Genomic DNA, 135,687 nt, shown 5'->3' with positions numbered 1-135,687 from the left:
CCGGCAGTGTTTGCAGGCAGATCATTAGGGCACCTCTTTAACTCAACCCCCAGTGACAATCTATTGCTCTCCTCCCCTGTCAGCGAATCATTATGGTCTGATCATTAGTGACATCGCCACATGCCCATCACTCAGGCTGGTGCCATATTGGCAGATGAACAGCCTCTGCCCCGGGCCCACTAATCTAGAGACTTCAGACAGGGAGGATGAAGGAATGTTCGCCGAGCATCAAAATGACTGGACTCACTCAGATCAAATGTGGACCTCTAAGCATCGGTGTACACAGAGGGGAGCAATGATACGTGTAATAGTTACACTTAAAATGAAGAGCACCTCATTATTGTCTTCATTTATTTGTTGTTTTTCCTTCAATTGTGTTTTTTCTTCCAGTGATGTGGAAGGTATTTGTAGAAATGACATCCAGGTGTATGTTGAATTACACGTGACTGCTTCCATGTCGGTGATACTTTTATTAGGTCACGATCTCTTCTCACTATATCTTCTTCTTCTTTCTTCTTCTGTCTTCTTCATCTCTCAGGTCAGCTCGTTCTGTTCCTACAGCAGATGAGGAATGCAACTCACAAACATTATTTGAGAAAAAGAGAGACTGTGAATTTGTTGAAACCTCTTGAACTTCATAAACAACCAGAATGTGTATGTTACATTCTAGTGGAGATCCAATGGTGTCCAAAGACACCAGATACATACATTTGTTTACATCAAGCAACATTCCCATTTGATGAGTCGGTGCAGCCATAAAACACATGAAGTGTTTTATTATATTTGACTCAGTGTGAACATCGTATCGTTTCAGTTGGTACAGAACATATAAGTCGTCACACAGTGTGGAATAAGATGCTTATTGGTGGGTTTAATCATTCATTCCAACTTTTCTTCTCCAGCTGTTTTGACTGATATCTTCTCATGGAATCACTTCATTTCAACATCCACATGGCTGTAACTACTAATAGAAGGACAATAAGCGGTTTGATTAGTTTGATTACGGTTGATCATGACATGAACTGTCTTCATACGCGTGGCTTGTGGAATTAAAGAGATCAAGGTGGTTTGAAGTCAGATTTCAAGTCAAGTCATCGGTCTGGTTTAAGACTCAGACCCTCTCACCAGTGTAAACTCATTCGTGTTCATCATGATACTCTTCCTCTATAATTAATGTCATTGAATCAAAAAATAATTTCAGCTCAGATCAGTTGATTTATACTTTTATCACCTTTGTTTTAAAACGTATTATGTATACATCTGGTCCTCCTTGCATACTGTTCACTCTGTATTCTGCACTGTATTTATGTTTGGTTGCTTCTTTCTCTCATCATTTCACATTCATAACAGCTACATGAGCAAAAAGGAAACCTGCATCGCACTTCCACATGTATACTAATACCAGGACAACAAAGTCATTAGTTTTGAACATAATATTCATGTTTTGATTGATTTCATGGAGAGGAACTCCAGCGATGCTGTATGCTTTGAGGTGACGATGCAATGAGAACAGAAATGCTTGGCCTCTGCTCTGTGACCTGTAAATAATTGATAAATCAATTTTCTTGACTAAAACACCAAATAATGAAGCAACGCAATTCTTATCAATTACATTTTCGTCTTAATTGTTGACTTCACTTAGCACAAAGCAGCACAGCGAAGCACCATGCCATTTTTCAATTAAAAGGTCCAGATGTTTTCGGAGGCTTCAGTAGACACAGGCAGTTGTGAGAAATGCTTTATCTGCATTGTAATAATCACTAGAACATCAGCTCCAGGCTGCATTTACATACTCATGTTTTATTCCAGCCCTCTTTTTAATGCACCGCTTAATTATACTGAGCGCAGACAATGTCAGACCCCCATAGCCCCAAATTTATTATTGCACTGTGTGAAGCCCCCACATCACAACATACCACACTCATCACCGCGTTCACTGTATGAAATACATACATAGCTCTCAGCGTTGAACACATGTCTGTACGTCTGATTTTCTGATCACATTTCAGACTAATTTTCCTTCCCTGAGATGAGAGCGGAACGTCGACAATTCTTATGTAATATTGGAACAAACAGTAACATTTAGGAAGAAATCTAACAATGTCAGAAATGTTTTTGTAAAGTCTCTCTGGACAATGCATGTATTCATCTTTATCAGTCAGTATGACGATAACATATGAAACTAACTGTAACATGTACAGAAGGAGAGGTGTTTCATGATGCATGGTGCACCAGCAAGATCTCTGTCTAATGGCCAACTGCATGCTCATTAATGTCCATAGGGTGTCTGAATAATTGCTATTGAGAGTTTGTATTGTTAACAGCACACGTTTTTCATGAGAAAGATTACATTGTTACGAGAATCGTAATATAAATTGGATTCAAGATGAATAATCATGAGATCTAATTACTTTCTAAGTCCTAACAGCAGTCTATCATGTGGAGTGTCTGCCTCAAAACTATTGTCTTTTTTGTTTCAATCATTTCAGCTGTAGCCTTCATTCATAACGCTGCTAAGTGCAGTGGAAGGAGTAAGTATTCAGATCCTTTATTGTTGTAAAAATACTCCATTACAGGATACAAATCCTGCATTCATATTGTTCAGTAAAATATAGTATTATTAGAAAGGTTTATTAAAAAGTAGTCGTAATGCTGATTAATGGCCTTTTTGATTGTTAAATTATTTTATGGGTTATTTTTAGTGATGCATTAATGTGACTAGCATTTTTAAGTTCTAGTTGTTTAAGGTGGAGCAAATGTTTACTACTTAATATACTGTTGGGTAGTTTAATCTATAACAATGGATCGCAATTTATGCATGTTTCATATCTTAATCTGCAAAGTAACGAGTGACTGAAGCTCTTAAACAAATGCAGTGGTGTAAAATAGTGCAGTATTTCCACGGATGTGTAGTAGAAGTACAAGGTAGCAATGGAAGTAATCAAGTACCTCGACATTTTACTTTATATTACTTAAATAAATGTAGTTAGTTGCATTCTAGCCGTGATCATTTATACCATACACACATTTGACATTTTTTTACTTGGTAAATATTTACTTCTGGGGTTATGATTTTAACAGAATTTACCTTCAGAGACATAAATCAAATAGAAAACTTAAAATAAAGCTCTCATCCAAGTATAAGTTCAGTGAAGAGTTGATTCGTGGTTTGGTTCTCTTATGCGGGGTGTCGTCTCATATCTTGGGATAAAACAGACATCCTAAGTGCACAGTACATAAAAAAACACTTCCTCTAGCAATACAAGCCGACATCTCCAGTTTGGTGAGGTCACATGTTCCGTTACAGTGAGCAGAGAGTGGATCTCCCCCCACCAACAACGCAGCCCTGCTCCACACCGATCCCTCCGAGAACAGCCAAGCATGGAAGAAATATTGTTATTGAGATGAGGGCTCTGCGAGGGACATAGTATGGCATAACAGAAGAAGAACACAAGGTACTGTAGCATGCATTGAGAGTGACTCCAATACAGCCCCCTTTACAGAATGCAATCAAATCTGGCAGTCATGTGTAAAGATACTTATCTGCCTGGAGAGGATTTCAACACCATATTTCTTGGAGAAATGGAAATCGATGCTGACAGCAGCTTGTCAGTGTTATATATTCAGAACATCTGATCTCAATAGAGGAACTTCCTTGAGAAACAGGGAAAAATGAAGAGATATTTCGTGAAAGGTCAATCCTACATTGTGAATAAAGTTAAAACACACAGGGCAGGAAAGGTTTGTTCATGCTGTAAGTATTCGGTATCCTGTTGAGGTTTGATATTTCAAGAAAACACGCTGATTTTGCAGCATGCTTTTTACAAACTTCACATTCCATATTGATTCTTGCTTTTGTTGGGATTTTTCGTGCATTACCCTGCTTCACAAATCCAGCATATTTCTCAATCCACAAACAAATATCTCTCCTCTGGTATGTTTTTTCAGATCCGTTGCCGCACAGAAGTCCCTTGACATAATCTGTAAATTAAGTGTCAAAACTAACCACAGTGGAGACTCGTGAAATATGACAATACTCCAGTAAAGAGAGGCTTTGGCATGGACAACGGCACTTTATGAGCTGGTATTGCTGCAAATGTGGAATTATCGCCCAACCAGCGAAAACGACTTCACAATTTCAGCAAGCGGCGTTAATCAGATTTTCCCACCAGAGCTGTAGTTCATTGTCATTGCTAATGGAGCCTCCTCTGCAGGTTGTTGCTCTTCACTAAATTAGTGTGAAGTCTTATCCCAAAAACATTGACTAATACTGCACTTAATCTTAGAAACTCTCAACTCCCGTGAAAAATCTCATCTGGAATGACACTGATGCATCGGAGCGTCGCCCCGCATTGCATTCATCATGTTCCTGACAAAATTAATCTTGATAGACTGAAACCAAATTACACCTGAGTTCACACCCATTGCTCACCACAACCGCTGAATAAATATTTATTGATGATACGCATAATTTCTTCTGCATGTGGTAAAGTAGTTTTAGAAAATAAAGATGACATAAGAAACTTTCAAAAAGAAAATGCAGAATATTTTCCGCTGGTTGAAGTCTGATAAAGAAGATGCTGCAGGCAAAATGTAGAAAAGAGCCGAGGGCATTTCCTCAAGGTGGAAAACTTGAAAGACGAAGAAGGCCAGTTGGAACTGAAGTCATTTAAAACGTAAACACTGCAGTGTGCCTTGACCAGACTGAATGTTGGAGTTTTTAATCATTTCAATATAAACTGACCTCTTAAGACAGACTTTCAAGTCATTGATCTCTAACTTCTACCTTGATGCTGCTTTGTGGTATGAGAAAACTTAAATACTTAGAAAATGTGTGCTACTTTCAAAATGTGCTTGTACTGACATCTGATAGATTAACTCAATGACAGAAACAAGTTAGCAAAAGGATTGCTGTTTGTCACTGCACAGAGCCATTAACTGACATTTACTTACATTAATCAAGTGGCATTGAGTGTGATTGCAGTGCACATATGGAAATGTTTTGAAAATGCAAATCTCTCTTAAAAACACTACTATTTTATTTGCAGGCTACTCGATAATTTTACATTATTCTAAACCAGCATGAAACCATCAGCTTTCCTCTTTAAGCTATGCAAATTGTGTCTCTCCTCTCTGGGGTGAAAAACACCCATCTTTAGCCCTGCCAACCAAAAACAGACATGCACAGCTCACGTTATTTATCTTGCAAATGAACTCATTTTTCACCACTAATTAAAACATGTTGAGATGAGGAGGAACATGGAAGAAGGGAAGCATTTGTTTTGAGAACTGCACAGTCACTCATTGAGGCATGTGTGTTTGGCTTCTGTTTAAAGAAAGCAACGCGGATGTAGGAACACGGAGCAAGTTGTTGTCACTAATAGCGAGAAGGAGTTGTTTGTATTGTTGCGGTGACGCTGGCACACCAGACGGATTGACAGACCTTAAAAATATTGGGATGTTTGCCAACCTTTTCGGGCACCATGCGTGTTCTAAAATAGATCATACCCGTCACTTCTTTAATGTATCTTAATCTATTAGGTACACAGTAAACCAGCAAGAATATTTTTAGATGATGGGTTTCATGGCTTTGTGTTGGTGATTAATTGAATAAAAAGGAGGCCTTTCACAAATCATCCCTTTAATTAGTCTGCAAGCGTCAGAGTGATGACGCTGCCTCTGTCTGTAAACACGGAGACGGGGCTGGGGGTACACGCCAGAGCTCCAGCAGGGGCCGGGGGCTGTTAGGGGGCTTTGGAGGGGGGGGCATTGGGAAGTGCTGGGGGGCCGGCCTGCCCCCGGCAGCCTGCGCTGCACACCCAGGTGCTATTGTCAGCTGGAGTCCTGCTCCAGCTGCTCGCCAAAGATTGATTTCATTATTTCTATTCCCTCTGTCCCTGTATTTCTTTAACTCTTTGTCTTATACCTTGTTGCCTTTTGGCTTCTCTCTCAGCCTTGACTCCACGATGATATGAAAACCTAAAGGTCTACTGTTACCGAAACAAAGCATGATATATATTCAAATATATAATCAGATACACAATCAAATGCCGCTCCCTCGCTTTGTTCCTCGCATTTCCCGGCAGCACATTTTAAATTCAAACACACTTGATAACTCACATCTTCTAAGTCAAATTTTGACTCTCGTTATCGCTTAATCTACTTCCTTTCATTCAGGTCATTTTCACACATAATGAGACAGATTCATTTTATAATTATGGATGTACTGTATTGTTACAGTCCATAAGTGCTGAAGGAGATTTCGGCTCCGCTAGCTGAGTTTGAGGTCGTAGGACTTGTGTTATCCATTCTCAATGATTTAAATTACTAAAGTTCTTTTTCTCTTATCTGATCTTTTAAAGGGCAATGAAAAGGCCCATCTTTTCACTGGAACCCGTCCTCAATCACTGTTAATGTTAGCTCCATGTACACATAAGAGGGCTGATAAAGAATCATTAGTCTCGTTAATGGAATCACAGGTCCTATCCCTCTATCCTTTTCTATTGAAAAGCGCTCTTCATTTCAAAGTTGTTCTGCTTTATTAAAGCTCATTACCATTTCTCTTTTAATAAGCACTCTTTAAAGTCATTACCTGCAGTGGAGTTAAAGGCTCAGCTATTAAAAGGTTACTTTAATGTGAATAATGGCCTCCCGATATACTCAAGTTAATTACTATTGGATACTGGATCTAGTTTAATCTAATGCTTCAACCTTAATGAAAGATATGTCACGGTACAATGAAATGGTAAAGAAAATTGTTCCTGATCAACAGAACTATTTGTGCTATCTCGCCTCACACAGGCAACATCCCTCCATCTTCACCTCCAATGCAGCCTCCCAATACATTGAATGGTAATGGTTACTAGTTCTCAGAATATCAATGGACACATGTTTAGCAAGGTTAAGTGCAATTTAAGTCAATCTTATCTCATCACTTTATTCTAACATTATGTATGTTACAGCTCCTTCCTTTTGCTCCTCAGGCAAAGATGTTTTCATTTTTCATTTTAAAAGAAAGAAAATGTGCCAAATGTTGTGTTCAAACGCACAATGTGAGTTACTTTCTGTTTTTAACATTTTCCAAAAGCCTTTTTTGGTCTGAACTGACAATCCAGTCTCCTATAATAATAATATGACATTTAGTACATTCTAAATTTTCAGCAGCAACTGCGTGCTTTTCTGGCCAAATAACATTCCATTTTACGATGAGGATCAATTTGAATGCATCTGCCGAGTCGCAAAACGTTATTACGTGTTTCGTTTGTTTTCTTGCAGTATTCACTCGTATCCGCTCGACAGCATGATAGAACATTTTTGAGGGTGTATTACCACAAGCAGCACTTTGTTTATATAATATTGTTATAGTAACAATGAATCACATGACATACTTGAATGTGAAAGTCCTCCAACCCACAAAACCACATGGGACGTTTATTCCGACTCTCTAAAAACTACGAACCGCAGCAGTGTTTCCTAAATTAGCGCCCCAACCGGTGGCAGGAGAGCTACACGTCCTCGTACCTAAACGTAATGGTTGCAGTTTTGGACACGGGGTCAACGGTGTGAAACGGTCGTAGTTTAGTTCGGTTTAGGCAACAGAACTACAATAGGTTTTGCAAAAGATCAAGTAACAGGGTGTAGCATTAAGTGGCTCTTCTGGCAGAGATGGCTTATAATATTAACAAGTACTAGAATACATCTTTTACATCTACATACGGAGCGGGACCTCTTCACAGAGCCGGCCATCCTGATTCTACTGTAGCCCAGAAAGGACAAACCAAACATTGTCTCTAGAGAGGGTCATTCCCGTTTTCACGTCAGCCACCGTAGTTCTCCGACACGATCGGCACACAAGAGACATTTCAGTTGGTTATAATCTGACACCTCCCTGAGGCCGCAAAATCCTACATCCTAGACCTTTAAATTGGGTACGTAAGTTAACCTTTGCTAAGCACGAGATGTAAGTTCACCGTATTAAGTATGTGACGTAAGTTAACTTGTAGACGTAAGCTAAAATGAGTCAACGTTGACATTTGGTTTCACACGGTACACAAACAGTGGCTTCTCTTTCATCCACCCTGATTTTCCTCTCTGTGGGGACTTTTGTCTGTTAGAGAGTCAGCAGTGAGTTGAAGCTCAAGGCACAACAGGTTAGTTTTCAACAACCTTCTTTTCCTAATGTTAACCAAAGTGCTTTTGTTGCCACATGCAGGACTCAGATTGCGAACCCCTGGTCATTTTGTTCACTGGGAAAAAAAAGCATCCCCACGGAAAATAATCCTGACCTAAAGCTTCACTCAAAACTCTACTAGGAACAAAGTATACATGTGTTCTATTTGCACATATTTGCAAGAAAAACAGTCAAAACCCAGAGGGTGCACATGAAATCATTCACCGCCCAGAATTCACTGTAATCCCAGCCCTGTAATATGAAACCTTTGAACTCTGTGTTATCTTCCTCTGTGAGTGCACACGGTCAGACGATGAAAGCTGACCTCTTCATTTCAAACAGATTTAATTCACAAGTGAAAAGCCTAATTGCGGTGATCTGCACAGAAGGCCAGAGGTAAAGGCTCCTGAGAAGCATTAACCTTGAGATCCTAGCGAGGTACATTTTCTAAAGCAATTAGTGCTGCGACTCGGACAGAAAATTGAGATAAAATGTGTAACAAATTCTAGCAAACACATTGGGTCAGGTGCTGCTGATGTAAAACCAAACACATCTGACAGTGCTGTTAAAAGAAATCCTGAAAAATGTTTTTTCTGACCAATTCAAACTTCCCACCAGGAGACTGACATACATAATTAATGAATTTCAAGATGCTCTCGCTGACGCACTGAAAACCTCTCAAATCAGGAGTTTTCTCTAATTCTCACAAGAAAAATAATCAAAGCCACGATGATATCACCATTTAACAAATTACATGTAGTCCTAATGGCTAAAGAGCAGATTCCATTAACGTTTAAGATAGAGAAAGGAACGCATCACTCTTAAGCTCCATTTTTATTTTTCTGAAGTGAAATATGAGTCGTGTTCATGCACAGAATTAATGTGCACCAAATGCACCACATTAGCATTTTCTAGTGATACGTTTTCCTCTCTCTTAAGGTCATGTGGCTTTAACTGGAGGCTTAAGCAAGACTCGTGTGCACGTGTATGACCCATTTCATAAATCCCTTCGCCTCTTCAGCAAGATAGTGGTTACTAAATGTCACAAACCAGTGGGTCATCAAATCCCTTTTCCTCAACAAACTGCATTAAAACAATGATAAGGAATAAGCAGCGGTTGTGTTGGAGGGCTTCGCCGTGCTAAAACACTCTGATGACAACAAGCATTTTACATCATGTCAACAACAAACGGCGCATTCATGAATAGGTTTGCCGAGATGTGGTGGACAGATGTTGTTATAGTCATTGGTCTGCATGCTTGACAGATTATTTGTAGAACTTCAATGTATCTTTGAAGCCCAGGGGTCGCCCACTGCCAGCCAAACAGAAATGGCACTGTCAGAGAAAGGATGGACAAGCGACTTCCAGCAAAGAACGGCATGATGAAAAGACGCGACATTGTTTCTTGATCAAGAGCATGAGGCTTCTGTTGAGCATTGGCTTTTAAGATCAAATATTTCAACTGAAAATTGCCTGTAGCACAGGCTGTATGATGGTGTGCTTCATAAATATTGTACCGTATGTTTCACATGAATGCCTTGCTAACAAGACGAACGGGACACAGATATTCACCTGGAGATGTTTGAAGAAATCTGACAATAAAAAGTGTAATCGTGAGACTTCATAGATGCTAAAAATAAGATATATTTCTTTTAGCATTTATTAAAATGCTCCTGATTACACAAACCCGGCTGACTGCTGAGATGTACCTGATCTTCATCTTGCTTTCTTTTTATTTAAATTTTTCATGTCTTTGAGCTCTCCATCCAGGACACATAAGAGAAAAAAAAGACAACTGTTGGTGAGTATGGTCACATTCGCTCCACTGCTTGTCACTGCTTGTCACTGCTCCAACATTAATGAACTCACCGTTGAGTTGTTTGGTACAAGAGGATTATTTTCTATCTGCCGTGTCTTCCTGAGAAATAAAGGATGACAAATGTTTGGAAAGAGGAAAAACAACTTTCTTGACTCAAGCCTGCCATGTGTGTCAGCATGTCAAAATGAAACATTAAGATGTATTAATACTGTAAAAATAAATTTCATGCTTATTAAAGAAGGTTCCACTTAAAAATCTGGAAGGAGTTATAAAAAGGCATTGTTGTTTACGGATGGCTCAAAATCATTGGATACTATTTTTATGCTGTGTGAAAAATCTGTTAAATTCAAAGAAATAGTTCACGACTTTGGAAATGCACTTATTCACCTTCTTGCTGAGAGTTGAATGGGACAAATAAACCACTCAATCCACATAGTCAAAATGAAGCAGTTAACACAAAGGCTAACACGTAGCTTAGCTTAGTTAACACAAAGGCTGTAAACGCTGAGAAAAGCTGACCTCTTCTCCAGAGGTAACAAAATGTCACTGCTACCACCTTTAAAGTTTATATCATATCTTGTTTGTTTAATCCTTACAAAAACCAACGGGTAAAAACAACCCTGTTTTCATTCTTTGTGGTGAGCTACTGTAAGCTAACCGGCTGCTGGCGGTAGCTTCTTGTTTACTGTACGAAACATGAGGTGGTATCAATCTTCTCCTCTAAGGCAAGAAGGCGTCCTTCTTCACTGACGGAATTAAAAAAATGAAACAAGCTCTTAGTACCTCCGTATAAGGTACCGGCACGTAAAACCAATTCGATACGCATGGCACAATGTGATCCTATTCAGCAGCATGTAAAATCCTAGCTTGATGTTCAATACTGCCATTTGTTTTTATCTGCATGACGTTGGATCTACAAATAGTCAACAAACATTATGTGGCGTTCTTCTGTTACATGGTCCCACTAGCCCAGATATGGAAAATAAAAAAAATACCTTCACATAACTCATTTGTCCATAACTATGGATTACATTTTGATATCATCACAATGACAATTACAAAATCAGCCCGTAACAATATATCAAGAATTAAAAAAAAACTATAGCTTGAGTCCTCAGGAGACCAGGAGAGTGGATTGCATCCATCTCAAAACGTCCCGTGTTTCATATAATCGATTTTTAATTGTGCTTTTACAGTGCATTTTTACATTGTCACATGAAAGAAATATGAATAATAATGTTTCTTTTCGTAATCCCTTTTATGTCTTATTTAAATCATGTTCAATTGCCTTGTTGTTGAAAGGTGTGAAATAAACTTGCCTAATCTCTGCAAGGAAGCAAATAATTCAAAGTCTTAAACTTTAACTTTGGTGAAAGCATTTATGCAAAATATGCCTTTTATGCATCCTTTTGCCATGGCTTCATTACATTTTTATCCAGAATGTGATGTTTGTTTGCACCCCACTATTTTTATTCACAGAGGACCTTCAATGCAATGGCAGTTTTAGATAAGACAAGGTATTTCTGAACAATGCACAATATACCGCTCGCACTACACTCTTTCCCTGAATGGAGAGAGAAAGATAGTAATACTGCACCTCCATAAGAGCCTCTTAAAAATAATGAAACTCTGATGCTAGCCGCTCTCCCTGCTTCCAGCAGCACTACATTTGAACTGTATGTCAACAAAGCAACAAAGTCATCACTATCTACAGCGAGCGCTTGCATTTTGCTGATGAATGGAGAGCCCTGCCAGATTACTTGATTTGATAAGCAGTACAACCCATCGGTAACATAATACATCACAAATTGTTTTGTCAACAATTTATGATACCATTTATCAAATGACCATCGCAGTGGGCTGAGTTATGGTGTCATAGCTGGCAGAATGTCAATACTCATGCTGAGTTGAGGGCAGTCTGGCCACAGTGATTTAGACACGCTACACTCTGACCTCTTCCCAGATTTTCTCTTCATTACCAGACAAATTGATGTTGAAGGGAGAAGAAAAGTTGTAAAATGTAATGTTTAAATCTTTACAATTAAATATATGAAGGAGTTAAAGTAAGTAAGATAAAGCCCAAAGGCAATGTTGTGCCTGCTGCAGTTCGATGAAGACTTCAGATTCACACGGTTTATCTTAAGATTTATTTTTGACTTTGAAAAATGAAAAATAAATTATTTAACACTGGTCAATTGTTTTTTGATATATATTTTTTTCCTTTCCTCAGCAACGTCCTCCAGCTTTTTGTAACATAAAAAGTCTTTTTTTGCACCAAAAGCACTGCAATCAAGGTCGGATTTTATTCCACGCTTGTAGAATCAATTTGGGCTGCAGCCTGGTTGACGATTAAAATGTAAGGCCTTAAAATGCCTCCCCAAGTCAATCCGCGTCTCTGGTATTGACCACAATATATGGCCCGTGTCCAAGCCACCACCACTCACTGGCCAATCTTAAAGGTTACTGCAACCACTACATGTACCCACATTAGCAGGACACTCACCTCTCTGGGTTTATGGCCTGTGTAATAATTTTAAGCAAAGAGAGAAGTGCATTCAGTGGAGACAGTAACAGCGGGAGAGTCGAGGGAGGACAAGTAGAGTATGATTGATCGTGGTGAGCAGTGTGGCTGTGTACCTCTCACCTTCCCCCCCTGATTACTGCCTGCTCCTGATCTCTCACATCTGTCTTGACTTCCTAAAGAAAGCGATTCCCAAGATGTGATAGTTTTCACTCTTGTGAATAGAGCTTTGTCGTACGGCTGATTTTTGAAGGAACATCCTGCTTTACATTTGTGCAGTAATACACACTGAAGTTACAGTTGGTGAAAGGTATTGATTGAGAACATTTACATGTTAGTGGTTAAAGAAAAGGAAGCTTCTCAGTTTGGACGTTTATCATCACTACAAACGTCACCGGTTAAATTCACTTCTGTCCCACAAACACGTTGGGGCTGTATCAACTCTCTAATTGTGCATTTAACATTCTTAACTGTTTATTAGTTTACCTCCCACACTAACACTTGAAATGATTTAATAACCACAGAGGGAGTTAACTACACTCATTAGCAGATGCAATATTTCCTACATAGTTATCTACCTTTCAAGCGCACAACTGTATGTGCAGTTTGTGGCGGGATGTAACAATGTGCATTTACTCAAGTACTGTACAATTTAAGGGTACTGTACTTTTCTCCTGCTGTATTATTTTACTCCACTATAAGTCAGGGGATAATGTTGTACTTTTTACTCCATTGAATGTATTTGATAGCTACATGCTTTGCATATCAATTACCTTTTTACATTGAAAAAAAATATGATCAGCTTATTAAATGACACATTGTTGTAGAATTAACTTATCAGCAGTTCCCTCTGACCCCCTACAACAGTAATAATTATCCATAATGAGTGTTTTTTTTTGCTTTGATACTTTTTCTTAAGTTACCCTTCATTGTCGAGAAGACACAACACCTGATATTTAGAATTTTTTAACATATTTCAAAAATTTTCAAAGGCAGCATTCCTGGATGTGAGTTTACAACACAAACAGAGCAGATTCAACACATATTCATGCTCCCTCTCTCTGCTCTCACGTGTGCAACCGTAATCAAGACAAAGTGCATGCACACCAGCGACAAATACCAGGAAATAAATAAGAATAAAATATCCAAACCCAATGAAAGACTGTTCATAATTTGGTTAGTAATGTCTCTGGAACCGTCTGGTCGGCCATTTCCTCCAATCTCCCCGAGCAACAGGGGATTATACAGGCGACGCTCAAACCAGGAGGTATCTCGCTGCGGTGTGACCGGCTGCCATCACCGGGCTCCAGCATTCTTTCACCGTCTCCAGCTCCGATTCTGATACGAGGAAGCTCAGAGAAAAGACGAGCATCATCTGCAGATGTAAAACACGCAGCGATTCCACAAATCTTTGAATGATTTGTGACCCCTTTGTGGACAACGGAATTGTGAAATCATGCACCCATAACTTCTCACTTAATCTGTATTACTCTCATCACAACAGAGCAAGCCACTCTATCAGTAAATGCTAATCTCCTAATTAACAAGCTAATTAGGCAATTGCAGCTTTGCAGAAGGATGCCTAAATGAAATATGACAACACAGTCACTTTCTACAGCACCTGTGGGTCTTTTCAAATGTCACAATGAGAGCCATGATGACAAAGTGTTGTCTCCACACTCATAGGTGCTAATTCCTATGCCTCGCTTAGCTCATTTGTAAAAATATTGTCATTTTATTCAACCCATATGTAGTCTGTGTGGAGGCAACTTGTCAAATTACAATTCCAAAGAACTGACCTGCAGCATTTTCAGGACTTTGTGTATTTACAGCAATATGATTCTAGAAATGGAGTGTACAGAATGCAGGGGAAAACACCACCTCTTGGTTATGTAAACAAGGTTATGTGAACTAGTAGCGCCACAGTGTCGTACTGTCGGGAGCTGTCACATACGGAAATGAATTATGTTGACATATGGCTGAAAACAACGGTGAACAGACCTGCTATGCAATGCAATGAAGAATCATGCACTGCAACAGAGGAGAGAAGCTGAAGCTGTACCTTTGAGCCCCTCTTGACAGGTATGTAGTGTGACTTGACAGCTCAGTATTTCAATGATAAATGCAGTAGTCCTGGGACTCCCATTCACTAAACTCAAGAGTGTGTCGCTCCAATACTTCACGGTCAAATGAATGCGCAGAACCACACAGACTGCTGAAGACACTCTGTATTTATTTATTTTCAAATGTTAAAATCTTGTTATATTACGATTACCAACTTAAGAGTTTAACGCATATAGTCATATAAACTGTGTCTGTGTGCATCAAGTTGCTTGATAATGACAAATACATGATGCAGAGCTTTTAACCGACACAACTATTTGTATTCATTTATTTTGATTCTGTTGTAGATCAAATTAAATGTAATCTAGTTCCTGGACTGAAAATTGAAAAATAGACAGGTGGCAGCAGGGTAATGTTCTCCTCCTTCTCCAGTGAGGGTTTTGAAGAGTTATTTTAAGGAATGAATCACTGTAGCTACGTTTTACCAAAAGGTGCTCCCTTTTCTGAAGATTAATCCAATCACACATTTCTGATTCTGATGAAAAGATGAAACCTTTCCTGAGACCTGGTGGCCCACGATCTATCTATTCTTTGTGCTGACCAAGAAGAACATGCAGTATTTCAGAGGATCACTGACTAATGACAGGTCCATATTATAATGGGTACACTTAACTCAGTGTTCCTAAGGAATAATATTTTTGTAATAATGAGAAAATGAAATGGAATTTGATGAAAATTGTATTCAATTTTCAATCACAATTGGAGATCATGTCCGTCTTTTCTTTACAGAGGAAGGTGAATTAAACTCTACCATGGGTTGTACTGTGTGTACCATCACTGTGAGAACACTGAATACCGTGGAATAATTACCATAAAGGAATTAGGACTTCCATGTCAGAGATATTTATTTTTTACTTTTCATAAAACCAGTAGCTTTCTGTCAAAAAGTTGACGCTGTGCTTGCACTTAATCTCAGTGTCACCCTGCAGGTGTGTTTTCTTTTTACTTCATTTCAGTGAAGAGGATACACTATTGTTTTGACTAATTTCACAATCCTATGAATATTATCTGACCCAAAGAGACAGTTACAGACTGCCCATGATGCCCAATGGTGCTTTGTCGGTTTGCTGACGGTGTTAAAAACATTTAATACACACACCATAATCAACAGGCTGAATCAAACTACTACCAGGAACAAGACCTCTGAAATATTAAGATTTGGGGCTGTGGGGGGATTTCCACAGAATGTGCTCACTGCCATCATGACTGCAAAAACAATACAATTATTTCTTCCCCAGTTGATCCGGTTCCTCAGAATAAACTGCAGTCCATGAGGATGACGTTTGACAGGACTTCTGTTTAGCTTGTCAGCGTGCGGCATTATAAGAGAAGAATGAGACTGAAATAAAAAAACCAAAGATGAAAAAATGTTGCAGACAGTTACCAGCTAGATTTTCCAGGGATAATGCTGATCATTGCACATTCCTTCAAGTGGAATTTTAGGCGGTTCAACACATTTATTGATTCCCTGATGCCTAGTTTTGGGAGAAATGACATCCACAAAGTCTACTTTGGCTGCTGGAGGATAAAATGTATTATGTGAGCAAACAGTAGGCAACATGAAGCAGTAGAATGGTCCTTAAAGGTAAAGGTAACTGTATTTAAAGCATTAAGGTGGCAGCAAACAAATATCTGCTGTGTTAAGATATAGGGGAGTCCATAAGACAGTTGTAATATGAGCTAGTCTGTTCCTTGTTTATATAAGCGGGCCACTACACGAATCCTGCTGTAGCCAAGGCATGACCCGCTTTGGCTAGTTCTCACTGCCATCGTTGGTTGGATTGGTTAGGTGTCGGCACGAAGAGTGCGAGTGGTTTAGTATATGCGAGCTGTGCGCTGTGCCCCACTGGTTAGCTAGCAAATGGCCGCAGCTCTACGCTGCCCTCATACTGCGGTTACCGCTGCAAACGACGTAACGTTACTGGCCCACGGTGCCATTACGGAAGTTTAGTCCTAATTTACGAAATGAACATAGTGTTGTATTAAAGAAGGCCTGAAACTATGATTGAGGATAACGCATGTTAACCATGTTTACTGAGTTAGTAAATCAAGTGAGAAGTATAGGCTCATTTTCTTAAAGACTTTCATACAATCTGTCTTCTTTTTGCAACCAGAGGAGTCGCCCTCTGCTGGCCAGTAGCGATGAAGCAAGTTTACGACACTTCCATATTGGCCTCACTTTTCTCAACAGGATCTGTCCGCTTGGGTTGAATCAACAAACCAACTTGATGAGGTTTAGGCAAAGATCATGTTTGGGTGAAACTAAACCCTTTCTGTCAAAAAGCACTGAAGCTAAACTTCTTCTGCATTCAGTATTGAGCATCTTTATACTGTTTATGTTGACTTTGTGACTTTATGGTCATCAGAAAACCCTTACCAAACAAATACCTTGTGTCAGCAAGTTCAGCCTCCAGGTCTGTAAAATCAAACCTGTCTCTTTATTCCTGTGTGGTTGTAATGAAACCCCCCTATATACTCTGTTCCCATACAAACGCGCATCTAGATGTTTATTGTGGAGGTGCGCAGTGGGTTTGCAGCCTTGCATCCAGCTCAACAACTCGTCTGCTGCCATAGCAACTGCGGAGGAGCACGGAGCAGCGCCGCCCGCCGCGTGCAATGGATGTCACTCGTAGCAACGACCAATCAGAAGTTCCCATCCTTTTGTGCGAGCGGGTGTGAAAATGGAGGGATGGAGTGGGTGGGCTTTCAGCATCATGTATCTGCCAGTTATAGGACACACTGATCGTCAGTCTTCGTCATTCTAGACTGCGATTGGTCGAGGAGCTTTACTTTCCAATAATATAAACATGTCTGCTGCTTGCCTGGCTTGAACTAAGGCTTACAAGGGACTATGCAGTTCTACATCAAACTGTATAAAACTCTCATTATGCATTTGCCTTGTGTTGTTGCAGGTCTACATCTTTATTATTGGTAGAGAATATGCACATAGCTGCACGTGCACGCGTGAGGAAACGAGGATACCCTGCTGTCGCCGCTGCAAGAAAGAGAGAGGGGATTCTGCCGTGCTTTCATCAATATAATCACCATCCTAAGTACTAGCTCTTAACATTTTGTTTTTCGGTGTTCAGGCGAGAAGTGACAAGAATATAGACCCCTCCTCTGCAGGGCGGAGCGTGCATTTTCAATTCGTATTTTGTATTTTTTTTTCTACCCCTGTTCCCTGCTCTGACACGTCTGCACTGAGTGAGTGGCATTGGCACACTGTCAATCGCTCACTACCGCTGCCATCAAACAACATAAAACACACACAGGCAGAAGCAGGAGCTCATAAATTTCAGCAGGGCAAGATATTTTTTTCCGCATCGCCTTTATACAGCGTTGTGTCCTAATTAATTTTTTCTCGTTGTTGCTTTTTTTTTTTTTTTTTAAACCGAAATCTCCCAACTTTTTTTTGTACATTTCATATTTTTATAGACACATTTGGACACCTTATGCCGCAGATTGTGTATTTTTTTTAATGCTGTCAGTTGTCGCGGGAATCATTTCTGCACATTTATAGTTGGCAACACCTGCAAGATTTTTTTATTTGTTTACACGTTTCCACATTGGATATTTTTGTTGCCGGTGCTTCGCTAGGAGGATTTGGACATTTTGGAGAAGGAATGCTCCGGGAATCCCACGAAGAGCGCTAATAAATGAGAGATCACCAAGGAGCGTTTCTGTCTACACCACCCGTTAAATCCCAGAGAAAAGACAGATTGGCATGAGGATCCGCGCGGATACGATGGACCGTCAATTTTGACAAAGAAGTGTTAAGAAGAAGAAACAAGATTTATGCATTTTTCTACAAACATAGTTACGCGTTTTGGCACTTTGGACCGCGCGTAAAAAAGCGAGAGGACAGCAAATTGGACACAAGATTTACGCTTTAACATCACTGCTATCGGCTTTTTCTTTTTGAAACAAACGTGTGTAGCCTGTGTCGCTGAAGAATCTCAGCCGTGCATCCTTCTTATCTGCGGCACGTGTTATAACCGATTTCGTATATGAGTTTTTCAATTTGTGTGGCTCAGTGCACAGACTCTTTAGCGGCTAGTATGGACGATCAAGCCCGGATCATGCAGTCGATCGGCGGTGTCAGTCTGGCTGGCCACTCGGTACAAGGAGGCATGGCATTGCCGCCTCCACATGGACACGACGGGACAGACGTAGACGGAAGAAAGCAAGACATTGGTGACATTCTCCATCAAATAATGACCATAACTGATCAAAGTCTGGACGAGGCGCAAGCAAAGTTGGTTGATTTATATGTTTTATTAACTTTGCCCCCCCCCCCCCCCTAAAAAAAAGCACAAACGCTGAACGCATCATTATTGAGATGTGGCCCGCTTAACTTAACTCCCTCATGCATAACAATAGGCTAAAGTGGCTTTAATGATAATCATACACTGAGGTGTATTTACTGCCTTGCAAATAATAAACACATGAGAAAGTTGTCACTGAGGGTACAACAGCATTATATTTAAAGTGCATATGTGCTAACTGAACCTGAGTGAGCTTGTGTTGTTCCAAAGTTTGTGTGCACACATGTCCTATATCTTCAAACTATAACTTGTGCTGGAAAATTGAAGCTCCTGTCAGTAGGCTCATTATATATATTAGATGTCATTGGACATTATATATTCGTCTAACCCGATTAACCAATATTTTTTTATTTTATTTTTTTTTTACTGTACATTATAACTTTTAAGAGACGTTTGGGTTGAAACATTGCAAGGCATGACATAGTCCCAACTAAACCTAATATCTAATCCATGTACTTTTTATGTCTAACATGTGATTCATCAGTGAATTTATTTCAGTATTATATTTTGTCTTATACTGAAACAGGAAACATGGACTGAACTGTCACAGAATGAAACCAGCACTCTTCAGCGTTCTCTGTGAAATCAAAGAAAAGACAGGTAAGATCTTTCTGTAAAAACATGTTTGAATATGAACTCACAGAACAATAATACTGGAGCCTCAATACAACAGCACACAGACATTCTCACCTCCCAGTGATCCGATGGCAGCCTGCATCCAGGTTACAGGAGACCTCTGGCCATATTAATCAATCACTTTTTTTTTCTTTCTAAATATGTCATTGTGCCACACAGAAACACTCCTGTTGTCATAGCAGAGGTTGATTTCCCCCCCCCCACGGTTTCGGCAGGAGCATCTTTCTCCAGCACTGCATTTAAACAGAAAGTGACACCCAGCTTTCACCCTCACTACCCTGGCACCGAACAGGATGGGGAAATCCCGTAGCATATGCTGTACATAGCTGAGATCCCAATGAATTCATGCTTTATAACCTGACACAAATTGCCAGGTTTTCAACAAAACACTCTCAGTCAATAATTGTACGGCAATTGCATGCAGACTCCTGTCCTACAAATGTAATAAATGTAAATAATAGAATCAACTTGTAGAAAATTATTGAAAAATAATTTTGAAAAGAATAATTGCATATTAGGCATTTGCTTTTAATAAGTATCAAGTCTGCAGATTTCTATAACCAGTGTTGAAAACCTGCATTGCGTGTGCACGCATTAAACACATGTATGAGACTGCTGAAATTATAGCTGATGTTTTCATGACTTATAACTTCTTCTAAAGCCTAAACTTTGCTATATTATGTTTTTGAAAAGTCACCTTTGTACAGACAGATATCTGTACACTTTCCCCGTAATGTTTATGAGATAATATAATCTGGTTCTCTTAAAATTCTTAAATGAAACATAATTGATTTTATGGTAATAAAAGATTTTTACAGACCAGGTATATTATGCCTTATATTTATGTGATTGTCCTGTCCATGAAAAATAGAAACAGAGTGCTGTTGAACAGATGCTTCAAATGTTCAAACTACTCTGCATCACTCTTCACTTTCCAAATAAAATGTCTGACTGTTTTCTCAGTCAAAGGAAATATATGAAGACTGCAGTGCTGTGGGTTTGGTGTAATTTAGCAAACCTGATGCTATTTGTGACCTTTGTGCAGTTTATGAGGGAATTGGCTTGGGAGAGATCATAAAAGTTTATGAACTTCCCCAACACAGGTGGCGTCCACAGGGGCAGGCAAGAGTGTCCACAGTCTAGCCGAGGTTATCTCCTCTGTGTGTGTGTGTGTGTGTGTGTGTGTGTGTGTGTGTGTGTGTGTGTGTGTGTGCGTGTGTGTGTGTGTGTGTATGCGCCTGTTGAGTTTACATAATGAAAGAGACAGAGCGAGAAAAAACAGAGGCTGCAGATCGCACATCACACAAGATGCCAGCTTTTATTTTGTATGTGACCATTGATTTGATGTGAAAGTGTTCTCCAGCACAGAGGCTTTGCTGCCTCTCTAGAATGTAGTCCTCACAGAAAAAACATACCAAACAAGTGACTTTATTTTTAAACCTATACGTCACATTAAAATCCTGTTCCAATTACTCTGCAAGTTACTTTAATTGGAGGATCTACCGATTTGTTGGTTGAAACGTGTATGACGGCTCCAGTTTAAATGCTTCTGCTGTGAAGTTTAAATAAGCCACTCAATGCGCATGAAAAAAAGTAGATGAAAAGCACAAAATTGTTAAATAAATACATTCACATGTACGTTTTTTATGTGCCCGGGAATGAGTGTGTCTGACAAAGAGATGAGATGGTGGAGGAGAGAGAGAACAAGTGTGTGTGTGTGTGTGTGTGTGTGTGTGTGCATGGTTAACCTGTGGTTTAGAGTCACAGCCTCCCCCTCTTAGCCATTGACAGAGCTCAGCTGGTCTGGTGGCCTTGTTGACCGGCCTGTTTCTCCAGCACACAGTGAGTCTTTCACTGGCTCCTGCGTTCACAGGGCTTCCTTGGCCCTTTCATGTCCGCTCACATGGCACAGGGGCCGCCGTCTTTTAGCCAATGGATCCACCGTTGGCTGATCTTGACTTTTTAATAATACATTTGAAAGCGGTCCAAGAATCATCGGCATAATTGCTGCGCGCATGTATCATGTTATCGATACTTATTGTCGCGTGTACGGATAAATAGTGAGGTCAGGGTTCCGCTTCAAAGCTTTTAGTGTTCATGTTTAAAGTGTTATTTTGTGATCAGTGGTGAGAACAGCCTTACTCTGGAGTTTCTCGTAGAGATAAAGAAGACCATTTTATAGAAATAGCAAGAGATCTTCAAGCCGTTTCAGGGTGTTCGGAAGTTTCTGGTGCTCTTCTAACTTGTTATTCTAGAGCTACAACATATTTCTGCATTGCTAATGCCCTAGAAGTATTAATTCACTTTGATATGCTAATTAGAGAGCATTATGCAAGAAATGAGATTAAGTGGCAGCATGAAGTCATTTGCCTGTCACTAAATTGAGTGTTTTTAGCAGGAGGGTTTCCCCCCCCCCAAAATTTCCTTGGTTTTGCATTTAGATAAGCTAAATGTGAGATTTGGTGTGCAAGTGGACTTCTTTGTCCTTCAGTGTGTGATCATTTTATTTTGAAACATATATATTTAATATAAAAATGGCAGTTCAAATGTTTTATTGTCATGTTTCTAACAGTTTCAGGACAAAGGGTACATTCGTGTACCTTTTCCCCTGTAGACCGCCTGAGAAGACAATGAATGCATTGAGTGAAAATTGCCAGCTCTGTGCTGGGGTTTGTTTTATCCCGCTGGCTACTCCCTTGTCTTGCTCTCGTGCTTGGAGGAGAGGCTCACAGCAGCAGCAGTGGGAGCGGCAAGAAGAACAAAGGTGAAAGATTACCTCCATATGGTATTTCTGACCAGGAAAAGAGAGGTTCTGTGGCAAGACTCCTTTTTGATGTGAGGTTTAATCAATAGAAAGAGATTACAGAAAACTATTACAGGCTAAATCACGGAGTGCCACAGAGAGGCTGAGCCCTCTCCACAGCTCTCTCAGCTGCATGGCGCTTCTTTTGGCTGCGTATTGACTTGTTGTTTTCCTGACCTTTGACTCATCAGGTTCAGAAACAGGGGGTCTGGAGAGGTAGGGGGGAGGGAGAGAGAGAGAGAGAGAGAGAGTGTGGCAGATACAGGCTGATAAATGCTCCGATCCAGTGTTTAAAGCAGTGGATTAGGGAGGGACTACACCCGAGCCAATGTCGGCGTTTTGTTGCACATGTTTGATTTGGCTCCTGAAAAAACGCTAAGCATGCGTTCGTGTTCGTGTATGTTGATCAGTTCGTCTGCATTATATATAATGTTCAGCAAGGGGAGACTGTGTTAATTAAATACAGTTCAGGATGAGCCTGTAATTAACCACATGCAAGGCCGACTAAAAGCATTACCTGCAGTAAATAGAGTTAGGACTGAGGAGGTAAGCATTTCTGAAATCTACAGGAAACATTAATTTCAATGTTCCCTGACAAAGTTAATGACTTCTCTCATTCCAATTGGGATATTAACAATATAAATGTATTAAAGTTATTATTAATAATAATATAATTATGTGTAATATGTAAACATATTGTGTTTGACTTGATTTTTCTACCTTGAGGGTTTTCTCGGTCCTAAAGAAAAAGCTCCAGTAAATGCATGACAGAGAACAGAAAGCTATTCAGCAGGAGAGACAATTGACTTTGGCTGCTTTTTGTCTCAGAGAGCCCCAGTGATGCGGCTGCAGTGACTAGATAGTGTTATGCCGAATGGCTCGCACACAGCTGGGTTCCTGACTGGCTCAATGGCAGGGCCACTAGTGCTTCCTCCTCTAAAGCACGAGGGGGACCGGGGAAGATGTGGCTATTATCTAAGTAGCTCCCAAATACCCTCCGTTTCCCCATCAGCAAAAGATGAAAAGAAGAAGAGCCAGACAAAGAGGAAAGGGGGAGAGAAAAAAAAGTATAAACATCAGTTTCATTTGGAAGGCTAAATGCTTCTGTGCTGAGGAGATAGATGCCTCTGCACCGGTGCTGCCTGGTGTCTGCACGCATGGCTCCTCAAACCTTTTTTTTTTTGTACGATGATTCAGTGCTGTCCCTCCATCTGCACACACACGAGCACCCATCTTGCAAACGTCTCCCTCGCTCCCCCTCCATCGCTCCGAGCGATTTCTGCCGGCTCCTGCGCGATCAACAGCTCATAATTGTTTTTTGCACATACGTTATGCAAATGAGTCTTTATGGCAACTGGCACAACAATTAGCATCCTCCAACAATATTTTAGTAGGTTAATTGCAGAATTTCTGAATTGTACATCTGAGTTGTTAATTAGGCATGACAGAGGTGGTGAAATAGTTATCTTCAGGCGGTGGCAGCCAGCAGAGGCTGCTTGGGATGCAAAGAGGAAGGATTGATTGAAATGAGTTTGCAGCAGTAGCAGCGCGTCTGTTTGAGACTCTTTGCATGCCCCCTTTTTGCTTTTTGAGGCGTTTGCCTGTCGCTGAATGGAGAAATATAAACCCGAGGCCGGCAGGGAGAAGCTGGATCAAACTATGACCCCCTGTAGAAATAGATTAAACGTGAACGATACAACTTGTTGTCTTGTCGGCATGAGTTACCAAGGATTTTTTTTCATGCATCACCGGGGCTGCACTCTTGTCAAAACAATAAAAGACCTTTGACCAGCCAGACATAGTTAAACCAAGTGTTTCTTCTCTAGAAGTTACAGTATGGAAATGTTTAAATAAAGTTAATGCCAGCAACACACACTTTTAATATTTCACACTTTTTCATTTTATGAGGCAGAATTACAAAAAAAGAAAGTGTTTCCTTGTTCATTCTTGGCACCAGCAAGAAAATTAAAAACCCATCAACACATGTTAATGAAACACACAGATGCAAAAGATGAAATTAACTTGTGATGCTTTTATGATTATGAGAAACAAATGTGTTATTATGTAGTTGTATATGCTAGGGTTATGGTTAGGGTGAATGCTTTCAGTTACCTGTATTTATTTACAGCTAAAACAAGAAAAGAAAAAAGAAATTGTTTTTTTTCCCAGTCTCCTGTGTCATGATGTTCATTATTACTGTGTCACCCGATGGTCGAGTCTATGCAATGCCATGGAGCCGGTTATTAGTGTAAAAAGGGTTTGAGTGAAAGACTGGTGCAAAGCAAGTCCTCTCTCAGTAATGACTCGGCTATTTATAGGTCCCTATTTCATTAGCTCGAGTGTTTCAGGGAAGAGTTTTCCTCATGGGACAGTAGACACCATGATGCTCATTTACTCTGTACACATTACATGTGGACTACTAAATGACCTATCATTCATGAGTGCAGGAACACTGGAAACAATCCCGCTTTTGTCACTATTTTTTGCTTTTGCTCGAGTAACCTCTCCTGTATTAATATTTTATTTTGAAGGATCTCGCGTTAATTCTATGTTTTTGCATTTTAGACTGTTTTGTCATGCGTGTGTGGAGCTTTTACTCCTACAGGTGATGGATTTCTGTAAATGAAGTGATGAAAGAATTAGGGGCAGAAGTCAGTAAATGTACGCATTTTTAATTTCATTTGTAATATGTTGACACGGCAGCAGTCTGCAGTTTGTTTCTTGACAGAAACAGGATGATACGTTGGTGTCACCTTTCTTTTCTTTGCACACGATTGTTTTCCAAAAGCAGAAAAAAAGAAATCCTTTCCTCATTTGCAAGCTTGAAAAAGAAGCCCGTCTTCCCATTGTTCCATATGCCATTGTTCCACATGTTTCATACATTACAATGATAAATTGAAGGCAGAAATGGGGAAAAAGACTGCAATGCTATGAAATTTTAATCAGCGTCTTCTGCTGCTTTAATAAGGCAAATAATTCTTATTGGCTGCTGTGTTAAGATTTCTAATATTTAATTCATAACAAACCTTGCATTATTCTGCTTTTCGCCCGAAGACGAGCTCCACTCTGCTGCCTGCCAAGAGGCAACTATGGGAAAAATAAAGGGAGCATGGGGATATAAAGGGAACTGCACACTGAGCATTTTTCTCGTCAGTCGTGGCAAAATACTATCACATTGTTTTGAAATTGTTTGTGAGTTTAAACATTTATCTCGAATCTTTTTAAGTAATATGTTTGCTGGAGCCGATGCTAAAGAAGCTGGACTGCTGCTGCTGCTGGTGATCAGTGCACCACACCTGAAAATGCCTCCTCTCTTTAACTTTGCCAGCGGTCAGTAAAGTATGACCAATCCACAAACATCAGTTTTATTTTCTTAAGTTCTTGAAGCATATTCTTGTGTCTGAAGTAATGGAAAGATGGCGAGGGGCCAGCAGCTAGGTGCTGGCTCATGTTACAGTGAAACGGCGGGCCCTGTTTTCGTCTCTCGGTGAAATGGCTTAATTGGTGTCAGAGCCCCAGGGATAAAGGCCTCTTGCTCTGAAACACAGCCACACAGGCCCTGTCTTCCCTCAAACCAGGAGGAACGGCCGGCGTCTGCTGGTGAATGAGGACTACGCCGTGGCATAACAATACCAAATGATGTTTGGGATGACGGAAATTAATATGCGCTTGCTTCCAGAAAGCTATGATTAATGACGGCGAGCAGCGGAATGCTGTCCCTCCTTTTTGCTCCTCTTTGATGGGGATTGAAAAGCAAAAAAAAAAAAAAAGGTTTCTCCTCTCTTTAGAAAGTGGAGGTCATCCAGAGTACATTACTGCTATTCTTCTCTTGTTTTTTTCCTAAAGCAGGAGGCAGGAAAGGACGGAGCACTTGTAATGAATGTTGGAATGATTCACTAACATTGGGAGCCGGTGTGTATTGTCCCATGAGCATGTGGCTCACAGAGACACCACCTGTATATCTTCACCACGCTGCTCATAATTTCCACCGTAATAATTAATAGCTGATAGTTACATGTATATTTTACATAACTCATTCAGGGTCATTTGAAGTGAAATGAAGCGCTATAATTTTAATATTGGAGTTGAGAGCTGATGTGTCTTCTTTTCATGTGGAATTTTGAACACACACATTGATTTGGAGCCAAAACGTGTGAACAAAATGGTGGTGTGCTGTTGTCATGATAATGATCTGTATCTGTTGTGTCCTAGGAGGAGACACATGAATATTTAATTGTGTCTGCTAGAGAGATCCCCAGACCCTTCTGTTCATTTCTTACTTTCTCTAATGTGTTTCCACCCTCCCAGGTACTTCCTCTCTTAGTAATGGAGAATTAAAGCGTGCATTAAAATGATATAAATTGCAATGTGAGGGATATGTAAGGACATTTGTCTCCCCACAATGCGGTTGAAAATTCAAATGGCAAGTTTTGACAGCGGACATACTGCTGACGTGGCGTATTTGCCTCGCGTTGGCTCCTCAAATAAGCATTTTCTCTGTCAGAGTGATTGATATGTATTAAGCAAGCACTTTTTTTACATCTGGAAGATGATGTGGGTGCAAGGATATGAGTTTGAAACAGTGAATGAGTTCCCCTCATATTGATCTATTTGTGTTGCTGGAGTGGCAGGTGCTATACGAAGACTGTGTCAGCTTTGATTGTTTGTGTCAGTGATCCGAGCCGACATTGAGCGCTCTTACTGTTCGTCACTGCACTTCCTTTTGATGAATGGCAGCACACTGCACAGATTCTTAAAAAAAAAAAAAAAAGCATGTCTACGCTGTCTCGCCAACCCTGTGAATCAGCATTGGTCTACAGAGATTATTTATCACTCGTGTACGCCTAGTTTTCTTCATGCATATATGTGGGACATACCTGCATTCTTTGCATGAAATGTCCCGAAGGTTGTCTTTTAATGCAATTATGTAAAAGCTTTCCATGTGAATATAAACATCAGTTGTTGAGAGACAGGAGGTGTGGTTTCTCTCCTTTTCTAAATATTCAAGATTAGTTCATAACCTGTGTGTGTGTCTGTGTGTGTGTGTGTGTGTGTGTGTGTGAGTGTGTGTGTAACGGCAGGCCTGCTAGGTTGTGGCGTGAAGGTGAGGTGCGTGGATCCTCTGTAAGTATGCAGAGCACGGCAGGCGTCTCGCGGGTGCTGAAGGAGAGCATGGAGTGGCAGAGTTAATTTATTTAATGACTGAGCGTCTTATATCTCCCCAGCCCTGATTAGAATCCATGCTTGATGAGGGAAGCGATAGAGGGGTGTGCACTGCCCCTAGGCCCTAGCACGTACGTCCATGGTTTTCTTTCTCCAGTGCCTTTTTTTCCCTGCCCCCTTTCCACTGGGTTTTGCAAAAAAAAATAAAAAATGCACCACCGAGTAGGATAATTTCCACTTCTGTCTGTTGCGATATTTTGCGATTATGCTTGTCCGTGTGATCGGTGTGTCGCACATTGACAGGGAATGCAGCTCTGAGGCTGATTTAATGTGTGTGTTTGTGCCTGTGTGTGTGCGTATGTATGTGGCGTGCCCCGTGATAAAGACGAAGTGCTGTGGTGCTCTATGAACGTGGGAAAGCCAAACAGAGTGTGTCACTTTGGCAGCACGGGCTGTCAGCATTGGGGAGCTGCAGTTGTAAAAACCATGACCTTCCTCTTTGCCAGCATGTCTCCTGCAGAGCCAAAGCGCCGCCCTGTAGTTCTGGGCTGGCCGTGGGAGGGAATGCAAACACAGAGAGAGGACAGGCCGTGGAAAAAAACGGTAAGAGCCATAATTGTGAAGGGGGGGAGGGGGGGGGGGTTGGAAGTAATGAAATACTTCTTGAAACTATCATGACTGAGAAGGTGAGGGAGGGAAAGCGAGAGAACTGGCGAAAAAAGGGAAAAAATACTCCGCAGCTTCTAACATTTCCATGAGCCATCATCAGTAATGCCGCAGCAGCCTCACAAACCAGAAATTATTTCTTCAGGCGTTGCTGTCAAGTGTTATTCAAATAACACCAGCCTCACATTTGAATAACAGCCGACATTTTGAATTAATTAATCAGACAAGATAGTCGGGGCCTTTTCTCATTAGTCTACGGGTCAGGCTGTGGAAGATATATGCGCTGGTGATGATATACTTGTCTTTAATTGTGATTTATGGAGATTTTGGATTGTACGCGATTTGTCAAAGGGCCCGGTAGCAGAAAAATAGGACAGTGCATATTTCATTGCCTAATCTTTGATACGTTCCATGATGCTAAAAGATACAACCCCCGTTGTTTAGATGCACAGGAAGCTCTTTTGCGTTCACTCTTCTTGAGTGAAGAGGGGCACAAGCACACACTCGTTTTTGCACGCACGCACACACGCACACACACACACGCACGCGCACACACACACACACACACACACATTTAATCTCCTCTCATAGACCTCTCCCATTTTACTTTTCCTATGCAATTAAGCGAGGGCTGTAAATTATAACTGTGTCGTACTTTAATTATCATGGTGTAAAAATAGAGTTCCTGTCTTTGAGAGGAATTCATTAACTTACTCAATATTCCATGTCAGCTCAGAGAATCACAAGATTGCAGCGAGGTTTGTGTTTAACATGCTTTGAATCAAGTGTGTTATTTATTTTCATGTAGTTTAAACGAGGTGGAAATAAGAAGGTTTACATATAAATGTAGACTGTACATTTTTTATGATTCACCTTGGTATATCGACTGTTTACTGGGTGGTGTGACATTTTATTTTGGGTTCATTGTGTGTGTGTAGTCACGAAGGTGTAAATGAAAACGTGTATTTCTAAAAGTGTGCTGACGATGTAGTGTCACCAGCTATATTGGGCGTTAAATAATAATGAACACGTTCAGTTTACCACATTTTACATACACAGCTTTTAATTGTCAAAAGTAGACATGTAGCACATGCAGTGTGCATCTGGGATTTTGTGCGAGTCCAAGTGTATGTGTGTGTGTGTGTGTGTGTGTGTGTGTGTTTGTGCACAAGTGTCAGGAAGCTACGAGCTGTTGCCATTCCGGTGAGCAGCCCACACAAAATGCACCAACACCAGTGTGACAAAACATTCAAATAAATTGCTGTCAGGCTGCCGAAACACCAAGTGCAGCGATTTTTATCTGACATGTGGAAGACCCAGACATGTAGTCCTGACAAGTAACGCCGGAGCACCTGTGAGAGACAGGCGATACAAATCAGGATATGCCTGATCCTCGGCATAACAATACCTATCATTACTTGATATTATTACTCTTCTTTAAGAGAGAGCTCAAGATGGGAAGATAGTACGCACGTGTTGGCTCGATAATAAATGATCTTAGTCTTTGCATAGGTGCACTTAAAATGTACGCTGAAATTGAATTATGCAGTCACGACATATCAACAAGTACTGAACTGGCTTTTATATTCATGTTTTGTTTATTACTCAAACAACCATGTATTCTTCTGCAGGCTAATTGTAAACAAAGTCCAAGGTTAGGACATTTATTTATTCTGGTCCAGCATCATTGTTCACTGATGTATTATTTGGAGAACACAATCAAATTCATGTGGACAATAACTGTGTAGGATTCATTCTTCTGTTTTTTATGACAAAATTAAAAAATGTCCCCTTTACATTGCACTGCTAAATACATAAAACATGTAGTGATGGATTCTACTTTGTAGCTCTCTCTGCAGTATGAATACAATTTAGTCCACATTTGTTTTACGACTGATGACTCCGATTGACTTTGCTTTAAGCAGCATGGCGGCACGAGCTAATACTAAGGAAGCCTGTGTTGCTTCACGTATTTTCATTGTGTCTGCAAAATTGACTCGGTAATTCTTGAATCCAATTGAGAAGCGTAAAAATAATGCTTTTCAGAAACACCGAGACAAAGGACTCACTGTGGAATGCGCCATCCATTCTCTACTGTATTGTTATTTTCTCCCTTATAAGTTACTAATGAGGAATCGGCCCTCATTATGATTTTAAGGATGAGAGAGGAAAGCTTTTAATTAATGATATGTAAATGGTTCTGAATTGATTATGTTAGAATATCAAGAGAGATGGGTAGAAGCTGTGGTGTAATATATTTTAATTAAGAATTAATTAAAAATGATGGCAATTTTATAGAGGCTCACAGAAAATAGAAGAATTTATTCTCTGTCACAAGTAAATCAACCCTTGATTAAATAAACAGACACATGCTGTATTCATTGAGGAGTTATACTTTGCCAGGAAGAATTATCCTGATTATTTAAAAAAAAAAAACAGATCAGTGGGGTATGTCAGTGGTCGACCACAAGCTGGGTTCTCCGGGGTTAATGGTGATTTATCTCATTCCTAATTCATGAGATCCTCCTGGTCTGTGTTAGGTGGATCAATAAAGCTGTGTTTCCTTTTTTGAATTCAGTGTCTACAATTAGATTTGCAACGTGGAACACAATTATAAGTAAGACATGAATGCCGGTTTTTATCACTTGTGGCAAGTGAATGTGCACCCGAAAAGATATCAATCTGTTTATGAGGTAAAAAGATTTGTGTGAAAAAGATGAGTTGTGACTTGACATGCACCCTCGTTGACCTTTTTAATTGCTATCTGCTTTCTTTCATTCATTCTTCAGGGCAGAGGAAAACAGACGACATTAGCTGCATTAACTGCATGCGCCACTATTAAAGGGAGAGAGGTCTTTGTTTTTCTGCTAACGGTGGCATGCATGCTCTGTGCTAAACTCCGCAATCAATGGCAGAGAGGCTGCTATCACAGCACTCGGAGCAGGCGTAGCTCAGGGGGGAGGGAAGGGGGGGGGGGGGGTCCCTGGTGGTTCATTTTGATTGGAGCGCAGAGTTTTGTGTTGAAAGGCGAGGGAGAGACAGGCTGTTGGAAGCAAATCCCCCTGGATCAGTTAGAGCTTTGCAACAAAAACACCTTGATATTCCTGGGAACATTTGCTTAGGAAAGAGAATGAATTTAAATAAACGGGCAACAAGAGAACGAATGATCTAAAGCACTTCTGAAGGTTTGTACGTTCAGTGAAAGCGTGTGTATCTCAGGCTTAGAATTCATTTACAATCCATGTTTAAAATCACAGTAAATTGCTGCAGCGTATAGAGAGGGAATATCAATGTAACTGTATTTTGTCGATATGTTATTCCACATTTCTAAAGAGCTTCTTTTTTTTTTTTTTGGATCTACAGAAATATATGTTGGAGTGATTGGGGTGACGGGCAGACAGAGGCAGTGTGTGAGTCTGTGGCAGCCTTTATGAGCTAACCAATCTGTTATGGGCGGCAGGGACGATGTGCTGCTTGAGATGGAGGGAGTGTTGAATGGATTATTAGTCCGAGTCCCCCCAGGTCACATGTAAAGGCTTAAAGGCATCATAAACACACCCATGTACACAAACACAATGTGCAGAAAAAAAGAACATGCAGGGACACAGACTGTCTGTATGCATGCATGCATCTATACAGTGCATGCATGGCAATGGCTGGCAGAGCATCTTCTTTTTGACACCTGCAACTAGTTGCAATACATCACTGTCAGGATCACTTCCTCCACCTATCCGCATTTGTGCGTTAGTTATCCACGGAGGCCTTCGTCAAAAAGTTGAGCAGCCTTGACATCCGCTCCCTAGTGGGAACAGAAAAGGTGCAGTTGTGCTGGGGGATGCTACGGCAGGTGTCATCGCTGGCTGTATACTCGTTGCACCCAACAGCATCCTAATGACAACTCAACATAACATACAAACATTACGACACACTTAATTCTGTAATTGACACAGAGAGCAATTCTGAACGGCAAAAGCAAATATCTTTTGTTGTTGTTGTTTCTCGTATTCATCTTGAGTCACACATATTTGTGCACTGTGCACGTGCTGTGTTTATGAAACAAAGGCAGAGGAATGACATAATAAGAAGGCAGGTTGAGGTTTATTTTGTCGTGAGTGTAACTGACAGTGAGTGTAGTTCGTGAGGAGGAAGTGAAGCCACCGCGCCTCCTGTGTGAGCTCACTGTGAAGACGAGGAGAGTCTGCCAGTGGCACTGCTAGCGGTGATCACCAACAGCTCCGGCCACGACAAGAGAGGGAGGTGGGGGAGTAAGGGGGGGGGGGGGTGCAGGGGAGGGTCAGCGTCTGAACTGGCTGATGGGAGCCAGAACATGAAACAATGCCGGGGGAACGTCTGGTGGGTTCGCTGCACAGAATTACAAGCGAGGGAGCAGGCCTGCTGAGGCAATTACAGCTTAATGGGGTCATTTGGAAGGCAATTGCCAGGGGTTAATGTAGTATGGAGAGATGAGGTGAGATTGAAGTGAAATTTTTGGCTAGAAAATGTGTTCAAATGAAAAGGGAGCAGGCAGACAAGTTGTGCACTGATGGGGTGGGAGGTTGATTGGGGGAACTGGAATGCAGGCTTTTCACCGCCGCACAGATAGACGCGAAGCCTGGACGCTAACCCGTATGTAGGCGGCACCAGGACACGCTGTACACACAGGTGCTTTCTACTTCTCAAGCCAAGCCTGTGCTCACTTTTCTGGCCTGTCCTGGCTGTCTATCCCAAGAACAAGAGTTCCACTGTGTACTCCTGATCGCTGTCTGTTTTACTCACAGACATACTTCTTTCGTCTTGAATTACCTGCAATATCACTTCCTGTATCGGGGAACACCAAACCAGCAGGACACAAAACGGAATGCAAAGCTGTTTCTGAGCGATACAGAGAAAGATGTGTCAGAGAGACAAGAGGCACCTTCGAGAACGAGGATAAAAAGGATCATTATGCGCTGTTACGTTAGCCAGTTCATTACCTTAATTGCCCAACATAATCCGGTGTTGGAAGGGTGCACTGGAGCTTTGAGAAGGAGTCTTTGCCAGGACCTCCTAGCCCAGGTCTCATCTCCCTGATCCCCCTGATCTGTAGCAAGCAGGCCGATCGTGCTAAACTTTGATCAAAGCCAGACTTATTTAAGGTCAGCCATGTGAAATCCCCTGGGAGCCTCCGTGTTCGCCGAAGCGGACTGCAGTATAGGAAGTAGTACAGCACTGTGCCTTGCTGCTGCTGCCTGTGACCGTGTTGGATCACTGGACAGCAATAGCACTATCATCAGCCCTTTCAAGTCTTCGACATTTTTTTTTTTTTTTGCGATTATGCTCAACAGTGGAACTTAACATCATCCACGGGTAGAGATTCCTTGAGAGTTTGCTCTCTCACTCTCACCCTTCTCCGTCTGTCTCCCTCTCTTGCTTTCTGTCATCTCTGTGAAGTCTCTGCCCCTCCCCCCTCTCCTCCCTCCCCTTCCCCTCTACACAGGGTTTTGGCCAAGAGCCGGCCACTTCACTGAGGCAGATTTTCCCAGGCTCCCCAAAGGCTATTTTACCAGGATTCCCATTAGGTCTTTACCCATTACCAATGTTCCAAATCATTTACAGAAGAATCTATTTACTTTATGTGGTAATATATTCATTTGACATGGCTTGCTCTCAAGAAACTCAGCATTTAACACACACTTTCCCCCCAATTCAATCCCTTACTGCATTTTCTACATTTGGTTTACTTTTATCTGTCACTGCGGCAATTTTCTGGTACATGCCTTCAAATCGTCCCCACACTATGCTTTCCATCACAGTGCAATATTGCACAATGTAGAGGTGGTGGAGCATTGTGTCAGTGCTGCAGGAAAAACAAGTATGATGCAACTCTGTTGTCATGTAAGAGTGACAAATAGACAGTGGCAGACCATCAGAAAGGGGGAGAGAGTGGAATGGTGTCGCTGACAAACTGCTGTGACCTTTGGGTCCTTTTGGCCTCCAGAGTGCATGGCACATACAGTGTTTACCTCGGGTCAGCAGCAGTGTGAACATGCTGGTCCCCCGTGGAGAAAAGCCCGGCCTATTGCACTCATCACATTTGAATCGGAAAAATCAATAATCAGTCCGATAACTTTCAGTCAAATTGGATGCATGTGTCTGGAATGCAACGTCTGTCTGTCTTTGTACATTTTAAAATACTATTAGTTGGCCATGCTAAATCACACTTAATTCACAAACGGTCCATAAAGCAATGCAGCATCAAAGGAGAAGCATAGCGCTTAAAGCTATGCTGTGCACTTCCCCTGCCTCTATTCCATGTCACCAAAGCATCCCATCAAAGCCTGCCTCCTTCCTGTTGTAAGGTAGGGGAAAAAAAATCAATGCCGCAATCTTTTCTTTTTGCCTCCTCCAATCCGTAATTGAAATGGAAAATCAAATGAACGGCAAGCAGATAATTGTTTTATCAATATTCCCTGCCTGCCCTACAAGGGTCAGTGCAGAATGATCATGAGTCGGGGATATGACGAGGACAAAATGTGAAATTGAACAGCTAGGAGGCAATAAATCAGCCCTGACAACTAAGAGTGACCAGCATGTTGCTGCAGCAGGCAGCGCTCCCTTCAGAATTTGTCCTAAAGCTGTCTACACTAAATGGGGAATATTCATCTCATTATTGTTGCACTTAATATTGCTATCAAATATTATTCTTGGAGTCCAGACGGGAAGTCAAGGTCACTGGTGCTATTATTGTTGTCATTGTTAGTGTGTGATATTGGGAGAAAAATAGAGGGCAGAGCCATATGGTCTGCAAGCCTTATGAAGACGCAACGAATACATTTAGTCATTTGTTAGAGTTTTGACAATACTATTGCTGCTGCTTATAAATCGGTATACAATTTTGAAAACCACCAAAGAGTGTTTTTACAAAAACACCAAGACAGATAATCTGCCCGTTCCTTATGTTCACAAGTTGATGCAATTATCAGGTTTCACTGTCAAACTGAGTTTACTAAACTATAAGACAAAGGAAAGCAGCACACTGTCTTAGTTTACAAGTTGGAGTGAGGTGATGCTTGGCATTTATGCATAAAAAATGACTGAAAGTATTCATTGGCAATATTTGCCATTTTTATTTTCTGTCAATCAACTCATATATCAGCGACTAATTGTTTCAGCTCTACGACAACGTATGCCAGCTTATTTCTCTTATATGTCTTTAAATAAACCCATCGTGCCAGCTTTCTAAGTCTTGTATAAACTGCAGATAAAACTGTTGCCAGAAAAATCGACATCCTAAATCATGTGACGTCCCTTCCCATCTGGCTCATCCAGTTGCAAGGCATTGACAAAAATATGAAATTGATTTGGTTGAAGGGTGTTAAAGAGCCGACAGGAGAATGTCACAAACAATGAATGGTCACAGCTTGGAGGAAAATCAATGACAGAGGTTGAAGCCAGTCTGGAGTGCTACTTGGCAGCGTTGCACTCTAGCTGGAAAAGAGCTGTCTTCTGGCCTTGATTGTGTGATCAAAAGGAAGACTTGATAGGTTTAATGAAGGAGGATAGAAATGACAATTGAAATAAAGACATTGCAGCAAATATTGTTTGACTTCAATGTAGGTGGCAGCTATATGCACTGTTTGAAATTCATTTTTAATTTGCTGCTGTGGGATGACTTTCTATAGCCATACTTCATAGGTATATGCACGATTGTAATGCAGAATAACAGTGGCTCCCTGGTAGCCCGTAGGGCAATGCTCGTCACCTTGTAAAGCTACTATAATGTGTATATATCATTACAGTGTTTGCAGTACAATTTTACATTGTGGAGATCCATAAATCATATTGTTCTAGAGTCAACGGATGAGACAAATGTCTGTATTTTACACAAGTTATGTTAATTTTACAGGGTATATTGTGATCCTTGGAAGGAGGGGAAAAAATGAATTGGCAGAGTGTCTTTCAAGTGGACAAAGTGATGAAAGTCCCCCCTACTTTGTTGGGATTGCAGTTGTAAGCTTTGCACCATATGCTACTTTCCTCTTTAGCTGGGATTATGCCATCATTATTGCTGATAAAAGCTGTTTACTGCCTTGGCTCTAAATCGATGCTCCGGGCGCTCTGAAACTGGCATTCCCTCTCCAGAAGAGTTCATTCCATGCCAGCTGCTCAGGATTCAACCCCCTTTGTTTAAGATTTCACAGTTTTTGTCATGTTTATTTTCTATTTAGTTTCTACCCCCCTTTGCCTCACACATGAGGTTTGTCCTGCATTAGCATATGTTTGCAGCAATTTGACATTTACATTTGATTTGCTTGCAGCAGATTGAAGGTGTCTGAGACATGGTTATACAATGCTCTTGGAGCTACAGTGCCAGTTGACACAGTAGCCAGAGACTGTAAAATACAAATAATAAGGCCTGTGTTAAGGGGTTGTTTTCTGCACCCAAATGCAATCACGGCATTGAAAAGGCTCTAAATTCAGAGTAGTACCCTAAAGGCTCCCGTCTCACCGTGTTACCAATCAATGGCATAATCAGTCAATGCAGATTCAGCCCGACAGCTGTGTTAAGATAACAACTGGTTCTCATGACTATAGCGGCCTCAATGACCTTGTGTGCCTCAAATTAATAATGTAAAATCAACACAAGACAACCACCCCCCTGGTTCCCATGCAGACAATGATGAACTACCTTCGCCTTACCATCAAAGGCCACTCAGACTGAGTCATGTTTCAAGGGATAGACCATAATGTCACATTTTTATTTTTTTACTTCTCCTTTTTTTTCAACTTAGGCTCCATGTCCCTTAAATAATGTCTCTCACTCTTCCTCTACAGCTCCATCGTACCCAGGGAAATCATACTGATCAATATTTCCCATTTGAGAGGAACTGCAGAAAACATTCACACAGGATTTACTGTAGCCCTCTGTTAGACTTTAATCAAGCTATAATTTAGATCCAACAAACAAAAGGTTGTGTTGAAAATAAATAGAAAGTCTATTTGCAATTTTACGGATTTAGTCCGTTATACGTTTTATTACCTATTTATCTATCTATCTATCTTTTTACGTTTACTTATTTTTAGCGACTGTGTGTGTGTCGGTGTCGGTGTCATAATGTCTTCACAGGGCATAAATCAGAACATGCTATCTCAGTACTTCTTTATATTGGTCAAGGGCCATTGAGCAAAACAGCTTAATGCGCCCTTAACCATTTCAGTCGTGGCAGGAAGTGAAAAGACTGCTGACTGGCTGACACTGGGACCGACACCCTCTATGTCTGTTTATTGTTGAATAAAGTGGGGAGGATTTTCTCAAAAATGCTCCAAAACAACATTTGTTAAGTTTAAAACAAAGGATGGGTTTTAGTAACCAAGCTTAAGCTAACGTTAGCTGTTTTAGTAAGATAGCTGTTTAAGCCTTGCTTTGCATCGCCGACAAAATTAGCACAGAATTCAGGTACATCTCAGACATAATACAACTAGCGAATGTTAGTGATGGTAATACTGATAGCCAAATGTTTGCTGACAGTATTCAACAACAATATAAAACTTCACCAGTAGTCTTTTATCCTATCAAGGTCTATTGCTTCCATCAAAACTGTCAACAGTAACGACCATCAAATCTGTGTGAAATGTCGATACATTGTGTTTTGAACTGCAAAAGAAATGAAACAATGTAAACAAAAGCAGAACACAATGATAGATGAAGTGTTTATCTGGTCTTCTAATGGCATGGTTTTGGCAGTTGATACCCCTTCCATACCTCTTGGGTATTGTCTAGCAGCTCCTCGTTCATGCATGACTGTCGGCACACAAACTCAGGCTTAACCCTGTGGAGCGAGCGCTCCCAGAGCTCCCAAAGGTTTGGCAAGCTCAGACAGGATGTGGAGGACTGTGTGGAGCCGACGCAAATCTGTAATGAACATATACAAGCACAATTGCACGGGACATATACAGTAGCCCACATATGCATATAAAAGGAGAAATTGGAGATATGTAGCCTACATCTTGCAGCTTTTTTAAAGCCATGAGTTGTTGCCGTGTGCACTTACATCTCTACAACCAAGTATGACCACTGTGCTTGTTTTATTACTGGAACAGAGTACAAGACATGTGACTCTCCTATGATATCTACTTCAACGTGGTGATAACTGGATGACCAGACTGTTATTGACTCTTCTCCATGGCAGGTGGTGACAGAGCATGTGTGGTCCCCATCACAGGTGTGTGCAATTAGCCTGACAGCTAGTTCTGGATTGCAATGAAATAAGACCCTCAACTGTTTATGTGACCGTGTGTGTTAGGAGTCTGCCTTTTGTACACGAGTTACCAGCAAATATAAACCGCTGTGCTTCCACTAGAGCATTTAACAAAGCAATGTGGCGCAGCAGTGTTGTATGATGCTATACAGCGCACGGTGTGGATGCAGACTGCCTGGTTCTTGTTGTGAGGTAGGAGAATCTGTGTGTCATTTATTCAGCCTGCTGTAATGGGGAATGCACTTGGAAGAGAAGAGAGGGTAATGTATTGGAAAATATCCCTTTCAGGACCTCAGCATTACTTGTCATAGGTCAGGCTTAAAACGTAGCTTGATACAGTTATTAACTCTAATCCGGGCATAAACACAAATCCTCAAGCACCAGCCCAATTAATAATTTGCATAATTAACATGCATTTTAATAGAGGCTGGTCTTGTCGTTGCCAAAGCAGGGATGGGGGTAATTAGGGCTAACGGAGCAGTGCCTAGGGCCCTTACCCGCGGACGTGCTGCAGTCGTTTCCAGCAAAGGGATTGACAACTGCAAGACAAGCGCTCTCGGCTTAGAGCAAAACCCCCTTTGACAGAATTAATAGTTGACAAACTGCTCCGCAAGCCCTGGCATTGTTTCTGTCAGTTGTTTGGTTTGATGTCACTGTTAGACATTATAAATCAATAATGTCAGGATTTAGTAATGTTTATCGCCATCCATGGTTTATTATTTCATGTGACTGTCATGGACAAATAGTATTTATCATAGCTGTCTATAAATTACTGTAGACAGAGTGTTGGTTTACCCAAACCCACTCTGCTCTTACAGGGCCCATTCCAACGACCACTTACATATTTAGAGTAATTTATTTTCTCAGCCGTAGGCCCACATTAACCCTATGCTTTCTCACAGTCCTCGGAGACTTATTGTGGCTTGATTGCTGTGCCTCAGCTGACACATTAACACATCAAAAAAGCTGATCAAAGCTGGTTCAAAACTGCATGTTGCATCTATTTTGAGCCTGCACATATTTTATCTGTGTATTTGTTTTCAGAAGGTCTTAAATTCAGATAAACAAAACTGACAGCGAGTTCTTTTCATCTTTTTACAGAACATACTATCATTGGCTCCCCTGTCTAGGCAGAAAACGGCCATTATATAGTTAGTTTATTCATTAATATGTAATTCCTAAGTGAGAAAGTCCAGTCCTGCTTCATCAGTGTCAGACGTTTATGTGATAAATTTACAACGCATCCATTCAACGAGCAGGCTTTCAAATGGTCCTAACCTTTGCATCAGTGCCACACTCATCAAAAACAATTAGAATCATCAGTTTTAATGAGATGATTGATGACTCAGCTCTCGCAAACACTTTGTCAACACAGAGCAAGAACACAATTACTGTATTCAATGATTGATGCTATCAGGTAACATTACTTACATTAACACTTGGACTTGACTTGTTTACATTCTCCATCACAATGAATACGTCACAATGAGACGATATTGAGCGATACTCTTTGTGTTCAACACTCACCGTTCAGGTGTATTGATGAGCTTCAAGATCGTTTTGATTTTGATAAGCATTAACGCATGCGACTCCTACGATAATTTGGTTTATTTTTTAATTTCTTTAATATCTTTTCTAAGACTGGGAAAGGATGTCAGTGAAGACTAAGAGGAGCAACGAGAGGGTAAGCTGAGCTGAAGCGGTGGTATTGATCAGCTGTGCCGTGGACTATAAGGTCCACTTGCAGCAGGGAGGTCATTAGTTACTCCTGTGTGCTAATTCGTCCCTGGGTTGAGGCGTATCCGTTAGAATGCTAATTCACTACTATGATCTGACAGCTGGGGTAAAGAAAGGGGCAAGCAGGCTGCCGCAGAGAGAGAGAGAGAGAGAGAGAGAGAGAGGAGAGGAGGGGGCTGCAGCGGCCTAGTGGTCTGGTCTGGTGTTTTAGTACAGAGGCGGACCTCAGTACATGGGATGTGGCAGAGTGTGCACGAGCAAAGGGGTGCAGAACTGACCCCTGCTGTCTTTGCCCCCCCCCCCCCCCAGCCATAATGATGTAAAAGAAAGATGACATTTGGTGTCCACATTTAACTTGCATTTGCAGTCCACTTGAGAGGTCCAGTATGCGTGACCTACCTTGATTAAGCCGGGGGCTGCCTAGGACTGTACCCTTTAGACTGAAACAAAAAGTGGAAGCTCACAGGAGAAAGCTGAGCCGGTATAATTGGGCCAAGTAGAGCTGCGGGAGGCAGCCAGTCTCCGCTTTGCCTTTTGTATATTCATGACCCCCTCGACTTGATTGATGGAAGGATAGCATTTGGTGACACTGTCATTTGCAAGTTGAAAAGGTAGTGCAGTGGCTGTAGCGACGCTGCGGCTGTGCCTTGGAAGCGGCGTCGTAAGGAGGCTCATTTCTATGCTGATGATATCCAGCCCCCTCTCATTTTCTTTGTCTCCGTCAGAAGGACATCTGCTGACAACACGGAGTTTAAAAGGAGCCGAGCTGAAATGAAAAGGGAGAGAAAGAAACATACAGCTGCGTGTTGCATGTGAAAGGCACATGGTTGGACCGTGATTTTAATCAGCGCAAAAGTTTGCTGTTTGATATATGCATAATTGTGTCTTATATTTCAGTGAAATGGAGCAGTTTGAAGCAGATGGCTTAAGAAACATATTATATAGTAATGGGAAGACTCACACAGACTCTTTTTTTGGTATTTCGACTCGGAGCACATGCAACATCTGTCAAAGGATAAAATCACAACATTAAAATTCACTGGTATTGTTATTTCTAAGCAGCTACTGTACTTCCTCTGAAGTTCTTTCATTTGTACGATTTTCAAGGTTGTTGTATTCTTTAAGAAAACTACTGACTGTTGACTTCATCTTCTGTTGTTTACTGTTACAGATTGCATTTCGTAAGAACTTAACAGAAATACCTAAAAGGTATGAATCTGGTATTGTAACCACCATTACTGACTTGGCCAACTACATTGACAACATTTTTGTCTTTGACCTTTTAATCCGGAGTGACGAAATCCATTCACGAGTGTACCATTTTTATGATCGCGCAACATCACGTTTGTTGCATTAAACCATACTGTGCTGAGAACCAGTTCTGTTGATGCAAAGTGATTACTCGTTGGTTTTTCAGTAAAACTAGTTGCATGTGGCTTGCGTTTCCATGCCATAAATATAAAATCAATTATGATTGTTGTTATAATGATAGTCATGTTTAGTTCCTTGTTAGTCATCATGCCATAGTCTGAAGGTATTTTCAAAACAAAAGCATCACCCAGTTGCTGTTGTTCCTATTTGTAGGTTCTCCTCTCCATTTACATGGCACTGCATTCAAATGGGAGTTCTGGAGACCAACGTTTGTAGTAGAGTACAATTTTGCAGCTGTGTACAATTTGCCCTTTTTTGTTTGCGTCTGATTGTAATGATCCATGTGGCAAAGTATAAATGTTGCCTTTGTGCCAAGAACATAGAAGGCAAAAAACGATGGCAGAGAGAAAAAGAAAGATCCTGACCAACGAGGTGCAGTTGCATTCTTTAAAACTTCAGGCAAGGAATTTAAACGTGACAGAGAGTATGTATTTGGGATTTGATATCAGTAATAGAGTCAGTCCTTCAGTTACCACCAACTCTTTGAGGACGATAATATTTTCACTGTTCCTGCTGATTTTTTGTGAATGTTTTTTGCATTGAGGCTCATTTGCATAGAAAGGGGTCAATTTTGTGCCTCATGTATGCATATTGCCAAATTTACATACGTGCAAATAAGTGCAGGAGAAGCGTGAACCTATTTGCTTGGCAGCACAGTTAGGGGCTTTGAGAATTACTCGTTTTTCTTTTTGTCTTATTTGCACAGGTTTAGTCGTCGTACAAGCCGCGCAATCCTTTTATAAATTTGCCCCTTGGTGTCTGTTGACAACTTGGTCTTAAAATAACCTAACTATGACATTTGACATTCAAAATTGAATGAGACTTTCAAAGCCAGACCATGCAAAGATGTCTTTAAGCTGTCCCTATTTTTTTTTCTCAAGCTGTGCTGCGCTTTGAATGTGTAAAGAAGGACGAGGGCTGGTGACAGAAATATCACTTTCCTAGAGACACTTCTATCCCCTCAGCACTACAACCCACACTTATCAGAGCCACAATTTATAGCTGCGGTGTGAAGTGTTCGCCTGCAACTCCCATCTTTGTATTTACACCAATTAGCACATAAACTCTAATTACCGAGATCAAGGCAGCCGGGAGTCCATAAATGCAAAGCGACACGGAGAACCGAGTCAGCTGACAGAGAGGGAAGGTGACGATAAATAGGGAAGTATCAATTAGGCATCAATGACGCGATGATGCATATGCGTCCTGGGAGGTGTCACACAGAGGGAGATGGGAGTGTGAAATGTGTGGGGGCAGCAGGGTCCACGGAAAGTTGCACAGGCTGTGGGGTCTTGTAACTCACACAGGGCGTTGACACGTCAACTGTACAACACGTTTCCACATTAACACCGCAATCAGGCACTTCTCTTGTGTCTCAGTGAAAAGTAGCATTTATCACAGCACTGCGCTGCCTTTAAGGTAACAATTAACACATACCGATTAAAAGGGACCCGCTGCAAAGTCGAAAGGCATAAAAGTTGGTTCGGAATAAGAACAAATTATTATGTCGCAGCAAAGGGTCATTACAGAGCCGTCATCATTGGAGGGCAAATTTGACAGTTTAAACTTGTGTTTTAATTATAAAGATGAGAAACTTTATCACAGCTGGAGAAAATAGAGGCTTCGAATAATGACTTGAAATGGATCATAGACTCCCGCTTAAACCTCAGGTTAATCCAAATAAATTGAACTTGATCAAATACTATAGCAGTAAAAAAGTATGGCTCTGCACATTAATCTCACAAACGCATAAAACAGGACTGGCTCAGCTCTATAAATTAAACTGTGGCTGCAATAATGCTGATCAAGGGAAATTCTGCCAGCATTGGCTCAAGCCGCCTCTGCATGTCTGAAGGCTTGTTATCCCCTTGTCTTGATGTGGAATGGTGTTATCTGTTCCCCTCTCCTTGTTCAGCTTGGGATCTTTTTTTGCAGGATGGTCCATTGATGGATTTGCAAAGAGGCTGTTTACAAGCGAGTGTAGAACATTAAAGAGCTGCCAGAAGGGCCATTAGCATAAATGTTTAAATCAGACAGACAAAGTTATGCACCCAAAAATTAAGATGTTTTCCTGCATTAATGTGGCACATCTGCCTTTAGCCCGACAATTAGTCCCCTCTCATCCCATCTACTTTTCACTCAGTGACCAGTGTTTGTAGACAAAAGACACGGAGTAGCAGACACGTGGGGCGCAATGTCGCTGCTGAGGCAGCAGCTTCCAGAGACCCCACCAGGATTCAGAAAATAATTGTCAGTCTTGTATATTATGATGGAGTCTGCTGCGTTACTGTGAGGTCTTGCAGACCTGGGGTGAAGCACCAGACAGTTTACTTCTTCTTTTTTCCTTCTCTATCAACACATGGCTCCACTGCTGATTTAAAGGCTTGTAAAAATGTCTCATTTTTAAATACTGTTTGCATGCGGGCCCCTGGAAGACATTTCATACTCAGCAGATTTACATAATGGCCATTATTATGATTTTATGAGGCTGAAGCCTTAAAAGCTATTTCCCTAAAAATGCTTGGGAATCGTCAGAGTGTTTGCAAGTGTAAATATTTGCCTCCGCTGGGTCTGAGTTGTTCTCCCACCAAAAGGTCCCAGACTCAGACATCACCGGTCACCTTTTCAAAGAGATAAAAGCTTCTCCCAGTGGGGGTTAATGACATGTTTGTCCTTGACCCAAAATCAATCTCGCAGGCTTAAGTGGACTTCCCAGAATTTAGAGAAACAATGAAAAATAAAGTGCCACGTGAACAAGGACCGACCTTAATCTTGGGAAATTTGACCAGAGTCGCATGTTTCTTCCCTCTTTGCTGTGACAGCAGATGGAATGGATTCGTATGGCGCTAACAGCAAAGATGGGATGACAGCAGTGAATTAAAGCAGAACTAGCCTTCACTTCTTTAGTCCTTATTCCTTTCATGATCTTATGTTTCACGCCCTGTTGTATCAACACTGAACAGCATATTCCAGAAACATTTTTCTCAATCTGCTTCATGTCTTGGAGATATTGAAAGCAACCAAACGTCGCTGAGACGAATAAAGCACGTGAATTGATTCCTCCATCACCTGGATAGGCTGTTGATTTCGGGGCAGAGTTATCGCTGTTTTTCTAAGTGTGGCGCGGAGATTTGCTGGAGGGCTGAGTGATCGATTCAGCAGCCTGGAGCATCCTAGTGTGTTTATACATGGCTTGTATGGCAGCTTTCATAAGACATTTACCCCATGATTTGCGATGAGCTTATGTGTGAATAATTAATGGCAATTAATCCTTAATTACAGTAATTAGGCAAGTCACAGGAAATTAGGCTGCAGCTGGAGAAGCCTGTGCCTAGGAAAGGGAGGACTGGGGCTGAGAGAACGTGCCATTTAGTGACAGTGGAGCCGTGGTGATTGTGTGGCAGGCCTGCACCAGTGTGCTCGCTTGCCAGCGGATATAAGAGCATAGGAAGACACAGATGCTGCTGGCCAGTGAACCTTTCAGCGGTTAGCTCGGCCTTGAAAGCAATCACAGGCACAGAGCACCAACACACCCAATAAAACCCAACTATAAATGTCCCAGCGAGGTGACCTCTGACCTCAACACTGCTTAAATTTCCCAGTTTGCTCAAAATTACATGCTAAGAGTGTATCGTGAACCACTCCAACAGCTTGTGACTGATGAGCTAACAGTAATTGGTTAATGCTACACATCGAGCGCCTTTTTTTTCTCACTTTTATAAAGCTAGATTTACCACTTATTGGGGCCCCCGAGGCGGCAGACTTTAGCACCCAATATGTTGTTAACACCAAGTTTATGAATCTGCCGTGGCTGGAAGGAGAGACACTCCAAGAAATATCTATTTGTGCCTCTCATAAAACAATTAGCCTGCTTGGAATTATTAAAGGAAACTACAGCCGGCAGAGTTGTTTGGTTGCTGATTTCATTGTTTGGTAATGGCGGCAGAGATTAGGTGGATATGTTCTGGGCAAAGATGGAGCAGAAGAATGGGGACGAGGCTCTCCGCATCTCGCTCGGAACTCATTTGTGCTTTTCCATGCTTGCCTTGATGAATTTCCGCTTCTTTCTGCTCCTGTTGCTTTCAATTACACTCTTATTCACAATCCTAATTGATATGCCAGTCTCAGTAGATGAACCATGGACTTTTTACAGTCCATTTTCCTATTCTTAGACTCACGTTTCCCCATGGCAAAATGGGACCGTGGAATTTTGTAGCCTTTTGTTTCTTCCTTTATTTTACAACAATATAATAATGTATTGCGTGATTAAAAAAATTTGAATATGGTATCATTTTAATCTACCACACTTATTCTCACATGGATTTGTGTGGACCCTCCGCTGTTATGGGCTCCCACAATCGTGACCTCCTTTCAGGCATTGCATACTTTTTCTTTTTCTTTTTTTTTCACGGACGGACTTTTAAGCTAACAGGGAATGTAAGTGAGTTGAGGAGGCATCCAACTGTGATATTACATTAACCCGTAGTGCTTGGCCATGTCTGTCAGTGACTGCAGAATAAAGAGAACATGCTCTGCTTTACTCTTTAGCCTTCAGAAGTGCGATTAGAAATAATGAGGATTTATAGTAAGATAAAAGACGCTCTCTTTGCTCCTGAGTTCTGAATAGCTGGTCATATTCCACCACCAAAAGCTAAATGAGGCTTTATACTAATATGATTGGTGTTTGCATTATATTGTGTATTGCATTGCCTCTCAGTTCTCTTGTATTCATACACAACTAAATATTGCCTTTTTTCCAGGATATGCGTTCACACTGTAATATAATCTTATAATCAGAGCTCAATAGGTCATGTTCCTCAGCCATTCAATAAGCAACTGCTTTGCTGTCACACTCAGAGGCCCTTAGCTTCTCCTTCATGTATAACATGAGCAGGAAGCCACTGAGTGGCTGGGTAACAGTACCTGAACAGCAGCAAGGCTCCTCACTAGCACGGGGGGAGATGCTGCTCGCGGTGACAAGGTCAGCATGTTCTACAGGCCCCGCACATACATTCCTCACTATAAGTAATATAAATGAGGTTGTGTTAGCCGTAAACTCACAGCGTGTTGCCTGTAAGCTAAAGGGTAACTGCGCAACAGCAACGCCTCCAAATCTCCTCCTGAGCAGGTCTGACGACACGGGAGTCTGCCGAATGAAAGATGGAGCCACCTGCTCGAATCGCATGTCTTGTATGACGGTTTTTACAGATTTCAGCAAATCATTCCAACTACATATTTAGTTAAATTGCAAGCTGAATATATGCACATAAGTTGCTATATTTTTTTATTTATGTAAAGATAAATGTGACAGAATGTGCTTTATGTGCAACATTAGCATGCATCTGGAGACTGATCCAAATTGGTTGAGTGTACAGCTTTAAGTGGGAGCAACAGAGTTTGTGTTGTTAGGGGCATTCTAGTATCTACAGTGGTGTTTACTCACATTGGCAATTAATTATTAATGCAGAAGCACTGAGAGGTTACAGTGATATGGTGCTCAGGCTTTTCAAGCACTGTCTATATGTGAACAGTCAACATAGTGAGAGCTTCAAAGGAGCCCTCTGAAATGGTTCAGACTCTCATGGAGAAAGCTTATTACAGTTGAAATGTTTTTCTAGGAGCCCCAGATATTCTTTGTGAATGCTGGAAAATATGGAGTATTTTTTTGTTTTGTTTGTCTATATCAGGAGACATGTGAACAAAGAGACAGTCAGCGTTTGCAGCCTCACTTGGCGTGAGTATTCCAGTTCACAAGCGAGAACTTGTTTGTGCAAAAAAAAAATGTTTTGCCAAAAAACGGTGAAGATTCGACGTCGAGCAAAGATGCAGGATTCCATCTGTCAGTCCAAGAACATATATATACATATTTATTTTTCCATGCATCCCGTCACACGTGTCATGTGCATGGTGCACGGCTAATCAATTGTTACCGAGACGCAGGCTGCGAGTGTTTCAAAAATGAGTGCAGAGATAAACTTGAGTTGGCAATCTGCTCTTTGTGAGCGTCTTTGTTGCCTGCAGAGCCTTCCTGATGACACCTCTGCGGATCTGCTAATGGAGGAGGACCTGTAAGGCTATCCCCTGGCCTTTGTCTGACCCCTTTGTGGAGCTGAATTCTTCAGATGTTTGTCACTTTATCTGTAGCACAGACAGAGGAGAAAAAAAGAGGACAGGGAGAGCATGGGAGAGGGAGGAGTGGGGAGGGAGGGTAGCAGACAAGCGCCTCACTCTGTCTGAGGGCAGAGCATTCAGCGCACAGGGTAAAGAACTGCAAATGTCTGCCTGTTCTGTTATGCACCATTGTTTCACACGGAGCTCGGAATAGACAGGAACAGTGTAGCAGGCGAGCTCTGGCAGGCGGTGCGTTTTATTACTGCGAGACCATAGACTTAGACATTAGTGAATACGGCTCATTAAATGGCATGGAATGTTACCATTCTACATAATTCCTCCTGTATCGTTGTTGTAAATGAAATCCTGCTTCTGTCTCTCACTGCGCTCCAGTCACTCTACAGCCATTACAGCTTTCCCATCAGACCCTAGCACTTCTTGAAAGCAGCTATCTATAATTTCAGGTCCGTGTCACACACAAAAAAAGCGCGCTCGACAAGCCTAATGGTACGGCGTGGTTGATGTGGAAAGGATGCAGCGCAAATAGGAGGGAATGTGAAGAAATATTTGAGAATTAGGCAATGATGTATTCAGATGGCTGGGGAGACCAGGGTGGGCAACAAATATAAATAATGTAAGTGGCATTGCCTCCTGAACATAAGCGGGAATTTGCCGCCGCACTTTTTTTGTTCTCAATCACCTTTATGAAACAATCCTGAAGCGATGGCTGTGTGAATGAGACCACTGACAAGCTGATTTTCCACCCCTGGCATGAGGCTGCTTTCTCCACTTAATGTTCTCCGATAAAGTGTAGCACAGAAGTAAACTAGAAGCGCCTCCGCTCCTGACACATGTGACAGTATTTGCATCAATTATGCAGTCTACAGCTGCGGCAGGAGGGAGCGGGGGAGAGAGAGAGAGAGAGAGAGAGAGAGAGAGAGAGAGAGAGAGAGAGAGAGAGAGGAGGAGATAGGAGAGAAAAGGGTTTGTGACAAGATGCAGAGGCAGAAATGAGAATTTCTCCTTAAAATGCATTCTTTAGAAAATAACATTCAAGATCATTGACATGAAAGCGGCTGCAGCGGTGAACTCGACAAAGCAGCCACAAAGTCTGTGGAGCGTTTTTGACACTAAAGACTTTGGCAAACAGAGTACAGTATAACGGAGAGTTCTTTGTCTCCTCTGTATTCACTGTATGCAGAATATCTTACCCTGAAGAGTAGTGGAGGAGACAGTGAGGAGAGAGACTGGGATAGAGCTGAGAGGGAGGCTTGAATCCCATATTGCTGAATTCAACCGAAGGAGTTGGGTGTGCGAGGCCAAATAAACAGTGCTCTGCAGGAGCTGGACGAACAGACGGAACACTTTCCCTCTAATGAGCTTCTCTAAATTACGAATCTAAATTCAAGATGTCTTTTATAAGACAGAATCCAATGTTTTTGTGAAAACAATGTGCTGCATTTAAAGATTTTAAATAATCGGCTGGCTAATAACAACATTTTAGGGAACATGCGTGACAAGCAACACGAGCAAATCCACGAGGTTGCGATTCTCTTAAAAGCACAGTAGTAGAGGGAGAAGCCTGCTTATTGGCAGAGGAAATCACTTTTAAACAGTGTCCCAGTTTCCAACAGACTCCAGCACACGCTTTATTTCACTGTGTCCAACCCTATTTCACATCCTAGTTAAGTACACTTACACATCTGCTGTGCCATGCTTTCTAACCTCTCATACGCATGTGAATCCACACTAGCAAACACACACACACACACACACACACACACACACACACACACACACACACACACACACACACACACACACACACACACAGACACACGTACAGACACATCACCAGGCCTGTCACTGCCTTTTATCCATCGTCAACCTTCAGCTGTATGGTTTATCCGTAGTGACACTATAGCAAAGTGCTTGACTGCTTTTTGCCAACAGACTGCAACACTTTAACTGTACTTAGTCATGCATCATTATGGCACACTCAAAGCGGTGTGTCTGGGAACGCCTGCAGATGGTGGATGCTGAACCATTTGGAAAGGAAGCCTCTGTGACAATGATGCTTATTGCATGAGTAAGTGTGTATGGACACAAGGGGTGTATCTGTGCTGAATGGAAGAAAAAAAAAAACATGTTCATAAAAAGGGTCACTGCTGCTAATTCAACAGGCTTGAGTAAACATTCCCAGTGCAGTGTCTGTCTGGGAAATATGATATATGAAATCAACATGTGAGTCTTTGTTCGAAGGATCCTTTTATGTGTGTATTGATCAGTCATTGTTTACTCCAATCGATGTCGACTTTGTGAAATACGCCTTCCTCTCTGTTCGTCGTAGAGATTTAACCCTCTCCGCGTCGCATTTCACCGCTTTGTTCTCCTCTTCAAACCTTCCTTCAGCTGAAAATGTGATAGCATTACTGTCACTTGTCACTTTCTCTTAATTTCAACAGATGACAAAGCTTTTACATTCAGTATTCTGCTCCACACTTGGGTATTTTCAACAGATATCTTCTGCTGTTGAAAGATAAATGTTCACTCCATTCAATAGAAACCTCATTCAAGGTTCATTCAGAGCCTGACTTCTTTATTCTTTAAGGAAATGAAGAAACCATTAACGAAATATTCACTCACGGAGAAAGAGAATCTTATCTTTATTCCGCATGACCATGCAGAGCCATATTCCTTTTGACATCATTATGTAAAACCAATTTCTCTTTCATATCATTTCCGCCGTGCTGCATTACCACGTCTATACACTCGCTATTCTTTATTACAAAGTAGGTGGCCTCGAGGAAAATATATGCATTCGTTCCCGACGGCATAAAATATGCATATAGGTGCCTCATTTCATCTCCAATCTGTGTTATTTCTTTTAAAATTCACCGTTGCCTGCAGTCCCTCTTTAATATTTAATTTGACAACTTTTTAATCTGTCTTTACGCGATGATGAAGTAACAGTCAGCTGTCACAAAAGTGATTGAATCATACAATGGGATTGAAGTGACTCATAGGTTGCAGGCTTCATTATTTGTTTAGCTCGAGCTCTAACGTGAGCTTGAGGGAAAGAATATCCTTTCACACACTAATTTGTCCTCCATCTTTATTCATCTTTTTTTTCCCACGCCCCCCCACATGAGGCAGAGCCATGTACGTTCATTCATCATTCATACTTTGTTTACTCGCTTTTAGTTTGAAGCAGATCAAAATACCACAGCCTGTTGGTGGAGTATTTAAAAAACAGCATTTCCTGGTGTATCCATACTACTATCCATGTGCTGCTTTTCCAAAGCCCTTCGCTTATTAGTGGGAACCACAGAGCAATGATAATTACTCCCAATCTTTTCTTAGCTCCTCTGATCTTTAGTGATCACAGATTATCCATCACGCTAGCTAAATAATTAGCAGGGCTGTCTGGTGAACAAGCCGCCGACAGATGCTCCCAACACCCCACAAGGTGAGCGGCTTTCTCCTCAGCGAGGTGACCGAAAAAAGAATCATTGTAGAAAACAAAACAAAAAGACAATGGAGCAACTTAAATGACTGTTGCAGCAGATAAATGATCGGCTCCTGCTAACTCCGTAGCAGCACCTCTGCCGGCCTCTCTGGCAATCTGGCCATGTTGGGCCCCCACTGTGGAACAGCATGGCACTGGGAGCTGTGGTAGCCCCCCATAGCCCCGGGCTGCCTCTACCTTTGGTATGCTACTCAAGGTTGAAGGCTTCCCAGTTGGGTGTTTAACAGTGTCGTGCTCGGTATCCAATGGCTCTTTTTTTTCTTCTTCTTCTTCCTATTTTTTGACACTATCTGCACTGTAGAGAACTACACACAACTGTTCATCTTTGGAGCATTTATACATCGACAATGCAGATCCTAGTTCACTCTTGCAGCTGTGATATTTCCACAGCAGACCTTTGAATCCTTACACCTCTGTAACGCTCTTATAGAGTAGCAGGGGTAAGTGATTTGAACCATTTTACTGCGAGGAGCTGCTGTTTGCCATACACGTGCGGCTTTTGCTGACATTCATTTTGAAACCACTCGGAGCACTTGCGACTCAGAGTAACAATGCTGGGGGAAAAGTGCCTGCTGAGCTCTACAGTGAATATACCTCTGACCCAGACCCGACGAAAGGGAGATTTATGAAATCCACATGTTTAATACATTTAATTTTGTCCAAGGGATTTGTATTGCTTACCACAGTATTTTAGGGCTGAAACACTCTGTATCGTCACAGCTTGTAATGTCTGAGGAGAATAAACCCCGTCTGGTTCTGGCTGCTGAAGATTTGTTTTATAGCACCTCTTTTTCCCTTACACACATCAGCCATGCGCTTGTCTGGGATATTGCATTTTATTGTGCTGAGGTGTTAGGTATACACACCCTTAATCTTTAATGCATAATCCCTTGAAAATCCGCTCCATAAATGAAAAAGATAACCCTCGTATCAGCGCGGTGACGGAAAGTAAGATAGCTCGGTAATTTAATAAAGGATTGACGCTGGCCCCGGTGTGATACGGCGTGTGACCTCTGTGTATTTCATTGTGTAGCAGGTGAGCCGCCGCTTGTATGAGAGTAGTTCTTCCGACTCTGAAAAAAAACCCTTCCCGGGAGTGTAACATTTGTGGTGACAAACAGAATGCACCACATGGATTAAAGCGCGGGGCGGGTCGTCACTGAAATATTTGCTTTCCCAAAGTGTTGACACAGTGTGGGGGGGAAAAAAAAGGAGAACCACAGCTGCACTTTCCCGCTGTAATCAGGTAGCAGTAATCGCAGCAAAGTGTTTGCTTACCTAATGGGGTTTCCATTTTGAGTCTTGTGTCATCGGCTTCCCATTCGGAGCGCAGGCAGGAAAACGAGCTGGCTCCTCATGCCGGCCTACCGAGGCTTAGTGTTTGTTCTGTCTGTCTGTGAGGGAACAACAACAAAAAGACAAACTGATGAATCGTGTGAGCAAGATAAGTCTTTTTAAAAAAAACGTCACGCTGCGGTCAGTCGCCGCTGCAGGAAGCATCGAGGTTCATTTAGCGGCTGACCACGCCGAGTCGTAAATACTCCTCCCAGGGAACGCTTGTTTTACATCAAAAATGCACTTGGGTGTAATGTTGACAGATATAGCTTGTGACGAGTGATAGTCAGAATGTATGAGCGCCCATTATGCCGCTGTCAACCTCTGGTGCCAGACTGAAAATAAGCAGTTCACCTCTGTTTTCATTCAGGAGAGTGCAGCAGACAGCACCGGCTTCTCCGCTGTATTTATTGACTTGTTTTACTAGCCTGAAACAGGGTGCTTTTATACAGGCCTGCTCAGTCTTAAGACTCTCCAGACATTTACATTATTCCTGACTGAGTTACACACACGGATAAAGGAGCACGTCCGCAGGCCTGGTAAGATATATGCTCCCATTCCGCCTCGCTTTCTCTCTCGCATTCATACACACTCATGCACCATTTTATTACCCCACCATTTTAGATATTGTTACACAGTACTTTTCTTCTATTACTGCTTCATATTCCCAACATTGAATCATCTTTGGTCGTGCAAGTGTTTGCATTCATGCTTATTAAATGGCTTTCTATATTTTAGAAGTGCATTAAAAGAAAAAAATAGCATGCATATTTGAATACTGCATTTAAAAAAATATATAAAAAAAATCTGTTCATGCTGAAGCTGATCCAGTTGTGGAAAAGCATAGATTTCAGGAGGCTCTAAAAATCCTCTTTCGCTGACTAATCTTCACGACTGCAGAGGAAGATAATGAATGCCAGCACCAGAGTCGCAGCCAACACCATGATCCCCCCCCACCCAGCCTAAACCTCCAGCAGTATTTAGATGATATTTCATTTTAGAATAAACCTCTTTTCTCTCCCACTGTGAAGACATTGAACTCTTTCACACAGATGTCATCTTAACCAAAGCTTATTAAAAAGATGGACATCAAAGTTGTTGGTGCTCATTTATCTTATAGCACTCTAATTGGCCACCGCAGGCAAAAGCACAACTAACTCCAAAATAGGAGGCGTCGAGTGGTTGGACCAGAGAAGAGGATGTCCAAAGACCTCTCAGTGGATTCATTGCCAATAAATCCTCCAGAATGAAAGCAGGGCTTTTTCTGGGGAGTATGGAATTTCGCAAATATATTATGAAATGTGATACGCTGAATTAACTGAACACTTATGGCCACAGGGTTCGGTTTCTTTGTTTTGGTGAGTTTTTGTGGATACACTGTCCTGCGCCTGACCTGCAACTTCAATGTTTGCTTGACATGAGGCAATACACTCTGAAAAGGCCATACAGCACCGTAGCCATGAATGGGATTTCAATTGGCCAGCTCCATACAGTACAGAGCATTGTTTGGAACAAACGGTGCACCGCGATGAATGGAACAGATTCTTCAGCCAAAGTCACGCCTCCATCAAACACCACTCGCGCAAGCCTGAGGTGAATGATGTATTATGTTTTCCACTCAAGTGGGCAATAAAAAACACAAAAACAAAGTCATTAATTGCCCACATACAGTAACCAAATGCCATCAAGAGCCTGTGCTCTCATTAACCTGGCACCTAATTATCTGCCTCCAGTCTGAGTCCTGACAAGCCCCACCGTCTGAACCCTCAGCTCGGTTGTGTTGTGTCGTGTCAGCACTCGCCGACCGCAGCCAAGGCACCATTAGGTAGAGAGAAGACAAAAGCTTCTCGCAGCAAAGGTTCCCTCTGCACGCGCCTCCACAATGTTCCTCCTGTTAATGCCTTCCATTCCAATTAAATCTGCAACTGTTAATTATTGTAATTATGAGAGTGAGCTCCCAGCCCCCCCTTCCCTCTCCTCCCTTGCCGGTGAGCAGAGACGCTACGGGAGCTGTTGTGTTGCTTCAGTGGCGCCTCGTCTCTGCTCCAGTGAAGCCCTAGCAGGGAATTGGATGCGGAGGGGGACTTGGTACACATGACAGGGGTGACGTGAGGGAGATTGCACGGTTCATCTTGGATAACTGGGCGAGCAAGTCACAGCCGATGGCCACGCCTCCAGTCTAACTCATTAAATGGTGTGTAAAGTACATGCTGGGAATAATTAGCACCAAATAACCTTTTTTTTTTGCGACATTGTTCACGGGGTATCTCACCTAACAACAACAAAAAAGGTGGAGTGTCATCCGTAGGTGTACAATAAAATGATTCAGCTGGTCATTTTCTATGAAACCTCCAGTTATTTCGTTCCTTTCTTATGGCAATAGGAGAGTCTATTTGTTGCCGTGTTTCTCTGCGAAAACACTCGCGATGGATCCGAAGTGATGTGTTGAGTATAAGGAGAGCTGAAAAAGAGTGGATGGCAGGCCGGCTGCCTGTTAAGTCTCTGCGTGTCTCAACATCCTCTTTGGCCTGCTTCTGTCACAAGCTGTTGTTTTGGCCCGGACCTGATCTGCACAGCCACTCCTTGCACTGCACTCTGCAGCCCTGGCAGTAACCTGCAACATCAGGCTGGGGATGCTTGCAGAAACAGCACCGAGACACTGGAGGTGGATGTGTTTTTGTGAGCTTTCGCGGCCTTCACCAAGATACGCTCGGAGAATCGGCATGTCAAGAGCATCAGTTGCCTCGTAGCAGAATCCTTACACGCTAGCACAGCTAGCAAAGGATTATGGCTTTACAATTCAGAGTTGAATTCTCTTCTATAAAAGACACTGAAGTAAAGAGCAGCTCCTTCTGCTTCAGGCTATGCAGCCTTTTCGTGGATACACTGCAAAATCTAAATGATGGACTGTCAACTCTCTTGCAGACATGCCACTGCAAAGAATAATCTCTCTGGCAGTAGATCATGGTTGGCTGTATGCTACCAATGCCGTTTCTTTGTTTATATGAGCATGTAGCCTTCACACGCACACATGCAGACATGAGTGTGTGCACACGAACAGGCACACACAGAGACACAAACACAGAACGCATACACAAAATGCTTCGAGCCTAAATCCTTTCGTTGGGAGCATGCAGTGAAATATATGGGATTAATAACGTGAATAGCATTCTTTTTTTCACCTCTAGCCTTTAAAAAAATGCATGCTTGGCTCGGTGTCTGCATGAAGTTTTGCCCGCGTATTTGCCTGGTTATCGGTGTGTACAAGACCTGCTGTGTGACCTGGTTTCATGCAATCTCCATCTTCTAATTAGGAGGCTGCAGAAAGGCTGGAACGAGAGGAGGAGTGATTAGTTGCCTTTGGGTATTTCATAAGTGGCTTTCAGTGCCACATTTGCATTATTTGCTTGGGGTCTGAATAACAAATCAGCCTACCTTTGCAGCAAATTGAGGCCAGCAGCTAAAGACCATCAGTACATGAAATATAAAATGAAACTGAGGAAAAGAAATAAGCGAAACATGCTAACACAATATAAGGATACAATGAAATATTGAAACACAAGACACAATAACTGTCTCAGACGGGGCAAGTCTGACAGCATTCTACATTCTTCGACTCTCCATATCGAGTGTATTCTCCTTTTATGTCGGTCCGAGACCTCTGCCTGAATAACACACGAGTGTCTCAGTGATTGCGGCTCATTCTGTGACTAGCGGACCATGTGAACCGTGCGAGCCCTATGTTGGAGCCTCATGCTGTATGTGTCCTGTAGGGTCATTCAGTGTGCTGATCTGTAGCGGAGGTCCTGTCCACTCATTTGGCCGGTCTCCCCTACCGCTGCGTGCGGTCGCCACCGCCAGGCCTGGTCAGCCATCACTACACCACTTGGCCGTTTGCCCACATCGAGTCTTAGAGGGCAGGAAACAAAGCAGGCGCTCGCACGTCCACATATAAAACACACTTCTCACACACACATACGTGCATGCATGATCACAGCGAGTGACAGTGGCTCTTGTTTACCCAGCCCTTCCCACCCCTCCTCCCTCCCTCACTCTCCTTTCATCCTCTCCCTCTTGTCTGACATGTTGTGTGTCACTTCCCACAAATGTCAGTGCCACCGTGGGACAGTGATTCATTTTGGTGTGCTTGGCAAAATGTCTTCAAGATGTTTGTTTGGGATGTATTCCCCCCCCCCCCCCCCTTCGCCCAACCCCTCTCCCTGTGTGTCTTTTAGTCGTCCTCCTTCCCCCCCACTGTCACAGCCTCTTCTTATGGAGGGGAGTTGGGGGGTGGGTGGGTCTCATCATCATCATGGGACAAAGGCTACCTGAACTGAAAGAGATCTTCTTTTGCTGACCAGAGCCACTCCCCACCGCCACCTCCACGCGCTGTCTGTTTAGTATGTGCTGGTGGTGTATGATGGGAGAAGTCTTGACCTAGCACTGAGGGGCTGTAACACTTCACTGTCAGCGCGGCTGATTAGCTTATCACTCACCACACTGGGAGGAAATACATCATCATTCTAGACAGGGATTCCCCAGTTTAGGGCCCATTCCCTGCCTCCTTTTACTCTGCATTTAATCACCAGACGCTCTGTACCCTCCAGTATTTCGGCCTCACCTCTACAGCCAATCCTTCATTATTTTCAATGGGAACTTTCTTCCTTTCAGGTGTGTTTTTTTTTTCTGGAATCAGAACAGCTACATTATGTGTGTAAAAGCACTTTCGGGGCTCGACAGGCCACTCTTCAATGCAGACATGTGCACGACCACTGATCTTTTTAGAGGAAAGCAGAATGAGCCATCCTCCCAAATACTTCTTTTCAGCTCACTCAACAAAGAAAGTGAAGCACAAAGTGGCAAATGCGCCTCGGCTTCCCCACAGTGCGGTATCAGGTATGGTAATTACTCTGCCATTAACATTGGGAATAGTTAATGTGTATTAATGTGTTAATGGCAGGTTAATTACTGTACATGCTAGAGAGAGCCCGCAGGCATTCTCTCAGATTCTTTGTGCCATGTGGATGTAGGCCAAGCTTAAAAAAGGCTTTAAGAACATCAATGAAAGCGGATCCTTATGTTTCATTTGTCAGAACAAAAGATTTTCAATGGTAATTTGATCCGGCTCCCCGCTTCTGGAGCTGAAAGTCACTGATCCAGGCGCCACGACAAAGGAGATGATATGAAGTCAAAGGAGATGTGGAACGTGGCTGTAGTGACACTGGCCTCTTTGTGAAATGGATACTCTGTCTAAGCCCTCTGTAGTCTCCAGTGTGTTGCTTTGGCAGCGGGTTTAAATAACACGCTGGATTAGAAGCCTTGGATCCTGAGTGCCAAGCCGGAGTTAAAGCTCACCTTGGACGAGCCTCAGTAACAGGCTAGGTGCCACGGTCCTCCTCCTCCTCCTTCCTCCGAGCCGCCTCTCTGCTCACGGCGTCTACTCCTCGGCTTTAAGAGAGATGACCTTTGCAAATATTGACAGAAAATAAATTCTGTTTCGATTAGTTAGCTTTGGGAGACCTTTGCGGATCAATGCAATTAGATGAACAGAGTGTCGATACGTGGCCAGAGCTGTTCACTGGAGGTGCTGGGTAGGAGAGGAGCAGGGTTACTTGTAATGAACATGATGTTTTAGAAACAGTGGTGGAAGTAACAGAGACTCTGTGTGTGTGTGTATCGTCAAACACGGTTAAACACACAGGCAGGGCCACTTCACTGCAATGCATATTTCTGCAACCAGCAACATTTTAGCATTGAGAAACTGCAACAACAACAAAAAACTAAAACAAAAAACGACAAAAGACAAATCTCTGGCTTTATCTGCAAGAAGCGCTGCTCTTGTAGGGTATTGTCTGGCATCTGACAGTGCATTCAGGGCAGCAGAATGAGGTGGAGAAGCCCAGAGCCACCCCTTCTCTCTTCAGCAGGCCACATTAACCCAGCAGGGCTCTGCCTTTATGGCTCTCCTGCTCACACTTCAGTGATGAGAGTAAACAAGCAGCGGGCCAAAGGTCAGCTAAGCCCACAGAATAAAAGAGGGCACAGGGGGGGGAAAGAGGTGGGAGGAAAGGAGAGCGGCCCGAGGCAGTGCTGAGATCACTGTCAGGGCTTCAAGCAGGGAATGATGTACGAGACAACAGCCCAGAACCGGAAATGATTATAAACAGAGAACAGGGGAGAGTGTATGAGCGAAAGGGGCTGCATTGTCTTTATCTGTCAAATTTGTTACTTCCTGGGATCTGATACGGACGGTGAAACCTGTAAAAAATGAAAAGAAGAGCCACCCTTGACTGATGGGGATGGATTAATCACAGCGTCTCTTTTTGTCTCAGCCACAGAGGAGAAATGAGGAACAATCATATCGGCAAGTGCTTTTTCCCCAGCTACTCCACCTGTATTGTTGAATGACAAATGAGGCAGATTAAGGACATGTTACATTGTTATAACAATTTCAGATTTTTTCTTTTTTGTCTTTTCTTTTGCATCATTAAATTCGCTATGGTAATTAAGTGAGCCAGCATCATCAGAGTTGTGTGAAATAACCAGACCACATATAGATTTTTCATTCTTAAGTTCCAATTGCTCACGGGCTTTACCAAGGTGACACGACTCCAGCACTTTCTCTTTGCACTGAGATTAATCCCACTTTGACTGTGGAGGTGGATTAGAGCTAAACTCTGGTGCCCAAACTTGTTTTAATACCCATATCATCAGACAAAAACAGGATAAAGATTTGAGCAGGCGAGCAGCATGGCGGGTGCTAGAATGTGACTGGCTTTGCAAGTTACTATACAGATTTGTCAACCACACAGCAAATTAAAGATATTATCTCGCTTGAGCCTATTTTGTGGAAGTTGTGTGATGGCGCCGAGTTTACACAGTTGAATCCACAATCTTTAGCCCACTCAACAAAAGGTGCACAGCGAGACAGAGATACATTGCGCCTGTTTTTAAAATAGTTTTTCTGTAGGCTATGTTTTCTTATTTTTCAAATTTGTTTTAAGACGGGACGCATCATCCCTCCCAACATGTGAGTTATGAATGGCCAGCTGCAGCTGCTGTGGCACAAACACACCCTGGTGGGCTCCTGCAGGGCCGTCTGCTTCTCAGGGCAGCGCAGTAATCATTTTTATCCCGTTGATTTCCCAAATAGAAATGGACATGTATGATAAAAATGTCACGGCCACTCCGCATGTCAGTGGACTAACAGGATTACATGTCACTTTCTAATGTCTCGCTCTGTTTTCCTTCGCCGTGAATGGCCACATTATTGCACACTGGAACTTTGAGGTAATATATGGTAAGAGACTAGTAGCTCTTTATGGCCTGTGCTTATTTAGTTTGAATGAAACCAGTGATTTATGCCCATTTAGCTGAAAAGCCTTGCAAATTCCCTCAGCTGCATTTCCCCTGGATATAGAGTGAGTGGAGTGAAAGTGACAACTGGGTTTGGTGGGGAAATGTACGCTGTGTCCCAGAGTTATATTTAATATACCTGACATGAAAAACATGCCTACCTACTTACCACAAAGGAAAGTGCAGCCCGCTGAACTTCAGTTGAATCCGAGAGCGGGAGGAAATACTGAATTAGGGAAATATGAACCGTAATGGCAGACAAACCACCAGCTATTAGAGATATGTAGCCCGGCCCACCTGGTCGGTCAACATTTGAATCATGTGCCATTTTGTTTTCATGCTGCACAAACTGGAAAAGAAACAGTCAAGCCTGTCCAGAACGAGAGCTTTGGGTGGAGTTGCGCAGATGCCCCGTGATGTGGATGAGGGTTAGTGGAGCAGCGGCATATTGTCCACATGGATGGCTTGGCTCTGCAAGCCTGATGGAGCCTTGTCCAGCATCTCAATGTCTCCAACACAAATAGCCACATTCATCCACTCCTCTCACACCATTACACCCAAAAGACTCGAAGCCAGCCGATCCATAAATAGAGGCACATTTGTTTTTCACTGGCACTGCAGTTGAACAAAACACCAGCAGAGATGAAAACACCAGGAGGAGTCGCTAAAATATGATATGTTCCCTAATTGTATTTATTTTTATTCAGGAATGTGTTTACAAGAGAGACGAAAGGATTTGTCTTTCTAGTATTTCCTCCTGTGGCCGGCGTGCAGGGTCAGTCGGTCAAAGCGTGGTAAAAGGGCTCCTCTGATTGCATGCCTACTGGCTGACACAATAGAGCCACTAATCTCCTTATTCAGAATCCAGTGGCTGGCCATATCTTAATGAAGCTGTAATGAGCTGTTGAAAATCCTTGAATTGCGGGAGGGATTATTGAATTGAAACAACTCTGGTAATCATAACGTTCGAGTAGCCACTCAGTATTTACTGCCCACTGAGCCACATTTGTATCCACTTATTAGAGTGGATTGCCCGAGCTTGTTTTAGTTGTAATTCTGACCCGCAGTGTTCTTTTGTTTGTTTATTCTCTGTGAAGCCTGGCATTGTGGGTACATTGCCAATGCATCAAGGTGAGCATGCATGCTATCTGCTGGGTGATTACGACTTGCTGACAGACCGGCGAGACAGAAAAACAGAGGAAATAAGCAGCAGGGTCTGAGAGCGAAGGCAGAATTCATGAATGAGCGCTTTCCATAAAATCGGCTCCACGCTCATTTTGCCGAATGTAGATTTTCACTTCACCAGCACATTTGTATTACTTCTTAGAATATTGCAAAATCAGGACAGTAAAATTATACAAGATTCAAGCCGTATAAGCAAATAGAAATGAGGTTACTTTTTGGAGTTCCCAGCATTCACTGTGTCAAAGACAGAGACACTCACTAGAGGTATAGTTTTCTGTTTAGCACCCTTTCGCAGTGTAGAAGTGCCACTTCACCATTGAGCATTTGTCAGTTTATGGATGTTGCTGTCATGTCAGCCTTCCCGTACACACCGTGTGCAGCGCAGTGTGTAAGTAAAAGAGAACAGGCGTAGACATGGGCGACAGGAACGCAGCACACACACACAACAGGCACCCAGTTCATACCTGCAGGGGAAACATCACACTATACTGAGACTACGCAGACATACTGCTTTTAATTGCTCTTACCAATTCAAATTGGGCCTATTTTATCAGTTTGATTTCTCATTGTTCTTGTGTTACCGTCCCTGGATGACGTTAGTTGACCCAGTGTTCCTGTTTGTGTGTTTTGCTACAGGTCTCAGCATCCGGGGTTCCCAGGAGGAGGACCCCCAAGACCCCCAGCTCATGCGTTTGGACAACATGCTGCTGGCAGAGGGCGTGGCAGGACCAGAGAAAGGTGGCGGATCCGCTGCCGCCGCAGCTGCAGCCGCGGCCTCCGGAGGGGCGGCCGACAACTCCATTGAACATTCCGACTACAGAGCCAAACTCACCCAGATCAGACAGATCTACCACACGGAGCTGGAGAAATACGAACAGGTTAGGAGACTTCAGGATTCTTTTCTTCTTTTTTGCTTGAAATACCACACAACTCCATGTACTACCGCCAAGAAAATGAGAATAACTTCAATGTTTTTGTTTTGTTTTAACCATTTAAAAGGTTTAAATAACCATGTGACTCCCACCAGCTATTTAACATTTCAGTTGGTATTAAAGTAGACCTATTGAGTTCAAGCTTCACATCCATTCAGAACAGCTTATTCCTTGCATTCCCAAAAAAAAAAGCAGGGAATATGCTCGATGGGGAGAATGTGTTATCAGTTAGAGGAACAAAATAGCAATTTCATTCACTGTGTTGCAGCTGATTATAGAGATCCAAAGGAGAGCCTTAGTCATCTGTGTTAAATGGAAGTATGATCAGCTCCTTCACCTAGCACTTTGAGCCCGCCATTAAACACAGGCATTATGGGCGAAAATAGAAGGTGTAATAGTGATGCCTCAGCAAGCCAGTGAGGTAAATTAGACTAATTTACTCCCTGCTCTCTGAGAGAGGAGGTGGGAGTAAATGCATCTTTCTTAAGGGTGTTTCCAGGTTTTAATTATCTAAATGTAAATACTTAACGAATTTTGCTCAGAGTAATGAGCTAAAGTGTGCACTACGTAAATGAGTTATTCTAATTAATCATGTATGAACTACTGGTTTAACGAAAAGCTGTTTGAGTTCGCTCTGCATTAGGGCCAAGCCAAATTGCAAATCTGCATTTATATTCAAAGATGACATCACATATTATGTCATCAAAGTAATACACAAACTGTGTTGGAAGCTTTTAACAAAAAAGAGCTTGCATGTAAAAAAAAAAAAAAGAAAAAGAACTTCAGACATGAAAATGTGCACAACTTTAGAACATCCATCAACGAGCTTTGTGTAAGTTCACTGCTGTGACGTGGGACATTTACAGAACTCTTGGCTGCACTTTGTGTCTCTCTGTCACTTGGCAGGCATGCAACGAATTCACTACCCATGTGATGAACCTGCTGAGGGAACAGTCTCGCACGCGGCCCATCTCCCCCAAAGAGATCGAGCGTATGGTGGGAATCATCCACCGTAAATTCAGCTCCATCCAGATGCAGCTGAAACAGAGCACCTGTGAGGCTGTCATGATCCTGCGCTCCAGATTCCTTGATGCCAGGTCAGTGGATCATGTAGCGTTGTTGTGCATATATTTAGATGTGTGTGTGTGTGTGTGTGTGTCTGTGTGTGTATTTTGGATCTAGAAACCTTTAGTGCTTCCGTATGACCCATATAAGGTCAGTTTCAGACTGTGTGCAGGTCGGAAGTTTGTTTCTCCTCTCACTTTTCTGGCACAGCGCACAGTGTGAGCACTGCAGAGATGCATGATTTTAATTATGTCCATGTTCCATGCATTATCCATTTCCAAGACAATCACGGGCCCCACACCTGAGAACAGTTAGGACGAAATGAAATGGGGGGGCCGAGTCATTGGTAATGGATGGAGAGCAGGTCATCAGCAGGTGCTGTGGATTTGCTCTAATCACTCACAGTGTGGTGCAGCGTGGGCGCTCTGCAGAGAGCGGCACAAGTTTGTGCCAAACAAGCCAAGTGGAAGCACATTTGCTTGCCCACTGCCTTGGTGAAGCGCTAGTAAACAAGGCAAAATAAGCAAATGCTCAACAACATGATAAGTAGTGCCCTTGGGAGGGAAGGGGACCCAGATCTAGTTAGAGTTTGCTTGTTTCTACTGGAGATCCCTGGGGCTGTGGCACTTCAGGAGCAATGCTCAACTGTGCATGCCATGATTTCTATAATGTACCGAGATGCACTCCGACTGGGCTTTGCGCTCCATCACAAAGCCCACCCATCCGCTGCACTAAACTCTACACATTACACGCTTGGACTGGAGATTTCAGACCAACAGACCAAATTAAACATTGTATGTGTTTTGTGACTGTGCGTGTGTTTGTTTGTGTGTGTGTGTGTGTATAGACTTGTCAGTCTATTGGTCGGAGTCTGTTCTCCTGCGTGTTGACGAGCCTCTTGGAGCGGGACACGATATTCTGCTCCTGAGGGCCCTTAGAGCCCATTCCTCATTATTTTCACCGTTTATGTGTGAGATTGATTGTGCAATTTGTGCAGTCCAAGTGGATGAGTTAATGCTGGTCCTGCTAATAGGCGCGCTCGGCCTTTCTCTCGCTCTGCTCTCCACTCAGGCGGAAAAGGAGAAACTTCAGCAAGCAGGCGACGGAAATTTTGAACGAATACTTCTACTCGCACCTCAGCAACCCGTATCCAAGCGAGGAGGCTAAGGAGGAGCTGGCGAAGAAGTGCAGCATCACAGTTTCCCAGGTGGGTAATGCTCCTCCAACAGTAGCTGGTTGGCAATCAGGGGGGGGACAGGCTAAAGCCTTGAGGGATAGTTACCGTAGGTCACACCACCGAGACACAATGTCCTCAGCTAACCTTGGCATTGTGGCTGCCTAATGATGCTTCAGTCAAGGCTGGTCCCAGTCAGTCAGAGCAGGGCCACAGGGAGGGAAGGCCTATATCATCTTGGCCTCAATCAAAGCACTATGCTGTCCTTCCTTAGCCGCCCCAACGCTGGGTCCCCTGCCATTTCCCCCTCTCATTCCCATCCACCATGTGTGCTCTCTCTGTTGCCTGGTCAGTCGCTCAGGTCATAAGCTGGGAAGAAAAATGGCATCATCCATTAGGTTAAGAAAAGCAGTTAAAGTCTGGTGCTTCAAAACACTCGACGATACTGGCTATTTATTGGTATGTTTTGCTGTTCAAGTGACCTTGCAGGACTCTGCTAATTCACAGTTATATTTTAGACTTCCCCACTTGATATATAGTCGAGCCTCCTTGTTGGGTAAACCTGAAGGCAATATCTCTCACACCTAACCCCCACAGCCAGAGTATTATCATCCTGTGCTCTCGTTTTTTTCTGCTGTGATTGTGACTACTATCTAGGTTTTTTTGATACTCTATTGTTCTATGGTTGTCCTCATGAGACACTATATCACAGAAACATGAATCTATACAATAATCTGCGGTGTTTTTTTCTGTGTGGGGAGGGGGTGTTGAGGGGTATATTGAGTGTAGTCATGAAGAGTCAGATACTGTAAAAGCCCATTCTTTTTTGCCTTCAGGGGGTGGGAAGCACCATCACAGTATCACAGGTATGTCATAACTTCTCCTGATCCACTGTTTTCATTTTTTGTAACTCTTTTGTTTGTGTATGTGATAGCCTCACAGTTTTCCACTGCACAGAACCTCCCTCCCTCACCCTACTGGATCACTGCTAATGTCATCATGAATAACAGTATTTGACTTTTTTTTTTAAAAGGGTGGATAAGTAGCATTTACATCCCACCTTCAAGTCACACAGGAACACAAAGTCTTTTTGATTGATTCATATTTTTTAAGCTACACCCATGTTCTCACCATATTATGTGTGTACAAATGTGTCACATACAACTTTACTTTTTGGCTATTGTTTACCACAATATCTTTCTTTTTTTTTTTGTTTGTTGTAGAGCGTCGACTAAATGTGTGGTCTTTTGGATCTTTTTCAAACTGCGCTCTGAGATTATTCACCCCTCCCCCCCCCGCCGGCTCCTTGATCGCTGTGTGCTTTATAACGGTTAAAGAAATGGCCACCGACCCTCACAAATGGAGCTCCACTCTGTTTTTTTCGAGTGCCTCGCAAAAACAGGCCACCGTTCCAGTTCCCATGAGAACAAATCAGTGTATGCAGAAATTAGAGGGCTTTTAAAAATTCACTTGAACTCATCTCAGGCCCCATTAGTGGCGTACTCCTCGACCGGCGGAGGCCACGGCAGACATTCTTATTGACTTATTCTTAGTGCTTTGGCTCATTTTAAGTGAGTAACAAAGTCGGTGGCTCGACATGAAGCCGAGTGCGCCGTAAGTGTGTTATCCCTCACCGTGCCCCGGCCTTTCAGAGTCGCAAACCGCTCGCTGGGGCCACTCTGAGGGCTCGGATAAGTCATTTTTCAAACACCCACAAAATACTTTTTTTTTGTTGCGGGCTTTGTTGATTGCACAAGCAGCTCATTAAGTAAAAACCATCCGTCGTGAATGGTATGCCAATATCAGTCCGTGGTTTTGCTCGATACATCATCGCTGACGAAACACCCTCATTTCAGCAGGGATCATTTAAAATGCCTCTTTACCTCGGCAGATCTATGCAGCTCACATCCAGTGTTTAGTTCTACCTAAATGCTGCGATGATGAACCTTGAACAAAGAAAAAGAAATGCCAATGTGTCTGATTTGTTTGATATTGAACCCTGAAAGTACAATGAGCATGGCTACGATTACCCAAGTGGCTCTGTGAGGACAGGATGCCGTCTTATTCCCTCTGTCACTCTGCATGAGCGGAGCTGGGCTCCTGAATGAAGGCGTGGGATTGGATGCCTGTGGTTTGTGTCAGGGTTTACGGAGGTCATATATGAGACAATGTGTGCGAATGGTTCAACATTTAAGGCAGATTCCTGTGCAGAGACTCCTTTACATTGCTTCCATTTTTCTTCTGAGTGACGCGTTTCAATATTTCAGATCGTAGTGAATTCAGAGAAGCTAAGACTTGAGGTCTTATTCATCATTAATGTGGCTTGTATAATTGATGGTATCACAGCAAGTGAGACCACCTTTTTTATTTGTATTTAAAGCTTCAGGCATTGTAATCTCAGATATATTGAGATCATAGACAGATTGTGCATTGCATTACATTGACTTACGAGGAGCATTGACCTGTAAAAGGGTGAAATAGTTTGAATTATTAACCACAGCTCCACGGCCTCTCGAGTGCAGCAATGAAGGCAGCGGTATCGTGTTCTTGCAAGGAGCCTGCATGGTCATTATACAATCGCTGCCTTTGAGGCTGCTGATGTCAGGTAATTCAATCTCACAACCTGGCTCTCACCACACATAGGAGTCAATTGAATGCATGGCCTGCCACAAGATAAAAGGGAATTAGTTCTGTAGATTGGGTTGTGCTCCACACCTTACAGTGCCGTGCATTTGTTCAATATTTAGCTGAACCCGAGAATCACTGAAGCCAGAGTTCAGTGGGCAGGAGAGAAATGTGCTCGAGCTGAGGAGGCTGCTGTAACGTCCAGAGGATGTGACGTCTCAGGCTTGTAACACCATATAGTGGCAGAATCCAGTCATAACACACTTCATGAAAAAGGACAAGAGCAGATTCAAGTTTATTTTTCAACTGTATACCTAACTTGTGCAATTATCACGTTTGGTAAAAAAAAAAGAAAAGTATACTCGTGTCTATCTACCACTGTCAACTTTCAGACTTATTGATACAAATATGTCTTCTTGTAAAAACACCCAATCTGACATTGTAATATATGTAGTTCTGTTTAATACACTGTTTGCATGAACATTTTGCTAAATTAAACAGCCGGATGAGCTGTAGCAAACATTTCTTTATGATTTCCAGGGGTGTGTAGGCACTGTGTGAGCTGTCTAAAAGAGCGAGAATATTGCATTGTCTTTGGCTCTACAATCCACTATAAGCAGGTTAAGTAAAAAGGATGATGGCCAGGGCTTTCATTGCTTCCAATTAAACCTTGCTTGTTAGTTTAACCTCTAGGTAAACCCATCAAACAATTGATGTCAAGGAAACCCTGCCAACAGTGGGCCTCGCCTGAATGGTCATTAATTTTAATTGCCTAGATATTAAAGATTTAGAGCACAGAGACATGGAGGATAGAAATGATCTGATGTCCTGCACATCCAGTCAGTTTTTTACACCGCAGCATTGGCGGGCTGCTGGGGATATTAAAATGTAAGCACATGGGTGGAAATTAAATAAAGCGTCATTAGGGGCAGCTGCTCTTTGGCTGGTCCAGCCGTGGGCTGCAGGGCCTGAAAGGGGGGCAGCAGCCCGGCGACAAGACACTCTAATTTATAGAACCATTAAAAACAAGCATCATGTCATTATTATTCCACTGTTACTGCAGAGCCAGCATTCACACATTCACCCCTCATACAACTTCTCAGCGTCTGACTGATTCAACAGAATTAGCATTTCAGACGTTCGTTTGAAGTCAATACTTCCCCCTGCCTTCAGAGTTACATTTTACTTTGGTAAAATATTTCTCTCTTCTTTCACACATCAATTAACACTGACTGCCCTGATAGTCTGTGTTTACTGCTTCACATGTCTGCAGGGCTTCACCTTCTAACTCTTGTTTTTGATGATTACAAGCAGAAGTTGCTTTCAGGATCACTGAGCATGCATGCACACACAAACAAACACACGCACACACACACACACACACACACACACACACACACACACACACACACACACACACACACACACACACACACACACATAAAAACAAGTGTTTCATTGCTGTTTTAATGTTTTGTTATTTTAAAAGAAATAAAATGAAAGCACTTACGTACAGTTACACAGGCCAGCCATTAATAAAGCAGATTGTTTGTTCGATTATAAAGTGGTATGCATGTTTTAATCCTAATTTTTGACACAGATATACATTTAACTTTTTTCTGTCATTTTGAAATTTGACGTGCTGCTTTATATCACTTTGCCCTGTAATATTGAATCACTGAAATTGACTAATTGTAATTGTTTGCATAAGGTGTCAATCACCTAGACTCACTGATCTGGAATCAGTGAGCATTCTTTAGAGGGTGACATATGAACATTTATGTCGTTTATGGAGAGAAATGTTAGGATTTGTATCACGTCATCCCTGATATGAGAAATAAATATATATATATAATACATTTCCTTCAGCGTCTGTGCAATAGGAGCCCCTTGTGTTTTAGTTTTGTCAGGAGACAGAACTGAGAGCATGTCATGCTCCCATCCATGAGAAGACACAAGTGGCTCCTGATTATGGCTTAATTAGCTTGTGTACCCGGCGGACATTACTGCAGGGGCTGGGAATTGGGTACTTGATGGACCCAAACATGACATCTTGAAACAATCACACTGCTCAGTGCACGGTGTCGTGGCTGCTTGACGTCTGACTCCTCTGCTCCTCCTCCTTCTGCTCTACCACACAGGTATCCAACTGGTTTGGCAACAAAAGGATCCGGTACAAGAAAAATATCGGCAAGTTTCAGGAAGAAGCCAACCTGTATGCCGCCAAGACTGCTGTAAATGCAGCACACGCTGTAGCCACTGCAGTGCAGAACAGCCAGGCCAACTCCCCTACCACACCTAACTCTGGTAGGCACTCCTGCATATAGACAAAAAAACAAAATATCTGCCCTCTATCTCAGCCCTTAACCTGCTGCCTACCTGCCTCACTCTCTCATGCACGATTCACACAGGCAAGAGTGACAGGCTCTGCTCCCAGCTTGGGGATCACAGTGTCTCCTGTCTATAAGACAGTTGATGCCAAGCAAACTCATGCATAAAGAGAGCGTTCCTGACTTGTGAACCGAGAACACATGTATTTTTGGCAAAAATAAAAAACAAGAATTCAGAAGGATGCCAGTGGGATTTGTTTTCCCTTGACTTTCTGTCATTTGTAATGTATGTAGTGCCACTGAATGGTAGTGCCTTTTTTTGTGCTAAATAAAATGACAGATAATTGCTGGGAGCATTGTACCCTACAGTAATAGTATTACATCACAATGGCATGATATGCAGTTCATATTGAATAAGATCGTATACAAAGAGGAAGCCTAAAAGGAGGGTGTGTTTAGTCCAGTTTAATGAGTAATGTCATGCTGAGTTTGGACTAGGTTGACCTGCGTCGGGATGTGGTAAGCTTATGAAGTGGTCCCTTTTTCTTGCACCCAGGATTCCAGATGAAAGATGAAGAGTTTCAGCTGGATTCTGCAGAGAGCAAAAACACTCTTTTAACCAACATGTTTACTGGTACTGGTCTTTTCATAAGCTTCTTATTGTCCTTGTCATTTACCATGTGATACCTCCCTGCCAACGTTAGATTGGAAGTAGGCGATGTGGAACAATTGGAAGCTTAAGCGACCAACCACATATAGAACTGCCCCCCCCCCCTTCCCCTTGTGTCGCGTGATTTTCATTTCATTTGAGTCTACTGCATTTGTAAAAAAAAAAAAAAAAGAAGAAGATCCTCTTCAGTCCTTCTGCATATCGTCCTCTTCTGTTTGTTTCTTTGCTTCCCTTGCTTTCTCTCCTTCACCTCGTAGTTGCCTGCTTTATGGGAGTCTTTCTTTCGTGTATCTGTCTGCTTGAGTCGGGTCTGTGTATGCAGACACGTGCGTGGTGTGTGTGCGTCTGCATTGTTTGTGCGTGTGCGTGTCTGTGTTTTCCCTTTATAGCCTTCTCGTGTATTCAGCTACTTACATCCTCCCTTTCCAGGTTCTTCAGGTTCTTTTAACCTCCCAAACTCTGGGGACATGTTCTTGAGCATGCAGAGTCTGAATGGGGATTCTTACCAAGGGGCACAAGTCGGAGCCAATGTACAGTCACAGGTAGGATCAACAATCGGGGACAGTTGCTGACTACCAGTGCAGAGAGCTGTCCTTGTCTTGCCTGTGTACTGAGCCATCCACAGTGCGGTCTGAAGCACATTAAGCCAAAAATAGAAAATAAGAAAAAAACACGCTGCTCATACAGCAGTTCAAATTACCACGGCGAGGCCTTCTATAACCTCCGATTGACTCAAGTGTTTACTGACTATTTCGCTTTGGATGGAATATTTTGGCAGCCAAAATATAATCCCACCCCACTGCTATCATGCCGCAAAGCAATTTCCTGGTTACTATTCCAAACACCTTAAGTAAAACATTTTGTGAATGCATTTGGCTTTGACTTGAACTCTTGGGTTGGTATTGGGTTTTTGGTACTGTGTTTTCCCCCTTTTTTTCCTGTATTCTATATTGCGATCTTCCTGTCTCATCTTGTTATTGTTTGTTGTTGATGTCTTCCATTCTGTAAGTTTAACGCAGCTGCACAAATGACAACAACGCCGATGCTTATTCATGATTTAAAGTAAAAAATAAAAGTTAAAACATACATAGTGTATTTGTTGTATGATTGTCGTGAACGCTTTTCTTTATTATTCCATAGCCAATATCGAAAATGTAATAGATTTGAGCATGCGAGCAATGTCAGTGTGCCCTTGTTGTTTCATTAGAAAACATATTAGCCGCGTTACAAATGTGCTGTCTCAGGTTTCCCTTTGTGATTTCACGCTAGTCAGTATCTGTTGCTTCACTGAGCATGTTTACAGTTAGTGTTGACCTGCTTTGAGACACTGAGTTGACCACCTTGTCCACCTTGTCTGTCCCCTCAGGTGGATACCCTGCGCCATGTTATCAGTCAGACGGCAGGATACAGTGATGCTCTTGGGAGGAACACAATGTATAGTCCACATGGGTTAACTGTAAGTAAAGCTTTTAACGGTTACATATCTGCTGCACGGTTATATTTAAATTATAGCTCATGAGTGTATATTATATTCTACTATACACATGGCAGGTACAGAGAGACATAACCTTGCATGTGTTTTCCCATAGCAGACATAGCATCTTGTCACTTTGTTACCTGATATGAATAAAAGTTGCCTTTAAAAAAAATGACATTACAGAGCAATCTTCAGCTTTACTTTAATAAACATCTTTTAATACTTTGTGTGACTCAAACCAAAAATGAGATGGAAAAAAAGGTGCTTTTATTTTTCTCCACACGGTATCTGTTGCATTTAGCTGTTTTGAAATGCTTCACGGTATTTTCCATCGCCTTATCTTCATGATAAAATACGAACATGTGATCCCCCCGCAGCATTTTCCAGACATGAATTCCATCTTCCTTGATGAGGTTTGATATGCCTCCTTTTTGTAAAGCAGCTCACAATCTGAGGCCATCAGAGTAAAGATTAATTTCGTTGATGAGGGAGGATGAAGAGAAAGGGAAAGAGAGAGCAATATCAGACAGCTCTCTCTCTCTCTCTCTCTCTCTCTCTCTCTCTCTCTCTCTCTGCACTATAACAGAACCTCAGTATTTGCTCTCTTTACACTGTTATGCCTGTTGGGTAAAAGGCACGCATATTTACAGTCTAATATTATTTGAAACTCAATCATCAAAAATAGGGTATTAGATTTACAGCAGTGTTACTCGTAAAAAAAAAGAAATATATTCATGCAAAAAAGAATTAACTCATTTCATGTCAACAAATGGTGGGGGCTGTTGCCAGCATTCAGTGCTTTTGGTGTCATGTTGGCTTTGCTGAAGCCTTCTTGCTATAAGCTCTTCAGACATGTCAGCTCCTACCAGGATCAAGCGTTTTTCACTTTCTCACAAGGTTTCTCACTTCCATGCGCCGTGGAGACCTGTGCCTACTGGCTCACCAGAGCTCAGCATGATCCCTGCTAAAACAGCAACTGACGGCACTGAGCAGCCATGACAAGAGAGAATCGGAAGAAAATATAGTCATAAATACAATATTTTGAATAAGTCAAATTGTGGCAAAGCTCTTATGTTGTAGCAACAAATCTTAAAGTTCCACACAGATATATTAGCATAGACTAACCTTTAGCTTTGTTGGTGGTGACGTAGAAGGATCCAGTAAAGGCTAGGTCATGCCTGGAGCAAAGCAAAGTCAGGCTGGCTAAGACTGGCTCTCTTGGAGAGGCCCTGCCCTGTCACTTTCACTCGCCTGGCCCGAGCCCTCCCTCTTCTTGACTGACAGGAGAATATGTAGAGACAAGCTGTCGGCCTGCTGCCGAAATCTGCTTAGACACTGATTCCAGGGACTGCTCCTATTGGTCGGGACACGAGACAAATTTGTTTCCAAGATGCTGATGCTGCTGTAATGCAAAGACTTATCACACAGCGTCGGTGTATGTAAAACACGTTGCTATCAGCTGACACATTAGTGCAACCAGAATCTAGTTTGTGTTGTGTTACATTTTGGGGATAAAAATGTACCAAGCTCATATTGCAGAGAATGTGATTGTAATCTCAACCTTTTCCGTTTGTGTCCCAGGCTAATGGGGGATGGCAAGATGCAACGACTCCGTCTTCTGTAATATCTCCGACAGAAGGACCCGGAAGTGTGCACTCCGATACCTCGAATTGATCCGCTGTTAATGCATCTTCGCCTCAAGCTGGGCATGGACTCTTTTCACTGACTGCAGAGGATATACAAAAAAAAAAAAACTACTTTTCCCAACAGATTGGTTTGTCCAGTACCTTAAAACTTGCCACACACGAATGACATCATCATTAACACCCACGAGTGTTTCCTGATCGTTCAGTGTTTTCTTTCTGTCTCCATGAATCAGATGTAATCGCCATGCTCTTATTTGTTTGTCGTAGGGGTAAGCACACACATGTACAAACGGAAAACAGCTCTGAGGTGGCACTCAGTAAACTTTCAGGATAATTAGCTCCTCTGAACTTAAAGTACGTGATGCCATTCACACATTTAATTTGACATTTTAAATGCAGCCATTTGTTTGATTCTTGCTTTAATTGCTACTCCCATTTTGATAATTGGGTTCTCTTTCAGTTCTTACGATACATAGATTAAAGCAGCTGTTTCTTTGACTGTAATGTGCATGCAATCTTGTCCGGCAACTCAACAATGCTACTGTTGACAGCTCAATGGCAGCTTTGTAGTTACTTTCAAGATTTATTTTTGCCTTACAGCCGTGTACATTAGTAGAAGGAAATGGCTATTCAAACTCTGGAACATAAAGAAGTGTAATTGATTGCTTGACTATAACATGACACCATTCCATATTTTATCATTTGATGTTTAGTATGTACATATGTAAACATGTTTTTTTTGTACTGCTTATCAACAAATCCCCCACAGTATATCATTCCTTCATGGCGCACATGAGCAGGCCCCGTTACACAGGAAAAGTTGTACATAATATAGCTCAAGAGTAATTATACATCCCACAAATCAAAACACAGCTTTATTACCTCATTCAAATTCACACGAAAAAACAATACTTTCCAACATTTCTGTAGCTTAGAGTGCTCACTTACTACCTCTAAACAATATCACCACCATAGTTTCCTTTGCCCTTATTTAATGTTTTTTATAGTTATTTTGATTACATCCTGTAACACTGTAAACTCTACATCATCTATGTAATCTAATGTATATTTTAATCTTTTAATAAAATGCTGTTGCTGTACTGCAACTCAAAATGACAAAAATAAAAAATGATAACAATATTAATACCATGAAAACGAGACGGGGGGGGGGGGTGGCGGGGGGGGGGGGGGGAAGAATAAGCTGTTGGTCTGTGGCTTTGACGAGGGGGTGCGATTAACATTGTTGATAAATTAACACCAAACAGTGAAACTGTTGTAAATATTGAAGAAGAAAAAATAACATTTTGAATGTCGCTCATCTTGTTACTAAATCATGCAGAAAAAAAGAGAAAAAAAATCACTATAAAAACTGTAATGCATAGAGGTTTCAGTATTCAGAACTGTACATTTCCAGCTCTGTTCAACAGGGTTCAAAACTTGTTTTCTCTCTTTTCTATTGTATGTGATTCTGAAACTGAAAAAGTCATGACCAATGATTTGTGGCAGTGATTCTAATGTATTAAAGATGTTTCGTGTTACTTTCTAACCAGACTACACCCTGGACTGAAAAGTCTTCCTTGTGGTAGTTGTGTAATTTCAAACATGAATAAACCTTTTGCTTTCATGACAGCAAGTTGTGCTTCCTTTTGTTGAGTCAGTGGGAGAGGCTTGCCATTCATTTAAGCCTGTACATCTGCTGTCTCCTATTGGTTTCTGTCCCCTTTTCAATGATACAACTTCATGTATTTTTATGTTTTGAAGCTATTTTATTGTGCTTATTTACACTTATTTACTCTCTTATTTACGCCTTATTTACTCATTCATCAAATGTAAATTCACTCCAATATTTCAAGTAATATATTCATCATTTGCAAGCAGTGATCCCTGCATTCATAAGCCCTGCACAAGGCCTTTGCTCCTGTTTTATATGGTGAATAGAAGGTTAAGACTTAACCTGGTTTGCAGCTACTGTGGAGCTGACATGGTTAGCGCAATTAACTGAAATGTCAGGCACTTCTAATTCAGGCTTTTTTGTCTGTCTGTTGTGGAAAGACAGCCTTAATGGATCATTGGTTACCAATTTCACATGGAGATTGACATCCATTTATTCTCATTTTCTCAGCAGAGTTTTTCAGTCCTGTCTTCCTCCCCGGGCTCGAGTCCAGTGTTTGTGTCTCTCAGTCATGGATTTCTGAGTTTAAATACCACTGAACGACAGTGTGCTTGTACACAGCTGCATAGAGAATAACACCACTCACAATGTGCAGCTAATTTAAAACGTCTCTGTCTGTGTGTGTGCGTGTGTGTGTGTGTGTGTGTGTGTGTGCACGTATACTGTTTGTAGATAGACAGGAAAGAGAGAAAAGAGATGTAACAGCAGAGCATGAGTTTAATTCAAGCGCAAAGCACAGACGGTTTCCCGGGAGAGCATATTTGTCCACTCAACCAGTGCAGAACCTCATCGAACACCTTTCTCTGGAAATCATATCTTTATCCTGAAATCACACACTTCATGCCACACATGTCCAAATGCAAGGAGATACTTTTTTTCACATCAAAAGTCTAGTGCATTTGATCAAAAGAGAAACTTTAAGCTTTTGCATCGCACTATTTTTGTTATGATTAATAATTAGGGCCCGAGCACCGACGTAGTCGGAGCGGAGGACCTATTGAAACCGTAATGTTTATTCTTCTTCTTATTCTTAGTCTTTCGTCGCAAAAAGGAGGTGCTTGGGATATTGGGAAGTCTGTGAAATTTGGCACGCAAGCCAGAATTTGCGAAAATTGCAGTCTGATTGGGGTGTCCAGCTGCGGTATGAAATATTGGCTCGCTAGCGCCCCCTATTGAGTAGCCCCAACATCAGGTTTCACCCAGCTGTATGAAAGTTGGTAGTTATGTGGACCGTGATGAGACGCACCAAAAATCCTCTTGGAAGTTTTCTCTAAACCAAACAGGAAGTCGGCCATTTTTACTTTTATGACGTTTTTTGACCGTTTCAAGGCGTCATACTTTAACGAACTCCTCCCAGAGATTTGACCCGATTGACTTCAGATTCGGCTAGTCTGCTCTTGAGACCTTGGCAGTGAAAAGTTACTCAAAGATCAAAAAGTTATCGAACTATGTGGCCGTGGCGTGGCGTCAAAGAAACACCATTCGCCACGAAACAGGAAGTTGTTGTAACTCGGCCGTACATTGTCGAATCTGCTCAAAATCTCTCATATGTCATAACATCCTGACCCGGAACACATCTGTATGATAATTTAGAATCATAGTGATAGCGCCACCTAGTGGCAACCGGAAGTTGTACGCTGCGTACTTTGACATCCTGCTCCTCACAGATTAATCAGATCCCTCTCAAATGTTGTCAAACAAGCCTTAAGACCTTAATAATGCTTCGTTGTGAAGATTGTAAGAAGTTACTGAAGGGCGGCGACGTGGCAGCTCGGCGAATTTCGATCCTTCGCCATGAACGAATAAACTGATGTATCTCGACTCCACATCATCAGATCTTTACCAGATTTCACATGCTTGATTAGACTCCAGGCCTGAAGACATCTGCAGGCCAATTTTGAATCATAGTCATAGCGCCACCTACTGGTAACAGGAAGTTAAAGTCTTGATACTTTGGCTTGTTTCTCTCAGTAGGTAAATCAAATCAATATCAAATTTGTTCCACACAAATACAAGAAGTTCATAATGCCAGATCATGAAGTTTTTGATGTTTCGTCGAACGCCGTTGCCGTGGCGATGCAGTCTTCGCCGTTAACAACGAAGGTCATTTTGACAGGCTAAACATGCTCGAAACATAAGCAAACTTGGCAAGTAGATTACAAGGCCGAAATGTAGTTAGGGAATATGATTTTATTGGTTCAGAGTGGCAAATCGGCTCAATAGCGCCCCCTACAAAATTTCGACGAAGGAGCCCTCGCAGTACGTTTGACCTAGATGTATGAAATTTGGTGGGAACATGTATCACATATGGACTTAAATAAAAGTATATTGGGGCCATGCTCTAAACCTGCATGCAGTGTCTGACGGTCACAGAACTAAATGGCAGCATCAGCCAGAGTCCTCGCGCCGTCCGACGGTCGCGGACGTTCTCGGCCGCGCAGGCCGGAGTCCCGCCGGCACCCCGACGTGCATGCACCCCGACGTGCATATTGCGAGGGCCCGCTCATCGCTGCTCGCAGCTTTAATTATTATTGAGTTCTGCCTGAGGGAGATTTTTGGCAACATTTCACGATTGTTTTATTTAACATTTAGTGCATCTGCCTAAGCTAGTTTGCTCCATTTTGAGGCTGTTTAAGGCCATTCTATTCTAATAAAATGAAGTGTGCATGTGCATGCACACTCCCTCTCACAGGAATTATGAAGTCCAGTACTGCTGTACCCTGCCATTTGAATTACAATCTATTTGCTCATTCTTCCTTTACAAATAGATACATTTGTTCCCCAAGACTTCAGCTATTGGATTTTAAGTACTGCACTCAGCAAAATTGGCCCCAGAACCTTTTAAATAAAGAAGTTACATTTTTTGAGATTATGCCTATTAGAGATTTTTGTAAGGTTCATTAAAGACGACATTTTCTAAGTAAAATTCACCATGAAAAGCATGCATCATTAAATATGGAAATACAGAATTATATTAGCAATATGCACATAGTTAGTGCCAATTGAATTAGAGAAAGATATCATTTATATTATTGTTAAGGTAGAGTTCATATTAGATTAAATGTAATCCTTTCACGGTTTGATTTATAGCTTATAGTGCATTGTTCACATACCCGTGTTACTGTATTTCAGTAGAAAGCTTGTTTATATTTCAATGTAAAAAAACTATAATTGCATCACACTATCGCTAAATTAAATTGGTAGGAGGTTCAAAGAGGAATTCTCAAACTGGCACATATTTTTCATTCTTAAATGTGACTCTATATACACACAAACCCCTTAAAACATCATTAGTGCCTGAAACTATGTTTTTCACTTAATAATACTTACTTAATAATTAGTACTTTCTAAAGGTCTTAGTGATATCAGAATAAATTAAGTTAGTCTGAGTGTCCAAGACAATATTCAACATGCTGTATCTTCAATCCTTGATCAAAGACTGGGATACAGTATGAGGAGTACACAGATTTAGTTCAGTTTATTCAATAGAAAGCAATGGATATTCCCAAGAAAAGGTAATTGTGGATATCAGTCAACTTACAACAGCTGATGCATTGGATGCACTTTCTCAAACCGAACATGATCAGGTTAATTCAATCATCGAAACACTTGATGCACCTGACTTCAAAACACATCTGAGATGCCAAGTACAAATGACAAACATTTTAAGGGACAGACACGGTGTTTAGAGCCACACAAAAGGACATAGAGTAACAGAATGAAAACGTAAAAGCCTCGTGACAAGCGTGACTATTTAGGCTTCATTTAATTGTATACTGTGGATCGTCAGTTTTGACAAAATGCAGCAGAACTCAGACATGGCGTAATGTGTTGCTATGTGTCGGTGCATCTACAGATCTTGCTTTTATTACTGCCGTGGATCGTCTGTGTGAAGTCAGTATATGGAAGTGACACGATTTAGCTTTCATGTTTTACAAAAATTGGTAGCATTTTACTTTAATTCTCCCTATTTACACAATTTAACATGTAATACGTGTGTTATATACACACTATATGCATTAGTATGCAGCTATAAGATCATTTTTAAGAGGTTATTAACAATTGTATCTTCTCCTGAGACATATTGCATCTCATTACTGTTGTATTCTATTATCCTTCATTATCTGTTTATACACCAGCCTCCACATGATGCCCACAGGAGGAGGAATTATACCTTTGACAAATGTATTAATAAACACGGATATCTGCTTACAACTATATAGTGAGTAATAAACCATTCATTAAATGTTACCAAAAAATAAAAAAACTTGGAAGCAACAACACTGAACCTAACAGTGCTTTATGATTTATGCAGTGAACTCCTTCAAATTGGTTGTAAATTCCCTTAAATTTACATTTTTCTTACTCAGTCCATATTGCATCTAATTCATGGTGAGAATGCTTCTATCAAATTGCGATTCTGATCGAAAAGAAATATGCTTTATGCCTATTGTGAATTTAAAAAAGCAGTTCAGTTGACTCTGTAAAAATATATATTTGAAAATCCATGATTCCACAGATCGTGGAATAACCCTTCTGTATAATTGTAGCTTTGTAAGAGCTTGCTTCATGAGACGCTCATAAAGCCATGAGCATGAGAGAAGTGTACAGTAGGTTGATTTACTCAGCAGGAGTATAATGGACCACAGACTGCCTGCGCTGATCTCTTCAGCAGCACTGACTTCTATTACCAGATGAGTCCTGAGTGGCCTTTGAGCTTAAAACAGTGGAGTTAATTAACATTTGATCCTACCTCTCCTTACATCTTTAGAAGTTAATTTGCAATTTCATTTCAGGCTATTCGTCCATTTGGGTGCTCGAAGATTGCTTTACGATCGCACGAAAGCCTCATCTCTGAACTGATGGTGGCTTATCATAGCTTGTTGGGCAAAAGCAATGTGAAGGCTTGTGACAGGAGACAGATGTTTGCCTTACCTCTTAGCAGACGCGTGTCAGCAAGCAAGGGCTGCCTTTGTGCCGCTCAAATAAACTGACACCGAGTCACGAGAAATAGAAAACAGCAAAAAAAAAAAAAAAAAAACACAGGACCTGTATCTGTCTTTTGCTGTCTCTGTCTGCCTCTTAGACACGTACACACACACTGCACAACACAAATTCAACATATACATCATGTAACTTTATTAAATCAATGGCTGCATTCATTTAATGTTTGGACCTTTGTAATTTGGTTTCATAAAGACTTCATTACCGAGCCGAATGTATCATCATTCGCTGAACCGCACAACTTACAAAGCAGGTGCAAATCACCAAGGCAGATGATAGATGAAAGCTATGCAGCACCATTTCATATAAAGCCACTAAAGACTCAAGTACCATAATATAAAACTGATTGTGGTGACAGCTCTTGAATTCATTTGATCTATAGGGGTGCAGCATCTGCTTTTGATTAAAAAGTGGTCCTTCATTCATACTTAACCCTTACTGTTATTTAAAGAAATATGTTAATATATGTCATTTATATAAATGATCAAATAATGGGCTTTAAAGGGCAGGGACATTGACATAATGCAAACATGGCAACCCTGAAAACCTTCTTGAAAGTGGTTCATGTGCCAGTTACACTTAACACTCGTACTAATGTTTCCATTGGGCTGTGACCGGAACAACTGCAGCTTTCCACATGGAGATGCACTCTACCGCAGCTGAATTCAATGCATTGGTTACAGTATTTTGTTTTTTCAAAGATCAGTAACTAAATATATTACATGAAAATGTACCACAATAATTAGAATATTTTTATTATATTTAAATTTTTTACGAGAAAATAAATGCATTCAGTGTGTTTGTTAGAGTTCAAGCGTTTGCACAATGCATTCTGGTGAGAAACATTCAATGTAAATATATGCTTTTATGCTTTGTAAGAAAAGCAAGGTTCAAAGCAAGCATCTAATTTCCATTTCCTTGTCCATTACTAGATTACTGGTATTGGCATAAGTGAAACAAATGTTTTAATAGCTTATTGTAATTCACACAACTCACTATATCAGTTCATCTAGAACACGATGCACCGAGGCTCCGTTTGTGTGTTCTGAAGAAAACTCAAGAACAGCATTTCTGCAAATCCGTGGGTATAAACTGGTGTGTCAGCTAAGAGTTGGCAGGGCATGCCCATGGACAACTGTATAACTGTTAGGGCTGATGGAAAATTTGATTAGGTTGGCAGGGCATGCTAAAATGATTGCTGAGTCAAGGGTACGCCCTAAACCTGTGATTGGGCAGCAGCCGTGGCATGAAAATGATCCCGTTGCTTCGAGAATGATCCGGTGACGACGTAAGAAGGGGACAAATACATCTGTGGGTTGAGGGTGCTAAAACTGGAAAACAATAATTTACATTTTTTTTCCCTCCTTCATAACTCACACAGGATATGTCAGGACAAATATTTAAATGAATTAAATTAACCATTAACTACTTGATATACATGTTGATTACAATTGGCATATATTGATGATCTCCAAGTGGCTTAAAGATCAAAGTATTAAATGTAAATTCAATGTCCTGTGTCACCACCCGGGCTACTGTCTCATGTTTACTTCCTCTCTCTCCGTGTCTGACTCTTTGTCTCCACGTCTTTGCTTGGATATGCGTCCTGACATTCAAAAGCAAACGATCCTGTTGTCAACTTCTGGGGGGAAAAAAAGCGGCTGAACAGATTTGTTATCCAAGATTTGGCAAGTGGATCATTGAATAAGTATACCAGACAACAGACTAAATTCATGTACAAGCTTTAAATAAAGCTGTAAAGTGACAGGTCTACCTAAAGTGACAACATGTTTGTGACTAGATGCCTATGATGTGTTTCTTTTTTCTTTTTTTTTCAAAAACATAAAATGGCTTGTTAAATATCCTTTGCTACATGTTTTCGTGCTGGAGGCGATTCAAAGAAGGATGGCCACATGCTGAGAAATATCATCAAAAGCTTCCGCAAGCATTCAGAGTAGTTTTGAGCTGCGACAGAAACGTTGGCGTCAGGGTTATATTTGAGGTTTATAACCTGGATGAACCTTATTGTTCACCCTCATCATTGTTTGCTGCTGCAACACAGGAGTTGTTTCAGCAATAGGTTTACATCCAGGAGTCTGCAGAGAGCAGTCATTTGTTTCTAGATTCTGAGATGAGCACACTATGGAGTTGTACCGAAATCGTTTTAGTGCTTGTTTTCAGCAGCACAGATCATTGCGTACAGTGTTCTCATGCGGCTTTTTGTTTGTGTGAGCCATGTACTGGTTGTGTTTTGTTTGTGCTGTAGTGTCTCAACTGTGGAGGCATCATGAGATCCTAACCTAACCACCATCAATTCAGTTTAAGTTTAGCCACGAGATTGACAGTAAGACAGTCTTTCCAAAGCAGATCGATATGAACATTCTCTCTCATTCCAGCCAAGCTAACCTGCTGCTAGCTGGAGTTTTGTATTTAGAGGGAGGCAATGAGAGTGGTTTCAATGTTCTCATTCGTCGCTCAGCAAGAAAGCAAAGTCAATTTGTTCATTTTACTGAAATCTATCCAAACCTGAAAGCCACCTCCCAGCTGCTTTGATTTTGGTAATTACTTGAAATAACAACACATTTTTTGCAACACATTTCGCCTCCTCCATGCACAATCTAGTGCAGTGTGGCTGTAGGCTACATTGTGTAATGGGAAGTCATTAGCTTTTGGTCTGATGCAGTTTGTTTTCAGTCCCTCGCTGCTACATTTATATTTCATATCTTTTGTTTCACACTGTATTAACAGCTTTGGCTTGTTTTTGCCATCTGCAGACAATTACTTAGTTTACTTGGCTTTGTAACAATAACATGTTTTCTTCTTGCAACTCTCTCAATAGACAACATACTGCAGATCCTTGACAGGTGCTGAGGCATTTGCTCGGGAGACATGGTGAGGAGGATTATTGCTGCATTATTTAGATCTCCTGAAATAAACAAACACATTTCCCTTCCTAGCATCATGTGTGACTACCAAGTCAGCATTGTGTTCTGCATCGCTCCAGCTCGGAGCAGCCAATTATGATTTACGTCAGCCACCAGGAACCTCAGTGCCCCTTTTCGCTACCAACAAGACCCACTTAGTGTCGAATATTTCCCCCTCGATACCCTCTCATTTGCTCAGTATCTCCTCCTTTTATGACCTTTTTACATTCACCTTGCCTTGTTTCACCTTCTTGCTATCACCACAGTGGCTCAGGTTCCGCTCCACAGTCTAGTTTCAGTATAATAACTTGACACTTCACATTGCATTAGTCTTAGTCCCGACAACAAGGTTATGTGACCTATAGTGTCAGAGAGCATACACCATACTTGCCTGGAGTAGCTATTTATCAAGACAGTTTTGGGCCACCTATGATTCAGAGCAGAACAAATACAGATGTGAGGCGGTTTTACCGTGGACATATTTGTCCAGCAACCAGAGTTTTGGCTAGCAAACACCATCACACAGTTGCCTCTCACAGGACCTGAATGGGACATTTAATCCTATATAAATGGCGGGGCTGTATAGCATCGCATGTTAAAAGCATAGTTGTCATTTTCTTTATAACGCTGTGTTAAATACGGAAAATGCTACGTTTTAATTCCGTCATCAATGTGTGAGTCTTGTTTTTATTTTATTGATTAATCACAACGAGCGGAAGTGTGGAGGGCCGCGCACTGGATGGACGCGGTGAGGAGGGAAGGAGGCTGAGTCTGAACCCCGAGGAAGTCATTAGGAGACCAGTGACCTCACTGGTGCAGCGCTCAAAGAAACTGCCCACGGGCATGATGTCATATTTTACATGCCATCAGTCATACCACCCCTGGTCATCAAACGTGACGAGCATATAGCTATTGACCATTTGAGATCATGAAGAGGAAACGTGTTTGAGTGAGCTGAGCATTTATGTAGACGTTTTGTGTGTTTATTACAACAGACAACGACCGTGTTGCTGCATTCTGCTCAGTATACACTATGCGGTATCAGGAGATTTGAGATGAACACATTTATGGTAAGCATATATATTCTTCACATGACCACAAGTGGTAATTACATTCATGCTTGAATTGCCTTTTGGGTGATATTTCGGTTTAAAGTCAAGTTTGAAAAAGAAAAACTAAATACAATTCATCTAGACCTGAACCACTGTTACTGATACACAACTTCCTGTTTTCCGCAGCAATTCGTCTGGGACATTACATGACACTACATGTTTGGAATAAAACATGTTTTCTCAGACAGACTAGCATCATAAATAAATTCGTCTGGGACATTACATGACACTACATGTTTGGAATAAAACATGTTTTCTCAGACAGACTAGCATCATAAATAAATTCGTCTGGGACATTACATGACACTACATGTTTGGAATAAAACATGTTTTCTCAGACAGACTAGTATCATAAATAGTATCTATATATACAATTTATTTTAACCAAATGTACTTTTTATCCGATTTTTTTTCCCAATAGGCATTTCTTGGTGCATTAGCTCTTAGAGTACATCATCAGACAAGGGTCATAAAGCAAGCTCAGATTGAATTTATATTACAGCCACAGACAACAACTGTACAGCACAACACACAGCAGCAGCACTTTGACTAACTGACATTATCATGATGATTAAACCAGAGAAGAAAATAACTGTATGCTTACTGGTATGCCAGGAAGAGGCACTCGAGCAACACTGTGTAAATTTGCATTCATCAAAAACCCCATGAGACTTTTCACATGTCTCTGCATTAAGCTTCAATGTGCTTCAAGAATCACCCCAGAAAGCAGTGTAACCAGTGTGGCTACTATGTTGATACAATCTGCACCACTGTGCTGCATAATTTATTTTATTGCACAAGAAGTAAACCTCTATCACTCTTCCACACAAACGCAGCCTTAGTAAATGTGTTTATCTTGTTTATTTCTCTCTCTCTCTCTCTCTCTCTCTGGGTCTCTGGGGCCCGAGCCGCCCCTGTCTGCTTCCTGGTGGTGTCTGGGAACCCAGGTCTACGAGGCACCAGGATCATTTTCCCTCTGTAGCTGTTGTCACGAGCATGGACCCAACTAATTCATCTTGCTAATGGCAGGTGGGTCAGTTGAGCGCTATAATTGTGATTTCCGTTTTCTCATTCTCTCTTTTTTTGTGGCTGTAGTTCTTTGATCGAATAAAAATAGCAGAACCTGCTTTTAAAAGACGACAGCTCTACCTGCCATCAACATGTTTTACCATTTTATGAGGAAGATATGCAAATTCACTTTTTTAGTTGAAAGAAAAGACTGACAAATTGTAAAGATTCGGAGTTCAGTGTTTTTAAATGGCATACATATTTGGTGGAACTGGTTGTGTGATTCAAGACTGACATACACATTTTATTTTGTATTTTAAGTGAATTAAGAAATTAGGGTAGGATTTTAGGTAATTCAAGCCCTTGAGTGGCACTTAGATTGTATCTGTGTTGCACAGAACCAACTGCTGGTCATGAGATAAATAATAAAATACCTGTTTTCCCCCAGAATGGTCTGGATATAATGAACTCTATGCTTTTTAAAGAGTGAACAGATTTTTTTGATTTTTTTTTTTTACCAGAATGAAGTCAGCAGCCAGTTGGAGTCACTGGGGCATGAATCTCCAGAGAGCAGTGGACATGGAATGAGCACGGGCTGATTTCAGTCAGGAGGAAGGTCGTCACCACACAAATGAAAAACATGAGAAGTGGTTGAAGGTCTAATCAAGTCCTCAGACTGCACTCTCTGGGAGCAATTAAGTTCCTCCCTCTCCCTCAACATAGGTAACCAGATCCTTCTATTGGCATTCTCAATAAAAGGTCATTTATGGATAAAATGATCAGCCTCTATAGGCCGGAGAACCTTATAGAATAAAATTAACTTGAAAATTGTGGTCAGTGTGGCCAACAGTTGCACGATGTTTACAATATTGACACGGACATAAAATCGAAAAAATGATTCACATAAAAGAACAAGAGGAATACATTTAATACAATAAATGCTTGCGCTGTGTGTTTGGAATCTACATGCATCGTCACTGCATGAATTTCAAGACCTTGGCACCGAGTCCGACCCAACCGCAGGAATTCATTACCATCATTGCTAGCCTGACACAAATTAAGTCCGGTACTCTCAGACCACAATACTTCACCATAAGTCATCCTTAATTTGTATGGTTGTCACAGGCACTTGTTGTCAAGTCTGTTAGCTTGCAGCTCCCTTTGTCAAAGCCTGTCAGGACCGTGCAGACTGGCAGGGAGAGAGAGACGATTTTCACACTTTGATTCCACCTAGAATGCCCAAAAAACTCCTGTTTGCCTCTGAGCCAAAATGTAAAATATAGTCCTTGTGAATGTGTGTTGTACTGTCTCCCTTTATGTACATTTTGCAGGAAGTATGACGTACTGGGGTAAATACTATCACTGTAGCAGAATTCGACACCGTCTAAAATGTAAGATGATGCCGTTTTGGCTTTAAAACCCTATTTCAAAACAGGATTTTATTGATGCTGAGAACATGTTTCCTGTCTCTGTTTTTCAACCCCCAAGGAGGAGTAAACCTGTCTCTGTTTCTTCACTGAGCATCTGGCTTTTACAGCACAAATTAAAATTAAATGCAATTTTGATGCTTACAGAGTAAAATTGAATAAGGGGTGAAGATTCTTAATGATACTATAAGAGTTGTCATTTGCAAAGGTTTAGACGCAGAAAATGTGCAGATGTAAGTGTCACTTGTGAGTCAGTCTGTTTATCTTTTGCCAGGGTCATAAGGAGCAGATATAAATTATCTTTAGTGTGTAGAATCTACACACTAAGATCATCTTACGTTTTAACACAGTGAAACAGAGTAACACAGCCATATGTCCCCAGTCAGTTAGTAAAATCACCACCGCTGCGTTCTAACCAAAGAACTGACACTGTCACCAATTAATATGTGATTATACACAAACGAATCAGATGGCATCTAATAAATAGCTTTAAAACATACTCTGCACTCCAGGACAGCATTAAGGGGAAACAGAAAAAGGATGCTGATGGTGGTGGGGAGTCAGCCATCATTTCACTGTGCTTTTGATGCCACCCCTCTATTAATTACGTCCACAGCAATACATAGATTCCCCTGGGCTCTTTACCAAAAACAATAAACATCGTTTCACACTGACTCACCAATTGGCAAGCAACTGAAACACAAATAGGCTAACCAATTAACCAGAAAACCCATTTGCCCTGATTGGCAACACTTTAACTTTCCGATAGAAATGCTGTTCCTGTCTTCATTGTCATTTTACAAAAATAGTGTCGGCTTATGAAAATAGCTTTGATGTTTATAAATCTGATATGACTAAATAACTGTTTACTTATGGTGTACTATATAATATCTATGAACACTATTGCACATTTGTAATGTGCTTTGGGTGAAGGAAAGCACTTGACAAATAAAATGTATTATTGCTTTAATTATTATTAACAATCATAATAACAATATTCAAATTGTTATTACATGCTTCTTCAATCTTGTCATTTAACTTTGGGCATGAAAACTGCTTCATAAGGTGTGCAGCAGCTGTATTTAGTACATTATGACGTGGCAGTGTAACTTTCACAAACAGCAGCCTGTTGACCCTGAATAAGAACTCTGCAGTCTGTTCTCAGTATAAAGGCTGTTTCTTCCTTCTTTCAGCAACACATTAGCAATCTGAAGCTAACTTATTACGCGTGTAACCAAATCTAAACTCTGCAGGGGACAATTATCATGTTTTCCATGAAGAGTTTCCTCAAACTCCAGTTTTCGATTATTCACTTTCTTCACATTTCATGGTTGCTGTTTTGTCGAAGATTTAGGTAATTTAATACAGAGGCAATTGAGAAAACATGAGATTCATTTATTATAGAGCTCTACACATTTTGGCATTACATTTCGGAAAAAATGCTTTCCGAAGCAATAAAACACATTCAGTGCTGCATGTATCTGCCTTCATTTGTTGAATTATTGTGGAACATTATTTGGAAAAAGTTCATCATTTGCTAATTTTTTACAACAAATTCACCTGCATGAATGCTTTATTTTGCCAACTACCAGAAATACATCCACGTGAAATGAGAGCACAAAGACTGGAAAGTAGCATCTAACCTTACCTTCTAACTATAGAGCCAGAGATCTCTGTCTGTCTGTCTTCAACAATAAGAAACTTTGAATTCAGGGCCCTGCAGACTGAATGAACTGTGTGTGCTCGCGCTTCATCTTGGGAGGCTCGCGCCACGGTGCCACGCCGGAGTCGTGTGTCTTCCCACTTGCTAGCTTGCTAATGGCCGCAACTCTGCACGGCGCTCTTTCTGACTGCACGGTTGCTGCTGATAACGCAGTCACGACCCAAGGAGCTGTTAGCCACCGGTCCTCTGTCGATATGCTAACTAAAGACATTCAAAATTATGGACAAAAAACCAATGAGGTGGCACCATTGTCAGATCTTAGAGAAACACAATATGTTCAGCTTTGAAAGCTTTATAAACTATTCCAACCTAAAGCTTATTTTTAAATGCCTACATGGTCATGCTCCTTCCCTGCTTCATGAATTTGTTATACGACAGCAGCACACCAGCAGAGTGAACACACGGGCCTCACCGAACGGGAACTGTCGCATTGCATTGAGCAAAACCTCATTTGGACAATCAGTCTTCTCTGTTAAAGGAGCAAAACTATGGAACTGTCTACCAACTGAGTTGAAAATGCAACAAAATTGTAATGTTTTTAATAGAGGTATTAAATCATGGCTAAAAGAGAAACAACATTGTTCTCACACCTAACACTCCTGTAAACACACTTGCACTTTATGTATGTATCTGTATGTATTTGTGTATGTATTTGTGTATGTATTTGTGGATATATTTTTTCTTTTATTTTCTATTTTAACTTCTTTAAAAAGCCTCCTGTGGACAGGTGTTGTAAATTAGCATTTCACTACAAACACTTAACACAGTGCATCTGGGCTTTGTGCATAAATGTATGTTACAATTCTAATGCTACTGTGATGTCCATATCAAATAAAATAAACATAAAATAACTATTAGCATGTGCCCTGGCTGAATCACAGATGTGCTGTGAATACCGTTCATAACTTATTTAATAGTATGATTATTAACAGTATCACTATTTAAACTGCACAGTAAACGTTCTGCATTCAAGTGAAGAGCACAATGTACTTGAATTTACTCAATGTCTGTTCAAGGTGGAGCTTTCAAGACGATGCTGCATAGTTAAATGAATAATAATGCGTCATATTTTAATTGTTATGTTTTGTTAGTAAAATCTGAATCTGCAACATAAAGAGAAAGATTTATCTGTCGTGGAAATGTATTAGTAGAATGTTTTGTCTGAAGTAGAAGTACACAGTATGGATTATACAGTTCGTTTCAGGGCAAAATTACTTTGAATAGTAACATAGTTCAATAATTTTCTGCCCCAGTTGTTTTCCATTGACCAGACTGTGGTCAAACGGTGTGTCTGAGCAGCTGCGACTGGGTGTGTGACATAACTATCTTTGTCATGGCAGGTGTATTGCTGAGGACCAAAGGAAGCACAGTGTCCAGAGGGAAGCTGTTTGTATGAGCGATCAGCAACACCACAGGCCAATCATCCAAACCCTGTTCTGAACAGGCAGTGTTTTGAACGGCACTGCGCTCGCCAAGTAAGATGTTCTTCATTGTTTTCTATCATTCTGAAAAACACAACCAGCAGCCCAGCAGGCAGTGTTGGGTTACAGAGAATATTGTTTACTTTGGGTCTGTGAGTGAATTTGTGGTCCAACTTCAACATGCAACACACAATGCTCTGGCTGGGCTTTCTGTGGTAGCACTGTAGCGAAGGAACAAATGCCAAGTTGTCTGATTACTGGATAGTACTCTCGAGTTCCTCACATTTGCAGTCATTCCAGTTTAATGGTCGTTTAAAAGCATTACGATTGTGTGTGTGTGTGTCCTAATGGAGTCATAAGAGCCATAATACAACAGTTTGGGTTAATGTCAAATTGTATAAGTATGTTCTGATGTCTTTTTACAAAGCTACTTCCTTAAAGGATTATTTCGGAAATAGGCATGTCTCTTTCTTGCTGAGCGTTAGAAGAGAAGATTGATACCAATCTCATTTGTACACTAAATATGTAACTGGAGCTAGCGGCCAGTTAGCTTAGCTTAGCGCAAAGCCTAACTGGGGCAAACAGCTAGCATGGCCACATCCAACGGTAACAAAATCCACCGAGCAATTTACAGATTAAGCTCACCAAATAACCGTACAACAACTAAAATGTAGAATTGTTGTGGCCGATAGAGGTTAAAGGGGGTTAGCCTATTTTTGGCCATGTTTCTCTGGAGTTTTTGCTTTTTCCTCTGCAAACTTCACTGTTATGTTACCTTTGGACGGATTCACTGTTATGTTACCTTTGGACGGAGCCAGGCTAGATGCTTCCCCCAGCTTTCAGTCTTTATGTGAAGCTAAGCTAAGCTAAGCTAAACTGGCTGTAGCCTTAGCGGACAGATATGAGAGTGGTACCATTGTCCTCTAACACGAGTGTTAACACATTTCCCACAGACATCCCACAGCGATTACTTTATTTTACATATTTAATAAGTATTAATATTGCCCCAGTGTCTGCGGTATTCAGCGGAGGAAACAATGCAGCGGAGTCTTTTGAATAAGTAAAGAGACACTGTTACTAACACATTCATGTTTGGCACTATCAGCAATGAATCATAGATGTGGTGAAGGGCTGTATTTATCTGCGAACAGGACAGGGACTGAAGAGGGTGATCAACAGTTTCACACATCCCTTTGAATGTGAGATGCACTATAAAGACGTAAAAACAACGACCAACAAGAAGTGCAAAATGTGTCATGTTGTAATTATTTATGGAGTAGTGCATTTAAAGTAATTAGTGAGGATCCCACAAAACAAGCCAGGCTGCGCTGCCGTTTTTTATTTTTTACTGTCCACGTCAACTGGATTGTTCTGAATGGCGTCAATGCAAAAAGCACATTTCAGCAAAAGGTGTCACAGCCGTACATTTTGTCATGTGGTCATAGTGCTTACTTGCAAAGTGCCAGTCTTATTCATGTCCGAGTGGGCATATGCCACACAAAGGGCACCTCACACAGAACGGATTCCAGTCATTGTGTAAGTAGAAGTACAGCCGTTGCACGGATGCATTGACATGACATCACAGCAAACCTCAACATCAACACATTGCCGGCTATCTTTGGAAAGTGATGATGATCTCGGCTGTGCTTCTCATCAACAGTGAGAAAGATTGCAATGTACAGCTGTCTGCGCGCCACATCCATTTGACATGTTGACACAGTGGGTCCTTAAAAGTGCATGTGTCAGGAACTAGGAACTAATAGCGCAATGTCTAACTTCAGAAGATTAGCCAAGCAGCAGCATAAGCTGTGGCTGCTCTGGTGTTTAGACGCCGTTTTTTGAAAAATGTGTGTGGCACTCGTACGTGAGGAGAGAGAAATGAAGGCGACGGGAAAAGGCTCTGCAGGAGTGGAAAATAAGTGAAATGTAAGTCATAGGTAGCAATATTTTGATAAAGTAATCATGCTTCAGGAGCGAAGCTCGGACTCCGATATCAGCCTTAGGTGATTCCACAGAGCTCCGCCGAACATGGCAGCATCAGATTTACAAATTGAAAATCATTAATAATTCTAACCAGGATGTGATAAATCTGGAATCACTCCCGATGAACCTGGACACACTTTCATAAATCAAAAAGATTACTTGGAAATTTTTTAAAATCTGATGTCAAAGTGTCAGGCTTACTAATGGTTTTTGTAGATCCCTCGCCGTGATATATCATTACTCTGAGATACATTTGAAGTGTGTCACCGGGGCGATATGTGATCCCTCTGATATTAGGAATATGCTGGTCTGTGTCAATACAGGAGATAGGAGGAATTAAAGCGGGGGGGGGGGGGGGGGGGTGCTGGAGAGAAAGACGCCGTGGGTTACATTTAGAAAAGGTGTTGAATAGTTGAAATGAATAGTCTATTTCAAATCCGCATAGAAAAAACTGAAAATCCGCACGTGTGAATGTGACAACAGTTCTGGTGGTGGTGCATCACGATGAAGGTGATGATGATGATGACGATCATACTTTGCAATCAAAACAGATAACCGACTGCAGAAATAATTACGAACACTTGTAACACCTGTAACACCGGTTTTTATTTATTTATATTATCTTAACTACACTGCAGGTGTGTTGTACGATAGGCAGTGTGGAATGTATTGTTGGTTGGTGGCAGTCTGTGCATGTACTGTAGGTACTGTGTGTGCGTGTATGTGGACTGGCGACAGTCTGTGTATGTAATGTATGTATGCAATATGTTATTTGTATTGTTTTAACAGCAGACACTGTATGTTTCCAAGACAAATTTCCTCCGGGACAAGAAAGTCTATCTTGTCTTTTCTTACTTGTGTTTTAATGCAGCTCCGTGTTTCCCTCCCTAAATCCTCACAATATCCACACGGTGAACTCTGTATCCCCAAAATCCACATCGCTGCTGAAAAAACCTTCTTTATTCTGAGAGCAGCGTTGCGGAGACTTAAGAGTGGTATTGTGATGAAGGAGGTATTGACCGTGATGCTGAACAGGGCACCTCTGTAATCTAAATGTCATTCACTGAGCAGCATCTCCCACACAGCCAATGGCTTTCATCTGAATGCTCCTCCAAAAAGATTCAATTACTTTCTCTCTCCTTCTATTCCTTTCACCCCTCAGATCTCCACCCTCCTTCCCATGCACTCGTTGCTTATCCGCCGTGATTATAGTCATTATGAAGCAGCCGTGTTCTGCAGTGAGATTTCATCAGGACCAGACACAGCCAGCTGCCTCTGCAACCAGGACCTGTTTAGTAAAAGAGCCGTGCAAAAACGATGAAATACTGGATGTTTCAACGACACTCACCATAGAGTTTTGCACTCAAGGCGTGACGACAATAAGTAGGTATTGTGTAAATATCGTTCACATTGAACATGAACGGCTCCATGTATGAAAGCTCCATAAAAGGTACGCACTGTAATGCACAGCCCTGGCTGTATTTCACTCTTCTGGTGAGGCGAGCGGAGAAGCATGGCAGCCCGAGGATAGAGGGCTGTATCAGACAACACATCTGCTCTTTTCATGTTCAGAATCTGTTTCTCGCACGTCTCCGTCTAGGTTTCGGGGGGGGGGGGGGGGGGGGGGGGGATGTGGGGGATGGGGGCGGAGTTTAAATGCAATGGAACAAAACTCATTTTTTGACAATGACATCAAAGGAGACGGCTGCTTTTGTGTTTGAAGTGCAGCATGTTTGAAGTGTTCTGAAGACAGTAGAGTGGTGGGGCAAGTTCATTGTTGCTTCGCTCTGGAGATGATTATCAGCTGCAATCGCCGTGGATCTCTGAAACAACTGTCAGCATGACGTGCGAATAATGATCTCCCTTTTTCACCTGCCGACGCAAAAAACCCACTCTGACACCTAAATACCCGCAGTACTAGCCAAGTTCAGACATTCCTCCCTTCGTTCTGTCTTCGGCTGCAGTTTTAGTTGGAAACTGTTGGAACTTATTGAAATGATGGCAACATTATATTTCAACATTACCTTTATGAGTCGATGAGTTAACTAATGTATTGTTTTGGTCGATTAGTCGTTCTTTATGTTTTTTTCATGCTGAACAACTTATTACCAAGAAACGTACAGATCTGTCCATTTAATCAACCAATCGATTAATCAACAACATTCTGTTGCTTGACTTCGAATTTCTTTAGTCCGAGGAGCACCTCAAATATTAACGATGAATAAATGGTTTCATGACGCACTTTAACACAGATATAAGGATGTTATAACAACATTTTAGTTGTTTATTTATAATCTTATTTTATAATTGCATTTGAGCTCCTCCTATGAAGTATTTGTAAGTGATTCAGTCAATGGATGCCTGATAACACAGTGTGACATCTTTTATCATACTGTGTATTTTAAGTATTTTTAAACACCTCTATATACAGCTTGGAAGCCACTGTGTATATTTAGAAACTGTTAGGAAATAATTTACAACACAGTATACATTTATATATATATATATATATAGATATGTATATACATACTATCTTAAGTAAATAATAATACACGTTAACGTTAATACACGTTAAACACCATTAAGTGCTTATAACTTTTTTATAAATAAAAATGATTATTATTCAAAAACATCTGTTATGGATGAACATCCTCCACGTTAAACATACTCGCTAACATTGTTGCTACCGACGGCAACGTCCTGTTTTTTTTTACAGGAAATGTTTCCCTCTTCTCTCTGATGATGCTGCGAGTCAGAGAGCAATGGCCGACACTGCCCCGAAATATAAACCAGTCGTTGATATTAGCTACCATCATATAACTGTGTGCCCTTAATGGTTACATTAGCCTAGTAAAATAGACACGTTAACAGTCTTCCCAATACGCGTAGTCAGCTGTAGATTTAGTTGGGCCTCTAAAATCCTCCTCTGCTAACTATTATTGTACATGGGTTGGCAGTCTATAGTCCAGCCTGTAAAATCTTTCAGGAAGGGTCATTAAGGATATTTCATTATCTCCATATTGCCAAGGTCAGGTTGTCCATATATCCACTTTACGGCTGCTAGGGGAATATGCTGCGACTGTAGTATAATAGACCAGAAAATGTCCACACCAGGAATGATGGGAAATCAATATTGGGCCCAGCTCATCAATACAAACCCCATTTTCACAAGCAGGAAGAAGGTACTCGGGGAAAAAAACGTTGAGGAAAACAGATTGAATCAGAGCGCGAAGATAAAATAAAACAATGTTTTATTGTTAATAAAATGTTTGTTTTTTGGTGCACAATTTGCGGGGAGACTCGTCACAGAAGAGGTTTAAACTGGTTTGGCTTGATTTTGTTTTAATCTGCCAGCAGTGGATCAGGCAGTCCATAAATGTCCCGGCACAGTCGTGTAACCACGTTAAAGCAGAAAGAAACATGGGTTGTGACAATGATTTGCTCCATTTGTTACAGCACCGGCAGGGGCCTCAATCTGCCTTTGGTTTGTTGGAAGAATGTTGATGCCTTCAGTTTATTGCAGGGTAACGGCGAAGAAGAAAAGTAGGATGCCTACAAACAAAGAAAAGCCTCTATCATTACAACTTAGGCAGGATGTGGTCGTGTAAGCCATCCGATCATTACTAAAGCAACGACACTGTCCTACTCAGAAGACATTCTGTACGAAATCAATCAAAGCCGGAACATAAAACATCTTCTCTTCTGAGGTGCACGGTGTAAATATTATAATGTGGAGTTGTCAGTACATGTAGGCTTATTTGTTAAATAAACAAAGCATGTTGTGGTCCTACAAGGAATTCACAATGTTCTATGGCGGAGAAAAGAGAAAACAGCCTGTGGTTGTTTAACCAGCCAGTGGTAGCCCTGGGCGTTGTTTGTTTATGCAGCACAGCTTCCAACAAATGAATATAACTCTGGCAAAAAAAAAGAAGAGTGCATCCAAAAAGCATCTCCCTTCCTTTTCCAAACGAGTGCTAGCATCAAAACAATCTTAAATACTCCAAGCGATGCTTCTCGGCTCTCTTTCTCCATATTGTTCATCTTTATATTATGGCGCAAACACTGACTCACTACAGTCGCTGTACAGTAGACACACTGTCTTTGTGTGGACGTTACACATTGTCTGCTGCATGTTAATGGCTTATTGACCATGTATGGTGTAATGAGACCTTGGGTGCAGGGGCAGCCATGATGTATGAGGGTGAAAATTGGCCTCTGCTGCACTGATGACCTAATTTCAATATTCAGGGGCTTGGGGATGGAAATGACACTTTTCACATTTAAGTGCTTTGTATTAGCCCCTGGCTTACTGTACCTCATGCCTAATCCCAGTCCACAGACGGAACCACACGCCGCACACAGAGCGAGAGAGAGAGAGAGAGAGAGAGAGAGAGAGAGAGAGAGAGAGAGAGAGAGAGCCCTGGCTGGTATGGACGCCGCCAAATTACCACCATTCATTGCGGACACAGCAAGGTGTACACCCTACAACCGCCAAGGCAGCGTGCACACACACAGAGAGAGAGCGAACATTTAACTCGTTCTAGGAGTCACCTTCATCTTTAAACCGTTCTGCTGGCTTGATGCATGCATTCAAGAAACTAAAGCAGGGCCAGATTCCAAAAGGGCTCTGTCTTCAGAGATAACCTTGAGGATCTATGGCATTTAGCATTCCGCTCAACCCCGGCCATGGCTTCCTGAAAGCGGTCATGGCTTCCCTAAAGCACGTATTCTGATCCCTAGCCCTGTGTAGGGGAACATTAATACCCTTTCATGCTTTCCATATATTTTTTCTTCCTGAGGGAAGAGGCTTCAAACTGGAATTTAAAGACTGTCATTGCATGTTAGGGCAAAAAGGGGGATGAAGCAATGACCTATTTGCATTTCTGTCTCGGAGAGGAGGAAGAGCAGGAGGATGAGGTGTGTAGCGGAGAGGTTGTGGAGATGCAGATTTATTTATCATTCATCCCTTATTTCTCTTGTATTAGTGAGTGGAGGTGTCATGTTTGCAACATCCAAACTCTTGTGTTCTGCCAAAGACATGTGACGCCAAGAGAAATAGGTGTTGTTTTAACCTTGAGCCTGATTTAAGCAAACATGAATATATTACGCGCAGTATCCCTCACCCCCCAGCTGACATGCTCGCACTGTATCTTTTTTTGCTCTGCTACTGTATATTAAGTGCAGTTTTTTTTTTACCGCAGACAGGAATATGAAGTGTCAGGTTCTGCACAAAGGACAAGTGAACCGCAGCATGGCAGCTCAGCCTTCTTTTCCTTGACAAGGGGAAAGAGATCCTGAAAGATGCTCCAGAAGCTCGAACAAAATGTACACGTAGATAGATAGATAATTTAGTTTTTGACTCACCTGCGAGGCCATACAAGAGCAGATGGGACAGTGTGCTGGCCACAACTACTCCTACGTGAAGAGAGTGTGTGTGTGTGTGTGTGTGTGTGTCTGTGTGTGTGTCTGTGTGTGTTTGTGTGTGTTTGTGTGTGCCATGGGGACAGCGCAGTAGCTCACGGCGCTCCGACAGGTCCACCGTGTGTGGTGTTCTGCAGCATCAGCAGCCGGACAGGGGCCAGACGGTGGATTTATGATGCCAGAGAGCGGAAATGACCTGCTTCTGTCATTGGGTGTGTGCCCCATCACGAGAGGCCCTAAACTATATTGGCACAGCGCTGACAGACATGTTTGTCATCCAGTCAGTTTTGAAGATACCATGCAAGGGGTATTAGTCCTTTGACAAGTCCCTCCACTCAATCTGTGTTATTGTGTGTGTGTGTGTGTGTGTGTGTGTGTCTGTGTGTGTGGGCTGCGTCTGCCTTTTCTGCTCCGTCTACTCTTTCGCCACCTTTTTACTTTTTAGAGCTGTTCTTTTGCACAGCTCTTTCGTTTGGTCCTCAGAATTACACCAGATTTCTTAAAAGCGATGTAGAAATAGTCGTTACAGAACTGTATGAGGAAGGTGCCTTCAACTTCCCAGGATGAAGTGTGCAAGTGTTGCATGAACAGCGACACCTTCTGGCTTTGTGAAAAGTAAATATTGAAACATTAGCCAGGTAAGCTAAAGGAAGGGGAAGCTAATCTGTATTTTTCTGGTGATTCATCTTTCTTAGTTATATGAACACTCATCTTAATTGGTTTTTAATCGATACGTTAGGATGTCATGTCAGCAACACTTTTCTAATGCGTATAGCACTACTATGCTAACGTAGCGCTGTCCTTATTTATCAGAGATATACTGTCCCTCTGTTGCATGCAAAATAAAAACACTAACCACATGCAGTCCTGGGAGGACTCTTTCTATTCATCTTTTGTTTGTAGACCTTATTTGTGCACATGATGCAGGTTGAACAGAAGCTCACGGATGTAAGCGTTGTTGTAACTGGAAATGTGTGATCACATCAGGGATCCACGTGGTTATATAGACTCGGATGAAATAAAGAAGGCTCCTGCTAACATAGGCAACAAGGACCATAGACTGCTGAGTGGGCAATTAAAGATCCAGTATGTAATTTAACCACGATCATATCTTAAATCAATCTTTTGTCAGCGTAAAATGGATGAAAAATGCTGTAACAAAAGCAATCTCACAACAGTAAATCACTCGATCAGCTCATTTACTAGACGCACAGCATTTATTTAAGGACTAAAAAAAGTGAACCGTATTAAATTCTTTGCACCACATCTTTTAATAAGAGTAACAAAATCCCAACCCGTTTTTTGTTGTTGTTTTTTTTGCCTTTTTGGCATTAAATTGTCTGACCTACTTATGTGCTTTACACAGCAGACACCAAATTATGTTTATATCCACTTGAACTTCCAACGATTTTCCTCCATCACCAAGCAACCATCTACTGAGCCTTGCCTCACCCATCCACGCCAATGAATATTTTATAAAGATGCAAAGATTTCCTCCATCTCAGGGTGTAATCAAATGCACACAGTGCTGCAGGGATTTAAAGAAGAGATATAAAGTCACATCTTAAGGAAGAAATCCATTTTTCTCTAGCCTTGCATTCATTTAGGAATCAATGCGCCTCTCAGGAGACCGGCTATGTGAATCACACACACACACACACACACGCGCACACACACGCGCGCACACATGCACACAATTGGAAACCTTTTTGTTATTATTCTGATCTTCTGAGCTTTAAATGCTTCCAGACAGCAAGCATCAATCGACTGCAATACTTAGAGGGCTACCGTGCAATGGTGCTTAACTCAACACTTATGAAACATGTTAATTATCAGAGAAAATGAGGTCAAAGCGGTGAACAAAGCACAGCACTCAAACATAATATATATATATCGTTGGTATTCATAGTCTGGAGGTAATACCTGGTATATTATAGTTGTAAAAAACTTCTGCTGTTCAAGTGAATAATGTAATACATTTATCCATTTATGCTCAGAGCTTATGTTTGATATTGAATCTTACATTTTTCCTATATGTTACAGAGAAACAGATTTAAGGAGAATACTAAGAAAGTGATGAATTTAACACACACATATCTTTTCTTTATTAACTATCTATATTTTTAGCACCAGAGTGAATTCAATGCCCTCTTAATATCTGATCCAGGGTTTTCCTTTGAACTGTTGGCACAGTGTGCAATCCATTTGGGTCCTCTTGTTATTTTTATTGTCATGTTTGAGAAGCTGTAAAGCTGAACAGTTTTAATTAGTACTCTGCACTTTATGGAGATCATTGTTCACGCTTGCCTAATTATGTTGAGATGGCCCAAATCTCCATCAAAGGAAACCATTATCCTACATCGACGGCAAAGCGACGGGATTCCATCTTCACCCCCCTAGACAAGGCTATTACTGCTCTGCCTCGGCTTGGACACGCTAAATAAACACATCAATTTCATAGGTCTGGAAAGTTAGAGATTGTAGTTATCAGCTGCTTATGGTTGATGATACTGATACTGTTCTCTGCATCACGAGTGTTTCTGCACCGGACGGATCGACCAGCAGATTTTTCTCCAACCTCTGTTTAACCACAAAGCTACTTCCTGACAGGAAACCGGTATAAAGAAATGAAATGCTACACGCTTCCATGACTTACATATTTCCTTTGTGATGTCTTCTTAATGGCGGTATTTAAGAGCAGTGGGGGAGGGGAAGGATTGGTGATGTAGTCTTTTTTTCCTTTTTTTTTTGTTGCATGCATCCTTGCCTGAGAGCCTCGTGAATGTGATGGTTTCAGATTTGATTAGGCAGCCCAGGGGCCTCAGCAGTCCAGCCCTGCAATAGGCCAGCAGGGGCCTTGTATACAGGCATCTCATTGCTCACCATGCCTCAGTGGTGATGTACACATCGAGTGTGACCGCCCGCCTGATGTAAACAGCAGTCCAGCCCTCGGTGTGGGAGCGCGCTCACTCAGTGCAATATTGTGGCCCATTCATCCAGTAACCACTGGACATTGGTCTCTGCCAAATATGTCGAGCTTGCCACCGCATTTGTGTTCGGAGTGAGAGAATCGATGGCGTACGAGCGCCGTGAGACTTCACACTTGGGCGTCGCGTTCCCTTTACACTGCACTAAACACACTGAACACATATACTGACAAGAGCAGACTCAGTGCAGTGTCACAGCATTAAATACAATGAATTCAAATGTTGTTTTACTTTTCTCTTCCTACGGACTACCTGGCTAGTATATATAAGTACACAGAGCTATTAAGAAGTAAAAACATTCAACTCTGAGAGAAGTAATAACACAGTTTTCCTCTTCCTTAGAGATTCGTAAGCAATGAAACACACTCACTTCAGTGCAGTCAGGGGTTTTGCTGCTACGTCCTTACTTTGTCTGGTTTGACCAGTCGTAGAGTACGGTGGCTTAAGTTAGCTGTCTTTAGATAGATATTTTAGCATGTATCATCTCCGTACACTAGTGTAGTGTTTTAATTAGTCTTAAATGAAAAGCAGGTGCGTGCATGGGATACGAGCGCACAGAACGGTACCAGCGAGCAGAAAACATCCTCGCAAGGGTGCATTTCTGCTCCGCATGCACGAGACTTTGAAGGCGGAAATCGAACTGACTGAGGCTGATGCTTCCCCTCCTTTCAACCCCCCACAGCCTGATCAATGTTTCTGTTGTGATATAATTACAGCGCCGTTCAAAATGTTTTCCATGAAAATGAAATGTTTGAAATGTTTTTGTTTTTTGAGGGGCCTGATGTCCTAATAAGCATGGTCACAATGAAGTAGGCTTCACATTATGTCTACATTTTAGCGCTTACAAAATAGAAACCAAAACAGAGATACTGTTCTCTGCTCTCGTAACACGCGCCCGGCCCTTTGTTTTAATGTGCACGACTTTGGTGACTGATTCAACGTCATAGAAGATTGAGAAACATAGGTGCACTGTAATAGTAACATAGTTCATTTTCAATCCATGACTTTGTTAAATGTTGTTTTGCAATAAAAAAAAAACTAGATGAGGGTTTTAAAAGAGTCACAAAATGAATGGTTTGGTACAAGCAGGTGGTGTTATGTTTCAGATAGTTAGCTGGCAGCGTTCTATAACATTCAACCTCATTTAAGTGTAATATTTCAGATTTTAGCTTAACCTGATCCATTCTGTGGACCCTCAGTGGATACTTTAGATAACATATCTGTGATGTCAGACAGATCTTCTGCATCGAGGATTACGGGAGCTGTTCATTACAACAATACAAGTTAAAGCTGCTCAGTGAATCCACACCGTTTTTTGTAGACAGTGACTGTGGGACCTGTGATGTTGTTTGACTGACTGACTTACTGCTTTGCACTACAGATGAGGTTGAATTTGTAGTTACACTTTTCTACATGCAATACAAAGCAACTGAAGCCATCTTGGGGTAAGATCACCCACACTTCCAACACAAGATATCCCTCTTGCATTGTCACACACAGGTTTTTATCTATCTTTTGATTTAAATCTCTTGTTCATTGTTGCGCACCAGGCAAAGACTCCATTTGCAACATAGTGGCCTTGTAAACTAGCCCATCACACCATTTCTGCAGCCAGTGAGCACTGAAGTTATATTTAGAAATCCAATTCTTTACTCAGACCCTCAGCCTACAGGCCTTTGCGTTGCACAAAATGAGCAAAGTTATTTTCATTTCCTAATGGTCACCACAGCCAAGCAGTAATGAGCAGGGCCAAGGAGGATTGTTATTTTCTTAAGGACCAAATTAAAAAAAAGAAAGGGAGAAAGGAAATCCTGAGTAGTTCCATCATTACAAAGGGAAGCCTAGAGGACAGTTTGCAGTTCATTAGTCTACATGCTCGGTCCTCCTGGTCCTACAGGGTGAGGGAATGCGGGTGATAAATTGTGCATCCATTTACTTCCACAGTGCAAGTTGTCATTAAAGGCCCAGTCTGGAATTGGAACATCGTGCCACCTTTGAGCTCCACCTGCTGCCGTGGCAGTGTTTGTATTCATTTTGTAGGGCTGTGGACTTTTATAACTCCCACAGAGAACGACTGAGTTCCACAATAAAGACTACCAAGTAATGGCCTTTAAATATACTTTGAAGCGAGAATGATGTCGCTTTGGTAAAGTTGAAAAAAGCTAGAAAAAAATGGAGCTGGATGTTTTTGTAATGCCGTTTAGAGAATAGTGGTGAGATTTCCTTATATCACCCACATGACTCACTAATAAACCCTGTGCATTGCCGTGCTGCACAACAACGTGCTGTACGTATACATCCTCCGGAGTTTAGCGTTCTCCTGATTCTGGTTCAGCGCAGCTCGCTGTTTGTAGATAGCACAGGTGATGCTCGTCTGCTTGATTAGTTGAGGCCGCCAGGTGCGTGATGTAGTTCTTACAGTTTTGGACTCGTCACTGTGTCGCCGTGATGAAGGTTGACATGTGAAGTATGACATCATGCCAGTGGGCAGTTTTTTTTTTTTGAGCTCCGCACCAGTGAGGTCACTGGTCTCCTAATGACTTCCCGAGGGTTCATAGCCAGCCTCCGTCTCTGCAGCCCATAGGGACCCCCCCCCCCCCCCCCCCCCCTCCATCCAGCACACGACAAGAGCAGCTCAACGCTTGGCTGGCCTCCCTGCTCATTGTTCCTAATCAGGAAAACGTGAGGCATAAAGATGCAGTAAGCCAGTCCATGCATGCCCAGTGGGGTCCTTTCTGTCAAGACAGTCGGAATGAAGCCGAGTGGGAAAAGCCTCTTATGCCGCACAAGCATACAGAGGGATTGTGTGGAGAAGACGATGGCTACCGCTGGCTGGTTCGTACGCGAGATGATCACATGTTCAGTTTACATGAATATAATCTTTTGCACATGATCTAGTGTGTGATACAGTACAGTGGGCATTGTAATTGTACAACATCACGCCCTCAGATCTTCAAAGCAATGCATTTTCTTCACAATAAATATCTATTCTTGATCCTAGTAATGGACCACATGCCTAGAGGGATCTTTTTCCTTCCTGCTGCTGCATCTAAAGGCGGGATGAGAGGCATGTAAATCAGGCAGCCCATGTACTTCTTTAATATTTAACATAGGTTATTAGACAGGGCAAAGATTTGACCCCCCGAGCGCTTCTGCACATCACATGAATAACTAATGTTGGCTGATTATGTTAATCAGCAGTACCAGGCAGTGATGACCAGGAACGCAGCACCACTGCTGCAGGAGAGAGAGAGCTATAATCTCAGACACATCACAAAAACACAGCCCGAGCCCATCATTAGCTCGGAAACAAAACCACTGCACACTGTGTGCAGCACCGGCTGATTTACACTTCACATGCTCAGCTTGAGTTCTTCCTTTTAATGTGTATACTGGAGATAAACATGCTGCATTTGTGAAGCAACTAGCTGTGGTCCCCCTTAACAGATAATCAAATATTTGCATAATGATAAGAACACCGGGGCAACTCTGTATGTCTGCAGCTCCAAATGGCAGCGAGAGGAAACAGAAAATGTTCAACTTGTATCTCTAGAAATCATGTAATGTGACTGCAACTCAAACAACAACAAGATTATCGGCGGGTACAACACTTGTAAAATGTTAGTTGTTCAATTTATATTCGTCGATTTTTTGATCAGCTGTATAACATCCCGATTATAGTTTGGATGAGTCACCTCTGTTACAGCCTCTTAAGGAAGGTATTTTTAATAAGAACTATTGATTTCAACTATAGGAAAACTCTTCAACGTATGTCTGTATGCATTCAACAGCTACGCCAGTTCAGACATTTTTATCTAAAGAGTGAGTGAACTTTTGGTGAGCCCAACGACATCGCCTACAAGGTGACAGTGCTGATTTTAAAAGCTTATTGCTGCGTCGTAAAGCAAGTGCCTGTCTTCTCTCCTGTTTGTTTTGAGCCAAAAGATAAAAACATACTCTCGGAAAGCCATTTAGAGGTAGAAGCGGGCCGATCGTGGCTATATTCCATCCCCATCACCAGAGTTCTTTGGCCTCCACCATAAAGAATTCCAACGAGACAATTTTGCGCAGTGTGGGGTGAGCTGACAGGGAGTGTTATTAAAGCGCAGGGTGCTGACCGCTCTCAAAGTTATTAAAGTGCTGTGAGATTGTGTCTGTGATAGCCCTGCCGGTCGGGATGTCCTTCACACACACACAGGTACATTACAGTGGGGATGCGGTCATCGCAGGGAGGGGGGGGGGGGGTATAGATAGACTCACCAGGACCCACTACGGAGAACTGTCATTGTCTTTATTCCACCATTAACGATAACCACAGTTAACCCCTGGCTGAAGATTCCCTCTATTACTGTATCGGTGTAAATAATTCACAGCTACAGCCTCTTAACATTTTCAAAGTTGTAAATGGTAAAGGTTGTAATGGACGTACGGTTAACTACATGAGACCTATTCTGGATTGTAGCAAGCTCACACCATTTACATTGAAAGCTTTCAAATGTTATGATGTTGTAAACATCACAGGAAATGTGGAATGGTAGGATTTTGACAGTTGTCTTGTTGACAACATCAAAGTGACAATGAAATGTTCAATTCGTGATGGATTTGGGATTGTTTTGTGTTTTTGTTCTTCAAGGAATATTGACTTATTGGGAAATACGTTTTTTTCTCTTCTTGCTATGAGTTAGATGAGAAGATTGATACCATTCTTACGCCTGTATGGTAAATATGATGCTATCAATCGGTTAGCTTGGCTTATCTTATTGCCTTGAAAGGGTTTAATCCATGAAATCATGTTTCACATGTCCAAAGTATTTACCGTTTCCCGAGAAATATAAAAACGGGAAAAAATTAAGATCTAGGCGTGAAGCAAAAAGGCTGATACATGCAAAATAAAGGTATTCCTACAGAAATACATACGAGGAACAGCAGCATTATTTTATTGATTATTTCAGAAGCTAAAAGTTGAGTTCTGTTTGCATTTAGTGTTGCTTCAAATATGCCCAATGCTTTTTAGATATGGCTGAAGTTATACCTTAGAAACAAGTCAATTTCCAACGATTTCTGAGATAGTGTGCTTCTTCTCCTGGGACAGGAAATGTCAAATTTTTTGGGAAAAACGTCTAAATCTTAGAAAAATGTCACAAACTATTCCTTTTAAGTTGGACTCTCCATAAATTACACATAGATGACTAAGAAGCAAAAATCACAAATGTATCAAAAACATGATTTTACATACCGTACATTGCATAAGAAATGTCACAAAAAACCAACAACAACAAAAAAAACGATACGTAGCTAACTAGGGAAGCTAAAGACCTCCCTGGTCTGCTTCATGTCTTTGGTTCAGCCCCTAGGTGAGTCCCACATTTGAACGTGGGGGCAGCTGCCTGTGTAAAATGATAGGCAAATAGGAGGAGGGCTAATGGGCTGATTCTGTGTGTTTTAGAGGAGAGGGAAGAATCCTGCAACATCAATCTGTGCTGTCGGCTCCCTCTCAATCTGTTTCTGCTCCACTCTGACATGACAGCATGGGGGACTACGGCCCTCGATTCATCACCGGGTCTGGAAATAACAGGACACCTCCAGTTTGTCATACTAGATTAGTCTGTGGCCCGTAACCACTGTCCTTAATAGAGTCTCCAGCGTTTCGTCTTAGGTGTCCACTAGACCACCGCTGTAGACCTCAGGGGGAACACAGAGGGTGTATCGACATCTCTTGTACTGGCGAACATGTAGAGACCTCTGCGGTGTATTTCCCCCCTCTGCTGTGTGACGGAAGACAAGGAGCCAAAACCATAGAAAGATATTTTCTTCTTTTTCTTTGATATGAGGATTTACATGGATAATCAAAACTGACCTGCATGCGCTAGATGTCTAGCCCGCAGGCACAATTCTCTGCGGCCCGTGAGTCTATACCCTGCACATAAAAAAAATCAATCGATTGTGATCCATAATATTTCTTAATTGGTGATTAGCTGCTCCTTTGTGGATCACAGGTCCCGGCAGTGGAATTAGCCTCGGTCTTTAATAAGTGCTTGACCATCCAGTGGGGAAGTGTAAAGGACAGTGCTGGGTTAGGTCAGGACCGGGATCCAGCATCTCCTCACTGCTCCTCACTGCCTCCCCTCCTGACCTTGACTGGCAGTACGGCTCTTTGAAAATCTAAGTGCCCATCTTACAGTATGCCTGAAGCAATTTAGGAGTCCATACACATTCATATCAGTCCAGTTTATTGATTATTTTGCTGCTGTTCACACACAGTCTGGCAACGTAGAGTTTCAATTATCACTATGTGACCTGCCATTGTCTGGGGGGAAAAAAAGAACAGTGATCTATAGCCAAGGAACCTGAAAGTTTGCAGAAAAAAATAACTACAAAAATATGTGAAACATCTACACCAGCATGTGTTCAATAGATAGATAGACAAAAAAACGTACAAAATAGCTTGTATCTTTTTTATATATCAGGACCTCTGATGGACACAGGGCTGCTGGAGGGGGGGAGGGGGGGGGGGTGGGGTTGCTTATTTAGCCTGGGATGATGTGTGCTGTCTCTGGCTCCAGAGGCTGCCCCTCTTCCTGTTTACCTGGGAGTCCTCTGGGGGTGAGGTAGAGCCGAAAAGCCCAGTCAGAGCCAGTCAAAGGGAGGGTGGCGCAGTCTTGACCCTGGCGCTCCACTCATTGTGTAGTGCAGCGGTGTAATGAGGCCCTGTGTGGATATTGATATGACAGAACAAAAGGCCAAGGTGCAGTAAGGACAGCAATCCACACGTTTCACACCATTTGTTTTTCACACCGTATCCATCACATTAATGGGTCACCTTTCTGTGACAGCTCATGATTACCTGCTTACCCATGGAGAGAAAAGGGGGGGAGAGAGAGAGAAAGAGAGAGAGAGAGAGACAGGAAGATGGGGAGAGAAGGCGCTCCACTACTGAGGGTAAAGGGTGAGTAGGGGTTGGAAGGGGGTTCAGGGAGTGGGGCGGGGGGGGGGGGGGGACCTGGTGCCATTTTTCTTTTTTTTCTTTCATGAAGATTGGCTCCAGCCCTGTCATCATCCCCACAGAGTGAATTTATGACAGGTCAGCTCTCCATGTAGTCACCTGATGGATGGAGAACATCCAAGTTTATTTGGGGCACTGTGGAAATGGCCCAACGATTCCCCAAAGCACCGCTTTTGTGAAGCGAGGGGAAGACTTACATTTATCAATAGATATTCCCAAAGAAAGATCATTGTCACTTGTACATTTGTACATTTCTACATTTTTTAATTGTGGCGTTTATAAGGAATTGTAAGAGTGTAATGGATATATAATGCTTGGTAAGTGAATAATTATTGTCAGTAAAATACTAGAGAGCAAAAGGAGGTTTCTCCCATTGATCACATATCTTGATATGAATTTCATGAAGTATGTATATTTGCTTTGTTTTTCCTCCATCTCTCTGTTGATTATTGGCCATGCATGGCTCATTTGCTGTAATGTCCAGCAATTTCAAATGGTGAAACTCTCGACTTGGATCTATTTTATTGCTGCAACAATGAGTCTGCAGCTGATACTTTGAAGGAAGGTTGAGACAAAATGTAATTTTTTCTTTTGTTATGAAGGTTCTGACACTCGCTCTGGCCTCCCTTTCAAATTACTCACTATTTCAGAGGAATACTTTGCAGAAGTTAGAGCACAGTTTCGCTTCAAAGAGTCAGCCGTGTACAATGAATACAAAAGAGCTCTTGTTCTCCGCTCCTCACGTTCTTTTATCGGGGTTTCCGGTTGCTGTTTTGCTTGGATCTTGCAAATATGTTATGTTCTGCTCAGCTCAACAGCTATTGATGCCTTCCATTCCCAAAGCACCAGCGCCGGTGTCATCTATGAAATCTTAAGTCACTTAAAATGAGCATTTCAACTTCCAGTCATTGCGAAGAAATAGCAAGATCCCATTTTATGATAAAATGAGACCACAGCTATGTATCTTTTGGAAAAGGCCTTAGCTCAGCATATCAGGTGAGAGGCAGGGGAGGATGAGAGAGGAGAGGGATCACTTTGTCCCAAATTAAAAGTCAGAATGTCATCTTTCGGTCTAATTGCCTGGAACCATTATTGGACACTGCAAAAAAAAAAATTGTGTCTGCATCTGCATTTATTTTGTAATCCATTGATGTACTTCGCTCCGAGCGTCGTCTACGGGGACCGAACCCCAAACGCGTGCGAACATGCAGTTTTTGTATGAATGGGGGAAGGATTGCCGCCTGCACAGAGACAGCTTGCCATATGTCATCGCACCCAGCAGATATGAGGTGGTGGTGTCAATACATCTTGCGTCTGCCCAGTGGAGGCTCACTCCGCATTACACTAAAACATGAATAATATGAGTGGAACAAACGCCGTGTTGGGCCGTGGACGTAAATCAGAACGCAGAGAAACTGCTGACAAGTTTTGCTATTAAAAGATAATTGTAATCAAGGTGCAAGACGAGCAATGAAGTGGTGATAGCAGATAGATAGACAGCTGCAAAAGATGGATTGTTTTAATTTGCACCAATTACATTGAAGTTCACTGGATCATCTTCCTCAATCTTCATGAATACTTGATTTTCTGGCCGCTACAAAGCTATTAAAAAGAGTGATTGGACTGGATAACACTCGGTGTACCATAGTATATGCTATACTTTCATTAACCCTTTGTAATAATAGAGGAGCTCATAGACATACCACTAAGCACAATATCGCATGCAGATTATGTGCAGATTATGCATATTGCATTGTCCGTAAATGATCTCATGATAACAACTCATGATTGTGTCCAAATATTGAAATCGGCCGTTGGTTTGTGTGTTCCCCACTTCAATCATTAGTAAAGCTGTATGAAGATAGGACCGCATGACCTCTAGGCTAATTCTGGTTCTCAGAGTATAACGGTGACTTTATTTTATGTTGTTACCGTCATCAGATTCCATAACAAGACCAAAACCAATAATGCGTTGTTGTAAATCCATCTCTGAATACTTCTCGACTTCCCTACCCTGTCCGTAGCACTCAGCACCAAGCCCATTGATTCATGCTAAATATGTCAATCTTTATATCGGGGGTCACAAATATAAAGCGTCATTATAAAAGATGATCTAATTTCCTAATACAGCTGGGCGCTGTATTTTTCAGCAAACAGTACTCAAACAGGAGTAAATAGGGAATTATTTGGGGGACTATGTTCAACCACGGATTAATACACATCGGGCACGCTAGTTGGCATTTACACCAGGATTGACTCAATATGAGCGAACAATTGGCTCATTGATTTGGTTTTGCTCTGTTCATGGGATTTGTCGATCTAGTATACTAGCCTTGTTCTTATAACAACGAGCAGGTTAGGTGAGTCAAGGTTTGCCTTTTTGTTGTTACTTAACAGCATATTGAGCAGATTACAAAGCTCATCAGTCGTTAGGAACATCGCTAGAGGCTGAACATAAGTGGTCATTATAACCTTCCTTATGCTTATCCCACGGATGAGAAGAGAACAACTTAATGTTGCACGCACAAACACATGCACATACGTCAACACGCGAACATACATGTGTGTTTAATATGCACATTATATACTGTGGTCGGTAGTAGAGAAAGCGGTATATTACTCCAAATACTCTTTCTTTCCCAAATGTCAATCCCTTTAATCTGGATGAGCACATTTCTAAAATAGTTTTCATGCTCAATTTAAAAAGAACATTAACAAAGATATATGCGTGTGTCTGGAATGGTTGGAATTGATGCTGATCCTCACTTCTTGGTCATGTTGTCATTTTTAAAGGTCAGTGATCTTCACGTTTCTTTAAGTCTGATACACATATATATATATATGTATATATACACTTAAGATATGTTTTAAACAACCTCAGCGGGAGAACACGGACCTTTTGGAGCAGGAACTTCATGTATTTAAGGAAAAGTTGTTTGGTATTGGCAGATGTAAATTGATGTTGTAAATCACAATTTCACACACAGGAAAGGCACACCGCCTTTCCTGTGTGTGAGTGGGCTGTGAGTGTGGTGAGGCGTTTCATCGGGGGCTGGGAGCAATGTTCCACAGTGTTTGCTTCTGAGCCAGACTCGCTCCGAGGCAGGGGTGATTAGTGCTCGTTGGTAATTTGGCAACCTTGACCATGTAACCTTGCTGAAGCTGGATTAACATTTTACCCCCGGAAAAGCCAGAGATGCCTTAAAACATGTTCCATTTTCCCTGCTGCTTATTATGAGACAACAGCCCACAGAGGCTATTCAAATAAGTGCCCGTAGTGTGCTGCATGGGCACTCAAGGAGAAACTCTTATTAGACTTAAGCATGCTAAGTGTGTGTGTAAAATGTGGACATATCCAACTGATCACTCAGTGAAAACATCACACTTAACATATTGTGAGCACATGAATCCCAGGGGTTAACAGCCACGGTTCATACGCAACTTAAACATTTAGTCAAGAAACAGCAGGAATCTTGTGTGTGTAAATAAACTGGAAGGAGCAATGCATTGCAGCAGTTACGGTGAAAGAAAATGCACTTTCTGTTTGACTTAGAGAAATATCTTCATCATCTGTTTTGCCATTGACAACTAAAAGTAAGAATTTAACATTTTGAACTCCAATTTAAAGTATCAATGTTAAATAAATAAATAAAACCCAGATAAAAGTGGAACTAGCAATTTTCCAGCTGTGCTTTTTTTTTGTGATTTTTGTGCATAACAAAATGCTGCTTCCTGCTCACCAAATTTCACATTTACACATTTTGACTCGACTCTACTGTAGTTCTGCCTTCTGTTCAGAGGCAGAATAAAGGAAAGGTGGCCGCTGCTAAAAGATAGTGACGAAAGGCGGGCTTTCTGGAGAGATAACATCCAATCAATACAGACACATACACACATGTAGACTCTCCTCCTTAATAATTGTCATACGGTCCCTAAAGTGACCAGTTCCATATGAGCCTTTAATGGTAATTGCGCTACACTTTAGCTCAAAGCCCTCTTTTTCATTACAATACAAGGTTGTTTGCTGTGCACCTCCAGTTTTTGTGACATTGGGGTATCTGAGGTGGTACATTGGTCCTCCTACAAAAAAGCTTGAGCTTATTATTGAGCCTCTTTATCTTTACTGTAGCGAAGTTGTTAATTAGCTAGACCTTGAATTAGATTGTTTGCATGTCTGAACAAGGGCTAAGGTATTGATGCTCCCTCGGGACAAACTGTAATAACCTCTTCGGTGGCTCCACGATCCCCGTGGAGGGAGCTGCGTGGACGCTAGCCCCCGGAAGGAGGGAGAAAGCACAGCCATTTCATCCAATTAGCTGTGGGTTATACTGCTCCTCTCCCTTTGAATCCCATTTGCCGTGATAAGGTGTTCTCCTACAGGGACGGACCTGAGCTTTGCTATCAGGGGGAAAAAAATGATTAATTCACAACCCAATATTAAAATGCAGTGGCTTCCATTTCACAGTGTCTGACATAGGAGGAAGAAACGGCTCAGAAATCAATACAGGCACTAAACAACCACAGCGCGGGAGGAAAGGTTGGGCAAGTGAGAACATGCCCCTACGAAGCTCAGAGGCAAGCTGCATTTCATTCCACACATCACACTTATACGGCTCTCCGTGGTACGGTGTGTCCTTGAATTATTCAGAGCCCGCTAAACCGTGGGAATGCTTTTAAGACTAATGTGGCACAATATCGCTACTGTTATTGCATTGTGCCGTGCCATTTTCTAAAATATTTACATCTTTCTTCCGATCTTCCCAAGGTCATGTATTTTATTTTTACAACCCCATGCACCTCTTTGAACGAAGGACGTGATCACGTACAGGACTGAGTCAACGGGACATTTCATTCACGTCTTTTTCTGTCCTGTATCTGAGATAAGCGCGGAGAATCCAGATTTATATTTTCCAGTCCCTCCGATGCCTCACAAATGATGTTTAAACACCCAGCACCTAGGGTTTAATTAAGTCCCTCTAATCGTGTTCCAATCAGAAGCTTGGACTGATGGGCTGGAATTCCTGATGTGCATTTCTGTCAGTCTTAATTGGATAATTGATTGCCAATTTGAACCTGGCCACACACTGCATACACAATAAAGCGCCTGGCCATGTTCCTTGAGGATTTATTTTACATCCGAATAAAGATGCTGCTTCGATAGGCAGAACTCCAACTACTGGTCCTGCTGAAAAAAAAAGCCCCGGCTGATGATGTCGATTGGACGTCCACTTATGAATGCCTTTTGAATTTTTAATGCATAGTTTTTGTTTTGTGTAAACGCGTTTGTATCGTTGTATCGTGGTTCTTTGTTTTTTACACTCGCACCGCATATAAAGAAGTGTGAGGCTGAATCTAGCGGTTCCTGCTGTCATAGAATACATTCTACCTGTTAGTTTGTTTACATACTCATTTAGGACCCCATCTAAAATGCGTGGATAACACTTTTTGCACTTCAGACCACACGGAGAGCAAGGTGTGAGGCCTTATTAACACCTCCTTTTGTGTTTCACACCAAACTCAGTTCGTTGGGATGCAGTTGTCACAATCTTTGTGTTTGCAAGTCAACATTTTTCACATTGAGCGCAACGTTGATGAAGTTTGGCTCTGACCGCCCAGTTGTACTAGATCCTATTATTCCCCCATATGTGTAAATTCAATTAAAAAATAAAAAAGTATGACAAACACTTTTGACACGAAGTAAAACTAGATAACAAAAAATATCTACTCGGATAGTACCGTAGCGCTCAGTCAATACACAAACAAATATGGAAGTGTTCATTGCAGGTCTTCTGCATTGCACTCCATTGCATCATGATCGGTGTGTTTTGCTGCTCGTGTCGGTGTATTTTGTGAACGCAGCAGTAGCTCGGAGACAATCAAAAGGTGACGCCGAAGGGGAGAAAAGGTGATAACAAAAGACAAGGAGAACATTAATATTTATCAGGCAAAATATATACGAGATGGCTGTGAAGGGCTTCATGGATACAGACTCCCGATGCCTGCTCCTGAATCTACAGTATACTTAGAGGATCATACTCTCGCACTTGAAGATACAGTATCGTTGAACCTACACGTGATTGTGATGAAACTTCTTAAAAAAACATTACAGGTTGACACGGCAATATTGAGATAAAAGATTCTTGCGATTTGCGAGGTATTGATCAATTCTGGTTTTATGCAAAGGTCCGTGAGCGAAAGCAGCGGAAAATGTCTTGCCACAGAACGATAACACGCCATGATAATGGTGACCAGATTCTCTAAATATCTTCATGCAGTTATACACATTTTACTTGTCAGAGAAAACCTCTCTGGAGAATCCCAACCCTGGATTGTTTGATGGGAAACAGATTTCAGGAGTCACCGCAGCAGCGAGCTGATCTCCTCTGATCCTCCTCATCACTGACCACATTGCTCTCTCTCTCTGTGCATTTGGTTCCATTTAACCTTCCCCCGCTGAACGGCCCATTTAATGGTGTCCTTCGCTTTCAAAATGTCACCTAACGCACCGCAATTTAATCATTTGTAAGAATAACATTTCTCAGCTTTTTTCCTTTTTTTTTTTTTACTGGGAGTGAATTTCTTTAAGTTGAAGGTGCCAAAATGTTTGGACACGCCAAGGCGAAAGACTGGGGGCCTAATATTTGTGTGGACAGCCACGGCTGCCTATGAGTCCCACTCTGGGTGGGCTTGAGTTATTCTAGTCCCTCTCATCTACTCTACATTTCCTTGCACTGTTTTCTCACAAGGAATTGATTTTCCTCTGTAAATAAGAACTCTTCCAAGGAGCCAAATGGCAAAGAGAGAATTCTCCTATTATAAATGGCCTTTCTCAGCCCTGTAACCTCGCTTCCAGTTTTCGCACTAAAGCGGAACCCGTTGTGGGATTAGATATTTTGGCCACCATTTGTACAGAGTGAAGTTTCTTTGGAGTCTCCTTGAGACAAGTGACCAGTGCAGGGCAAAGTGAAGGCCTTATCAGTCACCCCACAATGGTGCCACCCCATGAATTATATTAGGGACGGATGTGGCTCACCAAGCCGCTGCATTGTGGACCATCTGGGTGACAATAAACATGTCGCCACATGGTTTCCTCCATCATTCAAGCCCAAGATAGCAGATCTGGACCTTAACTATAGCTCACTATCTCCTGGATCTCGGCGTGACCTGTTAGAGAGATGGAGGTGAGGCTCAAGGATATCTCTCAGAGAGTCTGCTCCAGCACCAGGAGGTTATTATAGCCACGCTGGGGGGAGGCAGCCCGTCTGTCTCTCTCTCGCTCTCTCTCTCCCTCTCTTACACAGAGAGGGGAAGATTATGAGTGAAAAATGTTTAAGACATGTAAACACTGCTACCCTTCTGTTGGTACAAACTGATGGAGTTCTATAAATATCAGATGTGTGGCTGTTAAGTACATGAAAATCATTAGGAACCCTTTAGACCTGCGAATAACTGATTATTTTGCCACTTGGCGGCATCTGCGAAAACTCAATATATTGAACACAATATAACTTTTAAGACGATATGTCGATTTTTTTTAGCAAATGAAGGAACCACCACTTCATGACAAAATGATCCCACCAGGCCCGGGTTCTTCCTGGCGCTCCATGTAAGATTACGCCCCTGGACACTGGATTTAGTTGCAAAGCACTCAGATAACACCTCGCTTCCTGCGCAACAGCAGCATTATAAATTCACCGAACCTGAAACCGCTGGTAGCTGCTGCTGATGTTGTTGCATCACGTGATAGGGGGGCGGGACAAATCGGGGAAGGACACGTCGTGACTGATAAGACCCAATGAAGACGCTAGTCTGGGTTCCTGCGTCGTCGTTTTCTAAAGGTCTGGGTTTCCGCCCAGACAGACTAAAACGCAACCCCGGAGATTTCAAAGTAAAACGGCTTTGGCAGCGTTTTCAAGCGTCTCCGTTTCAGGAGTTCTAAAATGGAGTTGTGTGGACTCGAGGCATAAACATAGCACAAGTTATGCCCTTAAAAACAAAAATGTAGTGGTGTGTAAGTCCAATGTTTTGTCCTCCATCAGCTCCTGTGGGAACGATTGGACTTTTTATCTGCCCGCTGTAATTCTTCACTACCAGCTGTTTGCCTACTTAAGTTGTCTGGCCCGGTAGCATTAAATATTAAAAATAGAATTGTCCATAGAGCTGAGGAAATCCTGTTTGAGGAAATCCGCAGTAGTTTGGTGATAATTGGCTGTTGGTTCAAAGCTATAATCAACATGAAAATACTGAGTTTGTGTTTTAAAGATGGATGTAAAGTGTGTAAATGGTGGTTGATTTTTTTCAAGCATTTTAATTTATTTTTATATTTTTCATAGATTGCATTTAGACTTTTAACATAAAAGTGCATTTTGATCAATCGTTTTCTGAAGTTGTATTAAACAGTAATTGGTCTGTGACAGAGTGTAGCTGTGACAGTTTGTTTGATTTGGTTCTAATATGCATTCAACTTAACTTTATCAGCTCACCACTGTGGCTGTCTTGGGTCACACATTAAGAAATATTCGTCCTCATGCTCTCTCCGCTCTAAAGCTCGTCACCAGCGAGCCAACAGTTGGATTGTTCAGCAGGTCTCAATGAACAGAGACATTATTGGTGTAGGTTTTGTTGTTGTAAATCCAGCTGCTTCAGCTAATGGGTTACTGAAGCCGGTTCTTCTCTGCTGTTGTCACTGATAGAGAACCCTTCAAATTCATCGTTCACAAGCGAAAGGAATCAGTGGGCTAAAAAAAAAAGAAGGGAGGTTCCACAAATCTGGCGTGAGGAAAAATTGTTTAATTTGACTTAACATGCTAATGCCTGGATGATGAAACCTGAAGTGAGACTCAAATGAAGCGTGCTAAGGGCAGGCAACAAAATAACAGCGCAAGACCAATGAGGAAGTGAAAAGTGAGGCATAAACAATGGCATTTAATACAATTTCATACAACCACTTATAGCACATGACAGGGGCTCACATGTAATCACTGTAAGTGGAGACGGGGACGGGGGCTGCGGTGTCGTCGTCGTGATGCCAGAACACTTCTCCATGACACGTCCCCTGCTTCTTCTCATTAATCCCCAAAGATACATTCATTGACGGTCACTCCCTCCGTTCAGCCGGCCTGCACACCCGACCGAAGTCACACTAGCCATCACAAAAAATAACCTGCTGCAGAAATGCAATAGGATAATTTGTTATAGCTCTCCAATTTTAATACTCCCCTTTTTAATTAATTAGCGCACACCGTTACTTTATTTCATCATGGCGAGATTTAAATGGCAAAGGGTATTATGCATGGCTTGGATCCAGGTCAGGTCAGAACAAGTAAATTCAGACAAGTCGGGGGAAAAAAATGTGCTGGGAAAGAAACGCAAGTATCTGTATTTCACCGGAGCAACAGTGAAATCCAGCTGACACTGAAGGACAGTTGTGTAAAGATGGCAGTCAGGGGGGAGGGGGTACAAGAGGCGATGATAAACGGGAGATTTACAGGTCCTGGGAGTGTCAGATGCACTGTGGAAATAGTGCTGGGTGTGCTGTTATCTAGATGGGCCAGTTAGTGGCTTTTGGAGGATCCCCTGTTCTGAATAGGGCTGTAGTTTCAGAGGGCAGCCTTTATGGCTCACCAGTGCACTGACCACAGCCCATTAACTCAAAGAGCCTCCGCAGGAGCACTGGAGCAGGGAAAGGGGCCGTGACCTGCCCGAGACCATCTTATTACTTTAACACATTATGTCTCCCACTGCGATCTTTTTATTTAAGTGACTTCAGCAGAACGCATCATCTCGGGCCAAGTCGGGGACAGACAGGGGCTCCGAGACAAGAGGAGAGAGGAGGGGTCAAATGATTTATTGGAAACGTCTGCTATGGGGTGCTACGGGAAAGGGAGTGCAAGGATGGACAGTGAGCAAAAGTGCGGGGGGAAAACAGTTAGTGATGAACCTGACTGAGACGGGAGCTGTTTATGGCGTGGAGAGGCCGAGCTGACCCCAGAACAGCTCCTGGGAGGGTTCTCAAGTTCTCACTGATGAGCTTTTGCAGCCCCCTGATGGCCACATGGCCCAGACCGTAAGAAGCAGGGGAGGTGGGGGTGGGGGGGGTGAGGCGTGGGGATAGGGGGGGGGGGGGGGGGGGGTCCGGGGTCGGGGGAGTGATTTATTTTACCACCATGTCACTCTTTATGGGCCACACCACTAGAGATGGCCTCAAATGTTACTGTCCTCCAGAGGAAGATCAGCACGCTTTGCCTAAGTGTTACAGCAGCTCAGACGGACTTACTCACCTCATGTGTGCTGCTGGCTCTGTGTGTTTGCATCAGCCATCACAGTTCATTATGTCGATATTTGCTGATTCCTCAACCCACGGCTCTCAGTAGGTACGATGCTAACGTTCGAGGCTAACGCAGGAAGTACTATCGTGACTTTGACTTTCATGCAGTAAACCAGAGTTTGCATCATATTGTTAACGTCCGCCCTTTCAGTTACCGTAGCGTCATTCCTCCCTGTGTTTTAGTTGCCTAACCCTTTACTATATAGTGTATTTACCATAACCCCGACTTTAAAGTCCCTAGAGATTTCAGTCCTAGTTGATTTGGTAGTTTAATAACTACAGGCAACTCTCCTTGTGCAGCAGAAACAGCCAAAGATGTGCGTGATGTATGTGTTTACAGTGCAGTTAAACAAACTGTTGTTGCTTCGTCTGTAGTATTCTAAAGTCATTCGCTTATGACTTATGACTTGTTCTGTAGATGCATTTTTTGATGAGCAACCAAGGTCTCACTGTGGTGATGAAATATCACTAAAAACAGTTCTGCTAGATTACATGAATGCAACCCTTGGTAGGGCATTTGGATTTGGTCAAACATTTCAAACGTCAGCCAATTGAAGGGGCGTTATCAGCTGTAATGCAAACATCATAACCGCTAATAACGGCCTGTCAATCAGCTGCTTTCACTCAAAGTGGGTGATCAGGTGTGGGAATGGCGGACTTTGCCTCTAACAATGAAAACTGCAATATTAGATACTGAGAATGAATACACTGAGTGGATATTGGTGATAAAATGTTGACCATGAATAGTATCCAAAATTGGGTTTGCTTTCATGAACATCTCGGGGATTTATTCCGGCAATAAGGTTGAAATTCATATCGCAGATGCATGAGAAACAACCAGGCACGTAGATGAGTTGTCTACAATATCAAAATGAATATTTACACCGGTTGCCTTCTCATTTTATTGCAGCCTACAGTCCTAGAGTGCGTATACTCGCCCCGAGAAGAGCAGGACATATTTTCCTTTCTCTGCTCAGAATCTTACAAGGCCCCTTAGGTTCGTGACACGGGTCATGGACATTCCACCATGGCTGATTTATTTCAACCCATTAGGATTACAGAGACAAATCCGCAATCCTCCCGTTTTCGGAGGCTGTCCCCTCTTTTTCATCCAGCCTTTCCCCCGACAACCCACACATCAAAACTACCATTACGTTCTTGTTAGTTCACACTGTCGATTAGAGAAGGGCGACACAGATTCATGCCAAGGGCCAAATGTGTTTATTCTAATTCCTCCCCCGTCTCTGCTTTGTCAGAGACAGACACCCACAAACACGGAACATCTGAACGGCTCCAACAGCTCACATGAGAAGGACTCAATCCTTCAGGAAGTGGAAGTAACCGATTAGATTATGTCATTGCCACAATCTGTTACGAAAAATAAACACTGGGCCTTTTCATTAACCTAATGAAGACGAAGCACGTTGATGAGCTCTTAAGTCAATTAACGATATTTAAAAACAGGCGGTGCAGCCCCAAGGTAAATTAGCATGCCGAGAGTGAGGAGGACCCAGGTTCAAACAAATTGTGCGTGGAACCCTCTGGTTCAAGCCGCTTGACTCTCTCCCCCCCCCCCCTAATGTACACCCCTCCTCCTCTGCTCAAACAAGCTTTCATTAGCCATAATTAACTGCATGCTTTCTGTCTTTGTAATACCAAGAGAGTTCAAGTTGAGACTGAGGGTGAGGACGGAGAGGAGACGTGCGAAAGTGCCTCCTTTGACCGATTGTTGTCTCCAGTCTTTGCGTGGTTGCGATGGGAGAACGTTGCAGGTTAAGAATCGTCTATAAGCGAGCACAGCGTTGTCGCTTGCTTTCTTTTCGTGGCTTTCTTCCCTTTTTTTCCCCCAGTAAACTTATTTGAAACCCCCCTTGGGTTTTTAAACCTCTCGCTCTCTCTTTCCCCCCCCCCCCCCTTCTCTCTCTCATACACACTCACTTGGTCTCTTGGCTGCAACAAGGTCTGAAAAAGATTGCAGTTCATTTCGACCCACGGTAGATGGAGGCCTCATTTAGTGGCTGCTGGCAACTCAATCAGCCTGCCTCACACTGATGAGTGAGTGACTACTTTCAGAGCGCCAGTCAATATGTGTCTGCTGTGATAGAATGTCAGCACCCATGCCCCGTGTTCTCCCCACCCAATGTTATGGCTTTTTTATTTTGTCTAATCAATGATATATGAAACAACACGGACACATTTCAACAATAGATCTTTTTCTCCTCCACACATACCGACGCTCGCTACACGATTTCTGTTCATGCAACCGCTGCAATCTCCAGGATTGAATAAGGAGTTTACATTTATTGTTGCTTTTTTTTTTTTTACTGGCTGTCTGGGATTCTGGCAGAAGTCAATACAGATGGAAAACAAGCAATAAACAGTGTACCAAGAGTGATCCAAATAAATACATTCTTTCAGTACACTTGCCTATAGCAGTGATGGCTCTGGTGCCTTCTGTTGCACAGAGACGGCTAATTTGGGGGGGAAAAAGGGAAAGCATTGCACATCCTTAATGCTTCAAAGCTCTAACCAAGAGCAGCCGTGTTGTACTCCGTGAAATACAGCGCGCGGGTATTTCCACCTCAGGTTTGTTTGTATTGTTGTCTGTGGGGGTGAGTAAAGAACAGCCGATATTGTGAGCCGAGCCCAATGTCCCCCGTGTCCTTTATTTCACACAGCCCGCTGCACATGCTCGGCAGTCGGCCGACCTCTTGACCCCGCCTGTCACTGAGATGGCCTCAGTTATCTGGAGGTAGTTATTTCATATAGATGGTCTCCCTCACTGCTGGTCTTTTATTGAAAATAATAATCAGAACGATCACCCCAGGAGGAGTTTGAGCAATGGACTTAAAGGCAATATTTGAGTTAATAGACAAGGATTTTTATTGTCTGTACACTCTTATAAATCCATTAACAGTCAACTATGACTGCAGATCGGGATTCAAGATCACGTCCAAAGACGGTGATCTTGTGATTGGACAATTTACCCCGCATCGATGTATCAATATTTGTGGTACTGCATGTGCTGATGAATATCATATAAACCCTTTGTTGGGCGTCCATAGACAATGTACTTGTACTGCCGAACACTGTATAGACCAACACATTGTAACCGAGTACACCAGTAGAAAAGAAGACAGAGCGCAGCAGTTGCATTTCATTTTAAAAGGCCGACAATAAACTATCACAGTGCAACTGGATCATATTCCTGTTTACGTGCATTCACACACGTATTGTTTGGATATTTCATCATACATGAGCTATTTTAAAGGTTATTTTCTTCAATAATTCAGCAAATGATTCCTTTTCATACCTGACATGTTTACTTGCGGTGTGACTTTGGGTTTAATTAAAGTAGCCGTCGACCCTCGCCATCTGGGGTGTCGAAGCTTCTCAGCAGAACGTGAAAGTTCTGTAATTGAATGCGGTGCTTCTGAATCCTTCTGCAATTTCAGCTGCATTACTGCACAACAACGTAATGTGGACAACAGTAAAACTACTTGAATCAAGTGAAATCAGTGGCCACCAGAAAGGCCAGCAGAACATGTCATCCTCATGATTTGTAGGTTTGAAAACACTGCTATGGTCTTATTGAAAGAAAAGCTATTTCAATGTATTTCATCATAACATTCCAAACTTAATATTTGCCACAAACTAAACTTCCAAGTGTATTATCTAGTGAAATGTCACAATAATTGCAAGGTTTAATTAAATGAGTAGCTAAATTAAATAGTCATAAGATTATGTTTCAGTGGAGTCAATAGTGAGAAATGTGACTCACTACTTTTATCAGAGGTTAAATTAATATGTAAGGTATTGATGTATTGATATTGGCCATTAGACTCATGACAGCCAGAGGTGGAAATCACATAACTGGAGTTCAAATAATCCCCCCCCCCCCCCTGCCTGATTCATCCTGTAGACCTTTAGGTTTAATTGAGTATCACCAGTGCCCAGGAAGCACTGATGACTCCAGACATGCAGGATAAATCAGAAAGAGAAGTCAAAGGTGGGAAACCTGCACGAGAGAGACATATGTACACGAAGAAGAGCAGCAGCCCAGCGGAGCTGCCGTCAATGGCCACCAAAATCATCAGGTTACAGCAGCTGCATTTATAGTAATGCGGAAAAGCTTGACCAGAGCCGCAGAGACGATTCATGGAGCTCGCAGAGATGCGCTGCACAAACATTTAACTAGGCGCCAGGCACCGGTGATGCTGATTGGACATCAGAGCTAAAGGGGTGGGGTTTCTCACATCCGTAAAACAACAGCAACCTCATTCGCTCTCGGCACAGGAGCTCCTACTCATCATCCAACTTTTGTTTTGTTACAGCCAAGGAGTTGTGTTTGAACTATTGAATCACACCTATCATAGACCGCCTGAGAAGGAATTTAAAAACCATGGGTGCAATCCAGAACATAATTACATGCCACTACTTATGCCTGCCGTAACAATAATGGACCCGCAACTACCCGCACAAAGAAACGCATAGGCGCACAGCTGCAGCAGTATAAATCAGGCATCAGATGTTTGGACACCTTGGACTAAAGTGCACTACTGTGTGCACATAAATTGGCTCAAGAAACCTGATATTAGGGAGCAATCACTTTATATAGACCACATACTGTACCGCAGTTGTGGTGTGCTTGTGTGAATCCTGGTTATGAAGATATTAAGAAGAAAAAACACACTAATAGATCGTAAATCAATCAACATCTAAGGTCTTCAAAGGCTTTTTTTTATGGATGTCCTGCCTTGCCCGTCTCCTTTAGTGTGTCTATCAGTAGATGCATTCAGCAGAGATTTTCAATTTATTCCTCATCAAGCTTTATCTAATATTCTCCCGACAGGCAATTAAAAATTCAAACTACCCTGAAAAGCCATTGCTCACTTTTCACTCTCTCCCAGTGTTCATATAAGGATGTTATTTCATTAAAAGCTCTTGTTGATGAGTTTGAGGTCATTTGCGAGCACATTTGATGACCATATCCTGCATTCCCCATTAGCATGTTCCACGGGTATTGTCGAGATTTTTTATTTGCGAGAGAATTTCTTATCATCTTCCTAAAACTTTGAAAATGTAAAAGAGCTGGAAAACTTGTGCACGCCACTTCAAAAGGCCCACAGTTTGAGTTAGAGAGTGGTTTCTACAGCCGAGACAAGGACAGCACCGATGGCCCGCGCACACCAGTTCATTTGTCAGCAATGTTGCCAATAGAAAGTATATCACTTTCCCGCCCGGTGCACTACCTCACCGGGTTTATGGCCAACCGAGCACAGACTGAACCCTCTCCCCACATAGATAGAGCTTTGAAATGGCAGCAAATAATTGCAAAGGGTGAATTTGTCATTACGAGTCATAATGAGATTCTCCCGGAGAGGCTTTGTTTGGTGGTGTGAGAAGCTGCTCCGTTTTAAAACCTCATAAACAAAATGCCACAATGTGCTTTTCTCCTCCTAAGGGATCAGCGGTATACTCTCTCATTCTATACATCATTCCAACTTGTTTATTTGGGCAATAATTGTGTCCTTGTTTATCCTCTCAGAAGTAAAATAATGCGGCTTCAATTAAATGAACAATAAGTCTGGAGTTTGGATTTGTACGGAGAAATCATTGGCTGTTAGACCTTGTTAAACTCCTGGTTTTACTCATGACGACAGTTTTAATCTGTGTTTTGTTGTGTTTTTCTTCCCCTGATTTAATCGGATATCTGTGGAGTGGTACAAAAGCACAGATAGAAAGAAAGAAAGATGGAAAGAATCGAGCAGCCTCTCCATTCAAGGTCTAAGTTGCTTGATCACTTGGCTTCTTTGATTTCCATGCACCGCTCTATTCGACTGTAATGCTGATGAGTACACTACCAGGGGCGTTTGAAATGAATGCCTGGAAGGGCCTTGATCAGAGTGTGCTGGAGGTGCTTGATAGAAGAAGAAGAAGAAGAAGAAGAAGAAGAAGAAGAAGAAAAACACACACATGGGAAACAAACCACCCTTGAGTGCTGCACGCTCTTCGCCTATTTAGGGCAGCCATGTCCAGCAGTGGATTTGAATATGCATGACTATCCCAGCTACCCTTGCAGCACAACTCTGAGAGCAGGCACCAGCCTTTTCAAAGAAGAATCCACATGCATCACATTTGAATATGTAACAGGCCCTGTCATACACAATAAACACAATGTCCATGACATGTTTTAATGGGTAAATGATGATGAAGTACGCCAAAACAACTTGGAGTGACACAGAGTTCTGAGAGCATGGAAGCGGCCTTTGACTATAATTTTAAGTTTTGAAAGATTTACATGTCTGAAAATGTTGACAAGCAAATTTGGGAAAAGAGAAGATTGATACACGTTGTACGGTAAATTTGAAACTGCCGCTAGCAGCAGGTTAGGTTAGCTTAGCTTATTTATCCTCCATAAAACTGCAACATAGTGTTTTCACACTTCAACAGATGAGGTATAACATGTCAAACAGGGAGGTTTAAAGGTGCAGGCTAACTGATTTTGTTACTTTCGGACAGAGTCAGACTAACTGGTTCCTCCCTGTTTCCAGTCTTTATGCCAAGCTAAGCTAACTAGCTGCATCTAACGATGTGAATAAGTGTACTTTTTCACAATGTGACTCGATTCCTTGAAGACAATTGTCATCAAGAGAAGGATTCATAAAATCATACAGTAGACAAAATAACGGTCAGAGATGCATGCAAAATAATGTTCTACTATTTACCCAGAGATGTTTGATGGTTTCTAGTTTATTGAGGCCATGTCGTGCTAAGCTGAGCAGCCTTTGCCTCAAATCCCTCATGAACACGAGGCAAAGATGAAACTGCATGTCAGCCATGAGCTTATTTTGAGGGAAGCCAAGTGTGCACATTGTGCCTCAGAGCCACTGGGTTTGTGCAGAGAATCAGACTCCCAGCAACAAGTACTCGTATGATACACTACTTGTAAACCAGGGAGCGGGAGACCTCCAGTTTAGATCTCGGAGAGTTGGAAGGTGGCAACATAGTGGATGTGAAGCTATCCTCCATGGTCCCTGTGCTAGACCAGCTAATTAAATACTAAGGAAGGAATACAATCGTAATGAGGAACACAAGCTTGTTGTGGTGTTTGGCACTGACCAGCTCCCTCTTATTAGGTGTACTTGCCCATATGTGCTTGGGTGAAGTGCCCATTAGAGCCTTCCCTAATGGATCTTCATCCATGGCACTGAAATGCTAGCGGAATGTACATTTCGTCAATTTCCACAACTTGGCGGGCCCTGCTCCGAAATTTCTTAGCCGCAATAAATATTTTATGCAAATTCTAATTAAATTCTTTACTTAGTTTGAACAATTTCTCCTGTAAGTAGTGTATCTGTGAAGGAGATTACAACATTTGCCGGGTTTGTTTATAATTTAATTTTTTATGTTGTGGCTGGCGGTGGGGAAAGACAGAACACCTGTGAGTGTTTATAATGTCCCATCTCCCTCACAGCTGCTCCTTTTCAAAACACCTCACTGGTGCAATAATTTCATAAAATTTCATGATTTACCATCTGGTAGACTGAGCTATAAGCACATGCAATAAGCATTTGTATGGCGCCGGTCCCAGAAAGGTACAATAACTGTATATTTTAACTTAATGGCTTTTCGGGGCATGCAAATTTCCACAGAGCAGATTGCAGAGATGCTACAATGTAAGTCTGGGCCCGTCTGGGCCCGTCTGTCTGCCTCCCTCCCTCCCTCCCTCTCGCCCTCCCTCCCTCCTATACAGTACATGCCTCCCCTATCATGCGCTGTAAAACATCCACACGCAGCAGCCCTCCACTGCCTCCGTCTTTGACTGTGAAGCGGCCCATGTCAAAAATGTAGATATCAAACGCTGGAGATGAGAGACGCAGTAGGCGGTTACAAGCAGATTATTTTCCTTTTAGCATCTAATGTCTCTGCATTTGGGTAATTAAAATGATTACTACAACAATTACACCAAGTAATTAGAAACTAATTACACTGGCATTTTTTTGTGATTACATGAGCAGATGAAAATAGTGTTCAAAATTAAATTCATTGCATATTCATGGGAATGAAATTAAATAGTGCTGGGCGGATGAGATAATAGAAGCCACAGAATGGTGTTCTGAGGGGTTTGGGGAACCGTCTGTGTCTAATGCTCTGAACAGGCATTTTGTTAAATCAGTGATAATCTTTTAATGGCCTTAAAAAAGAAGTTCATATATAGAATGCTGTCAGATGCAGTAACGGGTGTGATGTTTTTCTTCCTCTGCCTCCTCTCTGTGGCTCTCGGAATGATTAAACCTCTCAGCTGTACAGCACAATAGAAAACATTTATCATTATCTTCTCAAATGAAGGAAGAAGCAAGACTCTTTATGCCTCCTTTATATTGCTTCATGCACAATGATTAAATTAAATATCCATTCCTGAATTCATTTTTTTCTCTCTCCCTCTGTGCGTCATCTTCTTTCTCTGCGAGCCCTCCCCCCCCCCCCCCCCCCCCACCCCCCCCACCGCCCATCTATCGACAATAGTCGGGGCCTTAGCTGCTGCCATGATCGTGTAATGAGATTCTTCAGATTAAATAGATTTCCTGTTAAACTTGGGGCTTGGTAGATAGGGTGTCAGGAATGAATGGTTATTAATATTTAAATATATCACAGAACAAGAGAGAGCCGGGTGTGTGTGAGTGAGTGAGAGAGGGGGGGGGGGAGAGAGAGAGAGAGAGACAGAGAGGGATGGAGGGGGGAAAAACAACAATATGAATTTTTCATTGTTATCGAGTATGGATTTTCCTCTTCGCCATATTTCTGTAGGACCTGATGCAACCAAAGTAATTAGAGAGACACAAGCGGGGCAGCTCAGGGCCATTACAGCAAAGAGAGCGCCTTGTTTATGGAGGGAAGCCGACACAGCTTCACTGGCTACAAAAGTAAAAAGTCCATTATTGTTGCTTGTTTTATTCCTGCTTTGCTGCAGGTTATTACACAATATTAACAACGTTAATTTCACCGGCTGACTTGCTTCTGAAGGGACTCGTCATGAAATTGATGGTCTCGTGATCTATCACCATCTTGTCACCATCACCATTTTTTTTTCATATTTCACTGCTCCTCAAACAGAGGATGGCCCTGGAGGAGGAAGTGAGAGTGATTGTACTTCAGTATCAAAACTTGACTGTGATGGAGAATGACAGCGTTTGTCTTTGTTAATGCCATATTGGAATGCTAATGGTCGTTATTACAGCTATACTGAGCAGGGATGGAAATCGAGCAGACGTATAGGTCATTATATGTCAATCACAAGTGCTATCATAGGTACTGTGAGGGCTGACGAACTGACGTTACAGAGCAGTTAATGGTGAAAAACACATTAATGCAAACTCCTTTATATCACCTGATTTAGAGACTGTAGGGAAATGATTAAGGGGAAGGATTGAGGCAGTGGGATGCAGTCTTTTGCGTATGTATTTATTTTTGTTGAAGGTAGGTTAGTCCTACTTTTTCGTGAGAGCCCGGGTCGGTCTTTTTTCCACTGATTTGATTTTAATATTTGTATTATTTGTAATGGTTGTGGGGCTCAGTTCCATCAGCAACTGCACAGCATGTCCATCCATTCATGGATGGACATGGACGTGTCATGTAGACACGTTTAGTGGTCACATGTCTGCTTTGCCTTCTTTTAATGATTGCCAAATGAATTGTGCTCATTCTGTTTTGCAGTTTTTTCTAACTTAACGGGAGGGTGAAAAGAACATTTTATCAGTGTTGGGGAGGGAACATAAAATGAAGCCCCCGTCCTGCCCCAATAACTTCCATACAGTCCTTTACAGAATATCCTCACAGATGGTTCAACATGGCGTGCTTATACAATACTTCGACCCTAAAAGACAGATTTTTCCATAACGTCAACCAGCAGACAGGTGTGCTATTTACATAACACTGCGACTTGCTGAAATTGAAGTGCTCATATATTGTACCCTGATGATGCTGTTTAGAGCCACTGCATATGAATTCCTGAAGTTACAGTCATGTACAAGTAAATCCCAACAAACAAATACGTGAAGTAGCCGTCTACCTGTGTGCCTAAAGGAGAGTCCCGGACCCCATTTCATCTTCAACTATCGTGAGGAATCCACCTGAGAGAGACTTTGGGTGTTCTTACATTGCTATATATAGTTTTCATGTTTCATGTGGAGCGGAAAATGTATTTTCTGAAGTAAACATGAGCTGTATGTTGCCATTATGTGCATGTAAGAATATCTACAGTGAATGTATGGTTCTGGCATGCACGCATACAGTTTGTTTACAGCCTTTAGTTGTGTAGGATTAAAATTGCTTCCAAAAGTGTATTTGTGCATAATTTATAGATGGGCAGTCTGTCAGAATTCCCCAAAAAAACTGAGTTAGCCGTATCAGAATAGTATCTTCATTGTTCACCAGTAATATAAGCTACGCTGCTAAACTCTTAACTAAAGAGTAATTGCATCGTTGTAGCCTTCCAGAAACTGACGGCACTGATGATGACAAAGCGGCAGAATTCATCTCTTTGTGGTGCTGAGCTGTAGACTGTTGTCAGAAACTCTTGAATTATCAAACAAACAAGACACGAGAGGCGGCCGGCTTTCCCTGGAGTTCAGTGCACTACGTGTACGAGTCATCCTTCATGCTGGGCCAGCGTGGCTCTGTGGAGGTGGAAGCAGGTGCGGTGGCAGGACAGTGGAAGCCCCCTCTCCGGCTTTGCCTCCGCCGCTGCCCACTTGCTAATGACCGGGCTGTGGGAAGCGAGTCCTTTGTGTACGCCGTTATAAAGCACTCAAAGCCTCCAGGATGGCAGCAAGCTCACTCCTTGGCCCCAGGGCACTCTGTGGAGAATAAGACACACCTCATGCTTTGTTTTCCTGCTCCACAGGATCCCCACGCCAGAGGAGAGCCACAGTGTGAAAGGAGCAGTCTCCGTTCTTTCTATTAAAGTATGCCTCTGCTCACACATTCTCTCAGCTGAAGCAACTTTTTGGCTTTTCATGTAATGTTTCTGATGTGGGAAAAAGTCTATATATATAGATTATATAAATAGTTATTTTACCAGAACTGTTGAGAGTTTTAAAACAGTAAAGATAATTCTTGGTGACTACTCTCCCTCAGTTTAGATTGGGCCTGACAGCCTACAATTTTTAACATATGAGCGGATAATTAAGGCTCATCACAGGTAGTGCAGACTGCAGTGTGTATCGGCTATTATCTTCATTTTAAAGGAATACTTTACGGGAGTCAGATGAGAGGATCAATACAATGTTAGATGCTGGATGGCTACCACGAGTCGCAGATAGTAAGCCTATCAACACCTCTCAAGCTCACTAACATCGTGTTATATCTTGTTTGATTGATGCATAAAACAAACACCGGACTTACACCCAGGAGGCCGCTGATCATGGCCTGTGTGTAATGTTGACATAGTTAGCATTATATAACAAACTTACTAATTTTCCATAACAAACGTAGGCCTTTTTATTTCAAACCAAACTACAATCTTTTCCTAAACCTTACCAAGCACGTGAACCTACAGTTTTTTAAAGTTTTATTGTAGAAGAGACTTTACGCATGTAACAGTAGGTTTCCTGTGAACAAGGAAGTTTATTTTGAAAAGACACTATCCATGTAATCAACTCAGACTGACCCGCCGTCCCTGACACATCCAAAACTGGTGCTAGAGGAGAACTTAGATCTTTAAGTACTGGGCCACTGACCAAGCGTCGGTATCTGACGAGATGGGAGTGAGAATGTGTTATCGTATGTGGCCTGAAACAAGATGCCAAAATGAATACAACTGCTGGTGGTGTAAATAAGCCACGCTTTGCTGACAATATGAAATGAACAGGCCATGTTATGTTGGTGTTGTAGTCACAACGTGTTTCTGCGGCCCCCAAGTGGCTAAAAAGTGTTTGTTAGCAATATTTCCTCACCCAGGGACGTGAGCAAGTTATTATATTTAGAAAGTGTCTCCCGTGTTTTGATATCCTACGCTCATGGAAACAAACTACTGACTCAAGTCAGAGCCAAGCTGGGGGAATCGATAACATCACATTTTACAATATGATGTCCAGGTGCTCACAGCTGGTCCGAAGCATGATCTCATCTGATTTCCACACTCTCAAATGTTCTCATTTTCTTTGGATCGATACGAGTTTTCTGTACGAGTTCATCAAGTTCAGCTCTGGTTTGGTTTGTTAACCTCCTGTTTTTCCATCACGGACCATCTCTCCAGAGTTTATTCAATTTATATTTAGGCTCTCAGAATTACACCCATACATTCGTTTGACATTGTTATCAATATTTATCGCATTTATCACGCAAACGTACAGGATTTCACTGGTCAGTTACAGAGACATTAAGACTGCAGACCAAGAACTCATAATATTTTGGTTCCAATTGCTATCGATTTTACAATTGGTTTTGCAGCAGGATGTTGTTTTATTACTAATATATTTAATGTGCAAATCAATAAGAACACTTGCTCGGCTCATTCACAGGAAGGCCGTAAAAATCAAAGCTGTGGACTTCCAACAGCTGCTTTCTGATCTTTCCAGTAAGCGACTGCAGCAGACGCTTTAACGCAGAGGAATCATTTCACCGTCACGTGACCGCGTTAGCAAACTATCACCGTCGCAATATTCACACAGCGGGTAAAAGATGTGCATTTGGCTTCAGCTTGTTTTGTTGACACATGTTGAAATGCATTGTGACTCTATTGGCTTGTAGCCGGGGCTAACAGAGCCAGCTGTGGGGTTTTTATCTCAACAAAAGACCGTCAAATGTAAGTGCAATTACTGCCACAAGCAATAAAACAGCCACTGCATTCCATAGCAACGGTGAGAAGGGAGCGTAGGAACCCGAGAGCTCCGCCGGCCTTCCCGTGTGGGCCTCACTTTGAGTGATGACGGCACAACATGATGGAGTAAGGCACAGAGAACCAGACCATGTGGAGTACATTTATAATCAGTAATTGATAATGTAATAAAGGCTGTGAATAGGCTCAGAGTGACTTCTCTGCGTTTGCAGTCAGTGTCACGGCAGGCTTGTGTTTTTCATGCCTGGATGGGGGGGGGGGGGGGGGTTCGTTCGACAAAAAAATCGCGTTACTCGCTGTCTATCGCTCTGCTCTCTGTCAGCCGGCTCTTTATCACGGACCACCTCTTACCTCTTTTTTCGTTCCGCGGACTGCGTGACACGGAATTGACATGTAGGTTTGCGGGCAACATGATGCTGTTGAGCTGTGATGCAATGGTAGCTACCAGGCTTCCTAAATACATCCATGCAAGAGCGGGCATGGAGCACGGCGGGCAGGCCTCACCGCTGGGTTTAGCCCAGCGGTGAGGCCTGTTAGATCAAATGAACCGCTCCGTGCCTCTACAGCAGCAAGGTCAGGCTGGGGATCTGCGGTGGAGGAGGTCACGTGACCGAGTGGGGATTTGAGGCTGCTGAGATGGAAGTCAACATTTATGAAAGCTGACAGTGATTAACCACGTATACGGCCGTTGCCACATGAAAACTGAAAATATAGACTTTGGAAGGGTCCATTGGAGTGACACAATACATGGCGCTGTTATGTAATTGGAGACATTTGGATAAGATGCCTGGGACATATAAATGATCATTAAAAAAGGAGCGGCGCACAGCTGTGTGAGTGAGTGGCGCACATTGCCAATGGACTCTTCGGAGGCCGCTTGCTACTTGACAGTGTGTCTCGCTAAAGTGTCGAGGTTGGGGGGTTGTTGGTTGTAGGGCTCTAAAGTGAGATGGAGGTGCACACTGGTCAAATCGAAGGGTAAAGTGGGAGCTTTGGCTGCACTCCTTCCTAATGCCCTACGGCACCTCCACCATTAGCATTCCCCACTGCGACTTGAGTTCATAAGACTAATGGAGTTGCTACCTGGGGACATTAATTGTGCGTGACACCACTCGGGGGCTTTTGTGCACTCACACTAATATCACTGCGCCTGCCTGACAAAGCGCCCGAAAAGATTACAAACAAACCCCAAATAACTGCCAGTGTTGTGTTGCTGTTTGACAGCAGAGTATGTGCGAGTTTGGAACGTGTGTGTGTGTGTGTGTGTGTGTGTGTGTGCGTGTGCGCGTGTGTGGAGGGTTTTGGGGTGGCTCAGGTTTGAGAAGCCATGTGATATGTAAAAATAAAATAAAATAACGTCTCACCTAAGTGTAAGGATGACGTCATCATCGCAGGACAACCTCCTGACAGTGTTACGGCTCACATCAAACTTCTGCTTTCGCTGTGACACAAACATGACATCATCCAATAAAAATGCAGGCATGGCCGTAAGCAAAGGCTGCATGTGAAGCCCCCCAGTGTGTCTTCAATCCACAGGGCACTGCAGGCAGCGGTGTAATGGAGGGGATGTGCAGAGGTGTGCTCCTGTGTCTGCTAACGTTAAAGCATATCAATGTACACTGAGCCATCAGTTTATTAGGACCACCTGTGCACGCTAATGCAGCCCATGCAACAGATCTTACTGTCCCCTGGTGGAACTTTGTCTTTTGTTGAGACTGTGTCAGGGATTTCTTGTTATGCATTCATCACGTACTTTGTATTTGACCACCTCACACTGACTCGAATATCAGTATTGCTTTAGATTTTACATGTGTACCTGTTAATAAAGTTCACATTGAACTCTCCACTGTTGTTAAATAAGATAAATAGATAGATGCAAGAGAAAATTTGATGTTTTTTTGAATCCACATTGTGCTGCATAGATGTTTTGTGCTTTGACATCTTTGGTTTCAGTCGATGTGCGGTGAAGTGTAGTTTAGTAGCAGTTACACTATCAGTTACAGAGGCAGTATATACTACTTTATAACATAAATACCGTTCAAATGTGTGCACATGCATGTTTAGCTTATGTTAATTTCCAACTTTTGTTCCTTGAAAGCATTCAAATGAAATATTGATATGATTTATGATAAAGTCAAGCATTCGATTCACAAAGAAGATACAAATTGAACGTGTCGGTCTGCTTCCCTGCAGACTATTGCATACTGCTGCAGCGTGTATCTGAATATGCAGTTAGAACAGATTAAGTTCCAGTATTGGATTCAGGAGACACACCTTCTTAATGGTCGTTAACGAGTTAAATATGACTGCAATAGAATCCAGTGTTTGGACAACATTTAGTCTTCAACAGCGAAGTGGTTATTCTTCTGAATATATTGAAATGTAGAAATATCCGGGTTTTGTCAGCGAGAACTTTGGAAGTTGTGTTTATCTGCATTGTTAAAGGTTTGATGATGATACTGATGCCGTGGACTAGAAGGGGCCAAAGGCATGAAGAAACATTAGAGGTGAACAAAATGGTGAACGGAGTTCAATCAGCCGATTTTAGTGTTTACTTTATCTTTGGCTTTTTATTTAGAAATAAAACTGGCTTTCCTGTGATCTGCAGGAAGAGGATTGTTGAATCCATCCTAACTATCCGAGCAATTTTGGATTATGGGGGTGTAATTTACAGACACGCTGCTGCCTCCACACACTTAGGCCCCAAGATTGTGTTTACCACTCAGCCCAGAGGTTTATTACCGGCGATAGCTGCAATACTAACACCACTGCATCCTCGATGATGAGGTTGGTTGGTCTTCTCTGAGACAGAGACGTAATATTCACTGCTATCTGTATATCTTTAAAACCCTCATTGGAGAATTACTATCGTAGCGCTTTTAGTATTAGTGCGGAGGACTCACGGGTTCTCTTGCAACCATCGTGTTTAACTATCTGTGCATCTTTAAAGACAAACTTCAAGTAACAAAACAAAAGAAAACATCTCGTGTTGTGTGAATTACTTCTGAAGAAGGGGCGATAGGGCAGCGGCCTCTCTCCAGAGAGTCAAACCAATCTTCACTTCCATAATTACATTTGTATTTACTTTAGGACGCCGAGAGTTGATTTGTCATTTCTGATCCATTTTTTTTTCCACGTCCATTTTCTTCATCGCCGGCACGAAAATCATTATCCCCTTTTGTCACAACATGTACTAGCGCGCCACAATAAAGCAAGAGTCATGTAATGAATGTCAAAACTATTTCCATCAGATGTTGTGAACTGTGGGTTCAGAAGACCCATTCAAAGAGATAATATGATAATTTGATTTCTCAGATAGGCTGAACGGAAATGCCTTGTCTGGACGTTTTGAAAAGCAGAATCCATTACGTATTCTTAATTCACCCTGGCATAAATTAAAGGATTTCTGCAGGCCATTAACTCATCCATTAATACTCAGGGTCAAGATTATTGAAGCCCAGGGTACGGCAGTACGAAGGGCTATTCCTTCAAGATGTGTCGTCTAATGATTGCAGCAGGGCTCTGAATCCTCTGCCATTAATTGTAAAATGATCTCCTCCTTTTGCTCCAGATAAACAGCAGGGAAAGATAACAGTCACACGGGTAGATAATCCTGTTGCAAAAAATTAATTTCCATTTCATTTGTTTTGTTATGTTTCAGGCAATTCCGGGGCTGCGCTTGATTGTTTCAGAGGATATGAAGTGTAGGAACACGGGGGAAACTACTGAAAGGAGGTGTAAAATTAGGTTTGTGTCAGCACAAAATTGAAACCCGCTGAGCTATTTTTAATTTGGAGTGTTGGAGTGTATGATGAAGGTGGCTCCAAATGCAGAGGGGTATGAAGAGATTAAAAAAACAAAAACAGGGTGCACTGGCGCCACGTGTGCACAAATTGCTGTCCCGCTTGCCACCACATAATATATACTCATCCTAATTTGTTTCATGTGTCCCCGCAGTGAAACGCAATTGTCACACAAAGTGCTTCTCACTCCAGTTTACTGAGAGCTGACGATTGGCGCCAGAATAAATCCACACGGAGACGAAAGCTTCTGTGAAAAAACAACACATTTCTGTAAACTGTAGACGATGCTCAGGTGCTCAGCAGCTCTCCACCGATTGGGGACCTGTGTAAAAGAAGATGAAATTAAGGTAAATAAAAATCATATTAAAGAATATTACAGCCTAACAGCCATTAGTCTCCAGCTTCCTGTCAGCTTTTGATGGATTCCTCACTTAGTTCAATGAATGGTCTAATGACATTGATAAAATCACTTGCATCCAAACAGAAAACCAGCGTAATCCACTGATGCACGCATGATACAGGGACCAAATTCATTTAAAAATGTTTCCAATTATTCATGCTTTCCAAATTTTTCTTTATACAATATTTACATCTCGAGAGGGAATATAACGCAACCTCCAGAGAAGCAGAAGTCCTCTGCATTAAAGCCGCTTGCATCTCCCCACGAACTCCTCGGATCTGCAGCCACACTCTGACATACGAAGGGGAATTAATTTTACAAGCAGGGAGTTCCTCCTTATTGCTTCCTGGTAGTGCCGAGGCGTCTGGCTTCAAAAATGATCCTGACAAACACATGCACAATAGATGAGCTGTACGGATGCTCACAGCACATGAATACAAAGCCGGACCTGCAGCCAGTGGAGTTGAGAGGAGTGGGAATCCTTCAGTATTCACTGACCTCTTTGCTATTTCATCCTCTCTCAACTATTTTTCTAGTTTGGCGAAAACACTTTCTATCACTGTCAGGTTGGGCAAGGGAAGAAAAAAAACCTCTCTACTCGAGGATTAGATGTCTGGCCGCTCACGCCGCTGTACCGCAGCAGTAAAACACAGGCTTGCACAACTCCCTTACCTTTAGTTTGAAAGCTGGGATTGGGAATTGGGTTTATACAATGCCTCCAAATGTGATGGAGTATCATATTGTGATCAAGCAGGTTACACACAGAGAGGATTTACAATATTCGTAATTATTGGCCAAATGTAGACTTTTCTTTGTGAGGAGCAGCTTTGAAGACAGAAAGCTTCCAGCCTTCCCTTTTACTACACACGTTATCTGTGAATGAGTTCTTTCCGCTTGTTTGTCTTAAAAAAAAAGTTGCACTGAAATGTGCAAATAAGACGCCATATTCCTCTGCACCCTGCGGTTGACAGTGCAAAAAGATATGAAAGCGTTCAATCTATTTAATTAAGACAGCTTAGTAGTGGCACCCGGTTGCAGGGTGTTTAAGCTAATTACAGTATTAATTACAACATTAATTAAATGACATAATTGCCTTTCAAAACAATGACTCCTGTATCCCTGGTAAGGTAAAGGGTTAATTTACTGTGGAAGCAGGCATGCATTATTTACATGCTTGGATGAATAATACATTTAAGAAGTGGGCTTATAAATTTACTGGCACAAAGAAAAGCAAAGCTTAGCAGCTAAGAAAGGCTGATTTAAATATCATGTCTTAAATGAATATTTCTTTGAGTTATGGTCACACCACGGTGGGGTAAATCTGTTTGCTTGCTATCTGTGGGGGCTCAGGGGAATAAACTTCACTGTGTTCAGAAATCAAATGTATTATTTCATTGTTCCCAACGCTGTGTATACATTCAGTGCTGTATGATAAATTAAAGTATTATTTACAAATGCACTGTTAGATATAACTTCTGTAATTCTGTGGAAATGCACAGTATTGGACAGAGGTCTGGTGAAGCATCAACTCTACCTTGGCTATAGTATATGTGTGTTAATGTG

General features: G+C 42.0%; 1 protein-coding gene across 2 annotated transcripts; it reads left to right on the top strand.

Annotated features, from left to right (window-relative positions):
• Nucleotides 1–18,302: 18,302 nt before the first annotated feature.
• pbx3b (pre-B-cell leukemia homeobox 3b) lies at nt 18,303–74,221 on the top strand. Of its 2 annotated transcripts, XM_079271104.1 has the most exons (11): nt 18,303–18,889; nt 19,486–19,559; nt 61,786–62,027; nt 62,988–63,178; nt 64,218–64,353; nt 65,157–65,186; nt 69,087–69,252; nt 69,832–69,909; nt 70,375–70,487; nt 71,312–71,401; nt 73,004–74,221. In XM_079271104.1, the coding sequence occupies exons 1-11, from the start codon at nt 18,642–18,644 to the stop codon at nt 73,094–73,096; spliced, it is 1,461 nt and encodes a 486-aa protein (XP_079127230.1). In that variant the 5' UTR covers nt 18,303–18,641; the 3' UTR covers nt 73,097–74,221. The 2 variants fall into 2 exon arrangements, with proteins under 2 accessions (XP_079127230.1, XP_079127229.1); XM_079271103.1 differs by lacking the exons at nt 69,832–69,909; nt 70,375–70,487 and having other exon boundaries at nt 73,004–73,123.
• The last annotated feature ends 61,466 nt before the right edge of the window (nt 74,222–135,687 follow it).

The sequence above is a fragment of the Melanostigma gelatinosum genome, assembly GCF_949748355.1.
Source record: "Melanostigma gelatinosum genome assembly, chromosome: 6".
Taxonomy (NCBI): domain Eukaryota; kingdom Metazoa; phylum Chordata; class Actinopteri; order Perciformes; family Zoarcidae; genus Melanostigma; species Melanostigma gelatinosum.
Note: the sequence above shows the minus strand (reverse complement) of the source record. Positions and strands in the feature narration are given on the sequence as shown.

Bases quoted from the DNA above. Each gene is read 5' to 3' on its own strand.
- pbx3b (XM_079271104.1), top strand. From the start codon at position 18,642: ATGAGTTTTTCAATTTGTGTGGCTCAGTGCACAGACTCTTTAGCGGCT. The intron at 18,890-19,485 runs GTTGGTTGATTT...ATACTGAAACAG, and splicing joins CTGGACGAGGCGCAAGCAAA to GAAACATGGACTGAACTGTC. The intron at 71,402-73,003 runs GTAAGTAAAGCT...TTTGTGTCCCAG, and splicing joins ATAGTCCACATGGGTTAACT to GCTAATGGGGGATGGCAAGA.